Raw genomic sequence first — 144,179 nt, forward strand, 5'->3', positions numbered from 1 at the left:
GCCTTTATTTTAAGTGTTGGGTAGAAAGCTTTCCATCCCCAACAAGAGCTCAGAGCCCTGAGAAATTAAGTAATGTGTCCACTATCTCATAGCCTATGTCTGTGTCAGAGGTAGCCTTCCCTCCCTTCCCCACTTCCCCCCTCCCTTCCCCACTCCGCCCCGCCCCTCCCTCCAAGAGAACAATTTCTTCCAAGGCCAGGAAGGCACGGGAGCTGCAGGTACTTACAGCTTGGTCAGCTATCTAAGAGGCCAAGGTCATCCACTGCATCCCATGCCGTCACCAACTTCTGGACTTTTGTCTCGCCATTGGACTTGGATGACTTGAAAAGAGAGTGAGGCTGAGGACTTTGTGCAACTCTGCCTCACTTAAATCCAATTAAGTCAAAAGTCAAGAAGTCAGCCCCTGATTTGAAAAAAGGAAGGACAAACAACATCAAATGTGTCAGAGGGAAAACCTTGCATCCAAGTCTTCCTGACTACAAGGACAGCTCTCTACCTCCTGCACCCTACATCAGCGCCGGAGCTGAGACCGGAAGCTGGAGAAAGAAAGCAACTCCACCTGGGCCGGGAAGAATAACTCAGCAACACCGTAGCTGTTTGTAACCTTGGAGCACCAGCCCGAGGTGGGTCCCTAGGCACAACCCCCCGGTTAAAGGAGTGGAGCCACCAAAGGAAGTGGTGTATATGAAGAAGGCGGGGAATAGGCCTGGGTGGGCAGGGAGGGGTGGGGGGAGGTGCTGACCCCAGTGTGGCCCTTCTGCAAATGGGCCGGTTGATCTCTGGCTTTGGGAAGCGGCCATCATGATCTTGCCTCATTTCCCCCCTTTCATATGCAGTAGGATGACTGGAGTGGGAACGCCTCCCTGAGGGAGAGGGAACAGGGGCCAGAGAAGGGGAAGGAGATAAAATGAAGAAGCAGGAATTGGGAAGGAAGGGGATACTGATATTCGGTGCAGGGGGAAATTGGCTCCAAGTTAATGGCAAGAATTTAGGATGTGGGTCGATGTGTGCTTGTGGGCTCCTGGAGCTGGACCTGGAGGCAGGAAGATTTGAGTTCAAATTCACCTCAGACATAAAACTGTGTTCAGTTTCTTCATCTGTAATGAAGGGGGTTAAACTTGATGACCTGTGGGGTCCCTTCCAGCCCTAGAACCATGAGCCTATGATTCTGTATCCCAAATGGGTCATTCTAGGGATAAGCTTAACAGGAGAGGAAAATTCAGGAAATCCTCAATTTCCTCTAAATCAAACATTTTTGTGTCCTGAATGGAACACTTTCTGGTGAATCCTGTGGACACCTTCCCAAAATAATTTTTATTAAAGTTAATTTTAAATGGGTAAACTATATAAGATTATAAAGATTATAAAGAAAACCAATAAAATACAATTATCAGAACATTAAGAAACAAAACAAAACAAAACACAAGTTAGTGGATTTCTGCCCTAGTTGAAAATTAATGACAAAGACTAACCCACAGAATGTGACCTTTGTAAAAATCCAGGAAAATTGCTCAGTGGTCACCCATGCATTTTCCACCTTCACTGAGACAGCTTCCCAGGTATAGTCCTCATTCCAGAAAATGAGAGCTCTAGAGAAAGCAAGGATTGTCAAGAAATCCCATTAGCTTCCTCACCTAATAGACTTGTTAACAACAACAACAACAACAATCATAAATCTTAGCCTTAGGTTGACTTGGAGTTTCATCTGCTGGTCTGTAGGCAGGGACTGGAATTCATGCTCATTCCATAAACATTTATTAAACCCTGCTATGTGCCATGTACTGTGTTAAACAACTGTGGATACAAGTAGTAAATAGTTGGGATTTGCACATAGTTGGTCTTTAATAAATGCATATTGAATATAAGAAGGATGCCTGGAGGGGATTAGTAACAAAAGTCCTAAATAGGGGAACATGGGAATACAATTTGCTGGACTACCATGTATAACTGCATTTGGACCATACATTTAGTCTTTCCAACTATAGTGTGATTTTTTTTCTGTAGTGTTTGCTAACTTGCTTTTAACAAACATTTATTAAGGATTTGCTATGTTCAAAACAATGCTGTGCCCCAGGAATTCAAAGGCAAAAAGTGAGCAGGACTTGAACATACCTTCTAAGGGGACAGACAATATATGTATAAAAATACATACATGCATACACATATATATGTCTACATGTATATGTATATTAATAGTGTGTATGTGTGTATATATACACTATATACACATATCTATACGTGTATGTACGTATACACACACACATACACACACATACATAGAATTAATATAAGGTTGAGAGAAGGAGGACACCAGTAGCTAGAGCTATTATAGTAGATAAATCTCAGAACTTAAATCAGGGAGTTGTTTCAATCATTTTTCAGTTGTCAGATCCTTCAGAACTCCATTTGGGGTTTTCTTGACAGAGATACTAGTGGTTTGTTACTTCCTTCTCCAGTTCATTTTACAGATGAGGAAACTGAGGCAAACATGACTAAGTGACTTGCCCAGCATCATATAGCTTGAAAGTGTCTGAGGCTGGATTTGAATTTAGAAAGATGAGCCTTCCTGATTCTAGGCCCAGTTCTCTAATCCACTGTGCCACCTAAATGCCCCAAATCAGGATGACCGGCTTTCAGACTCTTAATATCAGTATAACATTGGACAAATCAAAGAACTCTCAGCCTCAGTTTCCTTTTCTGTAATAATGGAGAAAGTAATAATACCTACCTCAAAGTTATTTTGAAGATCAAACAAGATGACATATATATAGAATTGTGAAGATCAAGTAAGATAACATATAAAAAGTAGTTTTGAAAAACCTAAAGTGCTATATAAATTCTAGTAATTATTCTTTTCAGGAAAGGCTTCATGTAAAGCAGCGGTTCTTAACCTTTTTTGTGTCAAAGATCCCTTTGGCAATCTGGTGAAACCAATGAACCTGTTCTCAGAATAACGTTTTAAAATGCATTAAAAATACGTAGGAATACAAAGGAAGCCAATTATAATGAAGTACAGTTATCAAACTATCTAAAAAATAAGTTCATGGACCCTGGATTAAGAACCTAAACTTCGAAATAGGCATTTCAGCTGAGTCTTGAAAGAAACTAGGAGTTCCAGGATGTGGAGGAGAGAAAGGTTTGTATTCCAGGCATGGAGGACCAGTATGGCTAGATCAAAGCATATGACAAAGAAAGTTACATGTAAGAAGAGTGAAAGGTGAGAAAGGGCCAAGTTGTCAAGGGTTTTAAATGACAAACTGTTTACATTTATTAGCTTCCAAAATGATTTTCTAAAGCCAGGTCTGATCACATCATCCCACCTGCTCAAAAAACTTTGGTGGCTCCCTGTTGCCTCCAAGACCAAATAGAATTCCACTGGCATTTATAGCCCTTTGTAATCTGGCTTCTTCCTACCTTTCCAGTCTTCTTACAACTTCACTCTCCTTCCCTTATTCTATGATCCAATTACATTGGCCTACTTGCTGTTTCTCCCACATGACACTCTATCTCCCAATTCCATACATTTTCACTTTCTCCCATGCTTAGAATGCTCTTCCTCCTCACCTCTACTTCAGAATAACAGGCCTCTTTCAAGCCTCAGCTCAAATTCTACCTTCTTCAGAATGTCTTTCACAAATGCCTCCATCCTTTAGTCCCTTCTCTCTGAGATTGCCTTCCACTTAGACTGTGTCTTGGATGTACTTAGATATTTATTTGCATGTTGTCTCTCCTTTGTCAGCAAGGAATATATTTTCTGCCTTTATATCTCCAGCCCTTAGGAGAGGGCTCAGCACATAGTGAGCACCTAATAAAAAATTCTTGGCTTGGAGGTTGGATTGGAGAGGGGAAAGACATGATGTGGGGAAGCCAGTACCAAACCTGTTATAATAGTCCAGATGAGAAATGAGGAGGGCTTGTACTAGGGTGGTGACTGAGCAGACAGAGTTTTCATGGTATAGCAAACATACTATATTTGGGGGGTTTGTTTATCAAATAGGATCATCTGTTGACACTTATACTCATAATCTTATATAATATAATAATATAATAACAAAATACTTAATAGGTTTTTGAAGGCTGTGCCATCAAAGTATAAACTTTAGGGACTTTGATTTGGAGTCAGGGGATATAGATTCAAGTCCTGACAGTGCCACTTACTGTTTCAGAGATCCCTTTCAGCTCTAAAGCTGAACTTCAGATCCTATCATTCTGGAGGGATTTTGAGTATAGTCACCCTTAAGAGACTGCTTCCAGAGAAGCAGCCCAACTAAGTACATTACCAGGAGGCTGGCCACTAGGTGATGAATTCTTTGTACATGGCAACCTACTGAATAAAGAAAACTACAAAATGTCCTTCTATCCTATACAGACCCCTTTCACTTTTGAAGTAATTGTGGCAGGAGAATGGGTTGAGGATACTAGGAATTGAAGTTTTTAGAATGATATTTAAATAGGGATAAAGACTAGGCCTGGTATTTCCTTGGTCCATCCCTGCCAGCTATTTTCCCATATGTCTCCTCCCTTTTATGGTTAAAACTCCTTAAGAAAGCTGTCTACATTAGAGGCAGCTGGGTGGCTCAGTGGATAGAGCACCAGCCCTGAATCCAGCCTCAGACCAAACACTTGACACTTACTAGCTGTGTGACCCTGGGAAAGTCACTTAATGCCAGTTGCCAAAAAGAAAGAGAGAGAGAGAGAGAGAGAGAGAGAGAGAGAGAGAGAGAGAGAGAGAGAGAGAGAGAGAGAGAGAACTGTCTACAATAAATGCCTCCATTTCCTTTTCTCACTTTCTCTTGATTTTTTGCAGTTTGGCTTCCAAGCTCATCATGCTTTCTCCACAGTTACTAATGATTTCATTTTTTCCTTTTTCTTAATAGGTTTGTATTGATGTCTTCTGTTTCTTACATCACCATAGTTATCCCTAGTATCCTCCCCTCTTCCCTCACCCTCACAGAGAACCATCCCGTATAACAAAGTATTTTTTAAAAAAAGAAAAATAATCAGCATAACTAATCAATACGTTGAAAAAATCTGAAAACAAGTGCAATGTGCAATACCAATGGATCTCCTATTTCCATGAATGGGTGGGTTGGGGCTGTCTTTTCATATCTCTTCATTTGAGTTATGGGTACCAATGCTCTGTTGATTGCCAAATTCAGTAGCCTTTTCTCAACCATTATCTTTCTTGTCTTTTCTGTAGCCTTTGACATATCACTCTCTTCTCCTTGATACTTTCTTCTTTCTAGGTTTACATGACACTGCTCTCTCCTAGTTCTCCTCCTATCTATATGACCATTCCTCAGTTTACTTTGCTGGATGTTTATCCATGTTGCACCTGCCAATTGTGGGTGACCCCCAAGGATCTGTCCCAGGCTCTCTTCTCCTTTTATGCTATTTTGATTGGTGATCTCACCAGCTCACATAGATTCAATTTTCATCTCTATGCTGATGATTTTCAGATCCATTTATACAGCCCTAACACTTCTCCTGACCTCTGGCCTTACATTTCCAACTGTCTATTGGACATCTCAAACTGGATGTCCTCTAGACATCTTAAACTTAACGTGTCAAAAACTTGAACACGTTTTCTTTACCCTAAAACTCTACCCTCTTCCAAACTTCCTTATTCCTGTCATGGATACCACCATCCTTGTTGAATGACTTGGGCCCAAGCTCCCAATGTAGGTGTGCTTGACTCCTCACTTTCAATCTCTATATCCAATCTGTTACCAGGTTCTGTCATTTCTACATATGATACACTTTCACTGCCCCCACCCTGATCCATGCTCTCATCATCTCAGACCTGGACAATGATAATGCCCTCCTGGTTGGTCTCCCTGTCCCAAGTCACTTCCCACTCCATTCCATCCTCCGCTTAGCTGACAAAAATGGTCTTCCTAAAGGATAACTCTGACTGACTACATCACCCTTTTACTCAATAAATTCCAATAACTCCCAGAATCAAATATAAAATGCCCTTCATAATCTGGTTCTTTGCTACCTTTCAGGTCTTCTTACACCATACTCTCTTCCATGTATTTTGCGTCTACTGACACAGTTCCTTGATATTCTTCAAATAAGACACTTTAATTCCCAACTCTGCTTTTTTCCATTGTCTCTTCCCTCCTCCTGGAAAGTTTTTTCTTGTTTTTGCCTCTTGGCTTTCTTGACCTCCTTTAAGACTCAAATCCTACCTTTTGCAAAAAAGTTGCCCCAATCTTCCTCAATGCTAGTACCTTTCTTGTGAGATTACCTCCATTTTATCCTGTTTATATCTGTTATGTACCTAATTGTTTGCATGTTGTCTTCCCCTTTAGGCTGTCTTTTGCCTTTCTTTGTACTCTCAGGACTTAGGACAATGCCTGGAGCATGACTTATATAGGAAACTCTAGGGTAAGGAAATTCTTTCTACCAGTGCAAATTAGTACAGTCTGCAATTTTGTTTCTAAGGAGTTCTCTAACAGCTCTCCTGTGTGTGTCTTGAATTACTTTAAAATGTAATTCCTGTTAGATTGTAAGGTGTTGTTGGATTAATGAAAAGGAAATAAATATGTGGTTCTTCAGTCAATATGCAGCTGCAGGTATCCTTATCATTATGTATGGTTTAGTGGCCCACTTTTCTATTTGATACCTCTGACTTAGAGCACTAAGAGTTTAAGGACTCATCTAGGGACACACAGGTGGTACCTCTCAGACGCAGGACTTGAAAACAGGTGCTGAGCAAGTCACTTAATCTCTGTCTCAGTTCGCTTAAGTGTTTCACAGTAAAAAATAAAGAGAAACTGAGGCACAAAGTTCAGAGCATGATCAATTTATTAGCAAGGCAAGCAATTGCCAATAAGTGAGCTCCAAGGCCTCTCAAAGGTCAAGGACCTCTCTGACGGGAGAACAACTCTTTAATGCAGTTGGTTACCTAAGGTACCAGTGATGAAAACTAAACTAAGACTGTGATTAGTTTAACATGAAGATGAAGGGTAGGCTTAGGTTTGGCTTCACTCAGAGAGGAGATTTCTATTACCCAGGACAAAAGGGAAAAATACAGGTTTGACTCTCATCTTCTGGAAACTCTAGTGGTGGGCAAACATCCTATGATGACGTTGACTTGTCTTCCCTTTTCCCTTCCTCCCTTCCAAAAACTTACAAGCTGTGAGTCTTTGTGGTTAACCTGTAGTCCATAGGAATAAGGAAGTTAAACTCTTACAAACTCTACCACAGAGGCCTATATAATCAAGTTCAACTCTGATCCATAAGTATTGATACTTTGATTAGATACAATTCTCAATCAATAATTAAGAAGTAATATTAAATAAAGTAAGGTGTCAGTTTTCAATTATATGACTATAAAATGATGGTAGCAATAGCACCTCCCAGGATTGTTGTAAGGATCAAATGAGATAATTGTTTAAAAAAAAAAAGCACTTAGCATAGTGCCTTGCACAGTTTTCTTGTTGCTATTGTTCTGTCATTTAATTGAGTCTGACTCATCTAGACCCCACTTTGGGTTTTCTTTGCAAAGATTACTGGAGTAGTTTGTCATTTCCTTCACCAGCTCACTTTACCGCTGACAAACTGAGGCAAAGAAGGTTAAGTGACTTGCCCAGGATCACACAGCTAACAAGTGTCTGAGGCCAGACCTGAACTCAGGAAGATCAATCTTCAGACTCCAGGCCAGAAGTCTATCCACTAAGCTACGTAGCTGCCCTGTGCCTGGAACATAGGGAGTGCTGTATAAATGTGCATTCTCTCTCCTCCATCCAGTTTCTGACTCTAAGGCCAGCTCGCTGTCTAATATGCCATGCTGTTTTTCAATATGTAGAGAGCATTTTAAAATGTACAGGTGCACAAGCAATAAAAAAACCAAACAAACCATTAAGTACCTATTATAGTATGCTAAGCACTATGCTAGGCATTGAGTCAAAGCATTTATTAAGTACTTACTATGATCAAGATACTATACAAACCTCAAGAGATATAGACATAAAAAAACAGTCTTTGCTCTCAAGGAGCTTTCCTTCTACTGAGAAAGAGGAAGGATACAGTCAACATTTACACTGATAAGTAGGTGCAGTCTAATTTGAGCAGGGAAAAACCATTAACCAGGGTGATCACAAAAGGCTTCTCAAAATAGAAAGCACCTGAGTTGGAGCTTGAAGGTTTTTAAGACAGAAAAGTGAAGAAATGCAGTCCAGGAGTGGGGAGGAAGGGCAACCTATGTAAAGTCGTGGAGTCAGGAGATAGATTGCAGAGTTTGGAGGCTATCAAATAGGATAATTTGACTGGATAATAGAGTGGGTAAAGTGGAGTGTGGGAAATGAGTCTGGAGAAAGTGGGCTCAAGCCACACTGTTAAAGGCTTTAAATGCCAAGCTGGGGAATTCGTATTTTACCACAGAGATAATTGCATCTGGAGAGCAGGGAAGTGACCTGGTCAGACTGCTGCTTTACAAAGATTATTTTGGCAGCTCTGTAGGGGATTGTTTGGGAAAGGGAGAGCCTGCAAGCAGGAAGATCAATTTTGAGGCTAGTACAATCACAGTCTAGGTAGGTAGGAGTGTCATTCTGAAATGAAGAGGACTATCAAAGTAGGATCTTTCATCAAGTCGAGGGATTGGCAATTTGGGACCTCACACAGCACCAGAGTACAGGAGTGCCCAAATAGAGCAGAAGGGGTGGGATTTAAGTTCACTTGAACAGGGAGGAATACTTTGGAGCTACAGCAACAGGGAGGAGTTAAGTTGTTTTGCAAAACAGCCAAAGGGTGAGAAGCAATTGACATCTGGTCAGAATAATGGACTCCAGGTGCCACAAGTTTCCAGAGATATCACAAGACCTGCTGCAACCATGGGGTCAGTGAGGGTAGCCCCTTCTGATGACCACTTTCAACATAGGTACTGAGGGCCAAATAGGCCATGTTACTGGAGAGAAGAGAATAGACGCAAGGTGTTGGGGAGGTGGAAAAGACAGGACTTGAAACATCTCATTTGTCACTGATCCTGTGAGGTAGGTATCATTATCTTTATTTTACAACACACAAACTGAGGTTCAAAAGACTTGTGATTGTTCTACCGGCTGCTAAGTGTCAGAGACATAATTTAAACCCAAGTCTCTTCTGACTACAGGTGCCAAGATGATTTTTCTAATGTATTAATCTAACCATATCACACCCCACCATCCAGTGAACTCCAGGATCAAATGCCCAGTTCTCTGCTGGGCACTTCACAAAGTGACTTCTTCTGTCTTTCCCAACTTCTTTGAGTTTTCTCCCCTCTAGCCTGTCTACAATCCAGCAGCACTGGCCTACTTGCAACCCCTTGAAAATGACACTATCTCTAGTGTCCTTTACCTGCCTTTGCATGGCACTAGCTGTACCCCATACCCACAATGCTTTCCCCACACCCATCTGCCTCTTAGTTTCCCTGGCTTCCTTTAATATCCAGCTCAAATACTAATTTTTGAAAAGGTGTTTCCCCCATATGTTGTTGTTATTGTTGTTGTTCAGTCATATCACCCTATTTAGGATTTTCTTGGCAAAGATACTGGAGTAGTTTGCTGTTTCCTTCTCCAGTTCATTTTAGAGATGAGGAAACTGAGGCAAACGGGTAAATTACCTGCCAAGAGTCACACAGCTAGTAAGTGTCTCAAACAGGATTTTAACTCACAAGAATAAGTCTTGCTGATTCCAGAACCAGCACTCTATTTCACTAGCTAGTTCACTAATGACTTCCTCTCTGAAATTACCACCCCTCTATTTCTGGATATATCTTTTATGTACCTGGTTCCCCCATTAGAATGGAAGTTCCTTAAAAGTCCCCAGTACTTCACACAGGGTTTGACACATATCAAATGTTAATAAAGGCTTGTTAACTGTCTGACTATGCCCACTTTGCAGCAAGACACAATTCCAGACTTGGATTTGGAAGAATGTAGCACCTCACTCCATCTCTAGCCCTCCTGCAGTTTCGGGTTCATGATACAGAATATCCTTTTACCATTTTGGGGCACATAAGGAAAGGAATTTAATAAAGTAATATCAGTGAACAAAGATGCAATAAAACATTTTCCTGATAAACTTGGGGCCTCCTCCTCCATTAAAGGTACTCCTACTATCAGTGGGAAGAGTGTAGGTCATATGAGGACATCTGGTCAGGGCAACAGTGTTACTGGGATGTGGTATTTTGAAAACAGTAGGTTCTTCAAAAACATGAAATTGTCCTTTCCCTTGGACCCAGCCACTAGATACATATTCCAAAGATATCAGAGAAAGAAGAAAAAACCCATATGTGTAAAAATATTTGAAGTAGCTCTGTTTTGTGGAGAAAAAGAATTGGAAACTGAGGGGATGCCCACCAATCAGGGAATAGCTGAATAAGTTATGTGGATGTTATGGAATAATAAAAGTGATGTAAGAAATGATGAAGGGGATCCATGATATGTGAGATTTGAGGTAGTTGTTTTGGAGTTCTCTCAGAAAGAGTACCAGCATTGATGTCACTTTCATTAATTTCATATATTTTATCAGCTTGTTTAGGCCATTTAGGTTAGAGTTACTATAATTTCAAGCAGTGTCTTTTCATTTGTATCTCAGAATCCTAGAATTTCATTTTTCTTTAAAAAGCAGCTAAGTAAAGGTGATGGCTTATTTTTTTGCATGATTCAAGACTGGCTTAGTAGTTGGTAATAAAAAATATGTTTCATTCACTAAATGAAATAGTAATATTATTTGATAACGGTCTTTTTACCACCTGACAGGTTATAATTTCAAATCCCTCTCTCTCACAGTCATTACTGGGAAACTCCTCCTTGAATATAAAACTCTTCTCTTGTTTTTTTTCCCCTAGTTTATTTTCCTCTTTGGACAGAAATTTTGCAGCGTCATCAAGTAAATAATATCTTTTAGAATTCTGAAGTTCCTGAAGACAATTTCAACAAAAGGTAATTTTCTTTCTTTAATTCTTAAATCATTTTACAAATAAGAAAAAAAGGTTAATCTCTAAGCAGTCCAAAGTGCAAGTTATAATTATCAGTATCCCATGCTGTAAATACCTAAATTATCATTTGGTTAGGCCAAAAGAATAAGTACAAGTTCTTTTTTTTCTTCTAATTTCGAAGTGTGGATTTTAACAGTATAATATACTGTCTCACTGTTGTCCTTATCATTTGATCTTTAAAAAGTGAAAGTATTTTCTTTTGCATGTTATTTGTCTAAAGCCTATTATTTAGCAGCAGTTAAGAGAACATTGTTTTGTAGAAGGAAATGGCAAACCACTCCAGTATATTTGCCATGAAAACCCCAAATGGGGTCAGGAAGAGTAAAACATGACTGAAAAGACTGAGCAAGAGCATTGTTTGCCTAGCAGAGACACTTTCAGTCCTATAGTGAGGCATTAGGCAGATTGAAAAATGCTGAAAGCTGATAGGATTAGGGATGAATTTGGAGTAAAGTACCTACTGGACTCGTTAACCAAACAAGGAATAGAGGTAAACATAAAACAAAATATGAACATTTTCTGATTAATATTTTATCTTTTTCTGTTACATATAAAATTAATTTTTAACATCTATTTTTAAAAATTTTGAGTTCAATTCTCTCCCTCTCTTCCTCCCTTTTCCCCTCTCTGAGAGAGTAAGTAATTTGATGTAGGTGATATATGCACAGTCATGCAAAACATATTTCTGTATTAGTCATGTTGTGAAAGAAAGCGCAGGCAAAAAAAGAAAGTGAAAAATAATATGCTTCAATCTACATTCAGACTCCCCATCAGTTCTTTCTCTGGAGGTGGATAGCTTTTTTCATCATGAATTCTTTGAAATTGTCTTAGATTGTTTTGTTGCTGAGAAGAGCCAAGTCATTCACAGTTGGTCATTGCATAATAAAGTATTTTGTCTTACATTAAAATGGAAAAGCTTTTACATGAACCAAATCTGTGCAGCTATAATAAGGGAGAAAATGTTATTCATAAAAATGAAGTTTTTGCATCAAACATCTTTGGTAAAGCCTAAGTATCTAAGACATGTAAGACCAAGAGTTATTCTCCAACAAATAAATGACCAAAAGGTATTAATGATAAAAAAAAAAAACTGAACAAACCAGAAATGGAAACTACTGACAATCTTCTTTGGTTTTTAATTTAATGGTGTTTACTTTTTTTTAAAATTGTTTTTGTGAAGTTGACAAACACTAAATAAGTTGGACATTTCTGTAAATATAGTAAAACAGAAAGAGATGGTTATACATAGAACTGTGAATTGATATAGCTTCCTTTTCTTTTTAAATATGCTCTTTATCTCATATTTTCAAAGCTGTCCTGACTGCCTCTGACTCTACTGCCCTTCCTTATTTCTGTTCTCTTCTGTGTCTTAAAAAAATATTTCAATGACCTGCTTTAATTCTTTTTCTTTTATTAGTTAACTTATTTGAATTTTTCCCCTTCAATCTTTCCCTCAACTTAAAAAGTACTCAATGACTCTTGTAATAAATAAGTATGGTGAAATAAACAAATTGTTGTTGACTTTAGCTAAAAATGTCTTTAGTTATACCTTATTTGGTATCTAGAGGGTATCACCTGTTTTCAGGAGGAGGGTAACATGCTTCATCATCAGTCCTTTGAATTTATTGTTGATTGTTTTATTGGTCACAGTTCTTAAGTCTTTCAAAGTTGTTTTTCTTTATAATATTATTGTTATTGTATAAATTCTTCTCATTTTTCCATTCACTTCACTCTGAGTCAGTTCATACAAATCTTCCAAGGTTATGCTAAAACAATTTTTTTCATTATTTTTTATGGTGCAATAATGTTACACTAAATTTTTAAGCCATAATTTGTTAAGCTATTCTTCAATTGGTGGGCATTCCTTAGTTTCTAGTTCTTTGCTACAATAAAAAACTACTGCTATGAACATCATATAGATAGATTCTTTCCCTCTTTTGTCTCTTTAGATATAAGCTTAATTATGGATTAACCTTAGTAGTAGTAATTTTGAGCTTTTTTTTCATATAGTTATTCATAGCTTACTTTTCTTCTTTTGAGAACTTCCTGTCCCTATCTTTTGACCAATCGTCTGCTGGGGACAAAAAGAGCTGCAATAGACATTTTTGAATAAATGGGTCCTTTTCCTCTTTCTTTGATTCCTTTGGAGTATGGGCCTATTTGTGTTATTCCTAGATTAGAGGGTTTAGTTAGCCATAGATACAAATTGTTTTCCAAAGTGGCTAGACCAATTAATTCACAGTTCTATGAAGAGTGAATGAATATGCCTGTTTTCCTGAAGTCCTTCTAACAATTGTCATTCTCATGTTTTTTGGTCAACATTATCAATCTGATTGGTGTGAGGTTGAACCTTGAAGTTGCTTTAATTTGCATATCTCTGATTTGTAATGATTTGGAGCATTATTTTTTTGTAATTGATTGGATTTCTTCTCTTGAGAACTGCCTATTCATATTTTTTAACCATTCATCAATTTTAACCATTTATCAATTGTTGTTTGTTATCAATTGGCTTTTGTTCTTATAAAATTGAATCAGTTCCTTATTTGTCTTGGAAATGAGATCTGCTGATGGGCCATACTCAATATCTCCTAAACTGCTGTCCATTCCTTCCAGCAGTTGTTGTTAAATCAGTACTTATCAAGTAACTCGGCTTTATAGAATATCATTCTATTGTATTGTTTTGCCTCAGTAAGTTGTATATCTACTCTATTTTCCTTTTTTTAATTTTCAGCCTCCTTACATATATATTTGTATTATATTTTATATTCAACTTCTTTATTTTCTAACCACTCTCAAATCTTTTTGCTGATTAATGCTTTTTAGTATAGTTTGAAATTGGTACTGTTAGGCTCTATTACTTCCCATCCTTTTCTTAATTTCCGTTGAGATTCTTAATCTTTTGTTCCCTTAGCTCAGGGGTCAGCAAACTATAACCCAAAGTCAAAATCCACTTTACCTATTTTTGTAGAGCTAAGAATAGCTTTTGCATTTTAAAAATATTATAAAACTTTATTTAAAAATTTAAAAACCATTCTTAGCTCACTGATCATACAAAAATATGTAGTGGGACAGATCTGTCTGGAAGGTAGTTTGCTGATTGCTGCTCTAGATGAATTTCATAATTTTTCTAGTTCTGTAACGTGATCTTTAAAAAACTTGATTAGTATGGCACTGAATAAACAAGTGGACTTAGGTAATATTTTTATTATGTTGACTCACCTTATCTGTGAACTGTTAGTTATTTTTTCAGGTACTTAAGGCTACTTTTTTCTCCCCGAAGGATATTTTGTAGTTGTATTCATATAGTTTTTATGTGTAATTTTTTTTTTTAGGCAATTAGGGTTAAGTGACTTGCCCAGGGTCACACAGGTAGGAAGTGTCAAGTGTTTGATCTGAGTTCGGATTTGAACTCAGGTCCTCCTGACTTCAGGGTGGGTGCTCTAGCCACTTTGCCACCTAGCTGCCCCTGTTTCAATTAATTTTTAGTCAGCTCTTGGGGGCTTCATAATATCATCTGCAGAAAGCAATAGTTCTCTTTGCGAGTGTGTATCTCCTTGATTCATTTTTCTTGACTTTTTTTGGCTAGGATTTCTAGTCCTGTGTTAAGCAATAATGACGATAATGGATATCTTTGTGTTATACCTGATTTTATTTGAAAGGCTTCTTTCTACCTTTTTCCATTACATATAATGCTGCCTCTGGGTTTTTCATAAATACTACTTATCATATTAAGGATAGATCCATTTATTTCTATGTTTTTTAAGGATTTTTATCCTTAAATTGATGTTGGATTTTACAGATTCTATTGGTATAATAATGTGTTTTTGTTATTAATATTGTCTGTTATGCTTATACTTTTTGTTATACTGAACCAACCATGTATTCTTAGCATAAATCCAAACCAGGTCATAGCTTACAGTCATTTTGGTATGTTAATTGAGTCTCTCTCTTTTTTTTAAAGTTTTAATTAATGTGTTCTGTTTGTTACATCATCACAGTTATCCCTAGTATCCTTACCTTTCTCCTCCCAAGCAGTCAGTCATTCCATATAAGAAATAGTATATCTTTATAGAGTGGGAAAAAAAATCAACATAACTGATAAATACATTGAAAAAATTCTGAAGACATGTAATATGTAACACCTATGGACCTTCCATTTCAACTAACATGTGAATTGGGGGATATCATCATACCTCTTCATTCAAGTTATGCTTGATCTTTATAATTTTGTTACATTCAATTTTTTGTTTTTTGGTATGTGGTTGTTCTTTCCATTTACATTGTCATAGATATTGTGTATGTCATTTTCTTGGCTTAGCTTATGTCATTCTGCATTAGTTCAGGTTGATCTTTCCATGCTTCTCTGTATTTATCACATATATTATTTCTTACAGCACAGTAATATTTCATTATATACACGTACCAAAATTTGTTTGGCCATCCCCAATCAATGGCCTTCTACTTTCTTTCTATTTCTTTTCTATCACAGAAAGTGTTGCTATAAATATTTTGGTGTATATGGAGACTTTATTCTTATTAATAATTTCCTTGAGGTTGTTTGGTTTGTATTTCTCTTATTATTAGCAATCTGGAGAATTCTTTCTTCTGGTTGTAAATACTTTGCAATTCATCCTTTGAAAACTCTGTGTTAATAACCTTTGATGACTTATCTTTTGGGAAATCACTGTGGACTCCTCGCCAATATTTCACTTAACATTTTATCTTGGTGATCTTAGATTTATTGGTGTATAGGGGTTTTTTTGTCTGCTTTGTCTCTATCTAGTTTAGTTGTCAATACCATATTTGTATCATATAGTCTGGAAGGGATCCTTTCCTCCAAGGCCCCATTTCTGTAAATAGTTTATGTAATAGTGGAATTGATTGCTCCTTGAATGTTTGATAGAATTCACTTGGAAATCCATCTGGTTCTGCCTGTAGATTTGTCTTTGTGACTTAATTAATGGCACATTTAATTTTTTTCTGACTTGAGTTTTGTAAATAATCTAAATCTATATCTTGTTATGTTAATCTGCATATTTTGTTTTTATATTCATCCATTTTCTCGGTTATCATTTTTTTGCCATTGAATTGGATGAAATAGTTTTTGATAGTTTATTTCATCTTCATTTGTCATGAATTCTCTTTATTCAACTTTGATTCAAACAATTTGGTTTTCTTTTTTTTAAATCACACTAGTGTTTATTTTCTAAATTAGTTTTTTTAAAAGTTTTAAGCACCTCTTCATTTTATTTATCAATATGATAGGAACTTTTCTTGCTTTCAATTTTGTTAAGCTCTTGCTTTGTTGCAGTTTCATGGTGTGTTGTGGTGATGCTGTCTCAAACAATTCAGAGTCAGCTTGGTATTCAAAGTGCAAAATTTTGGCTTTCAAAATTTAATTTCAAAAATCAAATGTTCATTCCATAACTTGTGTTATCTACACTGACAGACACAGCTGTCTGTGTTAGTACCATGAAAACAATATAGGACACTGGATAGACCACTAATTCTGAAGTCAGAGGAAAAAAATAAAGGTGAGCTTTTCATTAAGGATTCACAAGTAAACATTTGTTTATATTATATGTAAGTTAATTTTATATATATTCTGATTGTTGTATACCCTATTTATTATAAACTGAAGAGATTTTCAACTCAGTAATTGTTATGCTTTATCTCCTCAACTGAATCTTATAAAAAAAATCTATAGAAAAAAATAGTTTTTCCATCAAGGGCCAGTGAGACAAAGGCAGAAATGATTCACTCACTACACTTTAAAAAAAATTGCTATTTAAGATATAAAATGTTCTATTTACTGACCTTTAAGCATCAGTAACACAGACTATTATTTAGTAAATTAAGAACATAATGAAAATATTCTTCATTTTGATGGTAAGGCTAATTTTAGAATAGACAAAGGCCAAGGTGGGAGAAAGCAGAGACGTGTATACTCAGCGTAGTATGAGCTCTAGGACCTGTGAGCTAGAAATTTTGCTAAAACCTCCAAACAATCATATTCCATTTTTTTGTAATTCAGGAAGTCAGTGATTAACTAAAGAACATACCCTACATTCCTAAAGATTTTTTTCCTTTATTACAGAAACCCTTAATTTTTTCTCCACAGGTCATGCAAAATCAAGAGCTACCTTGTGTTTTGATAAGTAGTTTTGAAGGACCCTATGGTGTGAATGAAGATCATGTAGAAGATCTTAAGAAACATTTTAATCTTATCACCATGCAAGAATTTCTTGAAAACAAAACACATCTCAGTCAAAAGATACAAGCAATATATATATGGGGAGGGAAACCACATATTGACCAGGAGCTCCTGCAGAGCTTACCTACCTTGAAGATTATTGTAAATCCAGGAGCAGGCCTGGATCATCTGGACCTGAACATGATTGCCAGCTTTGGTGTGAAATTGGCCAACACTCCACATGCTGTTACTAACAGCACTGCAGATATGGGAATGGCCCTACTTCTGGCATCAGCCCGGAGAATATTAGAAGGTAAAATGACCTTTTAAGCCATTTAATTTCATGGTAATTGATAACTAGGAAGACTTTATTTATAAAAATAATGAAAAAATATTCAAACTGATATTTAAAAATATAAATCCTTTTCATATTGTCCTGATTCCTAGATAATGTCTTATGAAGCTTATGTAAGTAACCCTTCTCAGAATAATGTTTTTAAATGAACAAATTAAAATACATTGGATCACAAAAGAAAATCAATTCTACTGTAATATTGTTATCAAAAAAATTTTAAAGCAAGTTCCCAGACCCATGGTTAAGAGCCCAGCCTTTTTTTTGACAGAAGATTGCTAGTTTGGAATAAATGTTATAATGTAAGTTTTTTTGCCAGGATATTCTGGTTTATACCATGAGGAAGACTATTACCTGTTCCCAATATGTGATGGTTTATTTTTTGCTGAAACTTTTGTGTTATTTCATGGTAGAAATGGATGAGTTGTATTCTGGAGCATGAGTTCTCAGAACAACTCATTTTATCAGAGATTATATGGCAGGAAGCAAATCACAATTTGTTCCTTCATTTCTTTGTCTTAAAAGTATAATAGAAATGTTTGTGGAGACAATTTCATGGCTTACTTGTGCATCTTGGACTTTTAGGGAATGAAATAGCTACTTCACCAGACACTAAGCACTTTTCTATTAACTGGATGGGCCAAGAAGTGACTGGATCTACTCTGGGAATCATAGGTATGGGCAATATTGGCTATAAGATTGCTCAGCGAGCCAAAGGATTTGAAATGAAGATTCTGTATCACAATAGGAACCGCAGGTAAAACTTCCAAAAAATAAATTTCCAAACTTAAGTTGAAGCTTTGCCTCTCTGAATGAAATCAATGATTCCATTAAGTGCCATATCGCAATGTAAAAATAAAATTCCTCCTGTTTCTCTGTGGACTTTCAGCCAGATGTTCTCCATCATTCTTCTCTTCCTTTCCCATTTCAGTTCCTGGATTTTCCCTCAAAAGTATATCTTCTTAATATCCAGCATTACTTCCATCCCTCTTTACCTATCCTGTTCCTCCCAGATATATAGTTGTAAAAGGGAGGAGTATTTTAAAAGCAAATAATGTCTTATAAAAAGTAGTTCTGACTTTTTGGACCACCCTTCCCCACAAAAGGGTGTTGGGAATCCCACAGTTTCTACAAAGCACACTTTGAGAACTATTACTCTATGATATCTGCCTTGGTGAATATGCAGAGGCTGTTTTCTCCCTCTCCCATCCTTTTTATTTCAAAGTCCCTTTGATTTACAAGACAATTGGAGCTAGGATTTGAAGACAGTTTTTCTGACTGTAAATCTGTTGCTTTCCCCACTGTAACACACTGCCTCCACGCTTCATTTATCCAATCTCAACTTAATTGTCAGCCCTTAGATTAAATAATGTGACTAAATCATTTTCCCCTTGTTTTAGGTTCCTTTTCAGTGACTTTTCCCTTGATTTTGTTCTTGGTCACTTGAGGTTTCTTTGGGCATCTTGGGCTGTCTCTGATTAGAGAACTCACTTTACTTTTTCTTGGTTAATTCTGACAGGAAGGTGGAAGAGGAACAGGCAGTTGGAGCCCATTACTGTGCACAGTTGGATGAGCTGCTGCAGCAATCAGACTTTGTAATGCTGGCCGTCAGTCTGACACCCCAGACTCATAAGTTGATTGGAAAGAGGGAACTAGGACTAATGAAACCCACCGCTTCTCTTGTTAACATTGGCCGAGGTAACAGATACTACAAGATTTGCCTACCACAATGACGTTTTTCTCCTTCACTGAAATGATGCAGCAGTAAATCTCAAACATTTGTCATTCTCTATCAACTTCCTTCCTTTGCAGCTCTCTTGACTAGAGAGTAATCCAGACTGGTGAGCAAGAGAGTTCAAATTTACCTTCTAATTGTAAGAGTTCTTGACTTTTTGGGAATATATTCTGAAACCAAGTTGTGAATAAATCAAGTAGAAGATTTTTTTATTCAGATTTTTTTAATACCTTTTGTGGGGAAGAACACCATACTGAATATCTTTTAAGATTACTCGTATACTTCTCAGTGTTTAGTCATTACTTTCTCAGCAAAATTCTTTCTCTTCTTTAACATTTTTATAATACCTTATTTAAATATCTACACATAATAATTATTCATATGTCCCCTCAAAATCAAGTCATGAGTTGAACATAGAATTTATGAAACTGAGAACCATAATAGAGTTTAGTACAGAGAAATAAAGTTCTGTTGATGTTGAAATGACATGACAAATCAGTGGTAATTGTATATGTCAGTAGTAGTTTACTGATCAGAAAGCAGTGGAGTTTGGATGCAAGAGCTCTAGGACTGGCTTTGTTATTAACTATGGCCTTGAGTAATCTTTGTGCCTTAATTACTTTATGTATATATGATAAAGATAATATTTGGAATTTGTAACTCACAAGGTTTAAGTAATAAAGGTAAAAGTGCTTTGGAAAAGTAAGAATATATAAATATATTTTCAACATATAAATAAAGAATGGGAATATATGAATCTATAATCTATGCAATTAAATATTATATAGATGATATACAAATATATAAATAATATATATAATATAATACATACATTATATATAAAATATGTAGCATTGTCATTCTAAATGATATCAGTATTTTCACCTGGTGCCTTGGTGACCATCTCAGGCAAGCAGAAACCTACTCCCCATGGAAGATGCATTAAAGGATAAAGTTAGTACTTCTGTAGGCATAGCACTGAACACTGGACACATAAATCTCAAGTTCTAGAGACTACTTTACTAAATACTCATTGATATTCAGAAAGAGCATCATAAAACTTTCTGCAATTCTGTGAAGTTCTAAGCATAAAGGAGAAGAGTTTCTTTCTCACCTAAATGCTATTTGATGGGACATGGACATGTCATTTTGAACCTGAAATGAAATGAGAGGCATCATGATCTTATGGACTTGGAGTCAAGCAAGACCTGGGTTTAAATACTGGCTCAGATACTTCCAGGTTGTTTGACCCTGGGCAAATCACTCAACCTCTTTGACCATCAGTTTCCACATCTGTAAAAGGAGGTGGCTGGAGTGTATGACCATTGACATCCACTCCTTCCAGTTTTAAATCTATAATATTCAGTTGTCATAATCAGTAGGTTACATTTGTATAGCAATTTGTTTTGTGAAGTGATTTGTGTACAATATCTCATTTCATCCTCTCAACCCTGTAAAATGGGTATTAGGGTTATTAACCCAATTTTGTAGATGGGGAAACTAAAGGCCGAGTGACTTGCCCATAGACACATGGATAGCAAGTGTCAGAAACTGAATTAAAACCGATGTCTCTTATTTGGGGGTAGCTAGGTGGCACAGTGGACAGAGTGCTAGGCCTGGAGTCAAGAGGTCTCATCTTCCTGAGTTCAAATCTGGCCTCAGACACTTACTAGCTATGTGACCCAGAGGAAGTCACTTAACGCTTTTGCTTCAGTTTCCCCATTTGTAAAATGAATTGGAGAAGGAGATGGCAAACCACTCTGGTATCCTTGCCAAGAAGACCCCAAATGGGGTCACAAAGAGTCAGATAGGACTGAAAAAGGACTGAACAACAATAACAATTCTTATTTGTAAGGCTGACCTTCCTTCCACAAGAACATTCTTCCTCTCAACTAAGCTTTAAATGTTCAGTTGCTCCTGAGTCATAAAAAAGTCACCTTTCGCATTGAAAGAAAAAAGTTGGCTTCACTCTACTTCACTGTTTGGGTCTTGGCGCTACGAGCATTGTGGCCTTGGTTCGCCCAGTGCTTGGTGCGTAGGGAGTGACAGGGGCCTGGAGCCTTGTTAGTCTCAGCTTCCTGTTGGTGGTGGAGCCTTAGGCTGCTGTGGATCGCTTCCCCCCACCCTCCTCACACAAACCCAGCTGTTTGTAAAGCCTCTGCATGAGATCTGCTTGGGACTCTGCTAGTTCATCACTAGCTGAGGAATGTTTCCTTTTGACATCTTTGTCCTATCTGCATAACTTTCATTGTGGGAATCAGAGTTCTGGATATCTATCTAGAGAAACACCTGGATCACAGTCTTTCATGGCAGCATCCGGAGAGCCAGATGTGCCTGCTATTGAGCACAGTACCGGTGGGCTTCTAGGCAAGATATCTTTGCCAACTGGAATGCATAGTTGGGCATTCAGTTATGATGATGTCCTGGAGGATCCCACACTGATGACTCCACCTTCATCTGACATGTGCAGTAAGGTTCTGTGAAAAAAGCTGGTCATCTCAGATTGGAAGTACCAACAGCTTTCCAAGGCTGAGGAAGAAGAAAATAGCTTCTCCATAGCCCCCTCAGCTTCCATTGACCAAATGAACAATGCCCCAGCAGTGAAGACCAAGGCTACATGTGTCATCATGAATTCTCTAATTACAAAACAGACACAAGAGCATCCAGCTCTTTGAACAACAGACCAGATGCAGGATACACTCCCCATAAAGGCCTCACCACAGAAGAAACCAAATACCACAATGTGGCAGAGGCAGTCCATAAATTGAAGTTACAAAATAGAGAAATGGCAAAAGAAGATAGACTGACTGCTTCAGCCCAGTTTTCTCCCAAGTAGTACACCCTATCCTTCTCCCAAGCAAAAACCTAGAAGCCGGTTTACTCATGGATCTTCTACTTCCTTACCTGGCCTCGATGTCAGCAGCATAGACTCTTTAAATAGAGATAGAAACAAACCCTCATCTGAAAAATGGAGCCTTTTTAGACCTTTCAGAACCCTTCAGAAATCCAACTTGGGTTTCAGTGTCCAGTCCCACAGAGGAACTCAGAAGCCATCACCCAATGGAGATCATTTGGGTTCAGGCTACTGGAATTGCAGAGGACCAGTAGCATTCAAGCCACCTAAGATGGACCTTCCCATGATGGAAGGAAAGAAACAACCTCCACGAACCCATAACAGCAAACCAAGGGAACTGAATGTGTTGACTCTTACAGGGTTCTAAAGGTCCCTTTTAATATGAGCAAAATTGCTTTCCCTGGTAAACCACTGTCATGTAGAGAAAGTATCTGAGACTTTTCTTTCTTCCCATCCACCTTGCACTTGACATAGGAACAATGTCATCCTGTGGAAGCAGTGATTGTTTCTTTAAATATTTGTAGCAAAGCTTGAATCTTTCTAATGCAGAAAGACCTATTCTGTAACGTCCCAAAGTTCATCTGAATAACTTCTCAAAGTACAATCGATCACAGCCAGTTACTGATCTACAGAACTAGATTGCAGGGGGCAAAGGAAATAATTAAAATCTAGTAGACTTTGTTCTGCATATTTTATCCAAGATAAACATTTGTTTGGTGCTTTTTTTTTCTTTGGTAAAGAACATTCCTATTTTCCATCTTAGTTGCTGGAGCTAACAGTTTCTTCTTAGAGAACACTACTACTGTAGAATCAAGACACTGGTTCAGGAACCCTGTTTCCTTTCTGGCCAAGAATAGAGAGAGGCAGTAGCCTAAGGAAAAGTCTTTTGGAAGTGGAGACTGCTGCTGTCCTGTGACACTTATGTAAAAGATACTTAAAAGGTATTATTAGCCTTTGGTTAAGGGCTTGAAGCAGAAGATTTGGTCTACTCTGTCCTAGCAGTGGATTTTTTCTTTTTGGAAAGACTGAATGCTAAGAATTGTGGTTTGTTGCTGAATTGCTACCTCCAGCATATAAATAAGTGGTCCGTGTTCACATTAGCAATAGCTGGTGTACTAAGCTCATAGAGACTAATAACTGATTCTGTTAAATTCTTAAGAGAGATTCTGTGCAATGTTTTGTCCTATAGAGGAACAGTACAGTTTTTTAAAAACTTGAAAGCTCCAGGAAGCTCAGCATAGTCTTCAGTGATCTGAGGTAAATCATCCTGTGACGTTTAACCTCCTCCCCAAGTATTGGCCTGAATCCTTTCTTACTAGAAAAGGATGAGCTGCTGGGAGAAGTAAAAGTTTTGCTCTTTGGGAACTTAAAACAAAACTCAGCCATCCCTTTACTCTCTCCTCCCACCCCAACAAATGATTGAAATAATAATTTTATTACTCTTTTAAAAAAAGAAAGAAAGAAAAAATGTTATATGGCCATACTTATTGTTTCCTTGGCTCCATTTTTATTTTTGTATCACAATCATTTGATTTTATGTAATTTGATATTCATGTGTTCCTGTCATTTGATCAGTTAGAACAGGAGTAACTATGTAGCTTTAAAGTTATTGAAAGAAGTTTAAATGTGGACATTACTTCTCTATTACATACATATATACTTTATATATATATATATGTATATATATATATATATTATATGTAGTCTAATTATCACACTAACAAAGATTAATTATGATGGTGACAAAGATACTGTTCTATTAATTCAGGTCAATTGGTTGATCAAGATGCCCTAGTGGAAGCTCTTCAAACTGGAATTATTAAAACTGCAGGATTGGATGTGACTTACCCTGAGCCCCTACCAAGGTAAAAAACAAAAATTAAAACAAACAAAAAAAACCCCAACCTGTTCCTGGAAAAAATTTTTAGACAAAAATAGAAGCAAAGCTTCCAGCCCATATTTGAGGATAAGAGTTTTCTTTGCTTGCTGTCTCAGTCAAAGACTCACAGGGTTTTAGAGGCCTTCTAATCCTGGTGTCCTCCTTGCCTCCCATCTTTGGGCCTTCTCTGACTTCTCCTTCATGCCCTCAGATGAAGTACCTTCCCTCCCCCTCCCAAACATACTTTCTACCTTTCTTTTGTTTGTTATCTTCCCCCAGTAGATAATTACTTCTTTAGGACATGGACTTTCTTTTTTTCCTCTTTTTATCCCCAGCACTTAGCAGAGTACCTGGCACACCGTAGGCATTTAATAAATGTTCATTGACTTTTGACTATCCAACCTCCCACCCAAGATAGGAATTCTTCCTATAGTATCACTGAGAGTTATTTGCCCAGCTTATAATTGAGTATCTGCAGTGACAGATTGTTTGGTACCCCTATGAGTCAGTCCATTCCATTGTTGAACAGTTCTAATATTTAAGCAGATTTTGGTTCAATATAAGAAGGAACTCCCTGTCACTTCTTCCCAATGGTCCTGTTCTACCATTTTTAGCAAAACAAATCTATCACTTCATCTATATATGCTTCAAATTTATGAACTCAGATTTTATGTCTCTATTTAGCCTTCTCTTCTCCAGGCTGACTGGCTAGTTTCCTCATCTGCAACATGAGGATATTTGACTAGATCAGTGTTTTCTCAAACTTTTTGGTCTCAGTGCCCCTTTACATGCTTAAAATTATTGGGTGTTTTATATATATATATATATATATATATATATATATTAATATTTTACTGTATTTGATATTAAAACTGATAAAAATTTAAAATTTTTTTTCTTTTTGGTGAGGCGATTGAGGTTACGTGACTTGCCCAGGGTCACACAGCTAGTAAGTGTTAAGTGTCTGAGGTTGGACTTGAACTCAGGTCCTCCTGACTCCAAGGCCAGAGCTCTATTCACTGCGCCACCTAGCTGCCCCTAAAATGTTTTTAAATTCACTTAAAAATAATAATAAACCCATGACATGTTAACACAAATAACATACTTTTATAAAAAATAACTATGTCTTCCAAAACAAAACATTTAGTGAGAAGAGGGGCATTATTTTACATATTTTTGCAAATCTCTTCAATGTCTGACTTAATAGAAGAGAGTTGGATTTTTTTCTCTTAGACCTCCTTTATCAATTCTCCACATTACTTATTACAGCAGCAATTCCAAACTTAATCAACAGAGAGGTGGATTTTTATGTCTTTTTCTGTATTCAATATTTTCTTTTGGTTGCTCCTCACATATATGGAGTTGGAAAATGGAGGAGTATTTTAACAGACAAATAAACACCTTAATATTCAAATAGTTGTGACCTTCTCTCAAACAAGTCTCAAGAACCCCCAGAAGGTTTTCTTGCTGGATAGGAAAATCTTTCAGGTCCTGTCTGGTTGTAAGATGGGATGATTCTTCCATGAATCAAATGGAATTTTCTTGAATTCTTTTTTATCTTTGTATTAGTATTAAACACGTAACTCCAGTTTGATAATAATTCTAAAAGAAACCAATAAAACTGGAATAGCTTTTTTCAGTTCAGGGTATTTCAGATCTCATCTTTTATTAAATGTAACATAATTAATGCTAACACCTCATGTTTGAGCTCTTCAAACTCTACATCTCTGATTAACATTTAACAGACTTGTCACTTCCATCTGTTGGTCTTAGCTTTGCCATCATTAACAACATAAAACAAATGCATTACTTCATCTATTAATAGTATAAATATTTGAAGTCAGATTTTCTGCCTCTATTTAGTCTATTCTTCTCCAGGCTAATTACCTGCATTAATTTTAACTCTTCCTCAGGTAATAGGTTTGAGGTGACTTTACCATACTGGTCACCATTCTCTGGATACAGTTTGGTTTGCTGAAGTTTCTCTTAAAATTTGGCAGCCAGAATTGAGCATATGAAATGTGACCAACGTACTGTATGATAAGGCTATTATTTCCCAGTACCTAGCACTACATTTCTATGAATGCAGCCAATAATTATACTAGCATTTTAAAAAAAAAATTATATAAAGCCACATCACATTGTTGGCTTATTGAGCTTATGGTCAACTAGAACTGGGAGTGGAAGCTCAGGTTTTTTCTTATGAACTCTTGACAACCTACATGTACTTAATTTGTCTTTTGTAGTTGATATTTTGAACCTCAATGCAGGCCCTTACATTTAATTCTTTAAAATAATACCTAGTTTTCACTTGGTATTCTATTTTTTTTTTTGAGGTAATTTTGAAGACGGACAATGTGGTGTATCAGAGTCCTGTATTGGGAGCCAGGAGTACTGGGTTCTAATACTGGCTCTCTCATTAATTCATTCTGTGTCCTTAGTTTGGGCCTCTAGTTGCCTCATCTTTAAGGTCCTATCTGGTTCTACAATTCTATTATTCTTCCATGAATCAAAGGGAATTTTCTTATATTTTTTTTAATCTCCTGCAAATTTTTATCTTCTGTCAAATATAAAAGTGAAACTACAGTATAATAATTAAAAAAAGAATGAAAACTGAATAATTTTTTCAATGCATTTGTATTTCAGATCTCATCCTTTGTTAAAGTTAAAGAATGTTATTTTAACACCTCATATTGGAAGTGCAACTCATCAAAGTCGACGTCTCATGATGGAAAATATGGTTGAAAGCCTTTTGGCTGCTCTCAGTGGCCTTCCCATTCCTAATGAGGTATATCTTAAATGATTTGTTTGGGTAGAAAGTTCAGAATGATGAAAACTTGACAGACTAAATAACAAAGGCTTATTTTTACGTTGCATACTTTACGTATGCTAGTGCTTCTCTTCATGAAATTAAAAACTCATAGACTTTCATTTTATTATGTTTGAAGAGCTAACAAAAAATAGGTATTCCCAAGAATCCTTCAGAATTTAACACCACACGAATACAAGTAATGTATCTTTGGTAGTCTTGTCTCTTATTCTCTTTCTGAATAAGGGAAGGAACAACAAAATCAAAAAGTGGAAGGAAATGAAAAAATGTTTGTTAAGCATTGACTAGTTCAGGTGGACCTCTAAACAAAATTGCAGAGTAGGCCAGTATTTTTCCATTCTTATTTCTGCTTAACATCCTCTCTTTTATTCACCCTGCAGCTCATGGCCCTCATTTTGCCCTTTGAATATTCTGGAGGACCCCTCCCAATTGTATAATGAGAATAATTATATTAACTTAGCATAACTGACTCTCTTTTAAGTGTCTGTTTTGTGATTGAGATGTTTTGAATAAGTAGTTTTGCTATTAGAAACACTTTTCTGTACTCTAGGTTGTTTTTCAATAAAAAGATTAATACTTGTGTGATATAGTTTGGTCAACAACATTTGTATTTCCAAACAAGTAATAATATGTAAACCTTCAAATATGAAAAACCACTAATAAAAACATTTGAACCTATTGTATCAACAACTTATTTAATTTTCTAACAACCATATTATGTGCTAAACTCAGTAATAAAGCCATCACAACTTCAGTATAACCAACTAATATGTCCCTCTAAACTACTTAACTTTGTGATCTCATCAGCTCCCGTGGATTTAATTACCATCTCTATGCTAACAGTTCTCAGCTCTAGCTATTCTGCCCTCATTTCTCTGCTGACTTCTAATCTTGCATCTCCAACTGCCTTTGAGACATTTTGAATGGGGTGTGCAGTAAGCATCTTAAACTCAACAAGTCTAAAACTGAACTCATCTTTCCCACTAATCCCTCTCCCCTCCCTGCCACCTTCCTGCCAGAGCCCATGCACCACCATCCTCCCAGTTTCTCAGACTGTCATCCTTGACTCCTCACCATCTCTCATCCCTCTTATTCAAACTATTGCCAATCTCACCTTTGCAACATTTCTCCAATAGGTAATACTGCCACCCCTCGGTGCAAACCTCTTAGCCCACACTACTACAAGAGCCTGTGGGTGGACTTTCCTGCTTCAGATCTCTCTCTATTCCAATCCACTCTCCATGTAGCCACTAAAGTGATTTTCCTAATGTACAGGTCTGATCATGTCACCCCTTCCCCACCCCCTACCAGAAACACCTATGGTCCCTATTGCCTTCAAGAGCAAATTCAAAATGCTCTGTTTCCCATTCAGATCCCTTCATAAACTAACCCCTTCATACCTCTCCAGATTCCTCCCACGTTTCCATCCCGGATTCCTGATACATGCTCTTTGTTCCAGTAATACTTCCTTATAAATTGTTCCATGAACAAGACACTCCAACTCTGGGCTCTGGAAATTCTCTCTGGCTATCTCCCATGACTGGAATACTTTCCCTCCTTTGCTCCAACTACTGACTTCCCTGGCTGCTTTTAAGTCCCCATTAAAATCCCAACTTCAATAGGAAGTCTTCTCAATCCCTCTTAATATTAGTTACTGTTAATTATTTCCTATTTATCCTGTAGAGAGCTTGCTTGATACTTATTTGTTTGCATGTTGTCTCCTCCATTAGATTATGATTATGAATTCCTTGAGGTCAGAGACTGTCTTTTGCATCTTTTTGTATCTCCAGTGATTAGCAGAGTGCTTGGCACATTGTAGGTGCTTAATAAATATTTGTTGGTTGATTGATTGGGAAATTCCCATTGTGGAAATGCCCTCTAGCAGCAGTTGAACAATATGTTCTGCCAAACATAGAGTTACATGGTATACTGTGGTATTAGAGGCAGCACTTGAGGTCTGGTCTTCTAATCCTGAGGTTAGCTCTCTATCCACTGTGCCATGATGGCAGTTGTAGGCCAGAATCCTGGTGGAACTGGAAAGGCTTGTGTTAATCTTTCATATGCCCACACCAGCCAGCCACTGTTATGAGCAAGTATGCTGGTAGGTAGACCTGAGGCAATTTATGTTAACTTTGTTCCCAGGTGAACTGATCTAAGACCACTCTGTGGGTCTTTGGTGCAAGAAGAATATAAAAGTGGTTTTTAGTATTTGGCAGGGATCTCCTGACTCAGGGAACCGCCTTGCTGGTGGCCTTTATCTGAACTCCTTTTACCTGGGGGCATTGAAATATGCTTTTAATAAAAGGACTATTACTCTGAACTTTCAGGCTCTAAGTGATCCATTGTGCCACAGGTAGAACAGAGATTGGCATACTGGCTCTCTCATTTATGTTGTTCTGTATGTATGTATGTTATGTATGTTTTCTTTTTATAATTATCCTTTTGCAAGTAGGGAAAAAAGGGTAATCTTTAAGCAGTCCAAAGTATAAGACATAATCCTTGCAATCACTTGTAAATACCTAAATTATTACTTGGTTAAGCAGAAAGAATAATTTTTTTCTTTTAAGTTTTGACAGCATAACACAATGTCTCATTAATGAATGCCCTTATCCTTTGACTGTTAAAAAGTGACTATATTTACTTTTACATATTGTTTAGAGCCCACTATTTAGCAGTAAAGAGAGCACTGTTTACCTAGGAGTAAGATTTTCAGTCCAGTGGCTGAGCGGAAAGAATCATGCACTGGGAGAGAGAGGTAGAATGAGGTATATTTTTTCTATTATCTTTATCTCATGTATGCCTGTTATGTAAGATAATACATTTTCTTTCTTTCTTCCTCTTCCCTTCCCATTATAATTTCCTTCTTCTGTTAAGTATATCAAAAGAGAATGAAACCATTCCCAGGCCCTTTGTTCATCTTATTTAAATTTCTCCTTGATTTTTAAAGAAATTGGTTTCCTGAGAGGATGCTTGCTTCTTTTCTTCCTGTTAGAATGTAAAAACATGTTATCATCCTATAGTTTTATCAAGTTGTAAAATTGTATGAATTTACCCATATTTCTCATGATTCCTGAATTTTTATTTCAAAGATTCTATTTAGCTCTAGTTTTTTCATTAAGAATCTTAGACATGTTCTATTCTATTAAAGGTTCATTTTTCTTCATAGAAATATACTCAGTCTGGCCAAATAGGTTATTCTCAATTGTAAGTGGTTAGTTTCTGCCTTTTGGAATATCATATTTCATGTTTTTCTCTCCAGAATTTGTGGTGACTGCTAAGTATTGTGTGATCCTGCTATGGTTGCTTGGTACTTGAATGCTTTCTTTTTGATTTTCATAAACTCAGGAGTAGATCTAGATCATCTATACCCGAACCCAATTGCTAGCTTTGGCGTGAAATTGGCCAACACTCCACGTGTTGTTCCTAACAGCACTGCAGATAAAGGAATGACCTTACTTCTGCATCAGCCTGGAGAATACTGGAAGATCGTTTTAGGCCATTTAATTTCATGATGATTCATAACTATAGCCTTTATTAGTGAAAATAAGGCTTTTTAAGTTGTCCTGATTCTTAGATAATGTTTTCCATTTTATGTTAGGGATTTATATTATTCAGAATAAGAGAAGAATTTCACCAGAATCTGATATGACCTATTTTGAATAAATATGCATGAACATATTTTATTATTTGGCATCAGGCATCTCCCCCTTATGCATTTCACTTATTTATAGAACCAATATGACAACCAGATGTTATAGAAACTAGTTCCAGTTTTGCCACTTACCAGCTATGTAATCTTAAGTGAGGCACTTAACCTTTTCTTAGTTTTAGTTTCTTCATTTCTAAAATGGGAATAATAAATATTACTTACCTATCTTGCCTACCTCATAGGGTTGCTTTAAGGATCAATGTATTTGAAGGTGATCGGTTAATTGTAAAGTTTCTTATATTGTGAGGTGGTGGTGGTTTTTAACATTCTTTTCATTTTCACAGAACAGTGAATACATTTTACAATATTTTTGTCCAAATAATTTCCAAATCATTATAGAATGCTTCCAGGAGTTAGGTAGATGCTAGTAGTTTGGAAAGCAACTAAGAAGGCATGCATATAATAATTGAGCCAAAGGCATCCTGGGGACATGAATAGTGTTCCCAAGCACATCTGGGCATATTCTGATGTTAGCTAAAGTATTACTAGAGGACACCTCTTATCCTGCCACAGTGAATATTGAATAGGGGGGAAAGCAATTTCTTTTTGTATGTCTACATGAAAGAACTCAAATTTGGGTATCGAGCTCCCTGTAAAGCATGGGTTTTTAGCTTTTTTTCTTTAGTCTTGAATTTATTTCATAGTCTGGTAAAGTTTATAGAACCCTTTTCAGAATAATGTTTTTAAATGTATAAATAAAAACACACAGGATTGCAAAGGAAACCAATTCTATTGAAAAATAATTATCTAAATTAAAAAAAAAGTTCCCAGACTCAAGGTTAAGACCCCCAGCCTTATTGTGACTGAAGATTGCTAGTTTAGAATAAATGTTACAAATTCTAATGTGACCCTTTTGCCAGGATATTCTGGTTTATACTATGAAGAAAACTATTACCCACACCCAGTACGTTATGGTTTATTTTTTGCTGAAACTTTTATTCTATTTCATGTAGAAATGGATGAGACTTCTCAGAACAACTCATTTTATCAGAGATTGTAAAGCAAGATGTAAATCACAATTTGTTCTTTCATTACTTTGTCTTTAAAACATGTTAGAAGTGTTTTGGAGACAGTTCCATGGCTCACTTTTGCATCTTGGACTTTTAGCAAATGAGGTAGTTGCTTCACCTGACACTAAGTATTTTTCTATCAACTGGTCGACAAGAAATGACCAGATCTACTCTGGGAATCACAGGTATGGGTAAGATTGGCTATAAGGTTGCTCAGTGAGCCAAAGCATTTGAGAATGAAGATTCTGTATCACAGTGGGAATCTCAGATAAAACTTCCAGAAAACGAACTTGTCAACTTAACTGAAGCTGTACCTCTTTAAATGAAACTCATGATTGCATTCCCAGCCATCTCACAGAGTAATGATACAATTCCTTCTGTTTTTCCCTCCATAGACCTTCAGTCAGATGTTCTCCATTATGCTTTTCTTCCTTCCTTCCCCATTCCAATTCCTGAATTTTCCCTCAAAAGTATATCTTCTTAATATACAGTGTTACTTCCATCCCTCTTTACCTATCCAGTTTCCCATCCAGATAAGTAGTTGTAAAAGGGAGGAGTATGTTAATAGGCAAATAATGTTTTATGAAAACAGTTTTGACTTTGTGGACTCCTCTGCAAGGGTGTTGGGAATCACACAATTTCTACAGACCACACTTTGGGAACTGTTGCTCTATCTATAATATCTATCTTGTTGAATATACATAGACTGTTTTCTCTCTCTCCCATCCTTTTTATTTTTAAAGTCCCTGTGATTTACAAGACACCAATTGGAGCTGATAGTTGAACAGAGGTTTTTCTGACTATAAATTCAATGCTTTTTCCTGTTTACCACACTGCCTCCAAGCTTTTTTAAATCTAATTTGAATTTAATTGGCTGCCCTTTACCTAAATAATATGTCTGAATTATTTTACCTTGTTTTAGGTCTTTCTTCAGTGCCTTTTTCCTGGATTTTATTCTTTGTCTCTAGAAGTTTCTTTGGGCATCTTGGGCTATTTTTGATCAGGAAACTCACAGGGTTTTAGAGGTCTTCTAATCTATTCTCCCACCCAATGTAGAATTCTTCCTATAAAATCACTGAGAATTATTCACATGGCCTGTGTTTGAATACCTACAGTGACAGATTGTTTGGTACTCCTATCTGGCATTCCAATCTATTACTGATAAATTCTAGCAGTTAGATTTTGATTCAATATAAAAAAACTTCTTGTCACTTCTAGATAGTAGTCCTAGGTCCACCATTTTGAGCAAAACAAACCAAAGCTATCATCCTATCTATGTATTCTTCAAATGTCTGAAGTCAGATTTTGTGTCTCCATCTAGTCTTCTCTTTCCAGATTGACTACCTAGCTTCCTCATCTGTAAAATGAGGATATTGGACTAGATCAATGTTTCTCACACTTTTTGGTCTCGGTATCTCTTTACTCCTACTAGTCCTGGGTTCTAGCAATGGCTCTGCCATTGTATTGTATGTCCTTAGTTTGGGCCTCTAGCTCCCTCATCTGTAAAATGAGAATATCAGACTAGAGAATCTTTAAGGTTTTGTCTGGTTCTAAGATTCTATTATTCCTCCATGAATCAAATGGAATTTTTTTGTATTCTTTTTTAATCTCCTACAAATATTTATGTTCCTACAAATGTAAAAAAACAAAAAAGAAACTATAGTATAATAATGTTAAAAGAAATCAGTGTGAAACCTGAATAATTTTTTCAATGCATTTGTGTTTCAGATCTCATCCTTAGTTAAAGAATGTTACTTTGACACCTTATATTGGAAGCACAACTCATCAAAGTCTGCATTTCATAATAGGAAATATGGTTGAAAGCATTCTGGCTACTGTCAGTGGCCTTCCTGTTCCTAATGAAGTACATCTTAAATGATTTGTTTGGGTGGAAACCTGACAGATCACAAAGGCTTATTTTTACTTTTTATACTTTATATCTGTAAGTGCCTATCTTAGTGAGATTAAAAGCTCATAGATTTGCATTTTATTTTGTTTCAACAGCTAACAGTAAGTAAACTTCCATTCATCCCTTCAAGTATCTCCCATGATGGCCTCCTGTTCTGATATATGACAGTTTTAACTATATCCCTCTTTTTTCTTTTATAGCAAATTTCTATAATCAAGAAGTTTTCTAAGTGCAATACTAAATCTATTAAATAAATGATTGATACTGGAACATCTCTGAGTTATTATAATAGGATGCAAGTATGAATATCTTACAGTTTTAACCTATATTTGTAGTCAAATTATAATGTAGGGATGATATCCTCCTAAGGGGGAAATGATGTAATGTTTTCAAAATAAATGGAATAGTAAAATTTGAGAAAGCAACAGGAGTAGTCTTTTTCTCTAAGAACTACATACAAATGTGTATGATCGGCTTCCAAAATTTATCTATCATGGAAATTCAGGCTTTGAGTATATTTTAGCAATAAGTTCTCAAAATTGGATTAAGGATTTATTAACTAAGGATTTTAAACATAAATTGTACTGATAATTGATGATTTTTATAGTATCTCATAATTTTAAAAGGCAGAAGAACAGGCCATAAATGAGCTTCCTAAGAAAAAGCACTGGGACCAGACAAATTTACAAGTGAACTCCATCAAACACTTAAAGATCAACTAATTCCAATATTAAATAAATTATTTGGAATAATGGGCAAAGAAGGGATCTTACCAAACTCCTTTTATGAAACAAATATAATACAGATTCCTAAAACCAGGAACAGTAAAAACAGAGAAACTATTGACCAATTTCATTAATGAATATGGATGCAAAAATCCTAAGTATAATATTAGCTAAAAGATTACAACAATATATTACAAAGATTACACAAATACATTATGACCAAATGGGATTTATATCAGGCATGCAAGGATGGTGTAACATAAGGAAAACTATTAATGCAATTGTATTAAAAACATTTGAAAGTATAGGTATAAATTGTTTTTTTCCTTAAATTGATAAAAATCATGTTTCTATAAAACCATCAGAAAGTATTATTTGTAATGGGGATAAGCTAGAAGCCTTCCTAGTAAGATCAGGTGTGAAGCAAGGATGCCCACTGTCACCAATATTATTCAATATTGTATTGGAAATCTTAGCAATAGCAATAAGAGAAGAAAAAGAAATAAAACAGAGAATGAGGTAATAAAACTATCTCTTTTTGCAGACAATATGACAAACAAAACCCTGCAAGAAGAGATAGTAAGAGATGCCCCATTTAAAATAACTCTAGACAGTATAAAATACCTGAAGTACATCTGCCAAAAAACCCCCCAGGAACTATAGAAGATTTAAATAATTGGAGAAATATAAATTGTTCATGGGTAGACAGGACCAATATAATAAAAATGAAGAATAAAAAGTCAAGAGTAACAAAAGAACTTTTATATATATATATATATATATGTAAAGGAAGGAGGTTTAGCAGTATCAGATCTTAAACTATATTATAAGGCAGTAATTATCAAAACTATCTGGTATGCTGGCTAAAAACCAGAAAAGTAGCTTATAAATTTTTTTTTTAAATTGTTATATCAAGGTACAGGATTTAGGTAAGGATAGAAACAACAAATGTTATATAAACTGAAATTCTCTGAAGTTTCAAAATTGGAGAAGCAAATTTAAGTGATTGTACTAAATTATATTAAGTCAGAATTATCTAGAAACTTCTAGATTTGGAACCAGAAAAGCACAACCCTTTTTAGAGCTGTCCTGAGAATAAGCTTATTGTCCAAGAAAAGATATCTAGGGATCAGAAAACTACATGAGACATCTGGGACTCAAAATGTGCTGATTAAATGGATATTGAGAATAGGTTACTAGGATACAAAGAGACTTGATGTCAGTTAATATTGGTGATAAATTGTATTGCTTTAGTCTTTTGTTTTAAGATGCTTATGTTTAAGTTTTCTTGGATATCTTGGTGACATGTAAATCTCCCTTCTTAAAACTAGTCCTTTGTGAGCCAAGGAGTCTGATCTGTACCTGACTTAAAGTAATTATGCACTTATGGGAATTATGAGAAAAATTTTATTGCATTTTTTGAACCTAGCCCTGTGTGGCTGGGAAACTGGATCATCTTTATGAGTTGTTTAGAGACTCTTAACTAAGGACCTTTGTTATGCTGACCAGAAATTCACATCCAAAGATTGATGCAAAGAGTTTTCTTATTTGAAAACTGGCCCTGTACTGATCAATCAATTATTATGTCTGAGAACCCCTACCAGATTCTTCTGACTACTCCTACAGCTGCCAAATTTGTGGATGTGGACTCCTGAATCATCTGAAGATGACAAAAACCCTCTAGGAACCGCAAGCTTCCTCTAGTACAGACCAAGAAGCAGCCAACATTCCAGATGAGACAGCTGTCCCAAGATTTTGGATGAGGGCTGAGTACACTGTCCTAGTTTTTTCCTCTTTCCTTTTGGTATGTTCCCAACCACCAAGGCCCTGATTCAAGCATGTGTTGGCATTTTCTCCCCCTACATTCTTGGCCCCCCCCCTCTCTTTCTGCTTACAAGCAAACAATGGCTAGCAATGATACCCGGGACATTCTTCTCCCATAGGTCCCCTCAAGGAACTAACCCCCCGGGCAATATCTTGTCCTGACCCAAATGGCCTTTTGTGGCATCTTGGCTTATATCTGCCTCTCGTTTATTGGTTATTAGGGTAGGGGTTCTTTCAGACCCACACCCCCCTCCCCCTTTGGCCAAGAGGGGGAATTGTCAAGATATTAGGAGACACCTTATTTTTCAGAGCTAAGAAGTAAGCTGAGCCCTGAGCTTGGCATAACAACAATCCTTTATGTTGAACTTCTGGATGATCTCAGCCCCAGCAAAATCCCAGAATTGTTTCACACCAGCATTAGGGGATCTCTGAGGTCTCTTGGACAAGCACCTGTAGTGCCCATATTCTGGACATGAAGTCTGCTATGAATCAAACTTGTCACATTGTTGCTGTTGTCCCTCATTGTCAGGGCTACAGCTCACTTCCCAGCCACTGGTATAAGTATTGAGATCTCCCCACACTGCCTTAGAACTGCCCCCACCCCCACCCCAACACGAACACATACACACACACTACGGGTGGAGCTCCTGCACATGTCCTAGCTCGTAAGCCTTTTCTCTCACTTTGAAATTAAACTTCTATTTGATTCCCGACCTGCCTGTCTCTAGCCTGCTGTGTGTGGCTCCAGCACACAAAAGGTTGACTTTGGAGATAATCAACAGAGGGAAGTTCTGACTAATGTTAGATTGGAAGATAGAAGGCTTTTTTTGCAGAAGGTGGACTGTAATTGAGAGTTGAAGTAAGCCAGGGAAACCAGAGGGAGGTGAGGAGGCTGTGTTTCAGACAATGTCCAATTTCATTGGCCAGCCAATGAAACGCTCTGAGTAGGAGTTGGAAGATGGAGTGTTCTGTGCAAGGAATATACAGGAGGTTAGTATCACTGAGTATGAGGTGGGGAAAAGGGTGTAAGGTATAAAAAGACTGGGAAGGTAGGAGGGGTCCAGGTTATTAAGTGCTCTAAAAGCTAAACAAACTTTGTATTTGATCCTGGAAGTAATAGTCAGCCACTGAAGTTAATTGGAAATTGTGTGGGTGGATGTAATGTGGTCAGGGAGGTAATAGGGAGCCATGGGAGTTTATGGAGCGTGTGTGACTGGATGTACCATCGTCAGATTTGTACTTTAGGAATCAGTTTGACAGCTGAGTGAAGGATGGATGGAGAGAGACTTGTGTCCGGGAGACCTGGGCTATTGCACTGGGTTGGTGGCCGTGTCACAGGAAAGGGGGCACAACCCCGAGACGTCACCGTCTCTAGCCAGTGCCATCACCGTCCCCGTTTTTAATAACTTTGCAGCCCTCTAGTGGAATAAAAGTTTTTGTTCTGTCTTTACATTTAGTATATTCTCTTCTTTACATTAAAACCCTGGGAATCCGATTCTCCTTAAAAATGTGGAGGAATAGGGTTTACGTTTGGGAAGGCGGCCTCGGAGTTACGAGGAGTAACACCACCGCCTTGTGACCAGTAGGCGGCTCTTGCTCCGCGAGCCCCGGGGCGCTCTTACCTTCGCAAGGCGGGTGACGTCACCAGCGCGGTGGGCGGGGCCACGTGCCGCGAGGGAGGGAGCATCGCGGCCAATCGCCGCGTGGGGGAGCTCGCGTCTCGCGGCCGGAACTTCCGGGGCTGCCCCGGGCTGGCTTTGGAGTGCGCTCCGCGGTTTGCGGGGCCTGCGGGAGCGGCCGGAGCCATGTGGGTCGCGTTGGGCCGATCCCGCTGCTTCTCCCGGAGTGGGTCGGAAGTGGCTGCTTGGAGAGGGAGCGGAGCCGTAGCGGCCGGAGCCTGGAGTCGGCGGCTGAGCCCCGAGGCCGGCGGAGGCGGCCATCCCGCGGTGCCCAGCCTTCTTCGGGGCAGCCCCCTGCCTCGGGGCCTGCACGGGTCACCCGTCGCCTGCGGCAGTAAGAATTTGCTCAAGAAATTTGCTTCGAAAACCAAGTAAATGGGCTTAGGACGGGGAAGGAAGCAGCTCGGTGGGTGGAGCACTTACCGTCAGCCCCAATGGCCGAGGGATCCTGGGCAAGTCCCTCCCTCTCCCACAGCCTCAGTTTCCTCCAGCGCCTCTTCAGTGCTTGTCTATTATTGACGGACTCATCTGTGAAATGGGGGGTAATACTGATGATAGTAATAACAGTAACAGCGATCGAGAGACTTTTTTTTGCAAACGTTAAAGCGTCACGTAAATGCTAGCTGTCACTTTTTTCCCCAAGGGGAGATGTGACATCCAGGGATTGTTGGGATTGGAGTTACTGTGGAGCTCCATCTACTGACAGTTTAACACATCAGCTTCTGGCTGCTTGATCTCCCAAATCCTAGGCTCTTCAGTTTAGAGCTACAAGCAAGCCTAGAAGCTATGTAGTCCAACCCCCTTCCCCTTCCCGTTTTACATATGGAAAACCGAGCCCCAGAGGAGGTTGAGGAACTTGCCCAGGGTGCCACAGGTAGTAGGTAGAGAAACCAAAGTTGAAACGAAGAGTCGCAGATTCAGGGTGTTGTGTACCCTTTCCATACTGACTCACTGTGCCCCAGGAATAGAACAACAGGTAGCTTATTTGCTTATACTGTATTATTTACAGTATATATATAATACATATAGAAAAAAGAAAAGTGCTCAAGGAGGTTGCTTGGGTGGTGAGGGCTCCGCCCCTTTAAGTTCCATGGATTCTTAGATCTGCAAAGAACTTTTAGAGATCATCTTGTTCAGTCCTCTCATTTTATGAAAAGTATTCCTAATGATGATTTATCAGGTCCTCGAAAGAAAATATAGTAAAATTCCGGGTAATAATGTGGGAAGTACTGAATTTTGAACACTTCTGTAAAATGGAAAAGTTTGAACGTTTATAGTGCAAAAATTCAGTAAGCACTATTGGCGTATCAACCTGTGATTTATAGCTGTGCTGGGATTCTAGTATTAACTCTAAACTCTGACTTTTATACTATAGGAGATTAATAAAAGAATAGCGTAACACTTTAAACCAGTAGCTCTCAACTTCTGGTCTGGGGACCTCTGAAGGGGTCCCGAGACCCTTTCAGGCACTCTAAGATTTCAGAATTATTTTTGTAATTTACTAATATGTTATAATTTCTAATACAGTAAATATCAATAGATATATAATCCATATAAACAAAAGTTCTTTGGAGGGAGAGTTCTCAGTTTTTAAAAGTGTAAAAAAAAGGGCCCAAGACCAGAACTGTTGAGAACCTTTGCTGTGTGTTATAGAAACATTGGCCTCTACTAACCCAGTTAGGAGTTTTTCACTCCTCCTTCCTACCCCCCAAGAATATGGCATTTCTGCTTTTAAGATTTCAGCATTTAAGGAGCAGTGTGAAGGAAGACAGATTCTGTCCTTAGTACTTGAAGTCATCCAAAGTGTAATTGATAGGACAGAAAGATTATATACTAGTTGTTTCTAAACAACATATATTTGTTGGGGATTTAAAATGAGCATTTGTATAGCAATGGGAAAACCTAAGTGCTTAAAAACATTTATGGTAAATGCAGCACATGGGAAGTTTATAGGGTTGGTCAAGCTGAAAATCAACACTTTACATCTAGAAGAGAACAGTTGAGTATGTCTGCCTCTGGACTGGCATGAGGGATAGGTAGGAACCACTTTAGGGTCAGTGGGTGGCTTGGGATAAATCAGTGTCTTCAGTTGTCTCATCTCTGAAATATGGCTCCTCCTACCAATCTGCACCAGCTTCTTAGAAGTAGTAGTTATGTCATTTTATGGTTAAAACTGTGAAACTGTCTTTAGGGTAACAAGATATTTACTGTTTCTGCATTGATACTTCTGGACACTATGCTCATTCATTTTTCTGGAGAATAGCTTTACAGAATCAAGTCAAAAATCCCTGTCATTTTAAAGGTAACATTCTGTGGATCCTAATAGTGAGGTATCAAACATGGCCATGAATATTTTAGGTTCTTTTTTGGCTTTTAAAAATGATAAAAAGGTGTGTAGCTGCATTTAAAAAAAAAACAACAAAAACTTGATTGCCACAGAACTGCTAATGCCACTGCCTTTTTTTTTAGGTTTTATGAATAGAACCCAGATATTTTTGGGTAGTTTGGAAGAGAGGTTTTTGAGAATTTTTTTCTGCCTTTGTACAGTTAAACAGAACAAACTTAAAATTGTTGAGACGACTTCATTTTCTCTACCCACTACTTTGCAAATTGTTTTTAATTAGATCCTTAGTAACATCATGTCTAAGTTTAGTGTTTTAGTTACATAGCTGTGGTGTCCAGACTTCTCAAGAGTCTAGTTAGATAGTCATAACTATTTTCTTCAAGTTACCATCAAAGCAAATGTAATCTTTTTATTTTCCCCACAGAAAGAAGTTCTGGTATGAAAGTCCTTCCCTGGGACCTCACCTAGTAAGTAAAGGGTGGTGATGGTAAAATTTGAGTCCTAGAATCTTTTGCTAGGTAAGCCTGGACATGTTTATAAGTGTATCATTCTCATTCCTCTGCAGGGTTGGAGAGAAGATGCATTTATTAGAATAAGGAAAATTTGCTCTTTTTGTGGAGAGCACAGGATTATTTACTAACACTTTTCTGAAATCTGTCTAGTTACAGATTAAGGGAATGTGATTGATTTAATTTATAGCTGTCTCAAATACATTGCACACACACAAAAATCTATGTGGACTGCTAATGAATTTAGATTTACAGATAGTCACATAAAAGTAAATACACAGTGTTGGTGAATGCTTCTATCTAACAGGGTTACTATATTAATACCAAAAAAGTCACCTGTAAAATAAACAATTAGCATTTTCTCACTAAAAGCAAAAACAACTCAGACTGATTTTTGTGGGCTGTTTACATTTATAGATGTGGCTAGATGCCATTTGAACAATCCTTGATATCCTTTCCTTTGAATTTTATAGGAGTTGAATCTACCAAGATATTAGTAATTTTTAACCTGTTTGTTCTTTTTCTCTCTGAAGACACACAATACATCCAGCTGGGAAAATCTAACAAAACATACTTCAAAGAAGACGAGGAAAGAAGACAGCATACGCAAAAGGGCCCTGGATGGCATTCTTTGTCGAGCATTGTCAGATTTGATCTCTACCTCTGAAGTGAATCAAGATGTCTATGATCTGAATGTGGAATTTTCTAAGGTAAGTCATAATGGCCACAGTTTCTGAAGAATTGTGCCATTGGAAGGTTTAGGACTCATGTAGATTATGCATGAGGAGGCCTCTCCTCTCACGTTGACAGTTACCATTTCATGCCCAAAGACTAGTTGTAGGTTGTGGGGGGTAGTAGTAAAACTTATCATATAAAAAAGCTAAAAGGGAAAATTAGAATGTGCAGGTGCAAGCAAATGCATAAGTAGAAGGATAGAATTCTAGGAGATGTGAGGATGAGGTGAGTAGGTCAGTTGTTTTTGTTTTTGTTTTTATTTCTTAACCTCAAGTAAACTATTTCCTGTGGGCAGCTAGGTGGTTCAGTGGGTAGAATGACAGGCCTGGAGGTAGGAAGACCTGAGTTCAAATCCAGCCTCAAACACTTACTACTTGTGTGACCCTAGGCAAGTCACTTAACTGTGTTTGCCTCAGTTCCTCATCTGTAAAATGAACTGGAGAAGGAAGTGGCAAACCACACCAGTATCTTCCCAGAAAAACCAAAAGGGTCACAAAGATTTGGACACTACTAAAAATGACTAAATGACAATAAAAGCAATTTTCCACCATCCTTTTAAAGTGAATTCTGCCCATAGCAGGAAGAGTACTGGAAAGAAAAGGTCTGCATGGTGGTCTTTTCTTCTTTTTACCACGTTGAGTACCAGTGGGGTGAGTATACTAAGTGTCATGGGAGCCAAATATGGAGGTAATTAAGTGGTTTGTAGAAACATAGTAGTGACTGTATTAGATGATTTCTTAGGTCCTTTCCAATTCTGTAGTTTTTTGATTGTAGAGAATCTGTAATCTGTTCTGAGTGATGACCAGACCAACAAACATTATGTTTTTCACTATGTGCCAGGCACTGAGAGGCCCTGGGGCTACACAGACGAAAACAGAGTGGTCCCTGCTCCCAAGGAACTTTCTCTACTGGGGAGACCATTTGTCTGACTACTTGTCAGATCTGTTGTAAATGGGATTCTTGTTCAGAAATAGCTGGGACTAGAGGGGCTCTGAAGATCCTTTTAGTTCTTGAGCTTCTGTAAAATGTTGAGGCTTTGTATATTTAATCATCTCTACTCTCCCACTGCCACAGCAATAATTGCGTTGTTTACACTCTAGGAGAGTAAGACCCCTGGGGTAACCACTGGCCACAAAGAGTTGGGGTGTTTGTGAAGTTGTGAAGAGTTACATACTAGTTTTTGTTATTCACTGAAATAATTTTTTGGATTCGCAAAGCTTTGGAGAACCGACACCTCATTAAATTATTATTTTTGTTGTTGTTGGGGGGTGGTGGTGGTGTTTCAGGTATCTCTTGCTCCAGATTTCTCAGCCTGTCGTGTGTACTGGAAGACATCCCTCTCCGCTGAGCAAAATGATCACATAGAAACAGTTTTACGGAGGAGTGCTTCACGTTTCAGGTGCTACCATTTTGCTTTCTAAATGATTCTATATTTTAGTTTTCATCCTGTACTAAGGCTTTCCCTCAACCTACCAGTGTCTTATTTGTAGTTAAATAGTCTTAGATTTTCCCTTATTAATTACATTTCCTTTTATGGAAAGTGTTGAGTAGTTTTCTAGGAAATTCATTGCATATTTTGGCATTTCACAGAAAGCATTTTCTATTTAGTGCTTTCAAATTTTTGTTTTCCTCAGGCTTAAAGTACACAAATAAAGCCTCATTAACTGAAACGCAGTTCAGTTAAACATTTTATTGTTTTGAGGAAGAAACAGAGTTTATAAAAGAGGGTCTTGTTCACCTCAACTAACTATAGTCTTCAGTTAATCAAAACTCCCTGTTTTACACGGTACTTTTAGATGAAAGCAGCACATTTCAAGAACATCAGCTCATATAAAGAATTTAATTTTTTAAAAAGTAATTTATGGGCAGCTTCCTAGGATAAGCACACTGCTGTTCCTCAGTCGTTAGAATTGTGTCTGACTCATCATAACTCCTTTTGAGATTTTCTTGGCAAACATAGTAGAGTGGTTTGCCATTTCCTGCTGCAGCTCATTGTACAGATGAGGAAACTGAGGCAAACAGGGTTAAGTGTCCTGCCCAGGGTCACACAGCTAGTAGATATCTGAGGCTGGTTTTAACCTACCTCCTCTGCCTACCTCTAGTCTCAGCACTCTATCCACTGCAGCACTTAGCTGCCCAGAGGGAAGCATATATTTTTGCCCAGTCTTCTTTATCTGTACTAAAATGCCATGAAAATTGGTGTGTATGATGATGGTTTTGAAGGTATTTTGCAATCCGAAAATACAAATCCCAGAAAGGTTAAATTGTATTCTCTATAATAATAAATGAAAGGATATACAGTCATATTTTCTAAAATGTTTTATTGATGATCTTTTGATGTATTATCACTTCTCATTGACTCCAATAGAACATTCCTGCATAGTAATCAATAGCTTAGTATAGCTGAACGACATGAAACATATTAGCACATTGTTGTTTTATTGTTCAGTTATGTCTGGCTCTTTGTGACCTCGTGGACCATAGCATGCCACGTCCTTTTGTCCTCCACTGTCTTTCAAAGTCTGTCCAAATTCGTGTTTGTTGTTTCCATGATACTCTATCCATCTGAACCTCTGCCATCCTCTTCGCCTTTTGACTTCAATCTTTCCCAAAATCAGTCTTTTCCATTGAGTCCCATCTTCTCATTATGTGGCCAAAGTATTTAAGCTTCAGCTTCAGTATTTGACCTTCCAATGAATAATCTAAATCGATGTCTTTAAGTATTGAATGATTTGATCTTCTTTGCTGTTCAAAGGACTCTCAAAAATCTTTTCCAGCACCACAATTTGAAAGTGTGAGTTTTGCAGCACTCAGCTTTCCTTATAGTCCAACTTTCACAGCCGTACATTGCTCCTGTAAAAACCACAGCTTTGTGGACTTTTGTTGGCAAGGTGATGTCTCTCTTTTTAGTATGCTGTCCAGGTTTGCTATAGCTTTCCTTCCAAGGAGCAAGCATTTTAATGGCTACAATCACTATCTACCATGAGCTTTGAGCCCATGAATATAAAATCTTATACTGTTTCCATTTCTCCTCCCTCTATTTGCCAGGAAGTGATGGGACCATTTGCCAGGATCTTAGTTTTTATGTTTAGCTTCAAGCCAACTTTTACACTCTCCTTTTTCTCCCTCATCAAGAGGCTTCTTTCACTTTCTGCTATCTAGTATTGTCTGCATATCTGAGATTGTTGATGTATCTCCTGGCAGCCTTAATTCTGGCTTTTGATTCATCCAGCCTGGCATTTCACAGGATGTACTCTACATGTAAGTTAAATAAATAAACTGACAGTATACAGCCTCGTCATATTCCTTTTCTGATTTTAAACCAATCAGTTGTTCTGTGTTCAGTTCTAACTGTTGCTTCTTGGCCCTCATTCAGGTTCCTCAGGAGACAAGTAGTTGATCTGGTACTCCCATCTCTTTGAGGACTTACCATATTTTGTTGTGATCTACAAAGTCAAAGGCTTTAATGTAGTCAGTGAAGCAGAATTAGATGTTTTTCTGGAACTGCCTTGCTTTTTCTATAATCCAGCAAATGTTGGCAATTTGGTCTCTGGCAGAGGATCTGCCTCTTTGAAAACCAGCTGGTAGTTTTGGTTCACATATTGCTGAAGTCTAGCTTGCACAATCCTAAACATAACCTTCCTGGTATGTGAAATTAGCACAATTGTGTGGTAATTTTAGCATCGATTCCCCTTCTTTAAGATTGGAAAATAAATTGATCTTTTCCAATCCAGTGGCCACTGTTGTGTTTTCCAAATTTGCGGGCATATTGGGTGCAGCACTTTAATAGCTTCATCTTTTAGGGTTTCCATTGGAGAAGGAATTGGCAAAACACTCCAGTATCTTTGTCAAGAAAAACCCACAGACAGTAATAAAATGATAAAAGAGATGACATCGGTAGATGAGCCCCTAAGTTCAGAAGATGTCTAATACTCTACTATTGAAGATAGAGGACAGCTACAAATAGCTCCAGTACTAATGAAGTGACTGGGCCAAAGCCTAAAGGAAGTTCAGTTGCAAACGTTTCTGGTGATGAAAGGAAAATCCAATGCTGTAAAGATCAGTATCACATAGGAACCTGGAATATTAAATCTGTGAACTAAGGAAGCTGGATATGGTCAAACAGGAGATGGAAAGATTTAATATTGACATCTTGGATGTCAGTAAACTTAAATGGACAGGAATGGGTGAATTTAATTCAAATGATCACTATATATACTGCTTTGGGCAAGAATCCCTTAGAAGAAATGGAGTAGTCTTCATAGTCAATAAAAGTGTGAGAAAAGAAGCACTAGACTGTAGTCTCAAAAGTGACTGAATGGTATCTGTTCAAATCCAAGGCAAACTGTTTAACATCATAGTAATACAAATCTATTCTCTAACCACTGATGCCAAAGATGCCAAAGTTGGTAAGTTCTATGAAGACCTACAACAGCTTCTAGAAATAACAACAAAAACAATGTCCTATTCATCATAGGGGATTAGAATGCTAAAATGGGAAATCAAAAGAGAATTGGAATAACAGCCAAGTTTGGTCGTAGAGGACAAAATGAAGCAAGGCAGAGGCTAATAGAGTTTTGTCAAGATAATTCATTGGTCATAACAAACACTCTTTTACAATACTCCAAAACCGACTCTACACATGGACATCACCAGAGGGTCAACATAGAAATCTGATTGATTATATACTTTGCAGCCGAAGGCAGAGAAGCTCTATACAGTCAGTTTAAACAAGACCTAGAGCTGACTGTACCTCAGATCATGAGTTTCTTATTGCAGATTTCAGGCTTAAATGGAAGAAAGTAGGGGAAACCATTAGACCATATAGCTATGACCTAAACAACATCAACACATTGGTCACATCTGAAAATATATACCTTATTCTGTACCTATATTCTACCACCTCTGGTAAGAGGAGCAAGGTATACTTTGAAATCACAATTGGTTCAGTAGTGTTTTCTTTTAGAGTATTGTGATAATTGGGTAAGTTATTCATCTGATCCTGCTTACTTCACCCTGCACAGTTCAGATGGTCCTCCAGCATTGGATCAGAGACATGTTAAAACTTAAACCAGGGGTGGGAAACCTGCGGCCTTGAGGCCACATGTAGGTGGCCTTGAAGCTGCAGGTTCTCCCCCTACCCAGCCCTGCTGATAAACCATCCAAAGCTGAACAGAGCATCTTTTACCTTATCCCATTGTCTCTTCCAAACTTCATTATTTCTGACTAAGGTACCACCATCCTTCTTCTCTCCTAGGTTTATCACGTCAGCATTATCCTGGATGCCTCATTATCCTTCTCTCCACATATACAGTCAGTCGCCAAATCTTCCCATTTCTCTATCTGTACAACATCTCTCACATGCAGCCTCTTCTCTCTGCTTACATAATGACCACCCTAATTTAGGCCCTCTTCACTTCTTGGTTGTATTATTTCAACAGCCCCCTAATTGTTTTCCCTCCTTCACCTGTCCCATTCCTCCAGTCCATCCTACATACTGGATAGTGATTTCTTTAAGCACAGGTCTGGTAACGTGACTCCCTTACTCAATTAACTCTAATGGTTTCCCCTAGAGCTTCTCTAGTTGGCTTTTAAAGACCTAGACTACCCCTTGACCTGTCTTTCTAATCTCCCTGTATTGCTCTCTAATTCAGCTAAGCTGACCTTCTTTCTGTTCCTCACATGTAAGACTTCATCTTCCATTTCCCTGTCTTTACAGGAGCCATCCTCCATGCCTGAAATATACTCTATCCTTACCACCCCTTCATAGAGTTGCCCTCTTCCTTGAAGATACAGCTTAAACTCTTGTCTTCTATTGGAAACCTTTCCTGATCCCCTTTTCTCTCTCCGATACTACTTTGTACATACTTATATTTATTAACTTTATGTTTATGCCATATATATTTTCATATTGTCTCCTTCCTTATAATGTAAGCACCTTAAGAGTAGAGATAGTTTCATTCTTTGTACTTGTATCCCTGGAACCCAACACAGTGCCTTGTACATTACAACATTTATGTTACTTACAACAATACGTAAATAACTGTAAATAATGTCTTGCATGTAGTAAATAATAAATATTTTGATATTTGTTTATTAATTCCTGTTTGTCATTTCTTACAATACAATTTGTTCTGCCTTTCTCACTTTGGTCCCTATTTTGTTTCCAGTTCTTTGCTATTATAAAAAGTGCTACTATAAATATTTTTGTGTATTTGTGATCTTTCCCTCTTTCTTTTACCTTGGAGTATGTGCTGGTATTGCTGGATCAAAGAGTACAAATAGTGATTTTTCTGGCATAATTCCAAATCATTTTCCAGGATGACTAGACCAAGTCATAGTTCCGCCTTGTGCATTAATGAGTCTGTCTGTCCACAGTACCAATATTGTTTACAATTTCTATTTTTTATCATCTTTGCTAATCATGGTTGTGAAATAAAAGTTCGGAGAGGTTTTGATTTTTCTTATTAGTGATTTGGATCATTCTTTCATGTGATTGTTGATAGATTGAATTTCTTCTTTTGAAACAACCTGATCCTGTTCTTTGGCCACTTACCTATTAGGGAATGGCTCCTCTTCTATAGAAGGCAACCTGATACTGGACTTGCATTCTTAACCTCAGTTTCCTTATCTGTAAAATAGAGATAATAATAGCTCCTACCATAATAGCTCAGGTTTGTTGAGTTTCAAGGTGATATGTGTAAAGTACATTGCAAACTTTAAAGATCTATATAAATGTTAGCTATTATTAGCAATTATATGTTGGTATCACTTCCTTATATATCTTGAATGTCAGACTTTTTTCAGAGATAGTTTTAGCAAACATTTTTTTTCTTATTTCAGTTTCTTATTTTTTAAATGCAAACTTTAGAAAAAATTATGTCAAAAAATATTTTATCTTTTGATTACTTTTATGCTTTGGTTGAGAATTTTTCTTCTGGGGCAGTGCAAAGTACTTTCTTTTCTCTACTCATTTTTTTTTATATGATGTGATTTATATTTAGGTCTTGCCTCCTTTTGGAGCTGTTGTTTCACATGGTGTAAGATTTTGTACTAAATCTCATTTCTGCCAGACAGCTCTCTAGTTTTCTCATCAATTCTTGTCAATATGGAGTTCTTACCCTAGTGGTTTGTGATTCTGGATTTATGGAACACAAGGCTATTCTGTTAAGTTGCTTCTGGGTCTTGTTTACCAAGTTAATATTTTAGAAAGATTTTCAGTAACATAATTTATCTTATTAACTTTGAGATAATTCACTTACCCAGAGTATTCTGTTCCTTTGACCCAGCAATTCTACCATTGGACATATACTGTAAGGAAGTCAATGATAGAAAACAAGGTCCAGTATATTCCAAAATATTCATAGCAGCGCTCTTTATGGTAGCAAAAACTCAAAATAAAGTAGTTCTGTCCTGTTTGAAGAATGGCTGAAAAACTGTGGTATGTGGATCTAATGGAATATCATTGGGCAATAAGAAATGATGAATATGGTGAATTCAGAGAAAACATAGAAATATTTTATAAACTGGTAGATGATGAAATAAGTACAATCAAGAGAATGGTGTATGTAGTGATTGCAGTAAAGTAGATTAAAAGATCACTAAAAAGTGAGCTGAGTAATTAACCTTTGAATATCTAGGTGAATACATACTTCAGTACATACAGAACCAAGAAACCTGTAGAACAGAATATTGCAAAAGTTATAAGATGTGGTCAGTGTATTAAATGTTTTTGGTTGTTTCTCAGTTGTCACTAGTGAAGATTTAGTCTACAGTGGGATAGTTGACTATTGTAAGGACAAAAGATGTAAGTAAAAGTATTTAAAGGAAAAGGATATTCCTTTCCTCAAGCTTTTGAATATTTGAGATTTTACTTTATAGTAAAGACTGTATTATATCATTAAGCACTAAGGAATTTTTTTACATATGTGTTCTCACTACAGATTTAAATATTGTCATAATCTTTTTTATGAAAGCTAAACTTGTGTTACAAGAAAAAATTATATGAAATTATATATCAGATATAGTGCTTGGCAGTACTCTTAAAGAAGGCATGTAGGTAGCACAGTAGATAGAGTGCCAGTCCTGGAATCAGAAAAGCTACCTTCCTGAGTTCAAATCCAGTCTCACATACTTACTAGCTGTAACCCTCGGAAATTAGCTTAACCCTGTTTGCCTCAGTTTCCTCATATGTAAAATGAGCTGGAGAAGAGAATGGCAAATCCCTCCAGTATCTTTGCCAAGAAAACCCTAAATGGTGTCGTGAAGAGTCAGACACAACTGAAAAAAACAACAACAAAAGTATTTTTAAATTATGTATAATAATAACAGGATAGGAAACGGTAACTTGTGGTATAGGGAACTATCAGATGAAGAAAATCCCTCTACAAATGCAAGTTGACACCTTTTCTGGAACTTTATAGTCTTAGTAAGTTTCCTGGAGCACTGAGAAGGTAAGTGACTTGCCCAGGGTCACATAGCCAGTATATTTTAGAAGCAGGACTTGAATTCATGTCTTCCTGGTTCTGAGGCCTGCTTTCTATATACTATGCCATATATTGCCTTTATGTAATATTAGCTAACATTTATGTAGCACTTGAAGATTTGCAAAGCAGTTTACATGTATTATCTCATTTGATTAATAATAATCAGATAAGGTGTCAGAAAGCCTACGTTCAAATACCAGCTCAGCTATTTATTCAACAAATGTTTATTAAACACCTACTATTTACTAAGCGCTTATTAAATGCTAGGCACTGAGGATACAAAGACAACATTTAAAGCAGTCTCCACTCTTGAGTTTATATTTTTCTGGGTTGGAATAAAAAATGAATAGAAAAATAAATTCAATAAAATTGAAGGAGAAAGTACTAACAGTGCTAAGGGAGTCAGGAGATAATTACCTTGGGAGATGAGCACAGTGGATAAAGTGCTGGGCCTGGAGTCAGGAAGACCTAAGTTCAAATGTGGTCTTGGGATATTTTCTAGCTGTGTGATCTTCAGTGAGTCACTTAACCTCTTTTTGCCTCAGTTTCCTCAACTTTAAAATAGGATAATAACAGCACCTGCCTCTTAGAGTTGTTGTGAGAATCAAATGAGATAATATTTGTATTAGCTTAGCACAGTGCCTGGCATATTGAAGCTATATAAGTATTATGTGTCACTTGAGTTGAGCCTTAGAGAAGACTATATAGCTTTAAGGAAGTCATAAAACTTTTTTTGGCCTCTTCTGTATAAGGGGATTGAATTATTTCTCTGGTCCCTTTTAGGTCTAAATTCTGTGATCTAGTGAATTCTGTCTTATTCACTTAATTTTGAATAATGAAGTTTTTAAGCTGAGTTTTACAGAATCATTACCAACAAATTTTTCACTTCGTAATATACTAACTAAAAGGCATGGTTGATCAGAAAGCTTGTGATTTTATACAGCTAGGTGGCACAGTGGGATGAAGTGCTGGGGCTTAAGTAAGGTAGACCTGAGCTGAAATCCTGCCTCAGAAACTATCTGTGTGACCCTGGGCAAGTGGCTTAAATGCTCTCTGTTTAAGATTCCTCAGCTGTAAAATGAGGAAAATAATAACACCTATTTTGCAGGGTTGTTGCAAGGTTCAGATGAGGTATTTGTAAAGCACTCAGCACAGCGCCTGGCACACTGCTTATTAAATGTTCGTTTCCTTTCCTCCTTAACACAAGTCAGTATTTAAAATATTATGATATAATAGAAAGAGCCCTTGACCTGCAGTTAGACATGGTTTTGAATATGGGCTTTGATTTTTCCTTACTCTATGTTAGTTGCTTTACCTCTCTGAATTTCAGTTTCTACATCTGTAAAATAAGGATAATACTTGCACTAGTTATGCCTCAGAATTGTTGTAAAGAAAGTATTTTCAAAATAAAATATTATAGAAGGTATGAATTTTTGCTATAAAAATACTTTAAGAGACCTAATTTTAAAAAAAATAGTGTAATTATAACTCTGCATTGTAATATTTTTTCTCTTGTCACAGTGGACTGCAGGAGACTTTTTTAGCTTGACATTTTAGTTCTAGAAGGTTAGATTTCTAAACTAGCTACTTGCCTCTGATTGTAAGTCATGATGTGTTTTTTTTTTAACATCATCACACTTCTCCAGTAAATGTCATGGTAAAGCTGAGTAACTCTTTAGGCCTTCTGTTCTTTTTAGGCATCTTTTGATTACCCATCAAATCCTAAGAAATGTTCCTCCAGTAGTATTTATTCGTGATAAAGAAAGTGCAGCAATAGCAGAGGTAAGTAAATCTTAATATCTGGTGCCACATATAAGTAACATTAGATTGTTGGTGTGAATTTTATTTTGCAGATATATTATTTTCCTTGCTAGGAAAATGTACTTTTTCAATCTTGCCTTGGAAAAGGAATTAAATTATAGGGACAGGAGAACTTCATATGAATGTGTTGAAAGAACTTGAAATTAAATCTATTAATATTTAAATTATTATCCCCAACCTTTTCCAGGTAATAGATTTAGAACTAGAAGGGACTTCATAGGCTACAGCCCCTTCATTTTTCAGATGAAACTAAGGCACAGAGAGGTTAAGTGAGTTGCTTAGGATCATACAACTAGTAACTGTCTGATTTCCTGTCCATTTATGTCCCAAGTGTAAAGGAGCCCTATCTTTTATACCATACTGTCTCAATTAAATGAGGATCTAGTTTTCATTTTCTTAAAATCTCTTTTCATTCGACAAGTTTTTGGGGTTTTTTTTTTATTGATTGCTAGATGTAAAATACTGTCTTGGGGTTGAGACAAGGGGTACTGCCATTGCAGCTTATGTAGGGAATGATGGGGCTGGAGGCATTTTCTGATCACATTTTCCTCTTTACTGAAATTGCCTTTCGGCCATAGGAAAAAGGAAATGGCAACCTTTCCTACCCATCATTACACTATGACATTCGAACTTGTTAGTGATGACTTGGTGAAACAACTAACCTTTCAAAAGTTGCAGATCTTCTGGTCAGTCCTAATTCGTTCTTTGAGATCTCTGTAGAAAATTCCAGTTTTATTGTAGACTTACACAGTTTGTGAGATTTGTGCTAAAGGTGATAGGCAAGATAATTTTCAGTGATGTGACCTTTGGCATAGTTATGAAGTAGATGGATTTTGTCTGTGATAATCTTCAACTCTCCCTTTCCTAACCCTATTTCTCTCTCAATCCCTTCTCTTTCTTGTATCTTACTTTTGTCAATTGGTATTTAGCTTATAGCCGGTTAAGATACAAAAGCAGAAAAGATCTTCAGACTGGAGGCAAAGGGTCTATGTCCAATTCCTTTAGCTTTATCCTTGGGTAGCACTTATTTCCTTTGGGCAAGTCACTTAATCTTTTTGACACTTTGTTTTTTCATATGTAAAATAGAGATAATAATACTAGATATATTCTTTCCAGAAATTTTACATTTTAAAAGGGAGAATATGAAGGTGGTAGAGCTGCTTTGCTTTCTCCACTTGAAAAAATGGAGACTTTTAATTTCCCACTCTAGTTTTGCAGGGATCTAGGCTCTTAGTTATTTAATGATATATCAGGGATCTGGGATTTCATTAGTGTGGGTGTTCTTCTACTTACACCAATTGCAGCTCCTTTATAACTTAAAATAGATGGTCCTTAAGAGTTGTTGGCCACCCTAGAGCTGGCCAACTAAACTTCATTGGGTTGGTTGTCATCCAACAGGCACATGAACTATCATCATCAGAACTGTATTTGAAGCTTTTCCAGCTTGTTAGGACCTGCCAAAATTTGTGCTCCATTAGCATAGCCTTGGCCTTTGGAGAACTCAGAGTCAACTACATGTCAAACATGTCAAGATACAGCATTCAAATAGGTCTTTAGTGGAAGTTGATTATAGCAAATGAAATAAATCTCTTAAATATTTTTTGAAAAACCATAATTGTCAAACTCCAAAAACATTACTTGGAGAGAACAACTTTGACGAAATATGTTTTTCCCAAGAAATGAAACCTGAAATGTTATGGTTGGTTTGGCATTTATTAAATAATGCTGAGATATTGATCTAATTCAGGCATTTTCTGTTTTTAGAAATAATAAATTCATGGAAAAGTCTGAAAAGGTGGATTGCTGTAAAGTGAAACCCTGTTGTTAGATTTGGACATAACTAGAAACTAGTGGGGTGCTGGAAAATGACACAGACCTTTTTATTAGGCAGCCAGTGAAAGGACTAGTGAAATGGCATAAAGTAATCTTCCTCTTATCCTTTGTCACCCTAAAATACTTTACAAATGTGGTCTTACCTGTGTGTGGTCATTGCCTGCCATCTGTCTTCCTTGTAGTTAACTTATTCCTTCTCTTTTAAGTCAAGGCTACACAGCAAGTTGGAGATAGTGCTTTAGCATAAAAGTCATATTTTGATGCCTCCATAGTCATTCATTTGCATTGCTTCTTTTACAAGCTACTCAGCAGTCTTTTAGCCCACAAGAAAGGATTGGGGGATGTTATGAAAAGGAAGATTTGATGGCAGTATTTGAAACATTTTTCAAAAATACTTTAAACACCCAAGAGAAATACTTATGGGAATGAATCAAGGCTGCACATGAAATCAGTTCAGATGGTTCAGCACTTCAGAGAAAATAGTAAATAACCAATAAGTGCCTACTTTGTGCCAAAGATTCAAGGAAATAGTTTGAAAAGCCTGGCTGTTTCTCAGAATATTGTGACATATAGAAAGAATCATGCCAATTCAAGTTTGAGCCCATTTTAGGCTTAACAGCATTATTAAAATTTGTAAATATAATTTTATCAGGGGTGGGGAACCTGTGGCCTCGAGGCCACATATGGCCTTCTAGATCCTTGGATGTAGCCTTTTGACTGAGTCCAGGTTTTACAGAACAAATCCTTTTATTAAGAAGATTTGTTCTGTGAAGTTTGGATTCTGTCAAAGGGCTATACCTAAAAGGCCTCATTGCCTCGAGGCTACAGGTTCCTCACCTGTTTTAGATAATAACTCACCTCTATGTGATACTTTAAAGTTTACAAAGTACTCTTAAGACAGGTGGGATTGTGCAGGTATTGAAAGTATAAAGATTGCCATTTTGATGATGAAGAAACTGAGGCTTTAGAGATGAAGTGATACCCAGGGTGATGCAGCTAGAATCATGGAATCCTACAGTTACATGGGACTGACCTCAGTCATCTTTTCTAGCTCATACCTGAAGAGAAATATCTCCTTCAACATCCCTGTGGAATGATTACCCGATTCTTAATGATCTCCAGCAAATGGGACTCACTATCTTCTAGGACAGCCTGTTGTCTTTTTTACAACTCTTATTTAGAAATGTTTTTCTTGCTTCTAGGTTAAACCTTTCTTTCTGTAACTTATACTCATTGTTCATTTGGCTCTGGAACCAAGCAAAATAAGTCTGATCCCTGTCTGTAGGAAAGTCTTTTAGATATATGAAATATCCATTAAATCCCTTCTAAGTTTTCTCTTCTTTAGGATAAGCATCCCCAGTTCTTTCAGTTGATCTTTCTATGATATAATCTCCAATATTCTCCCTCATCACCCATTTTTGGACATATTCCAGCAGGCCTTAAAGTGTGGTTCTTAGATCTGCACATAGTGTTCAAACACAGGTGTTTTCTAACCTGTGTAAGGTACAGAAGGATTTTCACATCCCCTTTCTGGATACTATGCTTCTCTTAAGGCAACCTAGGAGCATTTGCTTTCTTTGCTGCCATTTAAATTGTTGACACAGAACTTGTAGTCCACTGAACTTTCCAGTCTACTTCAGACTATTCCCCCATCTTGAACTTGTGAAGTTTTTTTTTTAAACTGAAGCATAAGACTTTATATTGATCTCTGTTAAATCTCATCTTATCAGATGAGGCAAATTGTTTTAGCCATTAAAAACCTTGTGGGTCTTTCTTTGTCATCTACAAATTTGATAATCATACCATCTCTGCCATTGACCAAATCATGGATTACAATACTAAACAGCATAGGGCCCAGAACAGATCCCAGGGGCATTATTTAGAGATCTCTTTTCAGTTGACATTGGCTTGTCTTTTTGTTGGATCATTCAGCCAGTTCCAAGTGGTATATAGAGTGTTCTGGGGAGACTAGAATAGTACCTCTGGTTTGAGGGCTTGCCTTCAAATCCTTTTTAGGGTTGCTCATCCCCTTTTGGTATCTACCTGTCACCCGGCTCTTACCTGTGACTTCAAGAAGCTGTAGCATGCACAGTGGCCACACCCCAGTAAAACCATCTGGGTAGACAGGTAAACTAGGTTGAGGGTAACTGGCAGGTTTCAGACCCCTCTGAATTAGGGGGATACCTACCCCTGGCAGTATGGTGCGATGAGAACAGTTTGTTCCAGCAGCCATGAAGGTGGCTGAAGGAGGTGCTGTGGAGCGCTTAGAGCTTAGTCAGACATAAAAGACCAGGGTCATTAACTGCATCCTGGGCCATTGCCAGTCATCTTGATTTTGTCTTGCCACTGGACTTCAGTGACTCTGGAGGAAAGTGTGAGGCTGATGACTTTGTGCATCTCTGCCTCACTTAAATCCAATTCATGATCAAGTCAGGACCTCACCCTTGTGATGTCATTGGTCCTCTTCGAAACAAAGGATGAACGAACAGCAACAACAACGTGCTAGAATTTTGTCAGAAATTGAAGTTCAGCTTACCACGCTGTGTAGTGTGTGGACTTAACTTTCTCCCTCCTTTAAAAAAAATTAGGACATTTGTCCTTTCCTTCCCACACATTCCATTACTCTCTCACCTTTAAAAGATTGTTGATAGCCATTCAGCAATCATAACTGCCAGTCATTTCAGAATCCTTTATGTAGGTTCTCTCCCAGCTCCACTCCTGATTCTAAACTTTTCTACCCCCTAACTAGCAGTCTCTTAACCTGGTGATGTCTCCGCTCCTTTGGTCTCTTTCTCTGATTTATGAGTTCCTGCTTGGGGAAGCACTCAGACTGTCTGGGTTCACTTCTCTCCTGGCCCCACTCCTGATTCTTTGTACTTTTCTACCATTTGTCCCTCTTTCCTGCCTCCTCTTATCAGTTGTCTTACCCTATTGACACACAGAGTAAAAATAATAGTTGAATAGTTCTGCCATCTCTCCACTGCCTGTTTTCATCATCTTGTCTACCCCAAGCAAAGGTACTAACCCTGCTTTGAGCTTCCATTTAGGTAGAACACAAACCAAAAAAAATCGCTTTGATTTTTCTTCAGGTAGTAAGTGAACTGGTTTTGGGTATATTGGTAGCAATAAATTTGTAAGTGTTGTAGCTAAGATTTGAACCCAGGTCTTTCTTAATTGAAAGTTTAATGCTCTTTTCACTAGAGCTTTATAGATGTAAATACTATCAAAATGTAGGTAACTATTTTAATTTATTTTTCAGGTAAATCGGTTATTGGAAATTGCTGACTTTGGACCCCCTGATGAAAAAGATTTGACACAAAGTGACCCAAGGTAAATAGCCTGATATTTCCTCCCATGCTTAGCCTCAATTGAAGCCTACTTTTGATGTTCCTAACACATGGTATAACTTCCTGTTGTACCAGAAGCACAATCAGAACACCCCCAGTTAGCATATATGTCTGTTGTATAAACTTTTCAAGGCTTATGATTTTATATGATCTTGATAATTTTGCTACATTTTAAATATTTTGGTGTGATGTTCTTTCCATTTACATTGTTATAGTTATATATATTGTTTTCTTGGCTCTACTTCACCCTGCATCAATTCCTATAGATACTTCTATGCTTCTCCATATTCATCACATTCAACATTTCTTACAGCAATGTAATATTCCATTTCATTCATGTACATAATTTGTTTAGCCATTCCCCAGTTGATAGGCATCTACTTTGTTTCCAGTTCTTAGTTATCACAAAAAAGTGCTGCTGTAAGTATTTCCGAATATATTGGGACTTTTTTCTTATTGATCACTTCCTTGGGGTATAAGCCCAGTAATAGAATCTCTGGTTCAAAGGATATGGACATTTTAGCTCTTTATTTGCGTAATTCCAAGTTGCTTTCCCAAATGGTTGTGCTGTTTATAGTTCCACCAACAATGTATTAGTATACCTATCCTTCCACAACTCCTCCACGATTGACTTTTGCCATTTTTGTGAATTTGTGGGGTATGAATAACACTTTTTTGCTCTGTTATATCTGTATTTTTTATCTAATTTTTCTCTACATGGCAACAATTTATATCATTGTTATATATAAAAAAATAATTTCAAGTAAGGTGAAGATATACATGTATGTATGTATACACATATATATACACATATATATGAAGTGGTATAGATTTTTTAATTTAAATACTTTGTTTTTCCCCAGTTACATGTAAAGACAATTTTTAACATTTTTTTTTCAAATTTTGAGTTCTGAATTTTCTTTCTCCCCTTCCCCCCATTCAGAAGGCAAGTAATTTGACTTGGGTTATACATGTGTAGTCATGCAAAACACATTTCTATGTAAGTCATGCTGTGAAAGAAATTTTTTAAAAAGTAAAGAAAAAGTATCTTTGATCTGCATTCAGGCTGTATCGGTTCTTTCTCTGGTGATGGACAGCACCTTTCATCACAGGTCCTTTAGAATTGTCTTAGATCATTGTATTGCTGAGAAGAGCTGAGTTATTCACAGTAGATCATCCTACATTATTGCTGTTACTGTGTACAGTGTTCTGGTTCTGTTCATTTCACTTTATATCAGTTCATGTAAGTCTTTCTAGATTTTTCTGTGAGCATCCTAATTGTCATTTCTTATAGCACAGTAGTGTTCAATCACAACCATATACAACAACTTGTTTAGCCAATTGATGGACATCACCTCCATTTCCAATTCTTTGCCACCACTGAAAGAGCTGCTATAAATATTTTTATCTCTTTGGGATACAGACCTAATAGTGGTATTGCTGAGTCAAAGGATATGCATGGTTTTATAGCCCTTTGAGCATTGTTCCAGAATGGTTGAATCAGTATACTTCACCAACAGTGCATTAGTGTTATAATTTTCCCACATCCCCTCCAACATTTATCATTTTCCTTTTCTGTCATATTGGCCAATTTGATAAGTATGTGGTGGTAGCTCAGAGTTGTTTTAATTTCCATTTCTCTAATGAATAGTGATTTAGAGTATTTTTTCATATGACTATAGATAGTTTTTATTACTTTGTCTGAAAGCTGCCTGTTCATAGCCTTTGGCCATTTATCAATGAGAAATGTCTTATTTCTTTACATTTGACTCAGTTTTCTCTATTTTTGAGAAATGAGGTCTTTATCAGAGAAGCTTAGTGTAAAAAATTTTTTTCACTGTAATGATTACTAACTATGTATTTCCGTCTGTCCTATTTTTCCTCTGTTTATCCTACCCTTTCCTTTCACCCTGTCCATTCTTGAAAGTATTTTACTTCTGGCTTTTACCTCCTCCCTTCTGTCAGCCCCCCTCCACCATCGTCCTTTCTCTTATCCCCTTCCCCTCTTATTTTTGGTGTGATAAGGTCGATTCTGTACCCGACTGAGTGTGTAGGTTATTCCGACTTTAAGCCAGTTCCAATGAGAATTCATATGCTTTCTCCCTGACCCATCTTCCACCTTCTTCGTCTTCACTGTAAAATCTCTTTTTGCCTTCTTTCATGTCAAATAACTTACTCCATTCTGTCTCTCCCTTTCCCTTTCTCCCAGTGCATTCTTCTTTCTCACCCCTTAATTTTATTTTTTTAGATCATCATGTTATCATATTCAGCTCAGACCTGTGCCCTCTGTCTATGTATATTCCATCTAACTGCCATAATAATGAGAAAGGTTTTAGTAATTACCAGTACCATTTCTCCATGTAGGAATGTTAACAGTTTAACCTTATGACAGTGAATCCCTTATGATTTCTCTTTCCTGTTTACCTTTTTATGCTTTTTTTGAGTCTTATATTTCAAAGTCACATTTTCTACTCAGCTCTGGTCTTTTCATCAGGAATGCTTGAAAGTCCTCAATTTCATTTCATTATACATTTTTTTTCCCATGAAGGATTATACTCAGTTTTGCTGGGTAGGTGATTCTTGGTTGTAATCCTTGCTCTTTTGCTCATATTCCAAGCCCTCTGATCCTTTAAGGTAGAAACTGCTAAATCTTGTGCTAGTCTGAGTGTGGCTTCTCAATATTTGAATTGCTTCTTTCTGGCTGTTTGCAATAGTTCTCCTTGATGTGGGGGCTCTGGAATTTGGCTATAATATTCCTGGGAGTTTTCATTTTTGGATCTCTTTCAAGAGGTGATCGATGGATTCTTTCCATTTCCATTTTGCCCTCAGGTTCTAGGGTATCAGGGAAGTTTTCCTAGATAATTTCTTGAAAAATGATGTCTGAGGGCAGCTCGGCAGATCTACAAGGATCATAGCATAATCCCACTATGTGCCTAACACTTAATAGTGTTCAAAAGATGGGTTGGGGGCCAGCTAGGTGGCGCAGTGGATAAAGCTCCAGCCTTGGTGTCAGAAGGACCTGAGTTCAAATGTGGCCTCAGACACATAACACTCACTAGCTGTGTGACCCTGGGCAAGTCACTTTAAACCCATCACCTCATCAAAAAAAAAAAAGATGTCTAGACTCTTTTTTTCATCATGCATTTCAGGTAGTCTGATAATTCTTAAATTATCTCTCCTGTATCTGTTTTCCAGGTCATTTGTTTTTCCAGTGAAATACTTCACATTTTCTTCTGTGTTTTCATTCTTTTCGTTTTGTTTTGTTTTTTGATGTCTCATCAAGTCATTAGCTTACACTTGCCCAATTCTAATTTTTAAGGAATTATTTTCTTCATTGAACATTTGGACTTCCTTTTCCATTTGGCCAGTTCTACTTTTTAAAGAGTTCTTCTCTTCAGTAAATTTTTAAATATATTTTTCCATTTGGCCATTTCCACATTTCAAGATATTTTCCTCTTCATTGTGTTTTTGTGCCTCTTTTACAGTTTGGCCTATTGTGTTTTTTAAGGTATTATTTTCTTCAGTATTTTTTGTGCCTACTTTATCAAGCTATTGACTCTTTTTTCATGGTTTTCTTGCCTCACTCTTATTTCTCTTTCCAGTTTTTCTTCTACATCTCTTACTTGATTTTTAAAATCCTTTTTGAGCTCTTCCATGACCTGAGGCCAGTTCATAGTTTTCTTTGAGGCTTTGGATGTAGGAGCTTTGACTTTGTTGTCTTCTTCTGAGTTTGTATTTTGATCTTCCCTGTCCCCAGAGTAACTTTCTATAGTTAGGATCTTTTCTGCTGTTAGCTCATTTTTCAACCTATTTCTTGACTTTTAAGTCAGTGGCAGAGTGGGGCACTGCTTCTCAAGTGGAAGAGTCACTGTCCCAAGCTTCAGGCTTTTTATGTAGCTGTTTTTAGAGGTAATTCTGGGAACCTGTAAGTTTTTGGTTCTTCCAAGGAGGTATGATCTAGGGAGAGGTGTGTTTACTACTTTCCTGTACTGTGCACTACTCTGTGAGCATCCACAAGTACTCTTTTCCACCCTGGAACTGTGACCAGGGTTCCAGCTCTCCTGTGGTTGCAAACTTTGGTGTATTAGTACTCCTCCTTGACCTGGGACTGAGGTAGAGGACTGTGACCCAGATCCAAATATGGGTGACATAAGAGGGTCCTGCCCCTGGTGCTAGCAAAGGGACCCCTGTAATCTTCTTCCGACCAGTTGTCAGACCCCCTTACCGTCTGTGGACTAAGAGGTCCAGAAACCACCACTACTGCAACAGACTGAGTTGCCCTGAAGGCCTGCTCCTGATTTGCTGGGGCCTGGTTTGTGCTAGCACAGCCTGCATTGGACTGTACTCCACTCTCACCCTGGTGCAACAGATCTTTTCTGCTGACCTTCTAAGTTGTCCTGGGTTGGAAAATTGTTTCACTCCAACCCTTTTTGGATAGTTTTATTAATGGGTCCTTTTTGGGTTCTGCTGTTCTAGAATTTGTTTGGGGGAATTATTTAAAGGTGTTTGGAGGAGTTTGGGGAAGAGCTCAAGCAAGTCCCTGCCGTTTCTCCACATTGTGGCTCTGCCTCCCTTCCTGATCCCTTGAAGTGATATAGATTGTGATCATAGACTGTTGTAAATGTGCAAGAGCTGATCTAGAAGGATCGTAGCATAATCCCACTATGTGCCTAACACTTAATAGTGTTCAAAAGATGGGTTGGGAGGCAGCTAGGTGGTAAAGTGGTTAAAGCTCCGGCCTTGGAGTCAGGAGGACCTGAGTTCAAATCCAGCTTCAGATACATGATACTTAATAGCTTTGTGACCTTGAGCAAGTCACTTAACCCCGATTGCCTCACCAAAAAAAAAAAAAAAAGATGGGTTGGCTGCTTGGCCAGGGTGAGAGATGATAGATAGACAGCCGGATGTACAGATCTACTCAGTCTCTCAGTATCAGGAGAAAGTAAGGATTGTCTCCAGTACATTGAGTAAATTCTCTGTTGTGAATGTATAGGAGAGTGTAGATAACAAAATTGCACAGGAGATAGGCACGGATGGGTTGTGATCTACTTTCCAGGTCCATGAAATTATAGATCTATTTGAGTCTATGCTGACACTTGGGATACAAAGACAAAAGTAGAATAGTCACTCCATTCAGTGAGTTTGCTTACATTCTGTTTGGAGAGACAACTTGTACATGTATAGATAATAGATATAAATTAGACAAGGTGATTTTTAGGAGAATTAGTAAAGGCTTTATGTTGAAGTTATCATGTGAGTTGCCTTTTTTTCTTTTGCCAAAATAAATTTTTTCTATTTTTTAAAAATTTTAATTTTTTTTCAATGACAGTCTACCTTCTTTCCTTTCTATCTCATTCCCTTTCCACTCGCATTGAGAAAAAAAAACGAAATCTCTATTACAAATGTGTATAGCCAAACAAAATAAATTCCCATATTGTCCATATCCAAAAATATGTGTCACATTCTACACTCTGAATCTGTTACCTGTTAGGAGGTGGTTAGCATCATGAATCCTCTGGAATTATGGTTGGTTATTGCATTGATTAGAGTTCTAAAGTCTCTCAGAGTTGTTTGTCTGTACAGTAATATAATTTGTATAAATTGTTCTCCTGACCTCCTCTACATCACTTCATAAAAGTCTTTCCAGATTTCTCTAAAACCATCCCTTTCATTATTTCTTGTAAGTACAACAATATTCCATTACATTCATCTACCATATCTGGTTTAGCCATTCCCCAATTGATGGCCCACCTCCTAGTTTCTAGTTCTTTGCCATAACAAAGAGAGCACCTACAAATATTTTTGTACATATGGGTCTTTTTCCTCTTTGCTTGATTTTTTGGGGATATGAACCTAGTAGTTTTATTAATAAGTCAAGAGAATTTGCACATTTTAGTAAGTTTTGGGTAACGTTCCAAATTTTTTTTTCTGGAATGGCTAGACTAGTCCATAGCCCCACTAATAGTTCATTAATGTATTTTTCCATAGCCTTGCCAGAATTTTGCATTTTCCATTTTTTGTCAACTTTGCCAATCTAGTGGGTGTGAGGAGGAACCACAGAGTTGCTTTAATTATGCTTTTCTAATTATTATTAGTTTAGGGCAATTTTTTATATGGCTATTGATAGCTTTCTTTGAAAAGTGCCTATTCAAATCTTTTGACTATTGATGAATGGCTCTTATTCTTATAAATTTGAATCAGTTCCCTGTATATCTTAAAAATGAAGCCTTCATTTTTTTGTTTCTTTTTCTTTTTTTTTGGTGAGGCAGTCGAGGTTAAGTGACTTGCCCAGGGTCACACAGCTAGTCAATGTCATGTGTCTGAGACTGTATTTGAACTCATGTCCATCTGTCATCAAGGCCAGAGCTCTATCCACGGCACCACTTAGCTGCCCAACGTCCTCTTTTTTTTTTCTTTTTTTTGGGGGGAGCTAGGCAATGGGGTTAAGTGACTTGCCCAGGGTCACACAGTTAGTGAGTGTTATGTATCTGAGGCCAAATTTGAACTCAGGTCCTCCTGAATCCAGGGCCAGTGCTCTATCCACTGTGCCACCTAGCTGCCCCCTAAAATGAAACTTTTATTGGAGAAACTTACTGCAAAGATTTTTTCCCCCCTTACCTGATTCACATGAGTTATGTCTTAAACAAAACTTAGGGATTTTAAGACTTAAAAGTGAGGAGGAGTATGCATAGGCTTGGAGACAGGATATGATGGAATGTCTCTTATAACAGAAAAAAGTCAGTTTGTTTTGTAGAGGTTGTGAAGGAGAGTAATGTGTAATAAGACTGATAAGGTAGACTGGGGCCAGGTTGTGAAGGGTTTTAAATGCTAAATAATTTATATTTGCTCTTGATGAATTTATTGAGAACAGCCCTTAAGGAAAATCACTTGAACCTGTGTAGTGGATGAATTGGAGTGCTGTGAGACTTGAGGCAGAAAGACCAGTAATGAGGCCATTGCAGTAATCCAGGTGAAAACTGATGGAGACCAGAACTAGAAGTGTATTGGTAGAGAGAAGGGGACAGATGCGAGATTATTATGGAGGTAGAAATGACAATATTTGACAGCTGTTTAGTTGGGTGATAAGAAGAATGATGGTGCTCTTGATAGAAATAGAGAAGTTAAGAAGAAAGATGGTTTGGTGTGGGGGAGGAGCTGAAGATAACTGAGTTCCATTTTGGACATGTTGAGTTTGAGGTACCTGTGAGGACATCCAGTTTGATATGTCAAGGCAGAAACTTTTAAAAACAGATTTGAGAATGGATAGGTAAATAGAAGTTTAATTCTTTATTTTAATTGTCTTTTTCTGCTGTCACCATTGGCAGGCATGTTTAATAACCAGCCCTTCAAATAGCCATTTGTTCTGTGAGAGTAATGATCTATGTCTGCTTCCAGAGAATAGTGTTGATCTCCTTTAATTCCCAGCTTTTTGACTCATTCTTCATCAGTAAGGGAAACATGGAGAATGGCTTGGTGGCTTAAGCTGTTGGTACTTGTGTTAAAAAGCTCAAAGCCAGAGGGTTGGTTTCTGCTTTTTTGGTCTACAGAAACTCAGGAAGTTTGTCTACTAAGGCACAGAGGGATTTTAAACGGGTTTGGTGAAGGTAGTACCACACCAACATAAGAATGAGTCTTTGTCCTAAAAGTTATTAGATCATAGATTTAGAGCTGGAAGGGATCTTCAGAAGCCACCTATCTGGCCCAACTCCCTCATTTTACCAGTAAAGAAATGAGGGCCCAGACAGGTGACATTACCTGCCCAAGGTCATGTACGTAATAGTAAGTGAAAAGTAAGGATTTGTGCCACAGGCCTTTTGTTTCCAAGTATAATATTCTTTCCATTGCATCAAAATAGATGTTAAGTCTGGAATTTTTTTAAGCTTTTTGAAAAGACATTTACTCAAATGGCTTGCAAAGAAGAGTAGTTACAAAATATGGCTTCTAAACATCCATGGATGGTGAAGTAGGGAGAGTGGGCACAAACTTAATGTAATGCAAGTGAGGAATAGTCAGTCAACAAGCATTTATTGTGTGCCAGGTATTGTGCTCAGTTCTAGGGATACAAATAGAAGCAAAAAAGAAAGATGGTCTCTGCCTTCAAGAAGTTTGCATTCTTATGGAGGAAGACAACATATAAAAGGGATATGAAAAGTAAGGATTGGGGGAGGTAGAAAGGGTGCATTGGAGGCAGAGGGGATGTATCTGCGTAAGGGTATAATGGCATGGCTGCAAAGTCCAGAAAGTCAGAAGCAAAGCCAGGATTTAAATGAAAGAAGCTTGGCTTGGGCCACTCCCCAAAATGTATATATATACCCTGGCGGGAATTCACTAAGGGGAACAGGAGACTTGCAGGGGTAGAGTTCCAGGGTCAGAAGGAAACTGAGACAGAAGGAATAGAGGAAACACTGATAGGGAACCTAGGTTAAGGCACTTTACAACTCTAGAATAGCAGGGCCTCCATCTTCTTTCTTTTTCTAGGGAGTCCTTACAAAGGGCATACCCTTACATCGTTGCCCTTACCCACATATGGATAATAAATGACTTTAAGCTAGATTCTGAACATTTTCCTTTCTTGTATCTCATAGGTTGTTAATGATGATCTCTAGGGCAAGTATTAAAGTACGCATTCCTTCCTTTATTCTAGACTTTCCTAGCTAAATAGAAATAGCACTTTACAGTATAAGTAACCTCCTACAGATCTTGTGGCTAAGGCTGATATTTTTAATGGCAACATTAAAGTGAATCCAGGGGATTTGAGTTCAGTAATAGTGTGTATCCTGAATAAAGACAGGACAGTTTCCAGTCAATTAAAAATTTATGTTATAAGAGATACTGACCTTCATATATTATTATAATATATGGCACTTTGTTGGCAAAAAAACAAAACAATGCCAGTTGGCTCTCCATGATATGTTACTTACTTGCTGCAATATGATTTATGACTACCAAATGATAGAGAAAGGAGAATAATCAATTGCTAGATCAATTAAGTAAATCAATTGCTAAAGAGTTCTATATCTAGGTTTTTTCAAAATGTGTATTAATAGCTTTTGTTTTTACTTTGTTTCTGAATATGTCCCTTTCCCATTTCCTATTGAATGACCTGTCGCTGTCACAAAGAGAAAAGGAATTGAGTTCTGCGAAACTGATTAATACACCAGCAAAGTCTAGCAGTATATATAGTCCCATGCTCATTTAGTCCCCTACTATGCATAGAAGAGCAGGAAGTATATCCCCTAGTATAAAAGGGACTGAGTGCACAGTTTGGGATTGGAGCTGCCTTCTGTTTATCCTTTCTCTCATACCACATGCGTATATGGGTGGCTGTGTTGAGCCCTTTCCCTCAGACTGCTAAGAAATGATCTTTTTAGCAAAAAAGAATCAAATCATAAACACCCTTAAACCACATGGAAAACACATCCTACAATTACAGTCTAGTGTGTTTTTTCTTTTAAGAGTAAAACCTCAATTCTATTGGTGATCAGATGAGATACATTTTGTTTGTAGCCAGTTTTCTTTCATGTCATGTCCATATAGCAGAGGGCTTAATGGCTTTGAGAAGGAAGACAATACTGTCCCTCTTTTTCTTAGCTGTTCTTGGTTGAATACCCTTAACATGAATGGGTAGTTCCGTTTGTTCAGTTCACTTGATTCATCTGTCATGTAAAGTGCAAAAATTCATTTGGAGTGCATTTAATGAGGTATTGAGTGGCTCTGGAGAAATGTGCTCCACAAAATCGCATGTATGGTCATAAAGTGCTCAGGCTGATTAACTCTGAAGCAAAAGTAATGGCATAAAAATTGTTAGCTTTCTTGCTACATTTTTGGTTCTTCTTTATAACCCTAAGTAGTGTTTTATGAAGGTATGTGCATAAATGGGTCAATATATAGAGTATTTTAACATAGAGGTGTTTAAAGAGATTTATTATGCTATTGATTGATGATTTCCTCTCTTTTTTCTTAAATTCACAGTGAATGTAAGGCTTCAGCAGCTTCTGTATCATCTCATGTGTCAGAATCCACCGTTCAGCCAAGTCTCTTTGGAATTAACCATGAGGCACTCCACAAACAGATAATGGAGTACAAAAGAAACAAAGAGAAAGGGCATGAAGGTGTAAGCATTGGGAGTGCAGAGCAAGAGCGGGAGCAGGTATCCATGCTGCAGAAGCAGGTGAAGAAGAAAATGAAGAAGGCAAAGCGTCCCAAGGATGATGACATTACCCCCCAGGAGTATTTCCTCAACAGATATGATAATCAGCTGGACAAGGATGATACATTTTTTGAAGAATGTAAACCAGAGTATGAACTGCAGGAAGCGTTAGAGAAATTAGAGTTAGAGGATAATAGTATTTGTGAAGAACAAAGTTCATTAACTGCAGGTCTTGGAGAAAATAAACTTAAGAAGTGTTAACTTTTCTGACAGTTTAAAAAAAAAATTTGGTTTAGTTTGCTATTTAACATTAAACTGGTCCTAAAAATGTACTCCTGTGCTATCATTATGCATATTATTATTATTATGCACATTATTATGCTTCTATTTTGAAAATTAAAAGTACATTTTTCCATTTTCAGAATGGGAAGTCAGTTAAGGAGACACATCAAAAATTTCAGGGAAGAGTAAAACTGAGTTGGTCAAGAAAAGATATCAGTTATTTCTTCTGATCTAAGCTGGAATCTGGTTTATTGCCATCCTGCTATAGATTTTCATTAAATATCTAATAGCTCATTTGTGAATTTAAGCCTGCTTTACTGTGTAAGGAGAACTTGGAAGATTGCTTTCTCTCCTTTTCCCTCTCTGTTGTCTTAATCATTGCAATTGAAAAGTATGTTAAGTGCCTAATTAGGTATAGGGCTAGGCAGAGGGTACTCCCCAGAAGAACCCTAGCCCTGGTAAGAAGCTTGCTTACTAATACAAGAACTTTAAAGAAACAACTCTGCAAGTGTTAGTATGAACTCATGGAGCCAAAGATGAGCTGTAGCAGAAAGAAATGATAAACTTGGAATGTAGTTCTGTGTGACCTTGAGCAGGTTAATTCACTTCTCTGGGCCTCAGTTTCCTCAGTTGTAATATGAGGGAGTTGGACTAGATCTCTAAAAGCTCCTTCCAGCCTAAGACCTTTGATTATAGAGAATATTTTAATCCCACCTGTCAGCTAAACTTTCCAAGGTGAGTAATGTATCTGCTGAAGTTCTCTTAGAAAATTCTGTTAACTTTTTATCGATGGGAAGAGAGGGGGAGCCAAATTCTCTTGCCTCAAAATAAAGTTACAGGGGGCATTTGGATTTATGTCACCCTCAACTTAGACTGGCTAGTTGGAAATTGGGCTTAACTGATAATAATAAAATTGATCAATTGATGGTATTGGAAAAAAAATAATAAAATATATCTTCTGGTATAAAAGAGACTGAGTACAGAGTTTGGTAGGCTTTCAAGACCACTTCATTTCTGTTCATCTGTTCTTGAGAAGTATCTCATTATTTTAAACCATGTGCCCTGAAAATAATCTCTCATTTATAGTACATTGTTACTCTGAAGCTTTACAGTAAGTTGCAAAAATGTCTATTACATTTTATGAGTTCAGGCATTGTATATGCTTTGAGTGTAGACTTAAACCTTCTCTAAATTTTTATTGCCTGACTCTCCAAACTTTCACATTAGCCTAACTTTGCATTTAATAAAATGAATTATTGATGGTAATGCACGTTGCATTGCAGAGATTTTGTGCATGATTTCAGAGATAAGGGGTGAGTAGAAGTCATGAGATGGAACTCTTTTACTTTATAGCCACATTTCACATATTTAGGGCTCTTGATTCATAAGAAAAGTGATTTCAAAATTTCAAATACATAAAATTAAACCGTGGTTATGGCCAAGTATAATAAAATTGGAGTAATAAAAGCATATGGGAAAGTAGGTTGGATGATTGTACTTTTACAAGGTGGATTAGAACCTGTCAAACAGTTGTACCCAAAGAGTGTTGATTAATGGATTTTAGTCAACAAAGATTTGTTAAGTGATTATTGTGAAGTAGAACACTAATTGGTGTTAGGGGAGATACAAAGTTTCTAAGAAACGCTTCTCACCTTTCATTTTTTAGTTTAATAGAATATGACAGAAGATCTCTACTGGTGTGATGCATTACTTTTCCTTCGTCCTTTTTTTTTTAAATCAATGACTTGAATAAACAGGTGGCAAGCTTATCAACTTAGTAGAAGACATGAAGCTACAAATTATAGCTTTGCATTTGACATAATTGGGTTCCCAAAAAATCTTTGTACTAAAGTAATAGACCAAATCTTATAAAGTGAAATATAACAGTAAATAAATGGAAAGTGCTGTAAATAAGTGATTGAAAAAATGCAGCTTCACAGATTTAGTATAGAGGAGACCTAGATAGAAAGCAGATCAAAGTTTAAAAGAAAACAAACAACCCAGAGGGTTTTGTAGGTCACAAGTTCAGTAGGAATTAAAGTGAGTGATAGTTCTGTTGTCCTTTTCTGGTCAGATGGCCTATGAAATATTATGTTCAGCATATCAAATTTATGAGGAACATTCATAAGCTACAGCATATTCAAGGAAGGGAGAATTGGGTAGGGGAACTCAAAACCAAGTTAGCTGACTTGCCTCAGAGAATTGATATTAGCCTCAGAGGAAATTCAGGCTCAGGCAAAACATAGTTATCTTCACATATTTTTAAAGGGTTATCACGGAAGGATTAAATTTATTCTGTTGGGCCCCAAAGGGCAAAACTGGAGCCTATGAATGAAGATAATGGATAGATTATTTTAACTCAATATAAGGAGGAACTTAATAACAGCAATTCAAAAATTGAATGGGTGAGCCTTGTAGGTAGTGAGTTCCCTGTCACTATGTATGTTCAAACAGTGGTTGGGTGATCACTCAATTAAGATTCATATCTAGACTAATGTAGTTAAAATTAAACGACAACTGGGGAGAAATTTTTTGCAGCAAGTTTCTCTGATAAAAATATGACAACCAAGATATAAAAGGAACTGATTGAAATTTGTAAAACCAAGCCATCCCCTAATAGTCATCAAAGGACATGAACAAGCAGTTTTCAAAGGAATAAATCCAAACTGTCAACAAACAAATGCTCCAAAGCACGATTATCAGAGAAATCTATTAAAGAAACTGGTTCCACCTTGTACCCAGCAATTTGGTAAAGATGACAACAACTGAAAATGACATGGTGAGGAAGGAGTGGGGAGACCGAGAAAACAGGCATGCAAATGCCCTGTTTCTTCTACAGGAGCCTTTCCAACCCTTATAGCGCTTTCCTCATTTACTTTCTATTTATCCCATATTATAGTTTTTTTTTTTGGTGTATACATTTGCTTGTCTCTCCTGTTAAATTGTAAGCTCCTTGAAGACAGAGATTGTCTTTTTGTACCCCTAGCACATAGCGCAGTGCTTAGCACATAGTGGGCATTTAATAAGTGTTTATTGACCACTGGTAGAGCTGTGAATTGCTCCATACTCAGGCATTTGAAATTGCCCCCCAAATGGACTAAATTGTGCATACTTATTCACCCAGTGATGCTACTACTAGGCTTATAACCCAAAAGTATATTTTAAAAATGGAAAAGGACTCATGTATATAAAAATTTTTATGGTAGCGAAAAACTTGAAACTAGAAATGGGGAGTGCTTGTCTATTGGGGAATGGCTTAACAAGTTATGGTATATGAGTATAATGCAATTGTACTGGAAAGACTGTATGAATTGATGTAGCATGAAGTGGATAGAATCAGGAGAGCAGTTTATACAATAACATTATAAAGAAAAACAACATTGAAAGACTTGAGAACCAATGCAATTCATTTAACCTATAACATCATGAAGCAAAATAACTGCAAGAATTGAGAGTTAATGTGACAATTTCAGAGTATTGAAGATAAAGTATGCTACCCACTGAGAGTTAACTCAAGATGGAGAAACATAAAGCTCATATGGGCAGTGAATACTGGAATTGTCCTGAAAGTTCCACAGGCAGCTAATTGTGCTCTGTACTTCTCTATTTAACACACAATCTACTGGAACTTCTTGATCCCTGGATCTCTAAAGGACTCCATTAGTTCTGTGGATTCCTGTATTGTGTGGGGGAGTATATAGGTGATTCTTTACATCATCTAGTAGGAGGGCAGAGCCAAGGTGGCAGAGTAAGACAGGAACTTGCTTGAAGTCTCCCAAATTCAATTCCAAACAACTATAAAATAATACTTCAAAACGAATTCTGGAGTGGCAGAATCAACAAAAGAACTGAGTGTCCAGCCCAAGACAACTTAGAAGGTCGGCAGGAAAAGTCTGTCTCATTTAGATAACAGGAGAACACAGTCCAGTGCCGGCAATGTCTGGGCAAGCCAACAGCAGGCTTGTGCCCCAGCAAGCCAGCAGTGAGGTCCTGAGCCATGGGACAGACCAGCAGTGAGGCCTCTCAGTCCTGATGCACAGAGCTTAAGACAGTGCCCACTCAACCACAGGAACAGAGCCCAACTTCAATATTAAATTAAAAGTCATGAAATAGGCTATAAAAATAAGCAAAAATAAATAAATAAATAACCTGACCATAGAAAGTTACCGTGGTGACAAGGAAGATCAAAACACAAACTCAGAAGAAGACAATCTTGTCAAAATAGCTGCATGCAAAGATGCAAAGGAAAATGTGAATTGGTCTCAGGTCCAAAAAGAATTGGAAGAGTTCAAAAAGGAGTTTAAAAATTAAGTAAGAGGTAGATAAAAAGTAATGAGAGTGATGCAAGAGAATCGTGAAAAAAACAGTTTGGTAAAGGAAACACAAAAAAATAGGAAAAGATTTACAAATCTTTACTGAAGAAAACAGTTCCTTCAAAAGTAGAATTGGCCAAATGGAAAAGGAGATACAAAAGCTCACTGAAGAAAATAACTCCTTACAAATTAGAATTGGGCAAGGGGAAACTAATGACATGAGGCATCAAGAAACAATAAAACAAAGTCAAAAGAATGAAAAAAAATTAGAAGAAAATGTAAGATATCTCACTGGAAAAATAACTGACCCGGACAATAGATCCAAGAAGAATTATTGGACTACTGATAGCCATAATGAAACTAATGAACATAATGAACACATTTCAAGAAACTATCAAGAAGAACTGCTCTGATATCCTAAAACAAGAGGGTAAAATAAAAATGGAAAGAATCCACTAATCACCTCCTCAAAGAGATTATAAAATGAAAACTTCCAAAAATAATTTTAGAGTTCCCAGGTCAAAGAGAAAATACTTCAAGCAGCCAGAAAGAAACAATTCAAACTTCATGGAGCCATAGTCAGGATTACATACAATTTAGTAGCTTCTATCTTAACGGAACAGAGGGCTTAGAATATGATATTCCAGAAGGCAAAGGAGCCAGGATTACAACCAAGAATCACCTACCCACCAAAACTGAATATAATTCTTCAGGGGGAAAAATAGATATTCAATGAAATTGAGATGTTCAAGCATTCCTAATGAAAAAACCAGAGCAGAACAGAAATTTTGATTTTTCAAATACAAGACTCAAGAAAAGCATAAAAAGAGAAACAGAGGGGGGCAGTTAGATGGTGCCGTAGATAAAGCACCGGCCCTGAAGTCAAGAGGACCTGAGTTCAAATCCGGCCTCAGACCAAACACTTGACACTTACTAGCAGTGTGACCTTGGGCAAGTCACTTAACCCCAATTGCCTTAAAAAAAGAGAAAGAGAAACTGAAAAGAGAAAACAATGAATTCAATAAGGTTAAACAGTTTAAAATCCTACATGGGAAGATATACTTGTAACTCTTAAGAACTTTATCACTATTAGAACAATTAGAAGGAGGATACATAGACAGAGGGTGGAGGTGTGTGTTGACTGTGATGGGATGATATCCAAAAAAAAATAGAATTAAGGGGTGAGAAAGGATTGCACTGGGAGAAGAAGAAAGGGAGAGGCAGAATGGAGTAAATTATCTCACAGGAAGAGGCACAAAAGAACTATTACAGTGGAGGGGAAGATGGGGGTGGTGGGCAATGCTTGGACCTTACTCTCATCAGAATTGGCTCAAAAAGACAATAGCATACACACTCACATAGAAATCTCTTACCCTATAAGAAAGTAAGAGGGGAGGAGGATAAGAGAAGTGGTGGGGGAGACTGATAGAAAGGAGAGCACACTAGGGAAGGTGGTGGTCAGAAGAAAAGCACTTGCGAGGAAGGATAGGACCAAAGGAGAGAGGGGGAAGAGAGAGAGAGAGAGAGAGAGAGAGAGAGAGAGAGAGAGAGAGAGAGAGAGAGAGAGAGAGAGAGAGAATAGGATGGAGGGAAATACATAATCATAACTGTGAATGTGAATGGGAGGAACTCAAAATGAAAGTGGATGGTAGAATGATTAAAAATCAGAATACTACAATATGTTGTTAACAAGAAACACATTTGAAGCAGAGAGACATATACAGAGTTAAAATAAGGAGCTGGAGCAGAATCCATTATGCTTTAGCTAAATTTAAAAAAAAAATAATAAAGCAAAAGTGGCAATCATGATCTCAGAGAAAGCAAAAGCAAAAATAGATCTTAATTAAAAGAGACAAGGAAAGGAACTAGATCTTGCTAAAAGGTACCATAGACAATGAAATAATATCAGTACTAAACATATGCACCAAATGGTATAGCATCCAGATTTTTAAAGAAGTTAAATCTATTACAGGAGGAAACAATAAAATTATGCTAGTGAGGACCTCAACTTTTCACTTTCAAAATTAGGTAAATGTAACCCCCCAAAAAAAACAACCCAAGAAAGAAGCTAAGGAGGTGAATAGAATTTTAGAAAAGTTACATATGATAGCCCTATGTAGAAAACTGAATGGGAATAGAAAGGAATATACTTTTTTTCTCAGTGGTACATGGCACCTACACAAAAATTGACCATCTATTGGGGCATAAACACCTCACAATCAAATGCAAAAAAAAAAAAGCAGAAACAGTAAATGCATCCTTCTCAGATCATAATGTAATAAAAATCATATTCATTAAAGGTCCATAGAAAGAAAGATTAAAAATTAATTGGAAACTAATCTAATTCTAAAGAATTTGTGGATCTAAGAACAAATAATAGAAACAATAATTTCATTAAATAGAATGTTAACAATGAGACAATATACCAAAATTTATGGGATGTGGCCAAAGCACTACTTCAGGGAAAATTTATATCTCTAAATGCTTACCTCAATAAAATAGAGAAAGAATAAGATCAATGAACTGAGCATGCAACTTAAAAAAAAGCTAGAAAAAGAACAAATTAAAAATCCCAGTTAAACACCAAATGGGAAATCTTGAAAATCAAAGGAGAGATTAATAAATTTGAAAGTAAGAAAACCATTGAACTAATATATAAAACTAGGATCTGGTTTTAAAAAAAAACAAAATAGATTAACTAGTAGTTAATTTGATTTTAAAAAGAAGAAAACAAATTACTAATATCAAAAATGAAAAGAATGAATTCACTACCAATGAAGAGGAAGTGAAAGGAATTATTCAGAGCTGTTTTGCCCAATTATAAGCCAACAAATCTGACAATCTAAGTGAAATGGATGAATATTTACAAAAATATAAATTGCTCAGATTAACAGAAGAGGAAACAGAATGCCTAAATAATCCCATCTCAGAAAAAGAAATTGAACAAGCCATCAATGAACTCTGTAAGAAAAAAATCTCCAGGGCCAGATGGATTCAGAAGTGAATTCTACCAAATATTTAAAAAACAATTAATTCTGGTACTATATAAAGTATTTGGAAAAAAATAGGCAAAGAAGCAGTCCTACCAAATTTCTTTTATGAAACAAATATGGTGCTAATACCTAAATTAGGAAGAGCACAGAGAAAGAGAACTACAGACCAATTTCCTTAATGAATATTGATGCAAAAATTGTAAATATTAGGAAGAAGATTATAGGAATATATCAGAAAGATCATATACTGTGATCAGGTGAGATTTATGCCAGGAAAACAGGGCTGGTTCAATATTAGGAAAACCATCAGCATAATTGACCATAACAATAACAAAATCAACAAAAATCATATAATTATCTCAACAAATTCAGAAAAATCTTTTGACAAAATACAACACCCATTTCTATTAAAAACACCAGAGAATATAGGAATAAATAGAGCTTTCTTTAAAATGACAAATAGGATCTATCTAAAACCAGAAGCAAGCATTATCTGTAATGGAGATAAGCTAGAAGCCTTCCCAGTAAGATTAGCGGTGAAGCAAGGATGCCCATTATTTCCACTATTATTCAATATTATAATAAAAATGTTAGCTATAGCAATAAGAGAAGAAAAAAAGTAAGAAATAAAAATAGGCAATGAGGAAGCAAAATCACTGTTTGCAGAAGATATCATGGTATCTTGGATAATCCTAGAGAATCAACAAAAAAACTAGTTGAAATATTTAGCAACGTAAGCAAAGTTGCAGAATATAAAATAAACCCACATAAATCATCAGTATTTCTATATATTACCAACAAAGTCCAGCAGCAAGATAGGGAAATTCCATTTAAAATAACCATAAAGAAGTATTTTACCTGCCAGATGTATCTGCCAAGATAAACCCAGGAAAGATATAAACACAATTGCAAAATACTTTTCACACAAATAAAGTCAGATCTAAATAATTGGAGAAATAGTCACTGCTCGTGGGTAGGCTGAGCCAATATACTAAAAGGACAATTCTATCTAAATTAATTTACCTATTCAGTGCCATGTTTAAAAACTACCCCCAAAATTATTTTATACAACTAGAAAAAATAACAAAACTCATCTAAAAGAACAAAAGGTCAAGAATATCAAGAGAATTAATGAAACAAATAAGAAAGAAGGTGGCCTAGCTGTACCAGATCTCAAACTACATTATAAATCACTTATTATCAAAATAATCTGCTACTGGCTAAGAAAGAGTGGTAGATCAGTGGAATAGATTAAGTACATAATATACAGTAGTAAATGACCATAGTAAGCTAGTATTTGGTGAACACAAAAACCCAAACTTTTGGGACAAGAACTTGCCACTTGACAAAAACTGCTGGGAAAACTGGAAAGCAGTATGGTAGAAATTAGGTGTAGACCAACATCTTATACCATATACCAAGACAAGGTCAAAATGGATAAATGATTTAGACATAAAGGGTGATTCCATAAGCAAATTAGGGGAGCATGGAATAGTTTACCTGTCAGATCTATGGAAAAGGGAAAAATTTAGCACCAAACAAGAGCTATAGAGCATTACAAGATGTAAATTGGATAATTTTGATTATATTAAATTTAAAAGGTTTGGCACAAATAAAACCAATGCAACAAAGATTAGAAGGAAAGCAGAAAGCTAGGGAAAAAATTTTTTTACAGCAAGTATCTCCGATAAAGACCTTATTTCTCAAATATATAGAGAACTGAGCCAAATTTGTAAGAATACAAGTCATTTCCCAATTGATAATGGTCAAAGGGTATGAACAGGCAGTTTTCAGACAAAGAAATCAAAGCTATCTATATTTATGAAAAAATACTCTGAATCACTATTGATTAGAGAAATGCTAATTAAAATAACTGAGGTACCACTCCATGCCTATCAGATTGGCTAATATGACAGAAAAGGAAAGTAATAAATATTAGAATATATGTGGGAAAATTGAGACACTCATGCATTGTTGGTGGAGTTGTGAACTGATCCAACCATTCTAGAGAGCAATGTGGAACTATGCCCAAAGGGCAATCAAACTGTGCCATATCCTTTGATCCAGCAATACCACTACCAGGTCTGTATCCCAAAGAGATAAAAATGCAAGGGGGTGGGGAGAAGTACCTATTTGAACAAAAATATTTATAACAGCTGTTTTTGTGGTGGTAAAGAATTGGAAATTGAGGAGATGCCCATCAATTGGGGAATGGTTGAACAATTTGTGGCATATTATTTTAATGGTATACTATCATGCTATAAGAAATGATGAGCAGGGTTCTTTTAGAAAAACGTGGAAAGACTTACATAAACTAATGCAAAGTGAAGTGAGCAGAACCAGGAGAACAGCATACACAATAACAGCAACATTACTCTATGATCAACTGTGAATGACAGCTATTCTCAGGAATACAATGATCCAAGACAATTCCAAAGGACTCATGGTGAAAAATACTATGTATCTCCAGAGAAAGAACTGATGAAATCTGAATGCAGATTGAAGCATACTATTTTTCACTTTCCTAATTTTTTTTGTTTTTTTATCTGTGTTTTCTTTCATAGCATGACTAATGTGAAAATACATTTTACATGATTACACATGCATAATCCATATCAAATTGCAGACTGCTTCAGGGAGGGGAGAGGGAAAGGAGAATTTTGCACTCAAATTTAAAAAAATGAATGTTAAATATTGTTTTTACACATAGTTGGGGAAATAAAATATCATCTAGTAGAATAGTGCATCTCTAAGCCCCTATTGTGTACCTTCCATTTTCCCGTAATTCTCCTTCCCACACATGAGGTCAAATAGTTTAGCATCCAAACACTAAATAAGGGAGTTCATTGAATTGAAGGGAGAAATAGTAAAACTATAATGTCAAGCATCTCAATAGACCAGTTTAGATCTCAGCAAATCTAACCAAAAGATAAACAAGAAAGAAGTTAAAGACTTAGAAAAATTAGAGATGATAGACCTCTGGCAATTATTGAATGGGATTAGAACGAAATTTACATGCCTCTAAACTGATAAAACATCTTTACAAACACTGACAATGTATTGGGGTGTAAAAACCTTATGAAAAAAGTAAGTACTTATAATTTGACAAAATCTACTGGGAAAACTAGGAGGCAGCTTGACAGAAATTAGGTATCGACCAACATTTCATACCATATATCAAAATAAAGTTGAAATGGATACACAATTTAGGTATAAAAGGTAACATCATGGGGCAGCTAGGTGGCACATTGGATAGAGCACTAGCCCTGAAGTCAGGAGGACCTGAGTTCAAATCCAGCCTCAGACCAAATACTTGACACTAGCTGTGTGACCCTGGGCAGGTCACTTACCCCCAATTACCTAAAAAAATGTTTTTTTAATTTTAAAAAAAGGTAACATTATAAGCAGATTAGAACAGTAAAAAAAGAAATTACCTTTCATATCTATGAAAAAAGTTTATGACTCCCTCCTAGTGGAGAATGACTAAATAACATGGCATGTGTATGTAATGGAATGTTATTGTATTATAAGAAATGATGAAATGAATAGTTTCAGTGGAAACTGGGAAGACCTCTATGAATTGATGCAGAATGAAGTAAGCAAAACTTATTTATACAATGACAACAACTTTATAGAGAAAAATAATTCTGAAAGGCTTTTGAACTGCTATCAGTGCAATGATTAACCTTAAGGCCAGAGGACAGAAGATGAAAAAATACTATCTATTTCTGGCCAGATGGACTTAAATTGAAGAATGGACATGGCCCATATGGGAATTTGTTTTGCTGAATTATACTTATGTGTTATAAGAGTTTGGGTTCTTGTTGCTGTTGAGCTGTGTGGTACAGTAATAAGAAATAATGAATGCTTGTAAAAATAAATATTTTAAAAGTAAATAAATGCTAGTTAATTAAAAAATAAAGAATTTGAGAATTTGAAAAGAATTTGACATCTTTTAAGTATATATATAGGATCATCCATGCTTTAGGTCAACTCTCTGAATTAAAACAAGGCACGTCTCAACAAATATCATGAAGATTAAATTCTCGGTGTGTTGCTGATAATATATAACAGTCTCTTTAGCAGATTCTCCAAAGGCTTTTATAGTTCATGTTAATTCAGCAACATTGTTTTGGGTTTTTTTTGGGGGGGGCTTATTTAGTCATTTAGGAGCAACAAGATTGAGGATTATGCATTTCCTCTCATCTCTAGGACCTCTCAAACCTCTTCAGAACAGAAATTATGGACCAAAAATAAAGCAATTGCAGCTGTCTCCATGGTCTAGAACAATCAGAATCCATAAAAAGTTTTTTAAAAATCACATGATTTGACTTCTACATGTATTGAGCTCACTTAGCACCTCTCCCTGACCTTCTTTCTACACTGCATTAGCTGACCCAAGGACTGGACACATGGGATTGCAAGAAACACAGGAGAGGGCAACTGAATGGGAATGCAAATAAACGGAAGTGAAGAACAATCTAAAAGAAGCAAAAACCCAATAAACTTGAAAGAAAATATGCTCATTATGCAAGTAAAACATACTGATCTCAAAGACAAGATGTGTAGAGACAACCTAAGCCTCATAGTTCTTCTGCAAGAACACAAGAGGATAAAAAACTTTTTAACACCATAATGCAGTAAGTAATAGAAAGAACTACCCAGACCTTTCTTCATGGATAATGAAATACTGATTGAAAGAATTTTTGATCACCTCTAGAAAAAAAAAACCCAAGACACAAAGTCCAGAACACAGTGGTTAAAGATAACAATTCAGGGCAGCTAGATAGCACAGTGGATAGATCACCAGCCCTGAAATCAGGAGGACCTGAGTTTAAATCTGGCTTCAGACATTAAAAGCTATGTGATCCTGGGCAAGTCACTTAACCCCAATTGCCTCAAAAAAAAATTTGACAATGCAATTCAGAATCATCAAGTTCTGGAAGCTATCAAGAGAAAGACCTTCAAATACAAAGGGAAGGAAATTCAAATAACACAAGATTATTCTCCACCCACCAGAAAATGTAGGAGGGAATGGAATAATGTGTTTCAAGGAACAATATAACTCAGGATGCAGCCCAGAGTGACCTACCCTACAAATCTGAGCATATTCATTAATGAAAAGGATGGATATTCAGTTTAGAAAAATAAAGAGGTATTTGAAATATTGTTAGAAAGAATATCAGAGCTAAAGAGATTATTTGCTTGTCAAATACCCCAAACAACAGAAATGAAGGAGGAGTGGGTATATTTCTCTGCATTTTTTAAACTGGCCATATATTAGAGTACAGAAATATTGCAAAAAAATGTGAAAAAGAAGAAATAATTAATGCCATTTACAGACCATAATTCGATAAAAACAGTAATTGGTTCAGGGGACCACAAACAAAAGATAACAGATGCAAATGGTGACTTAACAATGAAATTCTAAATAATGAGTAGGTCAAAGAATAAGTCATAGAAATAATTAATAACTGTGTAAAAGAAATTTATAATAATAAAACAACATATGAAAATTTCTGGAACGCTGCTAAAGCAATCTTCAGGGGAAATTTCATATCCTTACAAACATTCATTAACAAAATAGAAAAAGAGAGGATTAATGAATTGAAGATGCCTTAAAAAGTTACAAAGCCAATAAATAAACCTAAAATAAGCTCGAAAGAGGATATATTAATAATTAGAGGGGAAATGGATAAATTAAAAACAAAAAATAGAATCAATAAATAAAACTAAAAACTGGTTCTTTGAAAATACTATTAAGATTGATAAACACTTTTCCCCTTCAGTTCTGATTCTTCTTTCACAACAAGACTAATATGGAAATATGTTTAATATGATTGTATAACTATAGCCTATATCAGATTATATGCCATCTTGGGGAGGGGGGAGGGAAGGTAGTGGGAAAAATTTGAAACTCAGAATCTTATAAAAGTGAGTGTTGAAAACTAAAAATAAGTTTAAAAAATCAAGACAAAGATTGATAAACCCTTAGCTAATCTGATTAAAAGGAAGAGATAAGAAATCAAATTAATAAAATAACAAATGAGCAAGGTGAAACCACAACAAAACCAAAAAGAATAATCAGAACATATTATGCCCTGTTATATGCTAATAAAACTAAAAACAGAAGAAATAAAAGAAATAAGAGAATATCTTCAAAAATGTAAAATATTCAAACTATTAGAAGACCAGATAGAGATCTTAAATAACCCAGTCTCAGAAAAGGAAATAGATCTAATTGTAAAGGAACTACCAAAGGAAAAAACTCCTGATCCTGAAAAACTTACAAGAGAATTCTATCAAAAATTTAAAGAACAATTAGTACAACTACTTCACAAATTATTCCCAAAATTTGAGAAGCACCCTACCAGAATCCTTTTATGAGACATAGTCCTAATACCTAAATCAGGGAAAGATAGAAGACAGAAAGAAAAATATAGGCTGATACCATTAATTAAAGTTTACTGAAAATTTTTTTAAACAAAACAGTGTCAAACATAATACAGCAATTTAACCAAGAAATCTTTCATTATAACCAAGTGGGATTTATATCAGTGCCACATGGATAGTTCAACACTAGGAAAATAATAAAATTAATCATATTACTTTGGCATTTAGCATTCCAATAAATTTCAGTAGTCATTTCCCCATGAATAAATGCATTTTTCTTTGCATTGTTCTGCTCTCCCAAAATCGGGAATGGGTGGTGATGGGGGAAAGCAGTTGTGTTATATACCTTTGCAAACATCCCCACTTGGTAGCTTATATTTGTGTTAAGCTGTATTATTTTGCTGTTTAGCTATGTCTAAGGATTTTTCAAAAGCATTAATTGTGCAGTATCATGAATGTCATGTTTTTGCTTTGCCCATAACTTTTAGAATTAAAAGAACTAAGTGGATCCCTGTGAATGAAAATGCAATTTAACTTTCCTCAAATGGCACAACTTCATGAATAACACGTTCATTGAAATACTTGTCAAGTTCTCAGTGTAACTTCTTTGCTCCTTAGGTTTCATACTGCTAATACTTTTGAAGCTGAAAGAATGAACAGCATTCTCGCCTTTCATGTTGGGGAAGCCTTAGCAGTTCAGATGCTTGTGACACAGCTGAACAAGACTTGGTCTTTTTCTAAAAATAGAGCTATAATGTACTGAGTAATACAAAGGCATTATTTCTTACTGTTTCTAAGAAATGAGAATAAAATACTCATTCTTCCCTTCTGCATTCAGCATTTAGTGAAGATGAATGTAATATGAATTCAGAGATTCCCAGCCTTCTCAAGTTGACATCTTGTTGTCTGACTTTGTGACACACTCTTCTCTTTCTCTGCATACCCATAAAGTGTTGCACATATAAAAAAATTTCAAGTGAATAAAAGTAATTGGATTTAATGATGCTGATACCCTTTGCAGATAAGGGGAGACAGCTTGGGGGGTTGTAACACTGGGGTTTATGAGCTCTGCTCTAATTGCTGGAAGTGAGAGTGTCTTCTTCATTGCTCCAGGTATGCTCAATTACCTGTCAATATGCCCATTCTCCGAGTAACTGTGTGATCTGAATTCATAAAGATGCTTATTCATTTGAGAGGTAACTTCCTGTTGTGGAGAGAAAGCTAGCCTTGGAGCCCGGAATATGTGAAGTCAAGTCCTGATTCTGACACCTATTGGCTAAGTGACCCTGGGTAAATTGTTTAACCTCAGTGCTCTGGTCAACACTCTCAAACTGATCCACAGAGAAGGTGTCACCCTTCACTAGTAGAGAGTGTATTCATCTGGGAGTTTCCTATGCCAATGAAATCATGGGTCCTATCCTAGTCCAGTTCAACAATTGAGTAAACGTGTAAGGACTTATAAAGTACAGAGCTTCGTGTATGCTGCTGGAGGACACCAAAAAAATAATATGCAGTACCTGTCCTAGAGCTTAGTACAATGGAACAGTGGACCTCAGTTCTAATTCTGGCTTTGCCATTCTGTCTTGTAACCTTAAATTAGTTATTTAACCTCTATGTGTCTGAGTTTCTTCATCTGTAAAATAAAGGGGAGGAAGGGGAAAGCAATTGGATTAGATGACCGCTAACTCTCTTCCAGTTCTAGATCTAGGACACAAACACAAATGACAAACAGAGATGAAAGCAAAGGATGAATGTGAGATACAAGGAGGAGAGAGGATATGAAACTAGACAGTATTTCATGATTTTATTATGTCACCTTTGTGCCTAATCTTGTATTCCCCAGAGGCCACAAGAAATCTTCCCTGCCACCTATACTGTCAATCCCAGACAGAAATACTATGGGAATGTCTGTTAGTCTCCTAACAGATAATATAGTTGCCCTGGTTTCACAAGGAAGTCTTGGGCCAAATATTCCCAGGTAAATGGATTGGGGGCGGGGCTAGGGGATCCAACATATGATCTCTCCTGTTGAGATAGGATTTGGTATAGCAGCCTATTTTACTAAATAGCGCTCTCTCCCAAACCCAGCTGTCCAGCTCTGTGAAGGAAGAGGATAAGAGTGACCATTCTTGGCCAAGGTTAAGTGGTATGTAGGTGGAATCTCTTGATCTCAATTGCAAGGCTTTAGGGACTTAGATCTACAAAGAGACAAGAATGACTCCGAAAATAGTCCAAGTCTGAAACACTGACCTCTGTTTCATCAACAACCTTGCCCTTTTTAAGATTAAATCTGCTCTTTTCTGTATTAATCCTGATGAAAGCATTAACTATATCTTCTGGGAAACTCAGAAAGCACACTAGAGAAAGAAGATGAAGCTCTTCCCTTTCAATGGACATTCTCCTCTAAACTGGGGAAAGAATATAAATCACCAGTGATAGAAACATCTCTCTTGGCAAAGCAAAAACAATAAAAACAAAAACAAAAACTCTCAGTGAAGTGCATTCAACAATAGATTGGAACTGAACACTCTCCATTGCGGAACAAAACTAGTTTTGTTTTTTTTTAAGCCTCCCCATTATACCAAGTACATTATGCCAATTCACTACCTTTCAGTCTTTGTGTAGAAGATTACATTTTAATCATAGAGGAAGGAAAGTGTCAAAAATTACTCAAGTCTCACTTGTCACTTTTTATTTCCCCTAGCCAAAGTAATTTTCAGCCTCTGTGGGGTTCATATTCATCTGAAAACCCAGTGTGGATATCAATTATTTCCAAAGAACAGAACAAAACTAGGGGGAATGAATCCCTCAAATGGCAGTGCAATTGAGCCTTTGTTATTACACAGAATCAGAGATGAGTAGTACCATGAATAATTTGAAGGAGCAGAGAAATAACCCCAGGCCAACTTACACAGTTGCATTGGAAGAAATTGGTTATAGGTTGTAGGTATTAAGTCCCTTCATTTAAAAAGCCAAAGGAGAAAAACAGAAAACATAGCTGCATCCAGGTGTGTAAGCAGAAGGATAGAATATTTGAGGTTGTGGGGATGAGTTGAAGAGATTGTATATTTTTTCCCAAGTAGGCTACTTCTTACTAACTAGTTAAAGTGTGAATTTATCCATGATAATAAGAATAAAGGAAAGAAATAACATTCTTTCTCTCTTTCCTAAAAACAATAATATTGAAGACCCAAAGGCAAATGGCCCTGTATGTTTGGAGATAATAAAGTGGTTTGATCACATGACCTATGAGATCCTCTCTGATTCAGCAGTTGTAGAGTAGGGGTGGTTCTAAAGAACAATCACTTGTGTGATAGGCCTAATATCTGTGCCCGTTTCAATACAACATGGGTAAGGCTCATATTTCTCCTCTTCCCTCATGTGTCAGGGATTAATTTTCCCTAAAAGGTAACAGAGCAATCACTGGGACTTGATAGGTCCCTGCCTTCTTTAACATAGCCTCCTCACCAGGTAGGAACATAAAAAGACTCACCTACTTGGAGTCCAGCATCCCAGATTCGATAGATTTCTGAAGACCACACAAATTACCATACCTTCCCCTGAGGACCATTGTACTCAGCCCTGATGACCGGATGAGTTTCCATGTGAAAATGAAGGGGGCCATGTCCACAGATGTCACTACATCCTTGTTGTGCATCCTTTCTATGCTAGAGCAAAGTAAACCTTTAATTAATCATTTGATGAGATAGTATTTCTTTCCCAACACTGAGCCTGAACTAAAGGAGTGCTGGGGTTAGGGCCACTTCTAATAACTTGTTAGGAATGATAGATAAGGGATTCTTATTAAGATAATGGTTAAACTGGGTTTTTTTGAGGTCCCTTCTAACTCTAATATTCTATGAATGAATACATCTTCATTCATTAATCAAGCAAGCAAGTATTTGCAAAGCACCTACTCTCTGCTAGTCACTATGCTAGAGTCCCTACCCTTGAGGAGCATACAGTCTAGCTAGGGGAGATATGTACAATAGGCTTATATAAAATGGATGAAAAATAGATACAAGGTGATTTGTGGAGGAGGCACTCATAGGTGGGAGGACAAGGAAATTAGAGACTCTGAAAGATGGAGGCAAAGTGGGAGTATATCCCCAAATGGTGGAAGATGGAGTGACATGTATAAGGAATAGTAAGAAGGCCAATTTGGTTGGGCCATAGTGTGCTTGGAGGAGAGTAATGGGCAATAAGTTTGAAAAGGTAGTTTGAGACTTCATTGTGAAAGGATTTAAATACTAATTAGAGGCTTTTATATTTGATCCTGGAAGTAACAGGAAACTACTTGAATTTATTAAGTAGATGAATAACATGGCAAGATTTTCATTTGAGGAAAATCAGTCTAATATTTGTTAAGTATTTATAATGGATCATGTGCTATAAAATTGTGCAGTCCCTGGCTCAAGGAACTTAGAGTATATATAGAGAATAAGACATGGATAGTAACCTCTATAGTAGAGAACAGGATGTAAGGAGGGGCAAATGATACTACAAGAGTGCAGAATGGGGGTTGGGGGGTGAGGAACCCAAGCAAACTGGGAAGTGAGAAGGGAGGAAGGAAAAAATAGCATTAGAGTTGGACTTTGGATGATAAGCAGAAGGTGAAGATTGTGGAGGGAGAATTTCAAGCAGAGGAATTGCAAGCAATTCCCAAGAGATTCCCTGGGAACAAAAGGTCCTTTTAACAAAGCTGGTTGGAATTGGGGAGAATGGGACATGGTCTGCTCCTCTCTGTGCTGGGTCTTATAGAAGTGACTGAAAAGGTGACAACAATGATGTCTTAAGGACAGGCCTTTGTTGGTGGGGCAGAGTTCAGCTTCTTCTCTGCTCTCAGTCCAAAGAACCAAGTCATCTGGGAGGGTCATGGCTGAAGCTAACACTTTGGGTCGCTTCCATATTCTGTTTGCCTTACCTGAAGAAGAGAAAGGATGGGAGTACCGTTGTTGTGGCATGGAGTGGGGAGAGGGGTTTGAGGGGAAACAATCTACATTTGGAGTGTATATCTGTTTCTTATATAGTTTTACCTCAACCAATTAAGTTTTTGACTCTAAGATATGTGTATCTTCTTCATTAGAAGGGATATTGCTGTACTAGTCTTTGAAATGTACTTTCAGGGGAGCACTAAATTTACCTTTGTAATTATGCGTTAGTCTAATATTGAAGTTAATTAAGTTCACAGAGAACATGTTAGGATAATACGTGTATGTGTATTTGGCAAGAGCAGGAGAATATTGAGTAACAGGGGAAATGAGTTTAAGATTTAAAATTTTCCATAAACAAAACCAAAAAGTAAGTAATCTGAAATGTGGATATGCTGCTAATTGTACTTTAGTCTCAGACACCATATACTTTTAGCAACAAAAAATCCAATTAAATTTAGGAAATAGAAGTTAGCATCACATTTGGCTGGCAAGCCTGGACATTAAGGATTGGTATACAAATATCAAGTTTATTTTAATAACTCACTTCTATAAAATAGACCTTCAATTTTTTAGGGTTGGAAACTTCTATGACAATTTTGACTTAAAAGCCAAATTCAACCTTTCTTAAATGTCTCAGTCTGCATATCGAGTCCATCATCTCTCTGTCAAGAGTTGGGTAGAATTCTTTAGGAACATTTATATTTTAAAAACCTAAGCTGGGATTGATATTTTCGTTAGGTTTGGGGCTCCAGAACATGCACTAGAAAGGGAAGAAGAGAATCGTACAAACGTAAAGACATGCAATTTTGCTTGCACACACCAACAGTGCTGAGACTTAATTCTTCCATGACCTGGGCATTGAATGAGGAAACTGGACAATATATATGCTTGGCTAGATGGGGGTGCATTGGGAAAATCTGATTACAAAAGGACTTTTAAGTTCATGTATATTATAAACCATGAAGCTCCACTAAAAACTAGATTTTATTTTATTTGGGTCATTTAAGTCCATCCTGACCACCTGCAGGGTAATCAAGCCCTGCAGTTTGGCTTTGGGAGCATCTTGTGGATATTTTTTTTCTTGATGATTGCTCTGCCTCTCATGCCTTCCTCTAGTCTTCTGGTCCCTGAGCTCCTGCCTTACCAAGTCCAAATTAGTCTGTCTTTTTTTTTTTTAATAGCTCCAGTGGAATTGTTTTGTACTTTCTTATTTATCAGTCTAGTCTAGTGCCATCCACCAAGTTTCCTCACAGAAAAAGTTTTCATGTGATTCCCTCCCTTTTTTTTCCATAGATAACGTATAAACTGTTTTGAATAACATACATATTATCTGAAAGCTGTGTTTCTTCATACATATATTTTAGCAGTTTTTTCAACCAAAATTTGTTTCCTCTTCTTTCAGGCATCAAAATGTTCATATATAACAGTGGTAGTCTACTAGGTTTGAAACTGGTCATTGGACTGGTCAGAGTTCTCAAGAATTTCGGTTATTCTAGTCAGCTGACTGTTCCTGCTATTGATCTCCTCGAACAACTCTGACAAAGTTGCTTTTGGTCCTGTTCTTTAGTCTCAAACTCAGAGCTTCCTGACTCTCAGTGACTCACTTTTTATTTAAAAGATTAAAAACTTACCAGATTTCCCCTAAGAAATAACATACCCTATTAATCATATCTCAGCCACAAATATTTATGTGATTTCTCATTTTTAAATTTTATTCTATTAAGTATATGGTGCAGCTCTGAAGATCTCAACACACACCTACATCTAATTTTTCATCCGTGAAACTGCCTGTCTTTGTACTTATAGTTTTCCAGCATTTAATAAATAAAAGTTCTTTCTCTGCTCTTTTAAACTATCAAATTTTTCATGTACAAATAATTAATTATCCTATATCTTTTTACAAGGTGATTTATGCCACAATCCACTTTCTATCAGAAAATGCTGAAGTCATATCTGAAAGCTGTATTTCTTCATATTTATATTTTAGCTTTTTTTATTCAACCAAAATTCTTGCCAGTCATCAAAGTGTTCATCTGTGGCAATATCTTTACATACTTCATGGATTTATTTCACTCTTTTATTTTACAAAAAGTTCTCTTTTGGGGGCAGCTAAGTGGCAAAGTAGACACTGGCCTTGGAGTCAGGAGGACCTGAATTCAAATCCAGCCTCAGACACATAACACTTACTAGCTGTGTAACTCTGGGCAAGTCGCTTAACCCCATTGCCTAGCCAAAAAAAAAAAAAAAGTTCTTTTCTGCTCTTTTTCAGCACGAACTCTCCATATGAAAAGGTCTTTAAAGGGACAGTACCTTACACCAAAATCCTCTAGGCTGCTTCTCAAAGTCAGCCTAGAAAAAAAATGAATCACTGAGTTCTGTGTGAGGTTGTCTAGTATGGTTGTAGCCTTTAAGAATAATAGAAAGGGAAATATGTAAGACACTTGTTGCCCAGCCTAGTCAGTAGCCTCTAAATTGTGGCTTATGGATCACTTTCTGCTGTGTTTCATCTCCACATCTTGTGCTTCTCTTTCACTGCTATGTGTAGATGGCATACTGAAGGGTCACTACTGCTGGGTGGTAGATGAAAAGGAACATTGAAAGGAAGACTTAATAACTACCGGGGTTAGCAAAAATATTTTGACTTGAAAATGATGTGAGGTGGATTTCATAACCTTATGTAGAGAGAATCAAATTCTGAGGTATATTTCCGTATTTCAGACTCAGGAATGCAGAACATTGACAAGAATAAAAATGCCCCATACATAAAGATGAAGGAGATCTTAGAGGTCTTGTTGAACCCCTTGTTTTACAATTTGAGGCTCAGAGAGGTTAAATGATTTGCCCGAGGTCACACTAGGCGAAATGAAAAAGCTAGAATTGAACTCAGGTTCTTTCTAGAGTACCAGATGGTAGTGACCACAAGAACAGGTCTCAGATGAACCCTGATTCTGTTTCCCTGGGACTCACCTTTGAAATCATTACACATAACATGTCTAGACCTGGGATCAGGAGACCTCAATTTGAATCCTCATGCTGACATTTCTAGTACAAAAAAAAATCATATTTCAATTACTGTCAACATATCATATAAAGACTTTTCTGAGAGAAGATGCTAATGATTTTTGCATTTCTGAGCCCTCTCAGTTCTGCTTATTAGAAAAAAGTTTGTAGAGGAGATGAACCTGTCTGGCCATGGAGAAATCCATTAACCTATATGAGCTTCAATACAGAAAGTATTAGCCTCACTGGGTTGTTGTGAATAAAGTACTCTACAAACATTAGTTTTTAGTATTTCTCATCCTTGTGTCCCAAATGTGAAAATACTTCAATCCTGCATGTGCAGGTATAGTCTTGTTTAGAAATTATTAGCTTCTCCTTGCCTCTTCCTTTTGTCCTGGTAATAGTATACCATGGCAACCAAAGGAGGAGAGAGCAGACATATTTTCAAGGCTCCAAACATGTCAGGTAGCAGGACTTAGGGCCAAAGTGATAAGCCAGAAGAAATCAGCGGCCAATGAAAAAAAGATAAGACTAAACCCTCTTATGACCAAGTCAGAAATCTCCAAAGCTAACAAACACATTTTGAGTAAACTAATAGGAGGAAACTAGGGAAATCTAGTCCATGAGCTGAAAGGGACCTGAGAAGTTGTTATTTATTCCAGCATCTGCTTGAAGACTCCAGCTAAAATGGTGGAACTCAGTGTCATCAGGATGCAAAGTTCAAATATTTTTTTTCATTTTTTATTTTCATTTTCATTTTTTTCATTTTTAAAATTTATTTTGATTTATTAACAATCACTTCCATATGCTTTTAAGTTTAAAATTTTTCTCCACCTTTTCCTCCCCCCCTCCCCAAGATGGCACACAATCTGATATAGGATTTACATTTACATACCCATTAAACATATTTTCACATTAGTGAAGTTGTAAGTAAAAATTAAAACCAATAGGAGGAGCCATCAGAAAGATGAAACAAAACTCAACAGAAGGTAAAAATAAGTGATACGATTCGACTTCCTAGTTCTTTTTTTGGATGTGGACAGCATTTTCCATCCTGAGGCCTCTGGAGATGTCTTAGATCCTCGTTATGCTGAGAAGGGTTCAGTTTAACAATATTAGTCATCGCATAACGTGGCTGTTATTGTGTACAAAGTCCGCTTGGTTCTGCTCACTTCACTCAGCATCAGACCACATAGGTCTTTCCAGGTTTTTCTGAAGTCAGCCTGTTCATCATTTCTTATAGCACAATAGTATTCCATTACATTCATATACCACAACTTGCTCAGCCATTCCCCAATTGATGGGCATCCTCTCAATTTCCAATTCCTTGCCACCACAAAAAGAGCTGCTATGAATATTTTTGTACATGTGGGTCCTTTTCCCATTTGTTTGATCTCTTTGGGATATGGCCCTAGAAGTGCTATTGCTGGATCAAAGGGAATGCACATTTTTGTAGCCCTTTGGGTATACAAACTTCAAGTATTTTAAAGGGAATGTAGTCAGTGTTCTCTGATTTTCACAACACTGATTTATAGCTTTCCTTCTCCTTGGGCAGTACCTAAAAATCCCAAATCCCATATTTCATTATATTTATACTGTTCAAGAATGAAGATAAGGCAAAATATCTTGATGGCACAGACTATGGTTTCTATTTAGGGTGCCTAGTCAAAATGACTAGCAGTGTTAGGCAATTAGCAACACTTAATAAAGGGAAGGAAAGGTTAAGTGAACTAGCATTTATGGAGCTCCTATTATGTGCCAGGCACTGTGCTAAGCACTTTTATAATATTAACTCATTTGATCCTCACAACAACCCTGTAAAATAGGTACTATTACTATTCCCATTTTACAGTTGAAGAAACTGAGGCAGAGGTTAAGTGACTTGCCCAGGGTCTCACATCTATTATGTATCTGAGGCTAGAATTGAACTCAGGTCTTCCTGATGCTGGGCCCAGTGTATACACTGCAACAAATCTCTGTGCCACCAGATACCTCTAATAAAGAGGTATGTCATAGTGGATAGAGTGCTGGACTTGGTATCAGGAAGACCTGAGTACTGATCTCATATTGACACTAGTATTGTAGCCATAGATAGGTCATTTAATTCCTCTGATCTTCAATTTTCTTATTTCTAAAATGAGGACAATAATGCCTTTTGCATCTACCTCATGAGGTTATTGTGACACTTAGAAAAGATGATGTATGTAAAGGCTTTGCAAACTTTGAAGTCAAATATAACTTTAAGTTATTACTAACAAATGTTTATCGAATGGCCATGATTTCAAGAAAAACATGAAGATTTTGACCAGGAATCAAAACCAAATAGCTTAAGTCAATCTACCCAGTTCAGAGCCAACTTTTTCCACAAATCTCTTCTCAAATAAGCAGAACTCTGAGGACTAAGAGAATATGTGCATATAAACTGATTTAAACTTGTAGCATTTGCATAAGACTCTCCTCATTGGTGGAGAAAATGATAACTAGATGTCATGTACCTGCATGAGTACCTTTAATAGTATTGGCTAGAGAGTTTTAGAAAGAAGAGACATTCTTCATTTTTTTTGTTTGAGAGACAAACGATATGGTTCCAAATTCTCACCAGGTATATGGAAAAAGAGAAAAGACTGGGAAGTGGAATGTATGTAACTCAGCATATTCTTGATTTCCAGCTTTCCATCCCAGGAACTTTGGGGAATTTCCCCTCATATTAAATTGGGGTCTTTCTCATTGTTGAGCTAAAATATCTTGCTCCCAATGGGAAACAGTATTTACTATATGTATTTTATGGTATATTTTAAGAGGAAGAAAGGAAGGAAGGAAAGAAGGAAGAACATATACATACGTATGTAAATACATACATATATATGTTTCATTCTATACTCTGAATCTTTTACATCTCGATCAGGAGGCAAGTGGCGTATTTCATTATTAGTCCTTGGAATCGTTGCTGGTCATTACAATGATCAGCATTCCTAAATCATTCAATGTATAAATTGTTCTACTGGTCTGTTCATTTCACTCTATATGAACTCAAACAAGTCTTCTCAGGTTTCTTTGAAACTATTTCTTTCATAATTTCTTACAACACAATAGTATTTTATTACAATTTATTGTTATTTACTTAAATTTCTTTTTATTTACATCATATTTATTTTACATATTTTTATTTATTTGTTAGTGCATTCCCCAGTTAATAGGTACCTCTTTCAGATTCTCATTCTTTGCCTCCCTTAATCTATCTACCCGCCCACTATCTACCCTCCCCCTTCTCCTCTTTCCTTTGTATTTCTCTGTTGAGTGAAATGCACTTCTGTGTGTTTATGTTCTTCCTTTCTTCAACCAGTTCAAATGAGAGTGGAGTTCAGGTGTCAATCACTTCTTTCCGCCTTCTTGTTTACATAGACTTCTACTTGTATACCCTCATTATGTGAGGCAGTTTTCCCTAACCTTCCTTTCCCTTTCCCTTCTCCAGTATATTCCTCTTTCCCCTCTCTTTCCATTCTTCTCTTAAGATCAAGCTATGACGGAACTATTCCCAAGCCTTCTGTCTAATTAGTTTCCTTCTATTAACTTTGATGATAATGGGTTCAGAAAGGATACATGTATCAGCTCTCCATATTAGAATATAAGCAGTTTATCCTTGGTTAGTCTCTTATGATTGTTTATTTATATTTGCTTTTTTACTTTTCTCTTAACTCTTGTGTTTGAACTTTAGAGTTTCTATGCAGTTCAGGTCTTTTCATCAGGAAGTCTTAGAAGTCCTTTACTTCATTGAGTCCATTCACACACACACACACACACACACACACACACACACACCCTTGTAGGATCATACTAAGTTTTACTGACTAGGTTGTTCTCATCTTTAAGCCTATGTAGCTGCATTCTGAAATGTTGTATTCCAAGCTGTCTTTATAATGGTGGCTGTTAAATCATATATGAACCTGACTATGGTTCCTTGATACTTGAATTTTTTCTTTCTGACTTTTTTAATTTAGAAGTTCTGGATTTTGACTATAATGTTTCTTGAAGTTTTAATTTGGGGGTTTCTTTCAGGAGATGACTGTTGAGTTCTATTTCCTTTTTATCCTCTGGTTCTATGGGATTCGGGCTGTTTCCTATGTATAAGAAAGGTTTCTCTAGCAGTTTCTCTATTTTCTTTTAATATTTTCCAAAATATGATATTTGGCTCTTTTGGGGTCAAGGCTTTCAAGTAGTCCAGTGATTCTTAATTTTTTTCCTCCTTGATCTATTTTCTATTTGTCTTTTGTTATGAGGTACCACATATTTTCTTATTTTTTTTATCAGCATTTTGACTTTGTTTTAATATTTCTTGTTTTCTCATGGAATCATTGGCTTCTCATATTCCTGTATTTGGGCCGTCCTAATTTTGTTGCTTGAGTAAAGTTTTGTACCTCTTGTACCAAGCTGTTAAGTCCAATTCTTTCTTCCAATAGCTCTCCAATTCCTTCTTCCATAGCTCTCATTTCTTCTCCAATTTTTTCCTCTTGTACTTTCCTTTCACTTACAAAAACATTTTAAACTTAAAAGAAAAAAAAAAACTTCATGTCTTCCAAGAATCTAGTTGAGTATTATGTGATAAAGCTGCTAGTTGCACTCATTACTAAACCCCACATGAGGTAGGTGGTACCTCAGTTAGGTCTAGCCTTCTTGCCCTTGTGCATAGCCTCTCTCTGGGTGCTGGAATGTTCCACACAGTATGCTCCTGTAAAGACCCTGATCCCAGTGTCCACAGTTCTCTCTGTTGTTTTTCTATGCTTGCCTAGGCTAGTAAAATGATGCACTGTGTCTTTTTCTTCAATTTCCCCATCATGATTTGATCTGGCATATTTTCTATATCTGTTTGGAAGAGTTTTGGTAAAGAGCTCTCTGAACTATTTCTTGCTACTGTGCCATCTTGATTCTGCCTCCTCCACCATTTTTTTTTTTTGCTTTTTGGTGAGGCAATTGGAGTTAAATGATTTACCCACAGTCACACACCAGTAAGTGTCAAATGTCTGAGGCCAGATTTGAACTCAGGTCCTCCTGGCTCCAAGGCCAGAACTCTATCCACTATGCCACCTCCTCCACCATTTTTTTAAAGGATTGCACAAAGCCTGGCCCTAATACAAAGACTCAATTCAGAAAGCTTTTCATGACCTGCACTCTTTCTACCTTTCCAGTTTTTATCCTCCTTGTTTCAACTTGTACCAGACAAGAACTGTCTCTCCCATCTGACCTCTGCTTCTTGGTTTCCCTGGCTTCCTTCAAGTCTCAGCTAAAGTGCCATCTTCTGCAAGAAGCGTTTCATGGTCCTCTTTAATCTTAGTGCCTTCCTTCTCAGATTAGCCCCATGTTGTTTACCCTATGTGAGCTCCTTGAGAAAAATTTTGTGTGACTTTTAGAACATCTACTAAATTTTGTTTGTAAGCCAATTCATTACAATAGTTTGATGGTATAAATAATAACTATTGTGTCCAGACCTACTGTGATTAGTGAGACTTTATTGTTTGAAGAGAAAGCTCTTTTGGGACCCTGAATATTCTTCTGGGGTTTTATTCTTAGTTTTTTTTGTGTCCTTGGACTGTCCTTAAATGGGCGTTTTCAGAAAAACATCTGCAGTCAGCAGCTCCATGGAAGCGACATCTGAGATCTAAAGCTAATGAATTTCTGTCCCTGGAAATAATGTAGGGAGGTTACCTTGAGAAAGCTAAGGCTGGACTCTTCTTAATTCATTTTCTTACACAAGAAATTTGTCTACCTGGTTCCATATACTAAGCTACTTATAGTGATACAGACTTTGAGGACCAATTTAATGCTATTATGTGGGAATAAATGTTATCCAACCTACAATAAGAGAAACTGAGGCAGAGCTCTGAGCCAATGGCACTTTACTAAAGGGTCTATGTTCCTCTCTAATGAAGCATACTTCAGATCTTCCTCATGATCTGAGATGCCCCCTCCTACCAGGGCCCTATTTTTATAGGGTTTAATATGTAAACATTCAAGAACAGAATAATTTCGTTGATGTAATTTCATTGAATAATTTCATTCGGTAATTTTATGCAGAGACTAAAATAAACAAAACAATGTATCAACAGAGTCAAGAGTTGGGCAAAGCAAGCACTGACTAGATGAGCATAAAAGAGTCACAAGATGGTCACAAGATGGACATCTGCTCATAATGGACAAAAGAGAATGATTTAGAATACAAAAATAATTTGAGGGGACTTTCTCTGTAGTTGAATCACTTCTGCCACACTGGGTTTGGTCACCACAACAAGGAAAAAGGGTGGAAGGCCTCCAGTCAGATTCTCATAATTACACAAGTGATCTTACCATCTGTAGCTCACAGCTCTGGAGCCAAATATGCAAACTTTTAATCATATCAAATTGATTGATACTGATTGGAATAGAGCAGGAGGTCTTCAATGAATCAGCTTCCTCAGTTATAACCATATCCCTGCTTATAACTCTCATAGCATATTTCTATTATCAGAGTAGACAAATACTGGAAGTTTACCATTACAATATTGAATCTATTACTTATTAGATTAATAGTAAAGCATCTGAATTACTGTAATAAGTTGCAAGTGGGAAGATCTTGCTATTTTAATATGAATTTGTTGTCATGCCATGGCCTAAGTAAGAGTTAAATTAGTGCTTGAACTGGTCATATATATAAGATTTGGTTCCCGAAGTATCTTATTCTTCCTGAATGATATAACTAGACAAAGGTAGAGAAGCTTGTAAAACAAAGATGTGAATCTATTAAGTTGTGAGGTTAAAGTCAGGAACCTCTTTTGTTTTTGTTTTAAGGAATAGGATTTCAGGGGGCAGCTAAATGGCACAGTGGGGGCAGCTAGATGGAGCAATGGATAGAACACCAGCCCTAAAGTTAGGAGGACCTGAGTTCAAATCCAACCTCAGACCAAACACTTGACACTTACCAGCTGTGTGACATGGGCAAGTCACTTAACCCTAATTGCCTGAAAAAAAATAAAATAAAATATGAAAAAAAAGGAATAGGATTTCAGTATAGTCAGTTATGGTAGGGAAGAGTAGTAACTTATGAACGATCTCATCACCTTAACAAGAAATTTGATTTTACTCATGTTTGTTATTTAATCTGGTATTAGAATATGTGTAGAAATGGATGCAAACTGCTTAAGAGTCATCTTAAAAATGTCCCCATTGTTTAAAGGATTCTGAGAGCAGTAATCTACGTTTATGTCCATTTGAACATGGTTAATAACTGACCATGTTTTACTATAGACAATGTTCCATATAATCTGTTCTCTGTATACAATTTGGAATTATTAATATTTACACAACTTATCCCAAGTCTTTTGTTGTTTGTTATTAAGCATCTTGTGAAGTGAATTATGATTTTTATATTAATCAATATGATATGTGTAATGAATATACTGATTGGATTTTAGATTTCTCAGAACTGCCTCTTCTGGCTTGTGAATCAGAAGCTTACAATGTAGCTTGAAATGATCAATCAAACCCTTTACAATGCTCTCACAATCACTGCATTCTTATGCCTGTGTACCTTAATTGAAGGAAATCAAAGATTTTAGAACTTGTTCCCATCACAGAACTCTGGTGCTGTGATCCACCAAATAATGACCCCCCAAGGACCTGAAACAATATTGTTCCCACAAGACTCCAGAACATCTGTATTGTGGACTTGTGGGCTTGTTGTGGGAAACTACACAGGCCCTGGAAATGATTGTAATCCACCTTCTCCACCTCACATCCCACTTATGATTTATGTATATAATCTCTGCCTTTACTTTGTAAAGGTAGAATTCTGATCAGGAGAATTATCAATTTGCAAATCTGTTCCTCTTAATGACACAAATTAATTAAGCTGCTGTTTGATTACTGGAACTTTGTCTCTGGCCTGTTGCATCATTCCCAGGTTAAAGACTGGCTTAGTAAAATTCTGTTAAAAATCTTAAAGCAAAATCATTTGTGTAATGTTGAACTTAGGGATGAAGAAGTATCTACTTATCATGAGTACTAGTTATATCAAGATAAGTGTTGATTTTTCTGTGATCAATCTCTTATTGTTATAGTCAATGCTCTGACTCACAACAATGCTCTTATTATCTAAGATATGTGATCCTTGAAAGCTGATTCTACCTGAAGTTCTGATTATTGGAATTTGGTATTTAAGACCTTTTGGGACTGTAACTGACATTATTCTGAGCCTGACTTCAGGTATGACCATCAAGGAATGCTACTGAGCCAATGAAGGATGGCAGCAACCCTATGGGGTTTATATCTATGAACTACAGGTGGAGTTCTCCTGGGATAGTCTGGGAGAACAACTCTTGGCATGGGCTGAGATAGGATTTACCTGACTGAATTTCCTCAATACAGAATTTCCTCTTGAATCGAAAATATCCCACCTGGCTCAAGGTAATTGGCTATCTATATAACTTTTGCTTTTCTGGCAGACAGTTACAAGACTGTCTCACACTCGGCCTGACGCTTTCAGGCTTTCAGTCCACTGGTTCAGTTTGAGGCCATGGACCTGGGTACACCTTCTGCAGCACAGAGGACAAAAATGGGCACCCTATTCTGTCAATTCTCTTGGTGTTAGGGAATTGGGAAAACTGCAGTTGTTTTTTGATTCCCTGAGGCTTACTTACTCTCTTCCTTCTACACCCCTGAATCCTCCTTCATGGAGGTTACAGGGAAATGTTAGAAGAGCTAAAAACATTTTAGCAGATTCTGGAGGTTTTGTGATCATTAAGGAGTGTTTCAAAACTTTGTACAACCTGGTCATTCCCTTTCCTTGAGTCAAGGGTATCTGTTAACCCTCTCATAGGAGAAGCAAGTTTCACCCTTTCCCCCTCACCTTTAATTTCACCCTCCCCCACCTGGGGAAAGGAAAGAGGAGAGAGGGACAGCAACTACAGCAGGGGCCAGACTGGCAATAGCCTTGGACCCTAGGGCAACCTTTGCCTGGAAGCATCATCCAGGTGCAGCACATCGTGCTCAAGGTGAAGAAACTGGCCTCTGAACTTGGGGAAGCAAGCTCTTTCAAAGTTGTAGCTTTAATTGTTAATGATGAGATGTTGATTCTCTGTGAAAAGTAGTTTGGAAATGTATTTAACAAAACTGAAGTCACCTGATTAGTAATGGCTTTGTTTTAAGTTTCAAACTGGTGAACTTTTTGCATAATGTATTATGTCAAGCAACTTTTCATAATTTGGTTACTGCTAAAATAATTTGGCTATTTTTGGTTATTAATTTAATGTGTAAATTTGCCAAAGAGCTTGTTTGGGTTTTGTCTTGCTGAGAATTTGCATATATATATATAGAAATAATCTCTAACAATTGGCTTTTTACATCAGGACAAATTTAAATTTGAGATGTAAATCCTGAAAAAAGTTTTCCTAAGCTGTGATTAGTGAAATTTGCTGTTTGAGGTAAAAGCTCATAGATTTTATTTGAGTTGTCTGATGGATCATAATAATCCATTGATAATCAATAATCCACCATCTGAGAGAAATGCCACAAGCTACTCAGACAGAAGGTGATACTGGTGGGAAGTCAACATCAGGAAAAGCTGAGAGGACAATTTTAGCCTCAGTCTAAGATGGGATCCTCCTGGCTCAGTTTCCCCATTATGTTCCTTTGAAAAGAAATGTTGCTCACCTGGCTATTCCTGAGTCTGACTATGAGGTAGATTTGATACTACATGGTTGGAAAACAATTATCTGAATCCAAAGGGGGCTACGGATGTTTTATCCTGTCATATCTGGGCCCTGCAGTCTTTTCTGTCAGATTTGTGTCTTCCAGACTACAGGCCATTAACCTACAATTGGTAGCAAATGGCGGGTACCAGCCAATGTCCCCCCATAATTCCCTGGATGCAGCTTGTGCTTGGTTCCAGTCACCCTCCTCTTTGGGACCCCCTCAAGGGAGGGACAGCTCTATGCCCCTTGCCAGCAGGAAGCAGTTTCAGAAGTCAAGAGCTTCTGCCCCTTACCTCAAATGAATCTGGGTCCTATTTGTTTGAGGAGGAAATTAGGAAGATGGGATATAGACCCCAAAAAGGAAAAACTCTGGATTTTCCCACCTGGCCAAATCTCTGGAATTTGCCTGAGGCTATAATCCCATCAACTGTCCTTTCATTGTGGCTACTGCCCAATCTCCCAATTCTGATACCCTTAACCTAGCCTAGCCTTTCATTGTCTTACCTCTCTATGGCCCCTGGCTACTTCCCACCCTTAATCCTAGATAGGCTCCATTCTCTCTTGGCCATGTGGTCCAGGTCCCTGGCATTCTATTACCTTACTGTCCCCTACAAACTACTTGGCCACTTCTAGATCCCTCCCATAGTCTTTCTGCATATAAGGTCCATCTTGTCTCCACTAAGATGCTCAGATTCCTATCATTTAGACAATAGCTCACTAATGTTCAGACTCCTTAAGAGTCTGCCCAATATGACAGATGTTCTAATAAACTTTGTCTTTGGCTGAAAAAAAAGTGTTCTGTTAATTTCTTAGCAGAATTTCATCCTCCTAATGGAGGAATGAATAATGCCAACTATAAAAATTAAGTTCTAATTTTTCTGTTTGTATCTGTTTCCTGCATATATATATACATATATATATATATATATATATTATATATATATATATATATATATATATATATATCTCAACATGACAACTGGCCAACCTAAAATTGTAAATTCCATGGTCTAAAAGATACAATTTTATTTTCTAATAATAGAGATATGTTTTGAGCTAACTTTTGTTGTTTGACTTGGTTATTGGAAAATTTAATATTATGTTAAGACCAATTTTGTAGGAGACTTTTAGCAGAGAAAAGAATTTCTACAAGTGACTTGAACCAGAGAAGGACTGCTCTGAGACCACACCTGAACCAGAGAGCTGCGTCAGATATTTTCAAAGAACCAGAGGGATGAGACTTTTTTACTTTTGTACCTTTTCCCTTTGCACCTTTTATCTGTAAGGTCTACTTGTCAAAGAGGATTGCCCCCTTTGATTTCATCAGTGTTAGCAAAGGGATTGTCCCCTCTGATTTTGTCAAAGGGCCTGTCCCTCTTTCCCTTTTCCCCTCACATTGCCTCCCCTTATAAGTCCTATAGTTAGAAATCCTTGATGAAGTGTTTGTTACATCAGTTAGTGATTCATTGAGGAGTCCACACCTCTCAGTAGAATCAAATGGGGGGAATGAGAGAAATTATTAATAACCAATGACTTGGGGAGATAGAGAGTCTTCCGCTTTTTCTAAAGTCCTGATTTTTAAAATTTCAATTTCTTGAAGGACATTGCTGATAATGAGATTAGACCAACTTTTTTGTCCAGACTCCACCTGGGTTGAGTAGCCATTGTGTTTGCTTGGGCTTGGGTGGGGCATAAATTCTTTGAACAGATTGACCAAGAATGGGGTGGGGGGACTTAAAAATGGATGACATAAACAGATTTCAGGTCCAGCCCGTCTTTGTAATATTCGTTCTCTCATTAATTGTTAACCAGAGTCTATTGCCATCTTTCCGAACACTCCTCTTCCAAAAGGACATGTAAGCCATGAGCCTGGGGCCACCATGATTGTCTTTGTTCTGAGAGATGGCCAGATGACCATCTTTTTATTAATAAAATGATTAAATTACTCAGAAATTATGTCTCTTGAACCACTGTACTTGGGAGATAATAGGGAGCCACTCAAAATCTTTGATCAAGATGTGATATATGATAGGATCTATGCATAAGGAAAGTTTCACTAGCAGTAATATAAAAGATAAAATAAGTAAGGAGGAAGAAGAGATGAAAATATTTGTTAGTATGCTATAGTAATAGTTCCTGTGTAGTAGGGTGTTATATGTGTGACTAGAGAAGAAATAATGAATGAAAAAGTGGGTAGAGGGCTACCATTGGAGGACTTAATAGCTGACTATGAGAAGAATTAAGGACAAACCCAAATTTTCAAATGTGGCAGTTATGGTCAGAATCAAAGGCAGAGTTGATGAAGTCAGAAGGTACTATATAGGAAAATCCAGGACTTTTGACTCCAAGTCCATTTTTCTTACTTTTGTACCCTATTGCAACACTTCAATAATGTGTTTAATTAAAAACAACAAACTGATCTTTTCCCTTAATGGAATCTATAGTTTATTATTGTAGATTCACAATCTTCCCTAATTCATAGTGACCTTTCCCTTTACCATGACACTCTAAATAAGAGAGATTTTATGTTATATAATGACTAAAGGATCAAGTGATTAATGTCAGTATCAGCCACATTGATTGGCTAATAACAGACCTACTCAGTGATGCCTGGGTCTGTGTTTAACTAGTGAAAATTGATACTAACCATTTGATTAATATTAACAGTGTCTCACTAATGTTAGGAAGAACTGGTTGGCCCCAGAGGTAACTTCTTTCAATTACTCCACTGTCTGTCATTATTCCACTAGTTTGTTGGGGGATCGTTATAGAAGACTACCTCCAGTCATCTTGATCTATACCTCACCACTGGCTCACCCAGATGGCTCTGGAGGAGATAGTGATGCTGGTGACTTTGCATAGCCCTCCCTCACTTAAATCCAATTCACTTGCATGTCATGGCATCACCTCTGTGATGTCATGGTCCTCTTTGAGAATGAAGAACAAACAACAATCTCTGTGATTAGAAATAGGAGCTGCCCTACTGGGGACCCAACTGGAACTGGCCAATTAGGCAACACAGCTCTCTTTTCCTTCCTTCCTTCCTTCCTTCTTTCTTTCTTTCTTTCTTTCTTTCTTTCTTTCTTTCTTTCTTTCTTTCTTCTGATTGGCTTAGAGTGAACATAAATAGTAATTGTTTCTGTTTTGGCCAGAAACCCTGAGGGTCTTCCCCTCCCAGATTGATTTTTTTTGGACTAGGTAAAGAGGCCATTCTCTGCCTCATTTCTTACCTAGCCGTAATCACTGAATGTGCATTGCCGCAGTCAAACTGAGACCTGTTAAAGACCTTAGCTTAAAAAAGTCAAGATCTTCCACTGTAGTCAGGACCATCTCCAGTCATCCTGATCTATATCTTGCCACTGGACCCAGATGGCTGCAGAGAAGAAAGTGATGCTGGTGACTTTGCACAGCTCTCCCTCACTGAAATCCAATTCACTTGCATGTCATGGCATCATCTCTCTGACATAATGGTCCTCTTTGAGAACAAAAGACAAGCAACAACAGGGGATTTGTATAACATACCCATAATACATGAGGCTGTCAGCTAGGACTTGTCCAGGTTGACTCAGTATCACCTTTGTGGAAGGGCTCTGGAGTCATCAGGCTTGTGCATCACATATGCAGCAATGCACAGACCAATGAAGACAGATGAGCTCCTTCCTCATTTCGTTCAGGGAAGCTGGATGGATATACTGATCAACAAAATTTTATATTAATAATGTAAAAAATATGGAAGCAATGGTAGGTAATGAGGTGACTGAAAGAGTGTGGTATAGTCCTATTAAAATAGCATCAATAATGCTTAAAATAAGCTATGAAGGGAAGCCAAGTATAACAAAAAGGGTGCTGTGCCATTTTGGAGGGCAGGTTGGAGCTATGCCCAAGGGGTTATAGAGATGTGTGTGCCCTTTGACCCAGTGGTGGCACTTCTGGAGCTGTATCCCAAGAAGATCATGGGGCTGGGAAAAAAGACCCATATGTACAAAATTATATATAGCAGCTCTTTCTGTGGTGGAAAGAGTTGGAGGTTGAGAGGATGCCCATAGGTTAGGGAGTGGCTGAGCAGGGTGTGGTGTGCGAATGTGGTGGAATACTGTTGTGCTGTGGGAAATGATGAGCAGACAGACTTCAGAGGAACCTGGAGAAATTTGTATGGACTGGTGCTGGGTGAGGTGAGTGGAGGCTAGAGAATTTTGTGCATAGTGATGGCCACATTGTGTGGTGACTAGCTTTGATGGACTTGGCTCTTCTCAGCAATACAAGGATCTAAAACATCTCCAAAAGTCTCATGATGGGGAATGCTGTCCACATCCAAAGAGAGAACTGTGGAGTTTGGATGTAGATTGAAGGATACTATGTGTTCTTTTTTTCCTTCTTTCTTGTGGTTCCTCCTATTGGTTCTAGTTCTTCTTTGCAACATGACTAATGTGAAAATATGTTTGGTGGGAATGTGTATGCAGAGCCTATGTAGGATTGAATGCTGTCTTGGGGAGGGAAGTGGGAAGGGAGAGGGAAGGGATGTAGAACTCGAGAGCTTATGGAGGTGGCTGTTGAGAACTAGAATTAAAAATAAATTAATTAATTTTTAAAAAAATAAAAGCCAAATAAAATTTTTTAAAAGGGTGTTGTATTGTTGTGTAGTTTTAAAAAACTATATTGGGGCAAACAGGAAGAAAAAAGAAGGGAAAGACCACCACTATGGGTGAATGAGATGATGATAGCTGACAACAGGGAGATGGTAGAACTGTTTAATTTTCATTTTACTTCTGTTTTCTCTGTCATGGAGAATGATCTTTACAGTGGAAGTGACAGACCAAAAATGGCTAACAGGGAAGTGATAGCAAAGATAATGCTGAATTCAAGTCACTTGGTCCAGATGAACTGTATCATAGGGTAGTGCGCATACTGTCAATCACTGTGCCTGTATCTGTGATATCAAGAAGATTGTGGAAAATGGAAATGGTACCGAAGAATTGAAGAAGACAAATGTTATATCAATTTTCAAAAAAGGGAAGCTAATGGAGTTTTATACTATAGGCCAGTGAGACTGGTTACTCAGAATATTTGATTACTCAGAATACTTGATTACTCAGAAATATTTAGAATGGATCATTAAAGATAGAGCTACTGTCCCAACTTCCATTTTCATGGTACATTTGAGCCCATGGAGTACAAATACCATGCCCTCTCAAGGTTCTAGGGCTATTCCTAATAATTCCTAATGTCCTGGGGGCTGCTCATCTAGCTATAACTCAAAAGCCCCTACCATTGTCCTTGCTTCTGTGATTATCAATTAATATCAATTAGATACTAGGATAGTTTAGTACAAATAGTTGGTACAAAACCTCCTCCCCAAAATTTGTGACATACCCTCCCACCAGTTTCTGCAGAATTAGAGAAAAGTGAGCTTAAAGAGCACATATGGCAAAGGGTGACAACTATTGTTCTTGGAAGTCAATAGTGTAACTTTTTTGCTGGGCTATTTGTAGAGCCTTGAATCTGCTTTCTTCATCACATCCAGTCTGTCCTTGGCTCCCAATGCAGATGCTATCATCAGTTCTTTAGACACCACCAGGATGTCGAGGGAGAAATCTAGCTCCTTTGGAATCTTCAAAGTTCAAGAAGCTTCTCTGGCCAAAGAGATGGGGAGGCGACCAAGATCAAAACTGAGGCCCAGGACTCTACACCTCCCCCTCCAATTGATTCCTTCTCTAGGGTTTAGCTGGAATACACTCTTCTCTATGCTGTCAGCCTCTCTGTTCTCTGAATCCAATTAACTCAGTGGTTTTACATAGGCAACAGATGATATGACCAAGTTCTTTAGTTCATATGGGTAGACTTCCTGTCACCTAGACAGGTGTCCAGGCCTCGTTCACATCTTGTGACTAATTAAGATCTCCTCTCTTGATAAATATATTAGCATGTTCACATTTACTTTAAATGGGTGGGGTGATTTAATTGATCTACTCAATCCTCACCCTTACAAAGACATGGTTAGTGAACTAGAAAAGGAAGCAATGATTACAAACTCTTACAAACAAATCATGGCAAATTAATCTTATTTCTTATTTTTGATTGGGTTATTAAGCTAATGGATCAGGGGAACTGATACATCTTAAATGATACATTAACTGATTAAACTAATGGATCAATATATATAGTTCACCTAGTTTTTAGCAACATATTTGGTAAAGCACCTTATACTATTCTAATGGAAAGGATAGAGAATTGGTAACACTATTAGATGGATCTCAAACTGATTGAATGGCCTGACTCAAAGAATAATCAATGTCCTCTTGGCAAGAGGTCTTCAGTGGAACTCCTCATATATGACATTTCATTCTCCTTCTCTATTCCCAGGCTGTTTCTCATGCCTGGAACGAACTTTACCCTCACCTCCACCTCTTAGACTTCTGAGTTTCCTTTCAAAGCTTAGCTCAAATGCTACCCCTTGCACAAGGCTTTTTTTTTTATGATCCCAATAGTTACTAGCATTTGCCTACTAAAATTACATTGACTTTATCTTGCATATATTTTACATATGCTTATATCAATAAAGAAGCATTTAGTAAACATCTACTATGTACCAGGCACTGAGGATTAAAAAAAAAAACCTACAAAGATTTAAATTATTCTTACTCTTAAGGATCTTATATTCTAATGAGGGAGACAAGTACATTCATATAAACACAAAATAAATATAAAGAGAATAAATACAAGGTAGTTAAATATAACATAGTTAGGGAAAGATACATGAATAACCAGGGGAATCAGGAAAGGCTTCATGCAGAAGGTGGTATTTGAGCTGTCTTTTAAAGAAAGAGAGGGATTCTGTGAGGCAGAGGTGAGGAGGGAGTACATTCCAGGCATGGAAAATGGATCATGGAAAGTCATAGAAGTGGGAGGAACACTGAGAAGGCCATATAGATCTACAATACAGTCTGGCTGTATTACAGAATGAAGGGTAAGTATACCATGAAGCTGGAAAAGCAGGATTGGGCCAAGTTGTGAAGGGCTTTAATTAGGTATGTAGTAGCTAGGTGGCACAGTGGATAGAGTACCAGGACTGGAATCAGAAAGACTCATTTCCTGAGTATAAGTCTGGCCTCAGACACTTACTTGCTGTGTGACCTGGGCCTGTTTGCCTCAGTTTCCTCATCTGTAAAATGAGCTGAAGAAGGAAATGGCAAACTGCTCCGATATCTTTGCCAAGACAATCCCACATGGAGTTGGACATGACTGAGAACCACCCAACAACAGCAACAACAAAGACTCTCCATAAATGTTCGTTGATTGATTGGCTGACTGACTAAAAGTTAAACAGAGGACTTTGTTTTGTCCTAGAAAGAACAGGGAACTACTAGAGTTTGTTGAGTAGGGAAGCGATACGATCAGATCTTGTATGAACTTATAAAGCATCCAGTCACTCTTAGGCTCTTGTCTACCGGGCAGATTTCTTTAAAATGGCCTCCATTCATACTCCACTCTCTATCTGCAGCTCTGCCTATCTCAATTCTGTGGAACAAAATGCCCTCAGGTGGGATACTCCCTGAAGTCCCCTCCTCCCTCTCCCCCCGCAACCCCACTCACCTATCCAGTTTCCTTTTGCGTGCTGTCTTCTGCAATTAGATTATAAGGTCCTTGAAGGCAAGAATTGTCTTTTTAAAAAATTTATATTCTCAGTGTTTAACACAATGCCTGGCACATAGTAGGTGCTTAATAAATGTTAATACATGTTTATTGCAATGAATTAATTTTGCACTTAGAAGTATAGTTATGAAATGGCTCATGCTTAGATCCCCAGTTAGAGAGCAAAACTCTCTAGCAGTGGGCTGGGGGGGTAGGGGTTGAACTCCCAACCCTGTACTAGGAAAAATCATTCTCTTCTATGTTGCTCCCATTGAGCCTTCAATGCCACAAATGAAGGAACACAGGGCAATGTAAAGACAGGGTCAATCATGGCTATTTATGAGAAATAGTATTAAATGAAGCAAACATTCTTTAACAGAATAAAAAAATAAAAATAAATAAAAATAAAAATATGGCTCCCCCACTGGCCAGGAAAGTTCCATTTCAATCATCCCCCAGGAATTCTCTGTTACCCTTAAGGAGGACTAGGGGTTCCTGGGCTTTCAGTCACTTGTTTCATCTCCTATCAATGATGCTCCTCAAGTATAAAGGAACTCCCCCTGCAAGCCAGTTCTCTTTGACTATTAATACTAGGATTCGCTTTTACAAAATAGTATTTAAAGGTAGAAAATAAATATGCCAACAACTTAGCTCACTTCCCTTAGATTGAAGTCCCAGTTCCAAGTCTAAAATCCACCTTGGGCTCAGTCCCAGGGCACCCTGGTTCTCAAGGTTTCCCTGCTGGCCTAGCTAACTGCAACATCGCACCTGGAACCCTGGCTCCAGATAACCATGGATCAAGTTCTCAGACCTAATGAAAATCACAGGCAAATAAAGAAGAAAAAGACAAAAAACTCCTAGTCATAGGTTTTGAAAGGAGAGAGGTGGATAATTCCCACCTCCCTCCACCACCTCCATCTCCACCTCCCAGTGGAAAACAGTTCATGTTTCCCACTCTACTGGAGAACCATGATCTTCACCCTCTAGACACATCAGGAAAGAGTGCATGAGAAAGAGAGAGACAATCTCAGTCTGGTCTATTTTTAAAGAGGAAGTCAACCAAAGGAGGCTACTCCTAGCCATATGAAAGCAGAACATTAGGTGATCTGGGCATGTTCCAAAAGCCTTTTTATACATTTCCACCTACTTGAAATTTGCCATCCAGGCAATTTCCCTTCCAGGCAAAAAATTAAGAACAGTTCTTCTGTGGTCTCTGGGAAGGCATAAGCAATGGAACATTTGCTTCCCTTGTGCCATAAGTAAAGGCTCAAAATAGCCAATGTTACATTATTATTTGCAATCCCACATGTACAGATGAAAATCGTAATTATCCCCAAATACAAAGTTTTATAGATTCACAAAACAAGGAACATTTCACAAAGTTTCCCAAATAAGCCAACCAAATAAGAAAGCATTTTTACAGTTTACTAAGTATCTCTGCTTGCTTAGCCTTACCCTTTCTCAACCCACAAGCAAAACAAAGCACAAAGACAGAACTGGCTTCCCTCTTGAAAAGAAACATGGTCTACACTAAGCTTTCCAAACTATAAGGAATACTCCCCTTAGGGATTTGAGTCCTGGGGTCAACCTGGAGTCACCCCATTCTTGAATGAGAAAAATATCCTGGAAGGAAATTCTTCAAAAGATTCTCTCAGCACATAAGACCATTCAACTGAGATCTGCCAAAAAGTGTCCTCTTCTACACAGGGCACACAAAAATTCTCTAGAACTTTCTTTGGCATAGGCAATCCCCATAGAGAGCCAGGCAATTTCCTCTGGATCCCTTATCTCAAAGGGAATCCAAATTTCTCCTTGGAACTGCCAACTTGCCTATTGGGACAAGAGGACAAGTAGACTCAGTTCTCGAAGTAGCAAAGAGTGTCTGCTATTTGTGGATTTTAGGCACAAGATTCTTGTCCTAAGAAGTTGTAGGGCATTTGCTTTCACAAAAGACAAGCGGTCTAGGTCTGTTTAAATGCCAAAGAACAATATAAACATTTTACTTGACTGTAGCAACCTAGAGATTTCAGAATTCTCGCATTAAACTTAGTATCAGTACTTAGTAATACAAAGCAGCATCAATATCAGCATATCAGCATTGGTTATCAGTATATCAATACTTGTACAGAATTCAGTAATACAAACAGTACCACTATTTAATAATCAAGTAATCAACAAATGAAAAGTTTACAAAATTACACCAATGGAACTGACTTACGAGGGAACATTCCAGAAAAAAAAAACAACTGTACATTTATAGCCTAAAAAATTTTTTGGGGGGAGGTCAAATTTCTCTTGGATCTCATAGTCTCTAGGGTATCTCTAAAATCAAAAGTCCCAGGCAGAGAATCTTTTCAGGAGTCCCTACTAAAGAAAAAGGCTCAATTTTATCCTAGTCAAGGCCCTACATGTAACACTGACCGCCTTGGCCCTCACTGTCTAGAAGACCAGGTAGGTTAGATTTGACCCCAAACCCTCTTAAGTGTACCAGGGAACTCTGGAACAGGGGTGAAATCTAACCCACCTGGCCTTCCAGGCAGTGAGGGCCAGGCTAGGCAATCCATCAATCAATCAATAAACAGTTATTAAGTGCTTACTATGTGCCAGGCATTGTGCTAAGTGATAAGGATACAAAAAGAGGCAAAAGATGGTCCATCTCTGCCTTCCAGGAGCTTATAATCTAATGGAGTGTTATAAAAGTAAGGCAATGACAGGGTAGGCAGGATGAAGATCTACCATTTGGTCCTTATATTTGGCTTTTCTCTCAAGTGGGTGCCTATGATTAAAAGTAGCCATACATTGTTCTGCTTGTCCATTTAGAGGTCATCTTTTATGATCTTAAAGAAGGGGACTACAGATAGCACAGACATTGGTTGCCATGGTCACGCTGCTGTCATGGGGTGACTGCCACTTCTCCCTTCTCTTCTTTTTGTTCTCTCCCTGAGTTCCTCAAAACTCACAACAAAAGCTGTACATGAAAAATTTCTGCCTTTCTGAGTCTGAGGGCTAATCTCACATAAATTTCCTCTCTTCCCAAGCAGAGAAGAGCTACAATTCCCTGGGTCTTTTGTGACAAGCCAATGCCTTGCCAGAAGTTCTTACACTTAGATGCACACATTGTCACACCCTATAGAATGTAAACTCCTTGAAGACATGGCTATTTAATATTTTACTGTTTCCTGAGTATCTAGCATACTGCCTGGCATATATTAAGGGCTTAGTAAATTCTTTCCTTTCCTTTCCTTTCCTTTCCTTTCCTTTCCTTTCCTTTCCTTTCCTTTCCTTTCCTTTCCTTTCCTTTCCTTTCCTTTCCTTTCCTTTCCTTTCCTTTCCTTTCCTTTCCTTTCCTTTCCTTTCCTTTCCTTTCCTTTCCTTTCCTTTCCCTTCTTCTTTCTCTTCTTCCTATCTTTTCTTCCTTCCTTCCTTTCTATAGAACATAAGCTTTTTTTGTTTGGTTTTGTTTGTTTGTTTTTGCTAGGACATGTGGTTAAGTGACTTGCCCAGGGTCACACAGCTAGTATCAAGTGTCTGAGGTCCTCCTGACTCCAGGGCTGGCGCTCTATCCACTGTACCACCTAGCTGCCCCTGAATATAAGCTTTTGGAAAACAGAACTGTTTCATTTTTGACTGTGATTCCTCAGCACCTATCACAAGGCCTGGCACATAGTAGGTATTTAATAAATACTTGTTGATAGAATGAGTGAGTGAGTATCCCCAGAACATGTGCTTCATCCTGTGCTGTTTACTATTATGTCAATGACTTGGTATATCTGACATGTTCACCAAAATTTCAGATGATACATAGCTAAGAGATATAACAAATACACTAAAATATATCCAGGATCCAAAAAAGATCTTAAGAAGCTAGAGATTGAATTGAATCTAATAAGGTGAAATTTAATATTTATTAATATAAAGTCTTACACTTGGGTTCAAAGTCAACCTGAGAAATTCAGGATGTGGCAGACATATCTAAAAAGCAATTTGTCTGAAAGAGATCTTGAGGGTCTTAGTGGACTGGAAGCTCAATGTAAGTCAGCAGTGTGGTGGGCCAGCCAAAAAAAAAGTAATGTAATCTTGGACTGTATTGAGAAGGTCTAGCTTCTAAGGAATAAGTAGATGATGGTACTGCTAAACTCTGCCCTAGTTAGATCACATCTGGAGTATTGTGAGTAATTCCAGGTATCACCATTTAAGGACATAAATAAGCTGGAAAGCATTTAGAGGAAGGAAACCGGGATTGTTTAAAGCCTGAAGTCCATGTCATAGGAGAACTGGTTGAAGGAATTAGGGAAATATAGATTGCAGAAGAAAAGACTCAAACATGATAGCTATCTTCAAGTATTTTAAGGGCAGTCACATGGAAGAGGCCCCAGGAGGTTGGATCTGGAACAATGGATAGAAATGACAAGGAAGAAGACTGAGTTTTGATGTCAAGAAAAACTTCTTACCAATCAGAGCTGTCCAAGCATGGGATGGGCTGCCTTGAGAGACTGTGGGTTCCTCTTCCATGGAGATTTCCAAGCAGAGGCTTATAACAAAGGGAGGAGGTGGGCAGTGGGCAGTGACATGTGGCTGCCTTATTTCAGAAGGGAGTAGAGATAGGAACTATTAGAGACTTGTTCTGGGGAAATAGAACTGTACATGTAAAAGCCCAACCTGGGTTAGTTGGCATGTTTCCATGACAAACAAAGCAAATAAAGTCAGTAATGGCCAGAATTGGGGCTGTTCACAGGCTGATGGTACAAGTGCCATCTTCTACAATATGGCAGGGAGAGGACTGCCTACCCATTAGTGATGACTTATCCCCAATACATTTCAATACATCAAGCTGTGCAAAGAACAACAGCAGATTTTTGAGGCTTATGTTAGAAAGGCATCAAGTGTTGGCGCTGCATGATTACTGACTGAATACAATTGAGGATAGGGACAACTGCAGAGATAATGGTGCAGACACCTTGAGAGTAGGAAAAGGATGTAAATCTTTATAAATGAAATGGGATCCCCGATCCACTTGAAGCCCATATAAAATTTTGCTCTGGCTATTGTAAAATAATAATAATAATAATGTCTCACATAAAGCCATTGTAAATTATAACCCACTTTTCCCTCACAATCACCCTTTGAGGTAGGTAGTACAATTATTATTATCTCTGTTTTCTAGATGTGGAAACTGAGGCTTAGAGAGGTTGTAAGACTTGTGCAGGGTCACATAGCATGTGTTAGAACCCATATTCAAACCCATATCTCTCCTGACTACAAGTTCAGTACTCTTTGTAATACACTGATGGGGCACATCTCAATACACTGTATGACTAACAAAAGTCTAATAGGAGTACATTCAACCAAAAATGCTCTTGAACTGGAATAGAAAGATTTAAAAATAAGCACAAAGTTACTTAAACTCTGGCATATAGAAGTTTTGTGCAAACATGATAGAAATTCGCCTTCTCTAGGTGTCATCAATCAATTAAAATTTTTTAAATTGATAATGATGGCAGTAATTCTTAAATAACCATGGCAGCAGAATCTGGTCAGCTCAAATAACGGAACATGTGACATCTCTCTAGGGAGAATAATTACCTTCCTTCTGAATTGTTTTGAGGAAGAAAATTGCTTTTACCATCTGCAGTGTGGATGCTGAAGTTCTCTCTGTGGACATATCAAGCCCAGCACAGTCTTTTAGATTAGGGTATCATATAAGCAATTGAGAAAATGCTGTCCCTGCCTCTACAGCAGCCTGATTGAAGGAATGGAATCAGGTGATGCAGGCAGAAAGCTGCAGATGTTGCTAGGCATGTTAATTTATTGGATGCCATTCATGTGATCCTGCCAGCCTAAGAAGCTGGGTTTCAGCTTTGCAGTGTGATCCACTTCTTTTCATTGCAGGTTACAGATCAAATACTGCATAGGACAACAGAGTAGCCACTCTCCCTACAATAAGAACAATTTTACAAGAAGGTGCTTTGCACTGGTGATCAGCTTCTGGACTCACATATTGTGAGAAAGAAACCCAAACAAAAACCACTGAAAGATTAAAGTTGGGATAGGGCTCCAAGATGTTGTGATGAACTGGTTGTTATGCCAACATACAAAGAAATGCAGATGTGCCAATCAGTGTTCCATTATTGCAATAAAACGGGAACCATACAAAATCATGGTACAAGATGCTGACTTGCTTCAATTTTCTTATTTATGTACCCTGGTACTCATCTCTGTATAAGTCACCGATGGCAGTACTGGAAAAAAAAAAAGATCCTTTTCTTCTGTCATTGGTACTATAAGAGGGGGAATAGAATGAGTATATCATTTACATATTTTCTTTAATCTCAAACTTATTGGTGAAGCTTGGAATTGGTACAACCATTTTGAAAAGCAATTTTAAAAATATGCAAATAAAGTGACTAAACTACCCATACTCTTTGAACTAAAGATTCTATTGCTGGGCTTATGCCACCAAGGAAGCCATTGATAAGAAGAAAGTCCCAATATTTACCAAATATTTATAGCAGCATTAGGAAACAAAGTAGATGCCCATTGTTTGAGGAATGACTACACAAATTGTGACATGTGACATGAAAATTACTGTGTGGAAGAAATGATGAATGTGATGAATACAAAGGAGCCTAGAAAGATCAACACAAACTGGAGAATAGCCAAGAAAACAGTATAAACAAAGGCTACAACAGTGTAAATGGAAAGAACAACTACATACACACAGACACACAGACACCCGCACACTCAGTGTTTCAAAAAGATCTGTGTTTCAAAAAGAAGTTCACAAAGTTTAGTTAGCATCCTTCAAAAGATTAGACTGTCCCCAAACCATAATTAGGCATCTGCCTGATTTCTTTATGGGGCAAAATAGGGAAAGGAAAAGAAGAAGGGGATGGGAACAGAGATGATCCAAAACCTTTGCCTACCATCATGGGGAATTTGTCTAGTCCTTTTTGTGGAAGTTTCCCAACACTGTTCCAAGGGCAAAAGGTTGAAAGGTCCAAGGATGGGTGAAAGGGGGCAGTAGTTATTAGGCAAATCACTTATGATAGAGAACAAATTGAAAGTGATAAGAATGACTGAGGGACATCAAGAGAGGTGAGCTTCCCTATCTTGACTTCTTGGTGAACCAATTAAACTCTGCATTGTACCTTTCTTTTGAGTCCCTTGATCCCTTTTCCTATTATTGATCTTGCCTTGCTGTGCCTCAGCCTTGAATTATTCCCATCCTCTGCATGCCTTTGCTCTGACTCACATGCTGCGGAACAAGCTAGAGAAAAAAATCACAAAGCTGTGTTCACAACAAATTTATGTTACATAATCTCAATTGGATCCTCAAGGCAATCCTACAGCTCCCTAATTGATTCACTACCCCTCACCTTGGTGTATTTTCCAAACTTTTTAATTCCTCCTCAAAATACCTATGGCTCCCTTTACCCCTACCCTCTCAACTAAGAACTTTTCCTCATATTTCACTGAAAAAAAATTGAGTCCATTTGCCAAGAGCTTCCTTTTCTCTCCTCCTCATCTCATATCATCCTGATGCCTTTTGTTACTATCTCTTCCTTCACTCCTGTCTTACTTAATAAGGTGGACCTTCCCCTTGCCAAGGCAAACCCCACTACATGTGCAAGCGATGCTATTTCATCCCCTCTTCTCCAATAGATTGTCTCTTTTATCATCCCTATTCTCACTAATGTTCAGTATCTTCCTAACTACTTATTCCTTTCCTGCTGCCTACAAACATGCCATATCTCAGGCTTCAGTCTTTCATGATCTACCTTAACCTGGGTCATGAAAGAAATAATTTTTTTATCTAATTTTATTCTGTATTCAGTACTGGTGTATAATTGTCAAACCAGCCTATCATTTCTGAAGTTCACAGTGCAATGTGGAGGGGAGGATGAGAGCAAATGAACAGGCAAAGCTACAGGAATTCAATTTAATCCAGTTTTTAGAAAGTTTTTATTACTATTTTTTGTTTTTTATGTTGTCATAGTTTCCTCCAGTATCCCTCTTCCTCCCAGAAAGCTATTCCATAGAATAAATAGGGTTTTTAAAAGACAAAAACAAAGAGGGAAATTGTTCTTTTAAAGTCTGATAGAATTCTCCTGTAAATCCAGCAGGGCTAGTTTTTTGGTTGTTGTTGTTTTTTTTTTTTTTACTTCTTGGGTAGTTCCTTTATAGCTAGTTCCATTTCTAAGATTGGATTATTTTAAGATCTTTATCTGGCCTTCTGACATTTTGTGTACTTCATATTTTTGAAGGTATTCCTGCATTTCCTTTGTGTTCTTAGTTTTGTTAACATATAACTGTGTATGATAAGCTCTGATTGTTCTTTTTATTTTTCCTAGTTTTATGGTGATTTCACCTCGCTCATTTGCTATTTTACTGATTTGATTTTCTGCTCTTTTCTTTTTAATCAGAGTAGCCAAAATTTTATCAACTTTGTCTTTTTCAGTCATCAACTTTTAGTCTTGTCATTTCTCATTTTTTTTGTTTCTAGTTTATCTATTCTCTTCTAATTTTTAATATTCCCTGAGGTGATCTAAATATTCTTTTGACTAGTACTTTGTTTTCAGTGTTAAGAAGTTTTTAGCATTTTTCTTGTATTATTTCTTACAATATGCTTTACAAGTTTTTTTTTATTTAGCATTTTCTTCTGGGAGATCTATAATCTTGAAGTTGTCTCTACTCATCCTGTCTTCAAGATTAACATGTTTTTCTTGAATAGAGAGTATGCTCTCTTTTAATATGATTGCTTTTTGTTTCTCTTTATCGGGATTGTCCTTTACTTCTTTGTTGTCTTATCTTTTGTTTCTTTGGTAACAGATTTAAGTTTTTCTATTCTGCTAATTATTTCTGCTGTGAAGACTGTATAATCTTCTCTCACAATTCTTATTTTTTGAAACCAGTCAAGCATAGTGTCTTGAGATTCCATGCCATCTTCAAATCCACAGGATCCTCTATCTCATCAAGTATTGAATCATTTTCTTTGTTTTGCAATATTTATTCAAAACTCATTTACTAGATGGAGGTCACATTTCCTTCTGCTCTTGCTGTTTTCTCTGTCAATTTGTTGATTTACACTCAAAGTCTTTAAATTTTCTTTCTCTTGAGATATTTGATAATTTCAGTCTTTTCCCTCCTATTATCTCCTATTGCTAACTTTCTGACTCCCTCTCATCTGATAGTGGCTTCCCTGGGGTCTGGACCTCAAAGCATCTCAGCCTTCTCATACACTGTACAACCTTTGCTTGTAAGTATACAGGATGTATTAAAGATGAGATCTTGGTAGTAATGCTATATTTTGCAGTTTTGACCTAAAAGTTGTATCTGATCTTCAGTAATTGAAGTCAACTGATCATTATTTGCCCAGGGCTGTACAATTTACATGGAAAAATCTCCTCACCCCTAAATGCATCAGGTGCCAAAGTTATGAAATTAGTGTCAGGTGGCACTAAAATGGATTATTAATATATTCATTCATAAGATTGATGCATCATTTTCAAGATCTAGAAGGAAGATGTTTTTAAGAAAAAAGCCCTCACAGAATATAAAGCAGCTTCAATTCCCTATTTTCTTTAATAGACCACTTCATGGACAGGCATTTATGTGTTACTATTACTGAAAGTGTTTGAGAGTCATAAGTTCAACAACTGGCAGATGTGATTGCTGAGTGAGCCACTGCCAGTAATCTCTGAAAAAATCATGGAGAGTTTAGAGGAACCACAGGACTGCAGAGGAACAAATGTTCTCATTTTTGAAAAAGAGAAGAGTATGGAGTTTGCAAATTATAGTCCAGGGAGCTCAACTTAATTCTTTTTTTTTTTTGGCAATTAAGTGACTTGCCCAGGGTCACATAGCTAGTAAGTGTCAAGTGTTTGATCTGAGGCCGATTTGAACTCAGGTCCTCCTGACTTCAGGGCTGGTGCTCTATCCACTGTGCCACCTAGCTGCCCTTCAACTTAATTCTTAATCCTTTAAATTTTAAAAAGCAAATAATAAGTAATTTATTTAATTAATAAGAAATAGAGGTCTAGAGGTTAAAATAGATCTTGGGGTAAACCCCAAGTCACACAGATTAGTATAGCATCATTACCTACTTGCCTAGGTTCTCCTTTGGAAATACATTTCAATACTTCAATGATGCCCAAGACTTCCCTGATATGATGATTTCCTCTAATGGTGCAAATCATGACCCATCCACATTTTCTCATCCAGTGTGATTTTTGTCCATGTCCTCCCATCAATCTTCCACAGGGACTTGGAAACTTTCCTCTATTAACATTCCAACCATCAGTGCAAAAACTCTGACTTTTGTTTACCATCCTTTGCTCTTGCTGCATGAACTGCCTATCTCCTTTTTTGGGTCTTACATTTCATGGATATTTTTTATTTCACTTCTTACATAAAAAGCTGCTTTCACTCACCATTTGTCTCTATTACTTCTTTGATCATCCATGTTTTTAAGCACAGGGGATTATAGTTTTCCATAATTAATAGCCAAGTAGCATGACTAGGAGAATATTGTTGCTAAAGACTTTGAAATGTATTTTGTTTTTACATTGCCTTCATTTCCAAATATATCTTTCTCATTTCTCCCACCCAGAGAGGCATCCCTTATATCAAAGAATAAAAAAGAAATAGAAAAAAAGATCAGCCCAAAATAAGCAACATGATCAAGTTTAACATTATACAGAACACTACATATCCATATACCACCACCTCTTCAAAGAAGGGAGGAAATGCATTCTCCAATCTTCTCCAAGATGAGCTTGGTTATTGTAATTACACAGGATTTAGTTTTTTTTGTTGTTGTTCTTTCCATTTATATTGTTGTCTCTGCAAATATTATTCGCTAGTCCTGCTTACTTTGCATGAGTTAATTTAAGTCTTCCCATACCTCCCTATAATCTTTGTCTTCATTGTTCCTTTCAGGACAGTTATATTCCATTATCTTCAAGTACCACAATCTGTTCAGTTATTCACCAGTTGATGAGAATCTATGTTGTTTTTATTTCTTTGCAATTGCAAAAAGTTCTACTATCAATATGAATGAATGAAAGAAAAAGCATTTATTAAACACTTACTATGTGCCCAGCACTGTGCTAAGCACAAGGGATACTAATACAAAACCAAAACCATCTCTGTCCTTGAGGAATTTACATTCTAAATGGGAGACAACATACAAAAAGGGGCTGATGGCCAGAGAGAAGAACTTTGATCTTGATAGTTTCAGGGATGGTAAGTGGAGCTGGACAGGCAGAGATCAACTAACTCCCACCAGAAACAATACAGAGTTTATTTCATTATGGCTCATAGTACCAGAACTTGGTAGGTAGGGGAAATGTCAGGAATGGGAGTGGGGAAAGGAAAAGGGTCTTCTGGAAGGTGTAAAGCAGGTGGTATGATGAAAAAGGCCAGAAAGGAAAAGTGAAGCACAGCTGGGGTTTGTCTTGAAATGATGGTCCAGGAGAAGCATTTATCAATCAGGTGAAGAGATCCGGGGTGGAAGTTTCTGTAGAGCAAGAGGGACTCAGGAGAGGAGGAAAAGCCTGGAGAGTCTATAATAAGGTATTTATATTTATTGTACATTTATTTTGGTGTATACTGGAACTTCCTATCTTTTGTCTCTTTTGGTTATACTCCTAACAATGTGTGATCTCTGGATAACTCAGTGTGATCTCAAAGATAGACTATGTTCTTAAAGGATAATTAGTGAACCTCTTTAAAAGGAAGCAATGGACAACTTCTGGGGAAGAGAAAATAAGAAAAGAGAAGCAGTGGACAAGTTCTGGGGAATAGAGAAAGCAGTCAACTGAGCTCTCCCAACATTCCCCTTCAAACAACTTCAAAATAATGCCTCAAATTGAATTCTGGAGTGGCAAAGTCAAGTGAGATATTCTTCCAGCCCAAGGCAACTTAAGAGGTCAGAAACAGAGATCTGTGACACAGGGATGGAGCCTAGCCCAGAGCCCATGTGGATGAAACCCCAGTGATGGGACTAAGTGATGGCAATAGAAGTAGTAGGAGCTTTGAAAGCTCTCAATCCAGAGACAGTAAAGGGACCTGGAAACTAATTAGAAAGAGATTATGGGGTTCCTTGTGCTAGCACTGGATGCTGGACCAGATATTATTTGGCAGTTTCATTGCCTCTAAACACTTCTGGGTCATAGTTCAAGGACAAAGAGAAGCATTTTCAATCAAGAGGGGAGTGGAAGCCCTGAGGAGTAAGTTTCACTTTCAGTCAGAGTGGATCAGGGACCCTGAAGAACAGTACCACTTCCAATCCCAGGGAAGCAAAATCCCAGAGGAGCAGTACTGATTGCAATCCCAAGGCATCATTCCTGGGTAAAGACCAGAGAGCAGACCAGGAGAGCACTAACCACATCTCTCCCCAGATCACATAACCTTGGAAGCACTGAAAACTTCCAAACTTTCAGAACTACCTTGACCACAAAAAAGGTGATAGAAAAGATCAAGACATGAACTCAGAAGTCAATGAAGTCAAAACAACTATAAACAAAGCCTCAAAGAAAAGTATAAATTGGACATAAGCCCAACAAAAATTCTTGGAAGAGGTAAATTTTGGAAGAGCTGATTTTCAAACTCAAATAAGAGTAGTAAAAAAAAATTAGGTAAAGAAATGAAAACAAAGGAAGAAACATATGAAAAGATAATTAAGAGTGTCATAAAAGAGGCACAAAAATGCTGAAGAAAATAACACCTTAAAAAACAGAATTGGCCAAATGGAAAAGGGGGTACAAAAATTCACTGATAAAAATAATTCTTTAGAAAGCTGAATTAGTCAAATGGAAACAAAGGCACAACAGCTTACTGACAAAAATAATCCCTTCAAAATTAGAATTAGGGAGAGGATTCTGTGAAGATATTGAAGTAGGTTAGAAAATTCCAAGCTCTCAAGATTTTCCCCTACAAAAATGATAAAATAGTACCTCAGAGTGAACATAGAATGGCAAAAATAAATACGAGTACGGGCATAACAGGGATCCTCTTGGGACAATCAGAGAAGATCTGAAAAAAAATTCCAGCATGAGGTTTGGTGAAGAGCAAACACTTCCAGGCTAGAACTGCTTAAACAACAAGCAGCAAGCCTTGGGGCTAGCTAGGTTGAGAGGCTGTCTCAGCCCCAGCCACAGGAACTTTTAGCCCTGAGAGAGCTGGACATTTGAGCCAGGGAAGAACAAGGGAATCTCTGTTGACAAGGAATGTTAAACCCAGCTGTGCTGCTCAGACGTGACTGAGGGTGAAAAGGAACCAGCCCATGCTTAGTGAGTGTATAAGCAGTAGGGAGGGGACTCTGATGGCTGTGGGTACATACAGGAGGCTGGAGGTCCTAGTTTTGGTTCCAGGCCAGAAGGGAGAACTGAAGGAGGATCTGAGGCCAGAGGCACCATCCCCCATACCCCAGGACTAGAAATGATTACAAAAACTAAGCTACTACAAATAAAACAATGCACAGCAAAAGAGAAAAAAATTCAACCATAGAGTGTTACAGAGAAGACTGGGGTTCATCTTCAAAGCAAGATACTTAAGCAAAGAAAACCTCTTCTACCCCTAATAGTAGTATCAAATGGCCACCCACCCAAAAAGAATTCATAGAAGAACTTTAAAAAAGACTTTAAAAATCAAATGAGAGAGATTGAGTGAAAACTAAAAAAAAAAAATCCAAGAAAAACAAGATGATGAAAAGAAAGTCAACCAATTATAAAAGATCCAGAATCTTAAGGAAGAAAATGACTCCTTGGAAATCATAATTGTGCAAAGGGAAGCCAGTGAATTTATAAGAGATCAAGAAATAATAAAACAAAACAAAAAGTGAAAAAAATAAAAGATAATGTGAAACATCTCATAAGAAAAACAACTGATCTAGAGAACAGATCAAGAAGAGAAAACAGAAGAATAATCAGACTACCTGAAAGCTATGATTTTTTTAAAAAGCATCTTGACACAATAATAAAAGAAATAATCAAAGAAAATTGTCCTGAAGGACAAGAGGGGAAAGTAGAAATAGAAAAAACCCCACCAATTACCACTTCAAAGAATCCTATGAGGAAAACCCACAGGAATATTATAGACAAATTCTGAAACCCCAGCTCAAGGATAAAATATTACAAGCAACAAGAAAAAACAAAGCTATTTAAATATGATGATGCCACAATTAGAATCACACAAGACCTAGCAACAGCAACACTAAAAGACCACAGGTCTTAGAACACTATATATTGAAGAGCAAAAGAACTGGAGTTCTAGCTGAAAACAAGCATAATCCTGAATGAAAGAAAATTGTCATTTAATGAATTGTCAGACTTTCAGGACTTTGTTAAAAAAAAAAAAGCAAGAACCCTGAACTTAATAGAAGATTTGACATGCAAGAGCCAAGAGAAATATAAGTTACATACCAAAGACTAACTACAAGGGACTCAATAAGGACACACTGTTTACCTTTTATGCATGTAAAATGTAAAACAAATGTCTAAGATTGTTATAAGTAATTGGGTAGTTCATAAGGAAGATTGAGGTAGATCTGAGTATGATATGACTTTAAAAAGTAAAACCATTTAGGAACAGCTAAAAAGAATAATTATCTTATACAAATGAGGTGCAAGAGGAAGAATTGACACAGAGGGATTAGATGGGGGAGGAGGGCTCTTAATTCTGGAAACCTACTTTCATCAGGAATGGGTTTCAAGAGGGAACAATATACATACACACACACATATATACACATACAAACATATATATGTGTATACATATGTATGTGCATAGGTATGTATGTATATATGTATGTGTGTGTATGAATATAAAAGTTTTCTAAATTCAGAAAGAAATAAAACACTAAGGGGATTGGGGGGGGCAGAGGATAAGGGAGGGATCTTTAGAGGGGAGGGCGAGGGAATAGGTTAAAGGGGGGTATAAAGGATGTTTAGATTAATGGGAATGGGAGGATAAGGGGGTAGGTTAAGTAATAGGAAGGCAAGATAGTGGGTAGAAGTAAAGTACAGGAGTCAGGAGGGAAAGGAAATAAGAGATACACACAAACATAAAAATCAGGAGTAGAAATTATTAGAGAAAATATATGTCTGTATATCTATGCATGTGTATGCATGTATGTGTGGGGAGGGAGGTATATATCTAAACTTAATTGTAGCCTTCTGGCAGAAAAAAGAACAAAGTAAAAAGTACACAGCAGGGAACGAAAGAAAACTTACAAGGAAACAAAGAAAAAATGGACAGCTGTGAACATAACATGTAGTGTTTATTATATAGGCTTTCTTGAATGGAAATTTATTGCTACATGTTTACTTACATTCTGCTGTGCATATGACATGCTTTTTTTTCTTTTTGCATTTTGTATTTAAGTTTCAATATTTAAGTTTAAAAGATGTTTCTTTTTTTGTATTATTTGTTTTAGTAGTTAAGTCTAAAATTAAAAAAAAATAGAATCAGGGGACTGGAAGCTAGTGAGTCCATGAGACATCAAGAAGCAATAAAACAAAGTAAAAAGAATGTAAAAAAATGGAAGAAAAAATTAAATATCTCATTGGAAAAACAACTGGCCTGGAAAATAGATCAAAGAGAGATAATTTAAGAATGATTGGCCTACCTGACAGCCATGATCAAAAAAAAAAGAGTGTGGACATCATATTTCAAGAAATCATCCACCAATACCACCTGGAAAAGATCTCAAAATGAACACTCCCAGGAATATTATAGCTAAGTTCCAGTACTTCCAGGTCAAATATAAAATACTACAAACAGCCAGGAGAAACCATTCAAATGCCATGGAGCCACAATCAGGATCACACAAAATTAAACAGTTATAATTTTAAAGGAAAGGAAGGCTTGGAATATGATATTTCAGAAAACAGAAAGAGCTGGGATTACAACCAAGAATAACCTACCAAGTAAAACTGAATATAATCCTTCAAGGGGGAAAAAAAATGGATATTTAATTAAGTAGAGATCTTTCAAGCATTCTTGATGAAAAGACCAGACTTGAAGAGAAAATGTGACTTTCAAATACGAGGCTCAAGAAAAGCATGGAAAAAGTAAACATAAAAGAGAAATCATAAGGAACTCAATAAGTTTAACCTGTTCACCTTTCTATGTGGGAAGGTGATACATGTAGCTTCTAAGAACTTTATCATGATTAGGGCAGTTAAAAATATTCTACATAGAAAGAGGATACAGAGTGAGTCAATTATGTTGGGATGATATTAAAAATGGATAAGCAAGAAAGAGGGATGCCCTGGGAGAAGGGAGAAGGAAGAGAAAGGATGGGAGCAATTATATCACATAAAAGAAGTGTTCAAGGAAGAGTTTTTATAGTAGAGAGGAAAATGAGGGAGAGGGCAACACTTGGACCTCACTCATATCTAAGTTGGTTCAAATAGGGTAATACACACACACACACACACGCACATATGTATGTATTTGCATACACACATGTGTATATGTGTGTGTGTGTGTTTCAATTTGTAATAGAAATCTATGTTACCCAACAGAAAAGTAGGAGGGGAAGGGGACAAGGGAAAGGAAGGAGGGGTATGATTAAAGGGAGGGCAGGTAAAAGAAGGCAATGGTCAGAAGCAAAACAGACTTTAGAGGAGGGACAGAATAAAAAGAGAGAGAAGGATAAACAGAACAAAAATAGGATGGAGGGAACTACACAGCTAGTAATGACAACTGTGAATGTGAATGGGATGGACTCACTCATAAAACAGAAGCAGATAACAGAATGGGTTAGACAGAATCCAACAATATGTTGTTTACAAGAAACACATTTGAAACAGAGAGACACATATAGAATTAAAATAAAGGGCTGGAGTAACATCTATTATGCTTCAGATAAAGTAAAAAAGGCAGTATTAGCAATCATGATTTCAGATAAAGCAAAATAAAAGATAGACCTAATTAAAAGAGATAATCAGGAAAACTACATCTTGCTAAAGGATCCATAGAAAATGAAGTAATATCAACACTAAATATATGCACACCAAATGGCATATCATCCAAATTCTTAAAAGAAAAATTATATTAATTATAGGAAGAAATAGTAAACCATATTAGTGGAAGACCTCAACTTTCTCCTCTCAGAGCTAGATAAATCTAGCCATAAAATAAATAAAAAAAGAAGTTAAGAAGATGAATAAAATTCTGGAAAATTTAGATATGATAGATCTCTGAAGAAAACTGAATTGGAATAGAAGAGTATGCCTTTTTCTCAGTTGTACATGGCACTTTCACAAAAATTGACCGTGTTAGGGTATAACAACTTCACAACCAAATGCAGAAAAGCAGAAGTATTAAATATACCCTTTCCAGACCATAATGCAATAAAAATTACATTTAATAAAAGGCCATGGAAACATAGATAAAGAATTAATTGGAAACTAAACAATCTAATTATAAGGAATAAATGGGTCAAATGACAAATCATAGAAACAGTCATGACTTCATTAAAGAGAATGACAACAATGAGACAATATTCCAAAAATTGTGAGATGCAGCCAAATCAGTACTTAGAGGAAAAATTGTGCCTCCATATACTTACATAAATAAAAGAGTGAAAGAGCAGATCAATGAATTGGATGTGCAACTAAAAAAAAAAACTAGAAAAAGAACAAATTAAAAATCCCCAATTAAACACGAAAATGGAAATCCTAAAAATTAAAGATTAAAAAATTGAAAGTTCAAAAAATTAATTAATAAATAATACTAGGAACTGGTTTTGTGAGAAAAACAATAAAATAAATAAATCATTGGTTAATTTTATTTTAAAAGAGAAAGAAGAAAATTAAATTACCAGTATCAAAAATGAAAAGGGTGAATTCACCACCAATGAAGATGAAATTAAAGCAATTATTAAGATTTATTTTTCCCAATTATATGCTAATGAAATTTACAATGTAAGTGAAATGGATGAATATTTATGAACTATAACTGCCCAGATTAAAAGGAGAGAAATAGAATAGTTAAGTAATACTATGATGGGGGAGGGGGAATTGAACAAGCCATCAATGAACTCCCTAAGAAAAAATCCACAGAACCAGATTGACTATAGAGTGAATTCTACCAAACATTTAAAGAACAATTAATTCCAATACTATATAAACTATTTGAGAAAATAGGCAAAGAAGGAGTCTTACCAAATTCTTTTTATGATACAAATATGGTACTGATACCTAACCCAGGGAGAATAAAAACAGAGAAAAAAACTATAGAACAATTTCCCTAACGAATATTGATGCAAAAAATTTTAAATAAAATACTAACAAGGAGATTACAGCAATATAGCACAATGTTCATGCACTATGACCAGGTGAGATTTATATCAAGAATACTGGGCTGATTGAATATTAGGAAAACTATCAGCACAATTGCCCATATCAATAACAAAAAAAACAAAAAGCATATTGTTATGTCAACAGAAGCAAAAAAAAAAAATACAACACCCATTCCTATTAAAAGCACTAGAAAGCATAAGAAAAAATGAAGCCTTTCTTAGAGTGATAAATAACATGTATCTAAAACAAAGGGCAAACATTATCTGTAATTGGGATAAACTCGAAGTGTTCCCAATAAGGTCAGGAATGAAGCAAGGATGCCCATTATCACAACTATTATTCAATATTGTACCAGGAATGTTAGCTATAGCAATAAGAAAATAAAAAAGAAATTGAAGGAATTAGAATAGTCAATGAGTAAACAAAAGTGTTAGTCTTTCCAGATGATAACATGGCATGTTTAGAAAACCCTAGAGAATCAACTAAAAAACTAGGTGAAACAATTAACAACTTAAGCAAAGATATGGGATATTTTTTTTAAATCATGCAAATCATCAGCATTTCTATGTACTACCAAGCAGCAGCAAGAGATAGGCAGAGAAATTCCATTGAAAATAACTGCAGACAATATAAAATACTTGGGAGTCTTTCATTCTCAAAGAGGACTAAAATAATATCACTATGTTGGAGTCCAGTTGCAGTGTGTCCAGCTGTGGCTGCTTAGACAAATGCAAGCTTGGAATGCTTGACCACAAATTGGGCACAACTAATCCATATGAACATTTGGGGTAGAAATATCTCTACATTTGCACATCTCACATTTCTTTTGAGCAACTGCAATTTTGCTTTCCTCATAGAGCACAGCACCTTCTTTGATGCAGGCATGCCATGCTAGATGGATTCTGTGCCAATGTCTCCCATGTCACATAATCAATTCCAAAGTTCTTCAGAGAGACCTTGAAAGGGTCCTCCATGTGAGCACCTTCCTTGTGTGTGTTCTCTATAAAACAGTCTCTTAGATAAGTGTACATCTGGCATTCAAACAATGTGGCCAGCCCATTGGGGTTGTGCACTCTACAGTAAAGTTTGAATGCTTGGCAATTTAGCTTGAGAAAGGACCTCAATATCTGGTATCTTATCCTGCCAGGTAATCTTCAAAATCTTTTTAAGACAATTCAAATGGAAGTGATTCAGTTTCCTGGCATGACATTGGTATACTGTGCAGGTTTCAGAGGCATACAGCAATGAGATCAGCACAACAGCTCTGTAGATGTTCAGTTTGGTAGCAGTCTAATACCTCTTCTCTCCTACACTTTCCTTTGAAGCCTCCCAAACCCTGAGCTAGTTCTAGTATGTGTATGTCAATCTCATCATCAATGTGTACATCCCTGGAAAGTATACTAACTTACTTATCCACAGTATTCAAAACCTCTCCATTTGCTGTACACAATAGTTCCAAGTATGGATGGTGTGGTGCTGACTGGTGGAAAACCTGTGTTTTCTTGGTATTAATTATTAGGCCAAAATTAGCACAAGAAGCAGAGAATCAATCCATACTTTGTTGCATCTCAGCTTCAGAGGCTATATGACATGTACAACCATCTGCAAACAAAAAATCATGCAACAACTCTCCTACTTTGGTCTTACTTCAAACTGTATTACAAAATGTAATCATCAAAACAGTCTGTTACTGGCTAGAAAATTGAGTGGTGGATCAGTGGAATAAGTTAGGCACAGAATACACAGTAGCAAATGACCATAGTAATCTAGTATTTGATAAACCCAAAGATCTAAGCTTTTGAGATAAGAACTCACCATTTAACAAAAATTGCTGGGAAAACTGAAAAGCAGTTCGGCAGAAACTAGGCCTAGACCTTCATCTCACACCATATACAAAGATAAGGTCAAAATGGATAAATAATTTAGACCTAAAGGGTGATGTTATAAGTAAATTAGAGAGGTTGGAAAAATGTACCTTCAAGATCTATGGATAAGAGAAGACTTTATGACCAAATAAGAAATAGAGAGAATTGTCAGAAATAAGATAGATAATTTTGATTAAATAAAATTAAAAAGCTTTTGTACAAACAAAACTAATATAGTCAAAATCAGAATGAAAACAAGAAACTGGGGAAATTGTTATAGCAACTTTCTCTGATAAAGGACTCATTTCTTATATATATGAGGAACTCAGTCAAATTTATAAAAATAAGAGTCATTTCCAAGTTGATAAATGGTCAAAGTATATGAACAGGCAGTTTTCAGAAGAAGAAATCAAAGCTATCAATGGTTACATGAAAAAGAATGTTCTAACACTACCGATTAGAGAAAAACACATTAAAACAACTCTGAGATACCACATTACATCTATCAGATTGGTCAATGTGACAGAAAAGGAAAATGACAAATGCTGGAGAGGATATGGAAAAATTAGGACACTAATGCACTGTTGGTGGAGTTGTGAACTAGTCCCAGTCATTCTGGGCAAAACACTTTGGAACTATGCCCACAGAGCTATAGAGCTGTGCTTTATAGTGATACCACTACTACATCCATATTCCAAAGAGATCGAAGAAAAGAGAAAAGGACCTATTTGCATAAAAATATTTATAGCAGTTCTTTTTGTGGTGGCAAAGAATTGGAAATAGAAGGATGCCCATTAATCAGGGAATGGCTGAGCAAGCTGTGGTATATAATTGTAATGGAATACAATTGTGCTATGAAATGATGAGCAGAATGGTTTTAGAAAAAACTGGAAAGACTTACATGTACTCATGCAAAGTGAGGTGAGAAGAACTAGGAAAACACTATATATAGTAACAGCAATATTGTAACAATGACCAAGTGGGAAAGACTTAGCTCCTCTGACCAGTGCAGTGATCTACTAAAATTCCAAGTGACACACAATGAAAAATACTATCCACCTCGGGAGAGAGAACTGGTGAATTCTGAATGGTAGATTAAAGCACACTTTTTTAAACTTTATTTTTCTTGTTTTATTTTTTTGTCTGTGCTTTCTTTTGAAACATGGGTAATATGGAAATAGGTTTTGTATAACTTCACATGTATAATCGATATCAAATTGCTTGCCTTCTCAAGAAGGGGTAAAGGGTGGAAAGGAAGGAGAGAATTTGAAACTCCACATTTTAAAAAATAGTTAAAACTTTTTATATGTAATTGGAAAATAGTTAAAGAAAATAATTTTTTAAAAATTGAAAAGAAAAAAAGAAAAGGCAGCAGTGATCACCAAGAGTCAGCACAACATCATTAAGAATAGGTCTGGCTTGGGCAGGTAGGTGGTACAATGGACATAACACTGGCCCTGAAGTTGGGAGGTTTTGAGTCCAAATCTGACCTCAGATACTTACTAGCTGTGTGATCCTGGTAAAGTCACTTAACCTTGATTGCCTCAAAAAAATGAAAAAAAGAATAAATCTTACCAAACCTCATTTCCTTTTTTTATGGAGTTACTAGATGGATAGGTCTATTGCAGATATTAAATGCATAGATTTTAACAGACCATTTGACAGAGTCTTTCATACTCTTCTTATGAAAAGGATAGATGCAGGATTGATAACAATACAGATGGATGAAAGACAGGTTGAAAGGCTGGATCATTTGCTACCTCCCTGGAAGGAGGTCTTCGGTGAAATATTCTGGAGATTTGAGCTCAGTCTTACAATTTTTAGCATTTTTTGTCAATAATTTATATAAAGTAAGAAACAGCATGCTTATCAACTTTGCAGATGACACAAAGCTCGGAGAGAGAGCTAACATACTGGATGACAGAATCAGGATCCAAAAATATCTCAACAAAATAGAACATTTGATCAAATTTTTAAGATGAAATTTAATAGGGAGGGAGAAAGTTAAAGTCTTACACTTGAATTCAAAAACTCAAATTCATAAATAAAAACACAGAAAGGGCATGGCCATACAGTAATTTAGCTGAAAAAAAATCTGTGGCTTTATGTACATGGCAAGTTAAATGAGTCAATGGTGGAGAGCAGCCACAAAATCTAATGCAATTTAATTTAATGCAATTGTGGACTGTATTGAAATTAATAAAATCCAGAGATAAGGAAGCAACAAATGTCACTATACTCTGTCTTGGATTGTTGGATTAATTTTGGGGAACAATATCTTTTGAGAAGATGTTAAGCTGGAGCTCATCCAGAGGAAAATGACCAGAATGGTTTTAGGTCTCAAGATCATGACACATGAGAATCCACTGAAGAATCTAGAAGTATTCAATCTGGAGAAGAGAAGACAGAGCAGAAGTGTTTCCAAATATTTGAAGGTCTATCACATGAAAGAAAACTTAACCTTGTCTTGCTTGGATCCAAAGGACACAAGTAAAATCAATAGACAAAAACTATAAAAGAGGCAGATTTAGGCTTCGTATAAGAAAAACTTCCTAACAATTAAAGCTAGCTAAAACTGGAATGGATGACTCTTAGAGGTGGTGTTTTTCCCCTCACTGGAAGATTCCAAGCAATGGTGGACAATCACTGGGCAAGTATGTTGTAGAGGGAGTAATTGTTCAGGCATGCAATTCATTCAATGACCTATGAAGCCTTTTCCAACTCTGAGATTCTGTAATCCTATAATGATTTACTAAACAAAGTCGTGTTTCTTCACTGGTTTGTAAATATTTTGAAACATAGCAATAGAAGTGAAAATAATGTATTAAATTCCTGGATTAGGGACCCAGGTTGCTTGTGTAAATTTATGTGTGTGTAATATGCAAATTATTACTAAGAATGTAGTCCTTTGCACATTTTAAAAGTCTAGTTATGTCATCCATCATTTATAAAAAGGAGAAACAAGACTAAATTCAGGTCTGAAAAAGTACGAAGAATACTTTATAAGTAAAATTCAGTTAAACATATCTTCAGTTTTATTTTAAAGACAGAAATAAAATCTGTCACCTTCATGAGGTATTCAAACTTCAAGATTATATAAAAGATAACCTAATTGTTACATCTGATTTCAATTACAGGTGTAGATGAATAGAAAGGAGAATGTTGTGTGGCTCCATGGGAGACAAAATAGACATCTCTAGCCTTTTCTCCCCCCTATCTTTTTCCAAGGAATACTTTATTTCCTGACAGGAGCCAAAGCAGTAAGTGAAGGATGGAGGACACTCTGCTTTCTTTAGGGAGGAGTTCTGGATAGAATTATTTCTATCTGCTTCCTTTAATATTGTTAGTCGAGGGGATATGATTTTTAGGTTCAAGCTAAACTTCTGATTGCTTGTCATTAATGGGGAAAAGGAGGACCCAAGTTTTATATATCCAAGTCTTAGCTCCCTTCTCACCAAATACAAGTTCCCCAATGAACATACCTAAAAGTAGTAAAGAACCACATTTATTCATATCAATAGTCAAAAAGCAAACAGAGAAAGCATATGTAAGAGAATGTATGCTAGAGGATATAGAGTAAAGGAGCTCTCCTGTTTGGAGAGAGGTAATTCAGCTCACCCAAGAGAAAGGGGAAATTCCTTGAAATCTCTAGTGTAGCAAGCTGGGGGTAAGGACATGATGGAGATTGCTGGCTGTTCTCATGTCATGTTCTTCCCAGATTTTTTCTCCCTTCAACAATCTGAAGTAGGGTTACAATCACCCAATTTTTCTCTTGAAGCTGGAAGCCAAAAGCACCCTGAGAGACTGAAGAGACCCAAAGAAAGTCTGAAGAGCTGGGGAGACTCAAAGAAAGTGAAGAGATTGAACAGAGTCTGAAGAAAGCAGAGTTCTCTTACCTCTCACTCTCGCTGACTCCAACTCATGCAGGCAAGGACGTTGATAATAAATAAGGACAGAATGCCATACCAACGGGCTTTGGGACTCAGGATACATAAGGAATGGCTCGTAATCATTTAAAAAGATATATGTTTTGTAAACTTGACAAGTGAAAAAGGGAATAAAACAGGAAATTGGCATGACAGTCATTTGATAGTTTACAATATCAATAAACCATTTAATTAGACATCTGGAAGTTGCAAGTTCTTTTAAGTTATAATACTTTTTAAAGTAGTTGACTTTATGGTTGGTTTAAGATCTTACCTGAATATTGGTGGCGCTTAAAATTGTTTGGTACTAGAACTGGAGTTGGGAAGACTTAAGTTCAAATTCAGCATCAGACACTTAACTAGCTCTGTGACCCTGAGCAAGCCACTTAAGTTAGCCTCAGTTTCCTCAACTGTACAATAGGATAATAATACCTAACTCCCAGGATTGTTGTGAGGATCAAATGAGATAACAATGTAAAGCAGTTAGCACAGTGCCTAGCACACAGTAAGCGCTTAATAAATGCTTGTTTTCTTCCTTCTTTCTTTTCCTTCTTTCCTTCCCTCTTTTCTTCCTTCCTTCTTTTTTTCTTTCCTTCTAGATGGATCAGGGAAATATTGAAATGTAGAAATGAAAAAGTACTCTCTTGCATCAAAAGCCAAGTGGCTCACACTCATTAATATGTACAATAAGATTATTTTAAAAAAAACATAGGGCTTATCACTATGTAAAAATTTATATTCAGTAAAAAATTTTTTTTAAAAAGTACAAAATTTGTAGACCATTGAGCTATTTCTTTCTAGTTCGAGGATGATTATTTGCTTGTGTAGAATATTGACCTTAGTTTGCTCTCTATCCCGTTGATTACTTTAAAAATCATTAGCTCCTCTGTTGATAACTTCAAGTAAAGTAGCAATATTCTTTTTTATTTATTTTTAGTTTTCAACATTCATTTCCATAAGATTTTGCATTCCAAATTTTCTCCCCATCTGTCCCCTCCCTTCACTCCAAGACAGACATGCAATTTGATATAGACTCTACATATACATTCATATTGAACCTATTTTCACATTAGTCATATTGTAAAGAAGAATTAGAACCAATGGCAGAAGCCACGAGAAATGAAAAGCAAACAAAAAGAGAGAGAGAGAGAGAGAGAGAGAGAGAGAGAGAGAGAGAGCAAATAACATGCTTCAATCTCCATTCAGATTCCATAGTTCTTTTTCTGGATGTGGACAGCATTTTCCATCATGAGTCCTTTAGAGCTGTCTTGGATCCTTTCATTGCTGTGAAGAAATAAGTCTATCAAAGTTATCATCAAACATTGTGGTTATTACTGTACATAATGTTCTCCTGGTTCTGCTCATTTCACTTAGCATCAATTCATTCAAGTCTTTCTAAGTTTTTCTGGTCTGCCTGCTCATCATTTCCTATAGCACAATAGTATTCAATTACATTCATATACCACAACTTGTTCAGCCATTCCCCAGCTGATGAGCATCCCCTCAATTTCCAATTCTTTGCCACCACAAAAAGAGCTACTATAAATATATTTCTACATGTAGGTCCTTTTGCCATTTGTATGATCTCTTTGGGATACAGACCTAGAAGTGGAATTACTAGGTCAAAGGGTACGCACGGTTTTATAGCCCTTTGGGCATAGTTCCAAATTGCTCTCCAGAATGACTGGATCAGTTCACAACTCCACCAACATGCATTAGTGTTCCAATTTTCCTACATCTTCTCCAGCATTTATCATTTTCCTGTTTTGTCACGTTAGCCAATCTGATAGGTGTGATGTGGTATGTCAGAGTTGTTTTGATTTGCATTTCTCTACTGCAATAGTAATTTAGAGCATGTTTTTATATAAAGTAGCAATATTCTGACCACTCTGTTTCTTAGAGATGAGATAAATCAAGAATACCAGGGTCTGTCCTCTCTTGAAACTTATCATGATTAGTTATTTTGGAGGAAGGAGAAGGCAAGGAAGACAAGAGAGTGGACTGAGTAAAGTAGATCTCAACCTTGCTCCTATGTTCCCTATATACCAACAGGATCTTTGTGTCTATTTGCACCATTTCCCCTGGTTAGTATGGAGGGGGGGAGGAAGGAAGGAAAACTATACTTTCACTTCAATCTTTCTACTAATTTTACTGTCTCTTAGGCTCAAAATTTCAGATTTTTTGACCTTCCCCTTTTTCTTCACCCATTATGTCCAATTAGTCATGAAGCACTACCACTTTTTTCCATCAAAATGTTTCCCTGTTATTTCTTCCTTCTCCTTTCTTCTGCCACCATGGTAATGCAAACACATATGACTTTGTGCTGGGACTATTGCCAAGGCAAACTCCTCTACAGACACCTTTGATCCCATTCTCTCCCTTCTCCAGCAAATCGTACCCACTCTCATATCCATTTTCTCTTTGATCTTCAACCTCCCCCCATTTCCTGGCTCCTTCCCTGACACCTGCAAATATACCCATGTCTTCCCTATTCTTAAAAACCTTCTTTGAGCCAATTAATCCTAATAGCTGTCATCCTATATTTCCCCTTTGTGGCTAAACTCCTTGAGAAAATATTCTATGATCTGTGCTCTTTCCTGGTTCTCCTTCTATATGTTGGTCCATTATTTCTCAGTCTCCTTTGCTGGTTTTTCATCCTTGTCATGTCCACTTAAGTATGGGTTTCCCCAAGACTCTATCCAGAGCCCTCTTCTCTTTTCACAATTTTATCTCCTTTGGTGATGTCATCATCCCCCATGGGTCAATTATCATTTCTGTGAAGAGAATTCCCAGATTTATATATTCATCTCTGCTAATTTATACCCACACAGCTCCAACTATCTCTTGGTTATTCTTTTGGTATCTCATATTCAACCTGACCAAAATGAAATTCAATCTCTTTCTTCCTGAACTCTCCCCCTTCTGACTTTCCATATTACTGTTGAGAGCACCATTTTTCCAGTTACCTAGACTTACAACATTGGTGTCATCCTCAACTCCTTAATCTCCAAATATTCTGTCCATTCCTTAATCTTGTTACTAATGTCTTTAGAACATCTTGTGTACATACCCTCCTCTCTCCACTCATTCAGCCCCACACTTATTTCACGAAACCCTCATCATCTCTTTCCCAGAACACTGCACTAGCCTTCTACCTGGTCTCCCTGTCACAAGTTTCTCCCCCACTCCAATCTATCTTTCACTTAGCTGACAAAGTGATTATTCTAAATTGTACATCTGACTGTATCACATCTGCTCAATGAACTTTGATGGCACCAGCCATGCCACATTTGGAAATGAACTTGGTGGGACAAATGCTATGTAAGAATTGTGTTGTCTGAGCCTCAACATCCCTGAGGATGAGATGGTTTATGGGAAAGTATGTCCTCAAATTTGCTGGGGAAAGAAAACATTTGTAAAATCTGCTCTTGTTGTATCTTCCAAATAAACATCCTTTTGTAAAAGTTAATTAATATTATAAGTTAAATGAAACTGAGCTGCTAATTGCTAGCAGTTAATAGTGGGGAGAACACATTAGAATAGGGGGTCCAGCTAATAGCATTAGAGAAAGTCACTCAATTATTAGGAGTACCTCTAAAACCCTGAAGGGAAGGTGTAGCTTCACTCCGGGAGAGTAAGGTCAGAATATTGCTACGAGGGGAAGGGAGAGGAAAGGCAAAGTCACTATAGATTTACTCTTCCCTTTCCCCTCACCATCATCAGGCCATAGTGTTGGGACAAAGTAAGACACAGGAATAGACTAGAGACAGCAAGGCAAAGGGGACCAAAGTGAAGTCATTGGGGATGGTTAAGCATTTGATCCTCTAGACACTTCATGGACCATTTATCATAATTTTAAATTTTTATTTAACATACTGAAAAAATCGCACTTCTTTCTATCAAAAAACAAGCTGTCCTATTAGTTTATTTATAGTGTGGGGAACTCAGTATGGGAGCCATTTCCTCTAACTTAACGGGCAATCCATCTATGACTTAGTGATAAATCCTAGTGGGTAGCCCAAGGTGCACAAAGTTATATGATTTTTTTTTGAGCATCAGGCAACTAATAAGTGACATAGAGGGTATTTGAATCCTGACACAAAGCCCAGTACTGTATCCACTATAACACATTGCCTTACTTAACTTATAATTAGTTTTTTATATTTAAATGCATGTATATATTTAAATATAAGTTTGTATGTATTTCTGTGTCTGTATTAAATTAAATATTTTAGTCTTAAAATATAAAAATAAGCTATGAATGCTTATTTTTATTTTTAGAATTTAAAAGGGACTTGCAAATTTGCAAGAGGAAAAGTGGTCACTTCATTTCAGGTCATTTCATTCAATCTAGTTTGAACAAAATTACAACCAATACAAAATCAAATAAATTTGAGAAAAATCTTTTTTGGATTTAAAAAAAAAGAAGATTGACAAAATATTTTATTTGTCCCAGACAACATAAGAATAATATTCTCTCATATCTTCCTCTTCCTTCTCTCCCTCCCGCCTCCCACCCTCCTCCAACCACTGCCCCAAGGAAGAGCCCTGCAGAAATAAGTATCAAGTGGGGAACTGTGGTGTGTTTTATGGTGGCCAGGGGGTAATAGAAGCCACAGGCACTAAGGGCACTTACTACTCAAAGTATATCTTTCAATCATTAATACAAAAGGATCAGCCAACCATTCTGAAAAGCAATTTGGAACTGTGCCCAAAAAGCTATTAAACCATACATACCCTTTGATTCAGAGATACTGTTCCTAGGTTTATACTCCAAAGAGATCAAGAAAAGGACCCAAATGCATAAAAAAAAATTATAGCAGCTCTTTTGTTGTTGATTGAAAAAGAATTGAAAGCTAAGAAGGTGCCCATCATATGGGGAATGGCTGGACAAGTTATGATATATGAATGTGATGGAATACTATTGTGTGTAAGAAATGATGAAGGAAATGATTTCAGAAAAAACTGGGAAGACTTGTATGAAGTGATACAAAATGAATTGAGCAGAAACAGGAGAACAATTTATACAATAACAATACTATATAGAGCTTTGAAAGACTTGGGAACTCTGATTGGCACAATGATCAATCACAATTCCAAAGGACTCATAATGAAACATGCTATCCACCTCCAGATAGAAAGTTGATGGACTCAAAGTGCAAATTGAGGCATATTTCTATTTGTTTTTTTTTCTTTTGAGAGGCTGAGGAGGATGTAGTTAATATAGAAATTTGTTTTGCATGACTCTATATGTGTATATTTATATATGTGTATGTATGTATATGTACACATATTTGTAATGAATTTTGTTTTTCTTGTCTTCACAATGGTGGGGGCAAAGGGGAGAAAGGAGGAAGAGGATTTAGAACTAGAAAAAAAATAAAATAGAATAAATTGGGGAAAAAATGCCAAAAGACTAGACTGGGATCCAGAAGTTGATTATCCAAGGTTACAGTGGAAGGGATGTTAGGCAGAGAGGGCTAAGTAATGGCTAATTTATTTTTTAAATGGTTTCAAATCTTTATCATGTTCCAAGATCTAAAGAGAACAGTGGGTTAAGAGTGAGGAGGTCTGGATTTGAGTCAGCTGTTCCACTTAGTAGATTGGTGATCTTGGACAATGTCAGTTTCTGGGCCTCAGTTTATCTAAAATGAGATAACGGGACCAAACAATCTTTAAGGACCCTTCTAGCTCTACCAACCTATAAATCTATAAGCAAAAGCCAAGTTGGTGTTAAAATGATAGGTTTTTACACAATTAGTAGCTAAAGAACTTTTAAAGCACTAAATGACATTAAATGTGATTCCGTCTCAAATCTTTCTCCCATTTGACTCCAGACTAGGCTCATTGTCCAGTAACAGTACCTAACCAAGGTATAGATATAGAATATTACATATATATGAAATCTGTCAGAAAAAAATTGTATTTCCTGCTTTCTTATTTGTGCATGAAATTGGAAGAGGGAACATAGACTGGTGATTAGTAAGAAAAAGCCCATGAGGACCTGGACCCCTGAGTACAGGTACTAAAATAGATTATGGTATCATAGAACTAGAGTCTCAGTGACCATCTAGTCCAGCCTTCATTTCAGAGATTATTGCAGTAGACTTTTGCTTGGCCTTCCTGCTCCAAGTCTCTCCATATTCCAGTTCATCTTTCACTCAGCTTTTGAAGTGATTTTCCTAAAGTATGTATCTGACAATGTCAACCCCTTTAAGGAAGTTGATTCATTGAAGACCCCTACTCTATTTCAATCAGTATCAATCCATTTGATATGATTATTAGTTTTGTACATTTGGCCCAAGAGCTGTGAGCTATAGATGGTAAAGTTACTTGTGTAATCATAGGGAGTGAGCTGGAGGCCCTCTGCCCTTGTTTTTCTTTGTCATGGTGACCAAGTATAGTGTGGCAGAGGTGACTCATTTACATGGAAAGTCCCCCAAAATTATTTTTGTACCTTCAGACCATTCTGTCTTGTCCAACATAAGCAGGTGCCCATCTTATGACCACCTAGTCAGTGGGGATATTCCTTGCTTTACTCAACTTGTGACCCTGCTAACAGATCATTTTTGCTTATTTTAGCTTGTGCATCATACGTCAACCATTGGAATTATTCTTTATGTGGCATATGTTCTTGAATATTTAGATATCTAACTCTATTAAAATAGGGCCCTAGAAGGAGGGGACATCTCAGATCATGAGGAAGATCTGAGGTCCATTTCTTTAGAGGAGACCATGAACCCTTTAATAAAGTTCCATTGGTTCAGAGCTCTGCCTTAGTCTCTCTTATTATAAGTTGGATAATTTTTATCCCCACATTCAATAAATTCCAATGGCTCCCTATTGATTCTAGGATCACATATCAAATCTACTCGGCATTCAAACAGAATTTCCTGCATAATCTGGCCTTCTCCTGCTTTCTCCAATCTTCTTGCTCCTATTTAGGTACTCTACTATCTAGTGACACTGGTAACGTCACTCTTTCTCACACAAAATGTTCCATATCCCAGCTCTACACATTTTCACTGGCTGTCCCCTGTCCCAATGATTTCCTGTCTCTATTTTTCTGTTTGATGGCTTCCCTGGCTTCCTTTAAGTCTCAGTTAAAGACCCACCTTCTACAAAAAGTTTTTCTTACTCCCTTAATATATAGTGCCTTCCCTCTTTGGCCATGGCAACCCAAGAAACAAGAGCACTCAGTTCTGTGCCTTCAGTGAAGGTGATAGAGTGTGTAAAAGTAGGCAGTGCTTAGTATCACTAATTGTGTAGACCATTTATAAACATTTATCCTAATAGATGGCACTTTAAAGGTGAGATCTTTGTGCAATGACCAAAGAATTGACATTATTCCAAGAACATGACCATATCGATATCAATAATGATATTCATGAAATGAGACTACAAGGCAGGAAGGGTGAATCTCTTTAGAGAGAAAGATAAAACTTTGAGCAGTTAGTTTATCACAAGTCCAAAGGCAATAAAAAGCACATTCATTGAACAGTTTTTCATTTCACCATGCAATGTTTTGGTGAGCTTGATCAAAAAGAGCACCATGAAGATTATTTCCATTTAAGCACCAAAATCTGCTGCAGATAGTAAAGAGAAAAAGACATTCTATGAAGACTGTGTCAAGATCCTCAGTCTAAACCAAGGTATTATACATATTATTATATTGTTACTGTAATTATCACTAAATGATATTTATATAGTAATTTAAAAATTACAAAATGCTTTATATGCCTTATCTAATTTGATCCTCATAATAAGAGGTATTATTACACCCATTTAAAAAATATTGAAATTGAGGACAAGGTTTCTGTGATTTCCCATAGTTATACATCTATTAAATGGAGAAGGTATGATTAGAATGCAGGTTTTTCCTGATCCAGGTTTATGTTCTTACTACTATACTAGTGTGGAGGTAGGCAAAAGGTAAGATGGTAAAAAAAAAAATAGGTTCAGAAATATGGTTCAGATTTAGGAAATAAAAAAGTTAAAGTCTTGTAGATTACTCAGAAGGCTCATGTTTATATATCACAAATATTTTTTTCAAGAAGGAAGTGAGGCACAGCAGAAGACAACAACCGAAAACCTCAGAAGAAAACACAGCAAAACAGGATAGTTTTGAAAATGATGTGTAGTATTTATTACATAATTTTTCAAAAGAAGTAAACAGTATGAAATGGAGGGTCATGGTTTCATATTGAAACCTCTTTTTGTATTGTGTTGTGTACATGGAAATGGTTTTCTTTTGTATTTTTTTTTTGTATTTAAGTTCAAAATGAATAAAAAGTTTTTTTTTAAAAAAGAAGAAGGAAGTCAGAAGGTTTTGGACATGTTAAGTGACAACTAATGTTACAAAAATGATATTGACTGTGTTTTTCTTTTAAAAAATGTTATTTTTATTTTATTAGCTAAATTTCTTTTAAATTCAATTAAGAATTTATTTTCTCTCCATCTCACCTCCTGATCATACAGGAAAAAGAAGAAAAACAAAACCTTGGTAACAAATATGCACAGTCAAGCAAAATAAATTCCCACATCGGCCATGTTTGAAAATGTATCTTCCACTACTTGGCACAGGGGCAGCTAGGTGGCACAGTGAATACTGTGCTGTCCTGGAGTGAGGAAGAGCTGAGTTAAAATTCACCCTCAGGTACCACATTACACCTATCAGATTGGCTAACATGGCAAAACAGGAAAATGCTAAATGTTGGAGAAGATGTGGGAAAATTGTAACACTAATACATTGTTAGTGGAATTGTGAAATGATCCAACCATTTTGGAGAACAATTTGGAACTATGCGCAAAGGGCTGTAAACTGTGCATACCCTTTGACCCAGCAATAGCACTACTAAGGCTATATCCCAAAGAGATCAAACAAATGGGAAAAGGATCTACATATACAAAGATATTCATAGCAACTCTTTTTGTGGTGGCAAAGAATTGGAAATTGAGAGGATGCCCATCAATTGGGGAATGGCTGAGCAAGTTGTGGTATGTGAATGTAATGGAATACTATTGTGCTATAAGAAATGATGAACAGGCTGACTTCAGAAAAACCAGGAAAGACTTGTATGGTCTGATGCTGAGTGAAGTGAGCAGAACCAAGAGAACGTTGTACACAATAATAGCCACATTGTGCGATGACTAATATTGATAAACTTAGCCCTTCTCAGCAATACAAAGATCTAAGACATCTCCAGAGGCTTCATGATGGAAAATGCTATCCACAACCAAAGAAAGAACTATGAAAGTTGAATTGCTATCTTTTTTTTCTCTTCTGTTGAGTTTTGCTTCCTCTTTCTGATGGTTCCTCCTATTGGTCTTAATTTTTACTTATAACATCACTAATGCGAAAATATGTTTAATAGGAATGTAAATGTATAGCCTATATCAGATTGTGCACTGTCTTGAGGAAGGTGGTGGGGAGGAAGGGGGAGAAAAATTTTAAACTCAAAAGCATATGGAAGTGATTGTTGATAAATCAAAATGAATTAATAAAATAAAATAAAATAAAATCCAACCTCAGAAATTTACTAGCTTGCCAAGTCATTTAACCTCTGTTTGCCTCAGTATCCTCATGTGTAAGTAACATAATCTACCTCTCAAGGTTGTTGGGAGGATCAGTAAAACACTTAGCATATTACCTAATATTATCTGAATATTAAATCCATCACTTCTCTATCAAGAGATGGGTAGCATTCTTTACCACAGTCATTGCATTAGTCATAGTTCTCAGCTGATCATTTCTTAACACAGGAAATTACTATTGGTGAAAAAGTTCTATCAGAATTAGTTAACTATCTGTGTGCATTTAGACAACGGGTAGGCAAACTATGGCCTACTGGCTAAATCTAGCCCACCACTTGTTTTTGTATAGCCTGAAAGCTATACAAAATGGGTTGTACAAAATAGGCAGTAGTCTGAATTTGACCTGTGGGCTATGGTTTACTAATCCTTGATTTAGACTATCAAACAGATCAAAGGCCAAAATCAATATCAAATTTATATGTGCATGCACACACACACACACACACACACACACTCATGCACACAAATGAAGCAAAATACCTTGTACATATTAGGTACTTAATAAGTGTTAGTTGAATTGAGTTCCATTGAGGGAAGGATAGTGATGAGAATAAGACACTGTATAAAAGCAATAATTTCAAATTGTCATATAGTTTGAAAAATGGCAAAAGACAAAAGATATTTATTTTTCAATGTGACCTATGCTCTAGAGTTACTATCTCAAAACCAATTTCCATTGATGAGTCAAGTTCGCAGATTTCTGCTATTATGTCCCCTCAGGGGTCTAAGTGGACCCCTGGGGGATTAGGAGTATTTTTCTAGTACCATCTGTTCAAGCTTCAATTTCTATGTGCTTCTCACCATGGCTATCCATTGAGAATCATTTAGTTGGCCTGACTCAATTAATTGCTTTTGTTTGTTTTGTACTTTGTTAGTTTTTAGAAAGAGTTATTTGCTAAGGAAGCACAGTAAGAATAGCGAGTACAAAACCATTCCTCCCCAAAATCTGTTACATACTCTCCTCCACTACATAGGGAGCCCAGAGGAAAGAGGGCTCAAACTCAGACAGCACATGTGGCATAGGCGTAACTCACAGCTCCTGATTACACAAAGTCCTTTGCTCCCTTTCATGGGGTGCTCTTAAAGTTCCCCTCAAGAATAGTGTAGCCTCTTTGATGGATTCTTTGTGAATCTGTTTGTCAACATCCAGTCTGTCCTTGGCTCCCACTATTCCAAGGATGCCGCTCAACCACTGATGGGAAGTCTAAAATCCTGTGGACCCTTCCAAGCTCCCAAAGTTCTTCTCTGGCCAAAGGGAGGTGGGGGAAGGGCTTGGTCAAAGTCAAAACAAAGGTATCTCTCTCCTCTCATTTCCCAAGCAGTTTCTCCTCAGAATTTTCTGTTTTGTTTTGTTTTAAACTAGAATGCCACATTCAATCCAATCTCTAGAATAATTTGGTTCTGAACTAGTTTGATATGTTAGAGAAGACTCTTGGGATGTGGCCAAATTTCTTCAGACTATTCAAATACTCTTTGAATGCAACTTCATTCTAGTTCATCAGGGAAATTAAATTTAATTGATTTATTGATTGAGATTGCTTACATTTTCAAGACATCAGGACACTTACCACTTACTTTAAGTAAGGAGGATGTTGGTGAGGTGATTTATTTATATATTAAATCTCATCTCTATATCAATTTATTTAAAATTTAGCTAAAAAGTAGTTAACATGAGGAGGCCAAAAGATCATACAAACTACCTTAGCCATCTAACATTATTTATTTTTCATTACATTTTAAATTCTGAACTGTCTCCCTCCCTCTCTCCCCAGCCCACACTAGAAAAGACCACCATTTGACACAGATTTATAAATATATATAAAACCATACTATACATACTTCTATTTATCAGTTCTTTCCCTGGAGGTGGATAGCATCTTTCTTCAAAGGTCTTTTGTAGTTGATTGTAATATTTATAATACTCAGAATAATTTAGTTGTTCACAATTATTCTTCAAACAACATCACTGTTGTTGTATACAATGTTCCTTTGGTTCTGTTCATTTTGCTTTTCATTATTTCATGCAAGTCTTTCCATGTTTTTCTAAAATCAACCAGCTCATTATTTCTTACAGCACAGTAGTATCCCATCATAATCACATACCACAACTTGTTTTGCCTTCCCCCAATGGGTGCGTATCCCCTCAATTTCCCATTCTTTGCCATCACAAAGAGAGCTACTACAAATATTTTACAACGTAAACATTTTTCCCTGATCACCTTGGGAAACAGACCTAATAGTGGCATTGTTGAGCCAAAGGGACAGTTTTATCTCTCTATCGAGTTCATGTATCCATTTTGACATTATCTTGGCAAATAGTGTAAGATATTGGTCTGTACCCAAATTCTGCCTGACTGCTTTCCAGTTTTCCCAACAATTTTTTAACAAATAGTGTATTCTTATCCCCAAAGTTTAAATCTTTACATCTGTCAAACACAGAATTACTATGGTTGTTTACTACTGTGTGTGTTGTCTACTCTATTTCACTGGTCTACCTTTCTATTTCTTAGCCAGTATCAGATAGTTTTGATAATTACTGTCTTATAATAGTTTGAGGTCTGGTACTGCTAAACCTCCTTCCTTCACAATTTTTTCATTCATGCCTTTGATATTTTTGACCTTTTGTTCTTCCAAATGAATTTTATTATTATTTTTCCAAGCTCAAAAACATTTTTTTGTAATTTATTTGGAATAGCATTGAATAAGTAGGTTGGTTTAGGTAGAACTGTCATTTTTATTGTATTGGCTCTACCCACCCATGAACAATTAACATTTCTCCAATTATTTAAATCTGACTTTATTTTTATAAAAAGTGCTTTATAATTTCATTCATGTAATTCCTGGGTTTGTCTTGGCAGGTCTACTCCCAGGTATTTTATACAGTCTACAGTTATTTTAAATGGGGTGTCTCTATCTTATCTTGAAGGGTTTTATTGGTGACATGTAGAAATGCTGATGATTTGTGTGGGTTTATTTTATATCCTACTACTTTGCTAAAAATTTAACTGTTTCAACTAACTTTTTAGTTGAATCTCTAGGCTTTTCCAAGCATATCATCATATCATCTGCAAAAAGAGATGGTTTTATTATCTTATTGTCTATTCTGAGTCTTTCAATTTCTGTTTCTTCTTATTGCTATTGCTGGCATTTCTAATACAATTTGAATAAAATTGGTAATAGTGGGCATCCTTATTTCACTCCTGATACTACTTGGAAGGCTTCTAGCTTATCCCCATTACAAATAATGCTTGCTAATGGTTTTAGGTAGATGCTTCTTATCATTTTAAGGAAAAATGTATACCTATGTTTGCAGTTGTTTTTATAGGAATGTTATATTTTGTCTAAAGCCGTTTCTGCATCTATTGATATAATCACATTTTTTGTTATTTTTGTCATTGATATGATCAATTATGTTAATAGTTTTCCTTGTGTTAAACCATCCCTACATTCCTGGTGTAAATCTCATTTGGTCACCATGTATAATCTTTATGATAGATTATTGTAGTCTCCTGGCTAGTTTTTATTTAGGATTTTTGCATCAATATTCATTAATGAAATTGGTCTGTAGTTTTCTTTCTTTTTGCTCTTTCTAGTTTAGGTGTCACTACTATATTTGTTTCATAAAAGAAATTTGGTAGACTCTTTCTTTGCCTATTACTCCAAATAATTTATTTAATATTGGAATTAGTTGATCCTTAATTGTTTGGTAGAATCCAATTGTAAATCCACCTAGTCCTGATGCTTTTTTCCTTAGGAAATTCATTTATAGCCTATTCAATTTCTTTTTCTAAAATAGGTTTATTTAGATATTCTATTTCCTCTTCTGTTAATAAAAGAATTTTTTTAAAACCATGACTAAACAAAAAACTTGAATGGCATATTTCTAGAAATCATAAAGTAAAACTTCCCAGATCTATTAGAATTAGATTATTCTCTAAAAATATACAGAATCTTCTGATCACCCGCAGAAGGAAACCCCAAACTGAAAACACCCAGTAATGTTAAATAACCCAAACCAACAATTTCCAAATCAAACAAACAAACAAAAAACTATTAGCGTGTAGAAAGAAAAAGTCTAAGTACCAAGGAATCATAGTCAGAATCACATCACATATGATTATCCTACAACTACATGAAAAGAAGGTAAATCTTGGAATATGCTATTCTAAATAGCAAAAGATAAAACTACACAACTGAGAATAAATTACTCTGAAAAACTGGATATAATCTTACTTGAGAAAATGGATATTGAGTAAAATAGAGGAATTTTTAAAAATCTTTATGAAAAGTCCAGAGGTATATAGAAACG

General features: G+C 36.8%; 1 protein-coding gene and 1 pseudogene across 2 annotated transcripts; both read left to right on the forward strand.

Moving 5' to 3' along the window:
- The first annotated feature begins 208 nt into the window (after nucleotides 1-208).
- RBFA (ribosome binding factor A) lies at nucleotides 209-68,459 on the forward strand. 2 transcript variants are annotated; one of them, XM_020986886.2, is made up of 14 exons: nucleotides 209-623; nucleotides 10,838-10,931; nucleotides 17,109-17,493; nucleotides 18,118-18,289; nucleotides 19,052-19,230; nucleotides 23,890-23,986; nucleotides 26,647-26,788; nucleotides 29,489-29,595; nucleotides 40,455-40,497; nucleotides 41,073-41,249; nucleotides 42,561-42,673; nucleotides 51,458-51,542; nucleotides 56,674-56,744; nucleotides 66,734-68,459. In XM_020986886.2, exons 3-14 carry the CDS (start codon nucleotides 17,112-17,114, stop codon nucleotides 67,170-67,172), a joined length of 2,007 nt encoding a protein of 668 aa, XP_020842545.1. In that variant the 5' UTR covers nucleotides 209-623; nucleotides 10,838-10,931; nucleotides 17,109-17,111; the 3' UTR covers nucleotides 67,173-68,459. The 2 variants fall into 2 exon arrangements, with proteins under 2 accessions (XP_020842545.1, XP_020842547.1); XM_020986888.2 differs by lacking the exon at nucleotides 209-623 and adding an exon at nucleotides 8,976-8,999.
- On the forward strand, nucleotides 21,071-22,488 carry LOC110208745 (putative monooxygenase p33MONOX pseudogene; annotated as a pseudogene).
- Nucleotides 68,460-144,179: the final 75,720 nt, after the last annotated feature.

This window comes from Phascolarctos cinereus, unplaced genomic scaffold (genome assembly GCF_003287225.1).
Source record: "Phascolarctos cinereus isolate Bilbo 61053 unplaced genomic scaffold, phaCin_HiC Scaffold_4;HRSCAF=312, whole genome shotgun sequence".
In the NCBI taxonomy this organism is placed as follows: Eukaryota; Metazoa; Chordata; class Mammalia; order Diprotodontia; family Phascolarctidae; genus Phascolarctos; species Phascolarctos cinereus.

Excerpts from the sequence above, each read along its gene's own strand:
- RBFA (XM_020986886.2), top strand. The coding sequence starts at position 17,112 with ATGCAAAATCAAGAGCTACCTTGTGTTTTGATAAGTAGTTTTGAAGGA. Across the intron at positions 18,290-19,051 it reads TATCACAATAGGAACCGCAG|GAAGGTGGAAGAGGAACAGG; the intron begins GTAAAACTTCCA and ends TAATTCTGACAG. Across the intron at positions 51,543-56,673 it reads AAAGTGCAGCAATAGCAGAG|GTAAATCGGTTATTGGAAAT; the intron begins GTAAGTAAATCT and ends TTTATTTTTCAG.